The sequence below is a fragment of the Anas platyrhynchos genome, chromosome 7 (assembly GCF_047663525.1).
Source record: "Anas platyrhynchos isolate ZD024472 breed Pekin duck chromosome 7, IASCAAS_PekinDuck_T2T, whole genome shotgun sequence".
In the NCBI taxonomy this organism is placed as follows: Eukaryota; Metazoa; Chordata; class Aves; order Anseriformes; family Anatidae; genus Anas; species Anas platyrhynchos.
The window spans coordinates 4,155,119-4,299,297 of record NC_092593.1 but is presented as its reverse complement, the minus strand read 5'-3'; the positions used below and the strand labels follow the sequence as shown (position 1 = coordinate 4,299,297).

Genomic DNA, 144,179 nt, shown 5'->3' with positions numbered 1-144,179 from the left:
GCTGGGTCTAGGCACTAACATGTCCTGGGAGTTCATCTCTTACCTAATAAATAAATCATAAATAAATCCTTTTTATTTTTTATTTTTGGTATTTTTTTTTTTTATTTTCATTTTATTTCTTACTGCCAGCTGAAAAGTTGAATTAGAAAGGGGGTGCCAAGTGCTTCTTTTGGAAATATTTTGTTTGGATGACTCCTAGGTAACATCAGAGACACCTTTCCTGGGTGGAAGCTCTGAGACAGATCAGAATTACTGTGGCAACGTGGATTTCCTGAGTAGCGTTTTTGCATGTGCTATTGAATTAGTGACTTTAAAAGAAAAGAGTTTTCACAGTTCTTCTGTGTGTGCAGTATACCTTCATGATTTTCCCCTTCATTCCTCATTTTTTCATATGTCTGAAACAACAGCAGGGGAAACAGAAATATGCCTTGACTGATGAGAAGGAAATAGGTGAGAATGTGGAAGACCCTTATAATTAAATCAATTGATACAAAGAAAAAATCATCCGTTGAATTTGTTTTTGTGAGCAGTGCTAGTTGCCTTGCCAGTCTGAAGCTGGCACTGTGGGTTTGCTGTAATCACTGAGCTGAGAAAAAGAGACACGGGTTTTGTTTGTTTGTTTGTCATCACGGAGTTGAGCAGGACTTAAGAGTTGAATGCACAACATTTTTCTCTGCTTTCATCCTCTTCTCTTTGATTCCACATAAGTTCTCCTCAATGCTTCCAATTTGGTTTCTGACCCTCCTTAAGAATAAGGATTTATATATTACTTGTGAATACCAGCTTGCAAAATGTGGCTCTTGGTTTTTAAAATGAATTGTGATAAAAATCAGCTACATGTGTAATTTCAAGTGCTTTGCTTGCGTGCCACCTCCCACGGGAGAGCGTGCACGTGTTATGTTGCTCTGGGGACACCCAAGCCGTAGCCCTCGTTCTGGCCTGTTGTCAGGTCTTTAGGAAGGATGGCATGTTGGGTTGGTTGTGGTAAAGCATGGCACACGGCCATGTGGTAAAGCATGGCACATGGCACATGGCCCACAGCCTGAATCCTGGACAGGGTGCAAAATGCTGATGTGCAGACCTTGGGGTTGCAGCACAAAGTTGTTCAAAGATTAGGAGAAGCAAAATACACATTTGAGAGGAAGAAATAATGTAATCAAATAAGATGGCACAGAGCAATGCCAAGGGAAAAAAAAATTCCTTCAGTCAACCAATCCTGTCTTGTGCACTTCATCACCAAAGCCAGTAATCCTCTATCACTTGGAGAGCAGCTTCAAAAGACCTGTGCTATCCAACATTTTGAATGCAGCTGGTTGAAGATCAAATACTGAGACGACAGTTCCTTTCTTTAACTTCAGGAGTGGGGTCTCTGCCTTGCTGGGTTTCTCTGGTGCCGTGCAGAGGGTCATACCCCTGGCTCAGCATTCTCCCAGCATCCTCCCAGCATCGCACACTAACTGCTCTCCACAGCCCTGGTTGTAAAGCCTGTGCCAGAGGCAAAGAAAGGGATGGAAAGACATGTGGTGGAAATATGTTTCACTCTAGCTTTACTTGGCTTGCAGATGGTAAATTCAAGATTAGTACAAGCTAGCCAGAGCAGCCCAAAGACTGCTCCAGCATAGTTTCAAAGCTAACCTTTAGGCACAGCAGTCAGTATTTACCATGAGCTGGCTAATTTGCTTGAACATTTCTGAGGTCTGAGGAGGTAGATGTAGCATTGAGCATGAGTTACAGATCTCTACTCAGCTCTCAGCTATTCCACTTGCTCCCTGTGGCTGCAAATCAACTCTCCAGTGCTGTGCTTCTTCTAATTCTCTCATATTTTCAGATCTTCAGCTGGCAAAATATAAAATGGAGTGTGTCACTGAAGTTGCTTTTGAGCGGGTGAATAGCCAAAGGGCTCATCTGGTAAGCAAAGTTGCCATCTCCAGACCAAGGCTTCAAGTTTTTGACACAAACATGAAAGGATATTGCCTTCTGTGCAACTGGGCTACAGTTGAGGGCCTAGTTCTGACTCATTTTCCAGCTGACCCTTCTGGGAGGAGGGAGGAAGTCTTCTGCTGTGTCATGTCCCCCAGCAAAAGGGATGGGCACTGCACACCAGCCGACCTACAACAGGTTTCTCTTCCTTGGCACTGGCCAAGATGCCGGCTAGACCAGACTGTTCCTTAGGAGGATGCAGACAGTCTGATCCCTAGAGAAATTCTCCAGAATTACCAGAATTACCCACCTAGCTTGACTTTACGCCTTGACACATCTGTGAGTCAATAGGGTGGTGATGCATTTTGCCAGATGCTTAAAAAAAAAAAAAAAAGAATCCTGACCCAGCGGTTTTGGTAGTCATCTCTCTGACAGAGACCTTAGCCAGCTTTCTGTAGGGCAGTCCCATGGAGATTGCACAGGGGTCAGTATGAAACACTCAGTCTTTTAAAATGGTCCTTCCACCGCTAATGCCTCTTCTGTCTGGGATGTCTCAGGCCATGGTGACATGGTGATGTCAAGCTGTCATGTCTGTGGCCGGTCAGTGTTTGCAGTGCCCCTCTAACTGTTGGTGAGGATGTGAGTATCTGGTGCTCCCTATATCAGCCCTATGCACCTTCAGTTCGCAGCCAAGCCAGCCATCCTTAATAATAGCAGGCTGGATTTCTGTGGTGAGACGTTGAGGTTAGGTGTCACAGGGTGCAGCTACATGATAAGGGCGTGACGTCTGCTGCTTCGGGGTGCTGGTAGTGACAGCTCAAACCAAGTCCAGCCTGGACATACCAAACTGTGGGACTCGCCCTGCCATGCTCCTCCAGGGCATCTCTCTCCACAGGGCAGGCTGCCTGGTGTGGTAGGCTCCCAGCACTGCAGCTTTTTGGGGCTGGCCAAGAGCCACAGAAGGCTGTCGCCCATTTAAAGGTGCAGAAATCTCCTTCTAACCAGCAAACACCGCAGCCTCTGCCGTTTCCTGCCGGCCCCAGAGATAAGCCTGCAGCGGGTCAGAGTGAAGGTATCACCGTGCCCTGTCTTGGGGCGCAATAAACAGCAGATGCCTGGGGAGCAGCGCGAGAGCAGGGGAAGCAGATAATGGCTCTTCCCAACACTCCCAATTTTCAGCAAGAGTCCTTGATCTGACAGATTGGCCGAGACCGTGAGTGTGACCCGAACCATGGTGCTCGTATGAGAGCCAACGCGTCCTTCAGCACCATGGCAGAGCTCTCAGCACCACTGCCCAGCGTGAGGAAAACTGCTGCTACTGAGATGTCTCCAGCAGGCGTGCACGAATGAGGCCTGTAGTTGCTATCAGCCTGGGTCTTGTGCTTCATTTTCTATTGTTGTTACCACGAACTGAAGTATTTTAATGTTTAATAACACAAGCGGGGAAAGAAAGTTTAAAGAAACAACAGCAGAGCAGCTCCTATGTCAGAATGTCTCCAGTCAATGCAGGAGGAGTCACCCGCTGCCGGGCCATTTATTAGCCTGTTTTCAGACACCTTTCTAAAAACCAGCAGTGAATATTAATAACCATCTCAGTAGTTAAAACCATTAGGTAAGCCTTGTTATTTTTCCTTTCTTTCCCCCCCAGGTCATGGCCAGAGGGCCAGCCCTGCTGGCAGCCCCCGCTTGAGAAGCAAGCCTGGCTGGGGCGAGAGGAGCAGCATCAAAGCGCAGCCTCCCGCGGCTCTCCTCACCCCGCCACCAGCGCGGGATGCCCTTTATTTTTATACATAGTTTTTTATGACTTTAAGAATAATTTGGTGGATCTCTAATCTGGTTATCTGCTGTAGCTGCAGTGTACGCTGTGTGTCTGACTCCCACGGCCGAAAGCCTCTGTTTCCTTTCTGCCAGTACCTTAGTATCTGCCTTGCCCAGGAGTCTGCTGATGAAGACTTCCTGTTTGTTTTGAGTCACTGCTGGAGTGATAAATACACTTCAGCTCTCTCCTCCGAGAGGAAAGAAACCAGCTGCCCCGAACTGAGGAGAAAATATGTAGAACTTCCACCAAAGGGCCCCGTTATCACCCAGCTCCTATGGAAGCACGAAACGGAGCAGCACAAGCTATGGCAAAGGCACGATTTTCATATTAAAAATGTTCCTCCGTGTGCGCAGGCATGAGCTGTTTGCCTTTAATCATTTATTTTCACTCCATAACTTTAATTTTAAAACGGTTGAGAAATAAATAAATAAAGACCAAACCCCCATAAACTTACACGACAGAGTAATGCTTGGCTGGATAAACAAACAATTATACTTGTGGTTTCTTGATCTGACCACAAGCTTTAAATGCCATATTTTTGCATGAACCTATAATGCTTCTGGATAAACAATTGTGTTTATATTGTCAGGAGTATCCAGCGTAGTGTTGTGTAATTTCTATGTGCGATTACTAGGATATATGATAAATTCCAAAAGAAAAGAAAAGAAAGGAAGATTAGATTATTAAGTCATTTTTAATAAAAACAGCATAGTTTGGAATTGCTTATAGCTTAATTTGTAATTTTAGAAGAATGCAGCATTGGCTTTTAAGTTTCTGCAATTATCTTTTCATCTCTTTTTATCCTTTTTTACTAGAGATGGGGCCCAACCCAAACCCTTGGATCTAAACGCAAGGTCCAGGTTCAGATCTGAGTTCACAGCTTTAACCTCGTTCCTGAAGACGTGGCATCAGGCCTGCGAGCCCCAGCACACGTCGTGTTTGCATTTCAAAGCCCAGCTCCAGGGATTTACTTCTGCCAGTCGGAGTGGTGAAAGTGGTGCTGGCCCTAAGGCTTTGGGGTGCTTCCAATCTGACAGGAAACCCAGGTGGGATGCTGGGGTCAAAATAGGGTTGTAACATATCAGGAGAGCTATGGGTCAGCAATTTTAAAATAACACTTGTTGAAGAAATCTTGGGAACAGCTTTGGACCAGTCTAAACCCTCACAAGGTAGATGCTGCGCTGTGCTTGACCGAGCAATGCCTTTTGGGGAGGTTGCAGCCCTTTGTCATGGCTTGGAAGAGGATGTGCTTCCAAAGAAGATTATTTTTGTGTGTGTGAAATGTGTAAAAAGTACACAGCACAAAGTGTTGCCTTTGGTAGATGTTTGAACTGCTTCTTGTGAATTTTTTTTTTTTCTACATTTTTTGATATGTTTCTCCTTTTTTTATTTATTTATTTATTTTTTTTTTATTTTTTATTTTTTAAATGTAAGCTCCTTAAGCACTGGCAAACAACGTGTACTTCTCTGTACTCGCCGGCACATTCCCATTCCAATGAGCTAGCTGGGCTCTCTCCTTTATATCACTGAGTGAAATCACACGGAACAAAAATAATCATATTTAAGCAGTTTGAAGTATACTTTTTTCTGTGGTTTACCTTTACCATCTCCTAGTAAAATATAATTTCTTCTTTAACAGCAGATGAAAAAAGCCATTATAGCTTTAAAGCATGAGATTATAAAAGACTGCAGCTAGTTTAGATCTCACAGTTAGAAGTTAATTCTAAGTCACTGGAATTGAAAACATCAGTTTACAACATTTACTGGCTTGCTATAAAAATGTATTCCCCTGTGTTATGTTAAACATGAGAAACTACACCTCAGTGTGTCCATTATTTATATATTTATTCATATCTTGCTGCTTCTGATTCAGCTGTGTAACTGTATGCAAAACAGATAATTACTGGGGAACAGAATAATTTGTATTTGGAGGGGAATAAATACCCTAAAGGATTTGCTTTTGGGGAAAGAACAAACTGCAAAGAAATTGCATAGGTTTTTGTAAACAGATATGAAGCCAAAAAAAAAAAAAAAAAAAAGGTGAGGAAATATTTGGGGCCCAGCAACTTTGACACTACTGTTTTTGTGGTGGGGAAAGTAATATTTCTTAGGAAGTACCCAAATCCACATAGTAAAATCGAATGTGAGGCCCCTAGTTTATTTTACGTGGTTATGCAGAAACTGGGGCTTAATGGCAACCCTATCTAAACACCAGAATGATACCCAGGGGTTGGCTGCTCTTCATGGAGAGGTGACAGATTGGGACCAACAAGTTCATACACCAGCAACGTGCTGATTAAAAAATACATGCACCAAACATGCCTTATGCGTGGCAGTGGTTTTAAGTTTAATGCCATTTTCCTGTCCCCAGCCCTTGGGGACCTTGTGCTCACCCTTCACAGTGCCATCCAGCTGCATGAGCAGTCCCTGGAGTGCACAGGAGACTGCGCACCGGCCTCTGTAACTAGAGACCTTCCCTCCTCTAGCTTTATTCTCCTGTGATTTAGCACCAGACCATGGGAGAGAGCTGCTGAAGACACTTATTTCAGCGTTGCCAGTAACAGACTTATTGCTGGAAGCATGGCTGAATAACGGCACTGCTGTTCATCTCCCTTTGATTTATTTAGAGCCAGCATTTGCCTGTTTAATTTCTGTTTGCAGGCTTTCTGGTGGGAAGTGGGAGTCTCCCAAACTTTCCTATGCTGGGGTTTTATGCGAAGCTTCATGCCAAAAATGTTTGTCCAGTAATTACCAAAATAGCCCCCACGCTGTGTTGTTCAAGGAACATCCCACAGAGCACCCAAAAGGGCTGGGTTCCCCATCCTAAAGATGCTTCCAGGTGATTCCTGGGACCCAGGCATGCTGCTCCAGCAATGTGGGTTTGCTTATCAGAGCTAAATCTTGCAGGCGGGTGGTAAGCAAACCTGGCAGATTGCTGTCTGCTTATCTGTGCTATTTCAAAGGCCCTTCTGCTGCAGTTTTAGGGCTCTGACACAGGCAACCCGAAACACCTGGGAGAGGTAGGAGCAGCACGAGCTGTGCACCGGGTACTGGGGTGCAGGGGGCAAAGTGGCACAGCTGGGGACATGCAAGAAATCTGTGGCAGGACATGGAACAAGCCCCGATTTTCCTGTTCCTATGCTGGCTATCGAGCAGTGGGATGATTTCTGCAATAGCCTACCACATGGGGCTGTGTCTTTCCACTGTCAAGTAAAAAAAAAATAAAAATAATTTGAAGACACTCTACAAACAAATATAATTATGGGTGTTGGTGCACAAAAATCAGTTTAACATAGTGCTAAAAAAATGTTGAAGTGAAAAATCTCTGCCTTAGGATCACAGCCTTAACACTTTCACCAGGGCTGATCGTAAGTTTTTCTTTTCCTTCTTCTCTTTCCTTTTGGTGGAGAAGTTTTCTAAGGTATTTTTCAAACTTTCCAGTTTAGCAATGCGTTGGCTCAAATTGAAAAGAGAACTAGGCACTGGGTCACAGGCAGAATTAGGTTTGCACTGGTGGTGGGGGCAGGTTGCTGACACAGCTACAATCAGACAAAACATTTAAAACTTCTGGCTTTGTACTTCTCAAATGCCTCTTTTAGAAAATCGCTTAAGTTGTTATTAACATCCACCACCCACCTTCCCTTTCTGGTCCTGACATTGTGTAATAATAGATAATGTTGACATATGTTCCCTGCTGGTCAGAAATACTATACTTCTGTGAAAGGTAACATTTTCAAGCAATGACAAAATGTATTTTACTTGGACAGAGCATTAGTTATTGGACTAATCTCACAATGTGGGATGTGGGGTAAAAGTTTTAACATTTTAGTTGTGGGAGAAAGTTTGTTGGGACAGTAAAAGCATCAGTATGGGGTGTGTTTAGTTTTCTCCATTTCTAGAGGTACTGGCTTTGTATCAAACTCTTGCGTCCTTAGGAATTTAAAAGAAACATTTGCAGTATGTATGAGGAACAGCTGTCTGTGTACTCGGAGCAACTTTTCAAAATGACTAGTTGGACATTTTTTCTAACAAGGATTAGAGAACTAAGGAGGATGTGTGCATGTCCCACACACTCCTGATATTTTTTTTTTAGTAGATCAATTTTTAAATGTTGAGTAACTGTAAAAAGATCTGCATTTATTTATCTATTTCCCACTAAGCAAAGCTGTCTGAAAATAGAAAAAGAGGAAGAGACAGCAAAATCTTCCAAACAAATATGTCGTGAAAAAAAACTATGTTTGAAAGTAATCTAGGGTGAGATTCTATAAAAACGTGTCTGCTTTGCACACCACTGAACCCAGCACAAGACTGCGCAAGCCTGGAGAAATCAAGTTTTATTTTAAGTCTTTCAGGGATCTCTGTGCTGGGGGGAGCTGGAAGTCAGCTATTTTTATGAAATCTGGTCTTTTACATGTTACGGCAGCTGGAGTGGCTGTTCGGGATCCAGAATTAATCGTGGGGGTCCTGTAATTTGGCACATAAATATCTCTTACAGGGGTCTCCCTAGGGTCTGTTTTTTCCCCATGGATGGAGTTTTAGGGATCAGCCCTCTGTCCAGCACCCACCCTCTGCATCCCAGGTGGGGCACACTGCTCTGTGGGGAAAGGGAACCCTAACCTCTGCACTCCCTGCCCCAAGCCATCAGACGTGGCTCTGGGGAGATGCTGGGGACACCCGGCCAAGACCTTTTGGTCTGTGGAGCTGCTGCTGAGTGGTCTGGGATGGGGTCTCTGTGGCACAGAGCCTGCCCCAGGCTCCTGCCCACCCTCGGACACCCCCCAGGACCATCCTGTTTGTTTTCAGAGTGTCCCTGAGTGTCCGCTGGGCTGCGCTGAGTTGGCTCTGTTCTTAGTTACACCCATTGATGTCAGTGGGGTTGCGTTGGTGGAATCAGGAGAAGAATTTGGCTCCTTGTCTTTTTATTCCTCCCCCCTCCCCCTTATTTTTTGGGCTCCTCAGCCTAACCCCAGCCCGGCTTGTCCCGGGCTGCCGCTGCTGCTGGGGTGAGAGCTTCTCCTCTGCAGCTCCTGCTGCTTGGCACAGCTTCGCTGCTTCGTCTCCAATCTCGGCTCAGAACATATCTGTTCTGCTTTCTGCTTCCTCCCTCCCTCTTCGCTCGCTGTAAAGCATTTTATTATCCAGACTTTATGGAAGGCTCTGTACAAAATGAAGTTGTGAGGTTATTTGTTTTGGTGCAGCCAATCCAATAGTGTAAGCTACTTCCCTCCTTTAATCTTCTCCTCTTTAGATAATACATAGGCTTTTATGTCCATTAATTGTCAGAAATAAATAAATGCTTCTTTAGCTATTACTTCCTGAAACAGAGCAGTGATCTCCCTTACATACAGCTGTTTATGTTATGCATAACATCGTTCTGTCACATGAATATGTTCGAAGTTTTCCTAAGACCTTGCACTCACACTTAGCCTAATTTCCACTTTAACTTTCCTTTTTTTCAGAAAGCATCCAGCAGGCTACCAAACAGCACTGCTGTCTGCCCCTCGGTAGACGTGGCTCTGAAGTAATCCCTGCTGAAGCTAACAGGCTTCAGCAGAAAGAGAAGAGTGATAGGAGCGGTGGGTAAGGTTAGTGGAGTTTCACATGCTGGCAGCATTGCTGCTTTAAGACCTAATCATTATTAATTATTCGCTTAATAGTAGAGACTTCATGTCCCAGCTGAGATTAAGACCAAATGGTGCCAGATGTAGTGCAAACACCTATTAAGTCATGGTCCCTTTATCAAACAATTTACAGTCTAAATAGACAAGACAGAGAAAAGATGGGAGATGAACAAAGAGGTGTCAGCACTGGAGACAGGAAATTGAGAGAGCAGGGGCATTAGGAATAGAGAGAGAAATGAAGGCCACAGTGTAATTTCTTGCTATTATTGAGGAAAGACCCCAAATGGGGGTAAAGGCATGGATGTGCTCCTCTGAAAACCTCCTGTGCCAGCTGAAAGTGGTCTTGCTGGTCACTACTGCCCGCAGGGCACTGCAGAGGGAAGAGGCTGTACGCATGCTTATTATCCCCGAAGCAACCTGGGCCACTTTACCCTGCCGATTAATAGCATTTGAACTAACCCAGCTGGGCATTCCTGAGCAGGGCCAGGAGATGTTCACGTGCACCCCTGCAGCGAGGTGAGCAACGGGAGTTAAGCTTGGTGCTACTGTTTCAGCCAACGTCTGGAAGAAGGTGTGTCCATAGCCCTGAGAGCTGTTCCTTTCCCTCCCAGCTCCACTGGTGCCTCTTGCAGGCCCCTCGGCATGCAAGCACCACCAGCACAGCCTCTCACACTCACTCACATCTACTTGCACCTACTTACACGATGTAATTTGCACCACCTTACAAATCACCTCTGAATTTGGCCCACAGTTTGCAACTGAAGTAAACAGATCTACGTGATCGGCTACAAATGATCCGACTGCTCAGGTTTGCTATGTGGAGTATGCTGCTTTGATTCACATCCGTTTTTAAGTTTAGCTCTGCACCACAGAAAAGAGCTGTCAACTTTTGAAAGTTCCTTGGATTCTCAAAACGCTATACAAATGTTAGCTATCTAGCAATAAAGTATTCAAGACACTTCACTTATGGTTTCATGAGTAACTTTCTGAAAGGGTTGTGACATACTTGTACCATTATTTTGTATGGCAATTGAAAAAAAAACCTTGGAAGGATGTTTGTTTTTATTTTTCTTCTTCTGACCACTCTGTTTGGAAGAACTGCCAAGTTTGACTCTAAACTTGCAAGTACAGTAACTTTTTTCTTTGAAACTTGGGTCTGTAATGTCTGGAGTTGCTTTTGGTTGAAAGCAATTGTTATGTTACTGACTCTTGTGATCAATGGAAATCAATTTCATACAGAAGGTTAACAGAGAAGGTCCAAACAAATGAATCCATGTGCATTTATCTGACAGTATTTCATATACAAATAACGAAAGCAGTACATTATCAATTCTCCGTAGTAAGAAGTATTCTTCATGTTTTTATAAAAAGTACTTAAGAGCTGACTTTGAAGAAAGACTTTGAAAACTTGCCAAACCGTCTTTGTATTTTGAAAGTCCACATCAAGAAAGTAGTAAATAGTCATTGAGCGTAGGAAAAAGGAAACTATTAGCATTGTTTTCTTTGAAAGATAAAAAGAAAAATGCAGTGCAAAACTTCATAATCTCTGAAATGTGTATTTGTTATTTGAATCAATTTAAAACAATTGTCACTATTAAGTTCATGTTAGCCTGCCTACTGAACTGTATAAAATGGCTCTGTATCTGCTAGTTTCATATACACGGGTTCCCCCCTTCCCTCATCTCCTAGTTTTACAGGCTTACGCATTTCCATTTAACTGCAGCGTTAGAGTGTATATGAAGGCTCTGCTCAAAAACTGCTGCTCCCGTTCCCTGACCCTCCTCAGCATTTTTTTAAGCCATATTCAGTCCTCTATTGTAAGGATTTCTCTCCTAGATTTCCATAAAGCAATAGTTCCTCAGATTTCCTTTTCTGGGCCCCATTTCCATCATGCAGCAGTTCTTTGTAACGTGTTCAGATAAGATATCTGCTTTTTGGGGGGGCGGGGGTGTATAATTTTCAGATAGCTCCTCAGCCAAGATTTTTTGTTTCTCTTAGTGTGATTTGGTGCAGCATCATTTTAAAGTCACTGCTCGTCCCCAGGAGGGACAGCACCAGGTGCTTTCCATAGGCTGGGAAAAAAAAAAACAAAACAACACAAAACAAACAACACATCATTTCACATCAAACTTCCAAGTGTTTAGCTGAAACTATGGATAGGTTCATACTGTACACTGCCTTGGAACAGGTATATCTCAAGCTTGCGCTGAACACAAGAGCTTTGGTATTGTTTAGTTATGTGTGATCAGGTAGCCAGCTTGCCTTTTAACTACTGAAAATGCAGGTTGTACTTATGCATATATTAATTGCAAAGCCATTAAGCTGTCCCATGTGTGAGGTAGTACTATGAGGAAATGCCTGTTCACTTCATCTTTAATAAGTTCACTATATGTTCAGCTAAAAGGGGATCTAAACTGTGTGTAACCTGTGAGAAACAGAAGTGGAAGTTGGTACGTGAAGAAACACGTCTGCCATGCAGAAATGAGGTATTTTCCCATGTTTGCTTTAGAAGTGTCTGTAGGTATGGTAAAGAGCTTGAGTGGTTGGTAGGCATGTTGGTGTGTTTGGTAGCCAACTATAAATACTGACCTTTTAAGAGGGATCATGTCTTTATATAGAAAATGTATATTTGTGGATGAGATAAAGGTAGGATTACAGTAAGGATTTTTTTTGGCAGGAGATTCCGTGAATGTATTTCTTAAGAAGATAGTTGATGGATTAAGCGATCATCTGAGATTTTCAGAGTTTGTAAAGACTTTCAGATTTACCAATTCATCATCTCTTGTCTCCATCTAATTATTACAAATCTGTTGCCTCTAAATATTTGTTGCTGCTGGGTATTGACTCATCTCCTAGCTTTGTTCAAAATATCTATCTGATTTTTACAATAAACAATCAAGAAAACATAAAATAGATTAAATTGTGACAAATACTAAATGCATGAGAATATCCTGCTGAAAAGTATGAAAATTTTTCATGCTTTCCTGCCTCCATTATTTCATTGATAAAATGGATCTGATCATATCATAGGTCTCATGGTTTTATTGCAATGAACAGGCCATGTCTGGACCTGCTGATGGCCTGTTCATGACCTTTCCTCTTGTAGGGAGATGAGTAGACATTTTTTTGGGACAAGGTGTTGTTCATCCAGCTCTTTGGTAGAGACAGTTCATTCCCTGTGGATGGGATGGGGTAAGGGCTTAACCTCACATATTTGACCCTGGCAGTGTACTTTTTGGGAAGACAGAATTGATGGAATGAATAGGGAAGGATGCAAAAGGAGTTCCAGCAGAAGATGTATTGTTCCCATCACCACCCTTGCCAACTTCCTCCTCCAAATCCTCTAACATGGCTCTTTGTGGCTCTCTGAGATACCGCTTTCAGGGCAGCATGCAGTTTCTGGATGATGTCACTTTCCACAAGCTAAGACACCCAAAATATAACCTAATAGCATTTTCTCTGCTTGCTGGAGCAGGGAGGGCCTCTGGACCATGTTTACTTATTCTCTGTGAAATGGTCCAGTGTCCTTCCATGCAGACCAACTTAACTAGCTTGATAGTGAAGATATTCTGTTAATATTAGTATTGCACAGAAAACACATTTTTCATCTTTTCATCCCTCCAAAACTGTTTTCTCAATTTGATAATATTTTTTTTTGAACCTAAGAGTGAAAGTTCAGACTTTTCTTCTTCTTTTTTTTTTTTTTTTTTTTTTTTTTTTTTTTTTTTCCTAATAAACAGCATCAAACAGGCATTCCCACAACAAATGAAGATCAATGTCACATTTGTCCTCATGTCTAGGATGGTGATGCAAGTGACTATTCAGCATTTCAATTGTCATTTTTTCCCATGTGTTAGGATGCTGAAAGGATCTGTTTCGAGAGCCTGTCCCATACTGTTATTTTCACTGTGATATTAGGATCTATCTGATAGATGTGTAAATGGCTTATTTTGTCATCCATGTGGACTCAGCAAATGTTTAGCAAAAATAACTTAGTTTAAAAGACACAGATTTTGAAGTTGTTGGGAACTGGATTTCAACGAGGCCAGGTCTTCATCACAAGCCTGTTAGCATGGCTTCATGGGGCTGGCGAGGAACAGTTTGGGTGTTCATGAGCAAAACACTCTCTCTCTTCCTCTCTCTTTTTAAGCAATGGCATGTGTCCATTCCTGGTAAAAATCAACTACATGTAGTTCTGTTAGGGATGACTTTTGATCTATGTGGTTATTCAGTGATAACGTCAAATGCTCTTTATTCTTTTAAAATGCAAATTTAATACTGCATTATTCTAGCCAGTTTTATTCCTGCAAGGAAGCAGAATTTCATCAAGTTAAACTTTTCTGTTTGAAAGATTAAAGGAGAAGGCAGAGGGCCAAATTCTCCTCTGTTGTGTGAGTGTTGAGCTAGATGATCCATTGACATCAAAGAAATTGGGGTTTACACTAGCCTAATCAAAACCAGAATTTCTCATACAGATTTTCTCTATATTTTTTGTCAACTCTCAAAATATAGGACTGTAATAATCCTTCTGTTCCTAATGACGCACATGCTGCCGGCCCGGTGGCAGTCACGTTGCAGTGGACCACGGAGGTGCAGTTTGGATTGACCATGTGAAAGTCCTTAAATAGCTGCAGCCCAAATGACTTGCGGTGCACAGACGAGCTCTTTAATAGATAAGCTATTGCAACCATGCCTTGTACTTCCTAGAAGCTTGTTGCTCACATTTTTTAAGGAGAAACCCGAGTTACTCAGCAAAGTCGCAGTCGTCAGTGCTTTGCTTTGGTTCAACGTTGTGCAGATGAGTTTCTAGCCAATTCCACGGGGGAAGAAACGCACACTGGGGCTCCACATGGTTGGGAAGGGGGCTGTGGCTCAGTGGCTGGTGGCTGGCAAGGGGGTGTCACTGCGTGGTCCCTCTGGCTGCCCCCACCCCACCCCACGGCCGCTGGGACATTCCTGCAGCCGCTTTCCAGCGAAATCCCACGCCGGCAGGGTGACTCACTTCAGAAGACATTCCAGAAAGAAGAATAATTATGCCATTGCTGGAATTGATGTAATGGTGTTTTTCAGGATGCTTTAATAGACATGAGTGATGTTTTGGCAGGCAATCGAAATAACCCTAGATATCTGATTGCATTAGTGACTGCTACCAAGGGCATCTCTGGGGAGAGGGACATTACTTAAGGTACTTCTTCCATATTCTTAACTTGCTGGGCTAACTTTCAGAGTAGCGTAGGCTTCTTTTTCAGAAGACAGACATATTGGAGAGCTTAACCACGACATATAACAAACCGAACTCCAAACATATACAGATTCCAAGAGACAGGCCTGTGTAAACAACATCATAATTCCCTGGGTTATGTGCTGTTTAAAATAACATTCAGCTATGCATTCACCTCAGAAGATTGCCACTTAACAGCGTTGTTTCTTTTTGTAATCTTTATTGTTTAGGTTTATTACGGCTTTCATTTTTTTCCCCTGGAAAACATAAACAATTCCCTTCTTCCCATGCCGGCTCGCAGCCCCGAGAGCAGGACGCCCGCGCCGCGGCTGGCCAGGAGGATAATGAATGAGGTCTAGGCTGAGTCCAACACCCTCTCTTTCACCCAAAAGCAAGCTTTTTCCTCCCTGCCCATCTGCGTTTTAACACTGTGTTCCTTAGGATGGTCTTTCTGCTTATTAATGCTTGCTACTGGCATTTAAACGCATCGGTTGGGGTTGTGCTCTCGTTTAACACCCACGCAGTCCCACTGAGGGCTTGTTGCCTTCATCTAGGCGGTACGTCGAAAAATTAAAATAAAATAAAAATCACCGCATGCTGACATTCCCGGGCTGTTTTGCACAGCGCCGTCACCGATCTGCTCTCTGCAGGTAAATAGGTCTTTTTCTTGGTCTGGCACATTGATAAGCCTTCACACTTGGCTGGGGCTGAGGTGCGTTTGTGCAAAGCCAGATTGTTTTAGTTAACATAATCAGTGAACTCACTGTTCTACCTGGATGTCTGGGAGAATTGCCAGGAGATTTCCCAACATTTCAATCAGAGGCAGGGGCTATAAAGCTGTCAGTTTTCTTGTAGGCCAATTTGCCTTTGCCATGGTTCTAACGCTCTGCTCATTTATAAAGAAATCAGCCCCAGTCTTTTGGGGTAATATTTTATGCTGGTTTCAATTTGAAGAAGAATGATTTCTTTTTCTTTCTTTCTCCCTTTTTATTTCTTAAATTTTAAAGATGCATTTTTATAAAGCATTTCCTGACACAGAAAAATGCCCTACTTTAAGATTCTGACACAACAGTAATTTAAAAATATATATATATAATTAATTAATATTCAATTTTTGTTCTCAGCAGTGGAGCCAAGTTCCTTTCACATATTGCACCAGCCTCAAGTAAATCTGTTCTTAAACAAAGAAATGGAGCTAATCAGGTCAAACGTTCAGGGTGATTTTGGTCTGGCTGGTAATTACAATCAGGGATATGTTAAACTACCTGAAAATAATTCACTTGCACAGGAAAAAAAGTACACCTCCAAGTTTATGGTACACAGGTCATTGTCATCTACCCTACTTCCACCTGCCATAATAAATTCTGGTGAAATATCTACTACTGAGTACTGAACTTAAAGATTTTTTCTTCTCCAAGCCTTCAGTACTTACCACCTTGAGCCAGATTACATCACATAACCTTCAACAACATTGTGAATTTTTTTTTGAGTTGATGGTAGGCAGAGGAACAGGGGACCACATCCTCTTGAAATGTCTTTGATGTTCCCCACAGGAAGTGTTTCAGTACTTGGTCACTTGCGTGTTTTTCAAGTATTTCATTGTGGTCAGTACCTAGGACAAGCAGCAGCTATTTTTATGAGTTAGGTGAGCGGAGAGGCGGGTGGTTCATGCATGCAGGGACGGTGCTGAACAAGCGCACATGGTCCTTCGGGACAGTAGACAGAGCCATCCAACACACTTTTCAAGAGCGCTCTCAGTCGGTGCCTGGTTTTGAAGTTTCGGGGACCTGGAGGTCAGCATCTCTAGGTTGTGTTGGTGCAGCTAAGAGGGATGGTGGTCAGCCTGGGAGATGGGGAGAGGTAGGCTCTCAGGGTGGGAGAGCTGGAAATGAAACCAGGTCAAGCATCACCTATCCAGGGAGGACCTCACTGGCTGCAGGCAGGTGTCCCAAAGACGGGCTGAGCTCTGTGGGGTTCAGGGCAGGTGATGGAAAGCAGAAGAGAAGCTTGTTCCTGACAAAAATATTGAGCAGAAATAGCATTCACTTGCATCACGAGTATATCAAGGCTAGACAAATTCACCTGCCAGGGCTTCACACAGCTGATTTATTTGCCAGGACAGGTGGACAGTTGCCTAGGCTCATCTCTGAGCAAAGTGGCACCAGAAGAGGCACATTAAAGAACTTCTGCCACTGCTTCCAGCAGCAAAACCGCAACTGCTACAGTGCTGCAAATTAGCAGACAGTTTTAAACCGGTTCCCAAGCACTGAAATTAAAAGCACTTAATACAGGAATCATATTCTCTAGCTAAGGCACAACGGGACTCTGGTGAATTTAGTTTATAATGTTTCCGTGTTGTAACAGAAATTTGTCTTTTTGAGGCAATCAGGGGAGCCGCATTACAGCAGGACTCGCTAAGATTCGTGCTTGCATCTAGTGACTGCAAGCGCGTTAACTCTTTCATGTGAACTCCTCTGCCAGTGCCAGGATTTCTCCTACACGGAATTCAGGGGACTTCTGGAAAAGAATACTCAGGTTGAAGTGACTGGGGCATAAGCAACAAAATCCTCATTTCCTGGAGAAAAAGGATTTTTGCCATGACACTCTATGAATAAAGATCCATTGGGCCATCTTCTCTTGGGGTAATTCGTTGTGATTTTAACAATTAAGTAGCACTCAAGGTCCAGTGACATGGATCAGCTAACAACCAGGTCCACAACATTTAAAACAAGACTGCAGTTTTGGGAAGACTGTTATTCTCCAAAAGATATAAGGTAGTCTTACGTGGTTATTATTATTTTTCTCCCAAAATTGACATTGGATAGATGTCAGCCATTTTTTCCTTTCTCTTCAGTGCACGAGGAGCTATTGTTGGGAAACCCACCACGATGCCATGTATTGTAATGAGATAGCAGGGAAATGACTGCCATGCTCATTACTGTTTCATTAGGTGATGATCAGGAGAGCCTTCTCCATCCGTGCCTGGTATTATCAGGAAAGGGGCAAGGTCTTTGATGTTTTGTAACATTCTTCAGCATTGCTAGAAAACTACTTGTTTTCCTCATTTTTAAGGGTACGTCAGTGGGTTATAATTGATCTATAGCAGATCTTTCATATTTAACCTTAGGTCATATATAAAATATTAAATATGGCCATTATAGAGACTGTGCCTTTTTTGAAAACCATATGGGTGTTAGCCTTTATGTCCTAGACAAATTCCAGTTTGGATAATTAAATTTTGCCTGCGTTCATTTTCCATGCAATTTTAATTGGTTACAGTGTTTTTCACTTCCAGTGCAAAGGGGTCGTGTGTTGTCCTGTGCTGCGAAGGAGTTAACGCGCGCTGCGCTAGAGGTTGCCACGCTTCAGTGGTAAGTGAATCCACCACGTATGCCTGAAGAAACCAGTGCAGAAAAATGCCAAATTCTCTTGAAATAAGATACAGAAATTGCCAGTTGTTTTGGCACGTCAGGTAGCAGATGCTGTAAAATGTAAAATTACTTTAATGCCATCCAAGTTATCATATACATGTCCTAAAAAGCAGATTTCTGTGGAGTTCAAATGCTAAGTATAGACAGATGTGGCCTGGAGGTGGACTGGGCCAACAAAATTTTGCTCTCATGCCCTCCTGAAGGAGGCATAGCTGGCTGTATCCAGAAGCTGCATTGCAGCAACTCCTCTTTGCTGAGTTTCTGTTATTTTCTGTGGCTCTGCGGGGACGTCGCTCACAGTGGTGTGCAGAGGATGGCTGCGTTTTCACTGGAGGGTGCAAACAGAGGTTTTTCTGTCACTGTTCTAAGAGATATTGTAAACTACAGCAGCCCTATTACCTTCTGGTCAGCTTGGCTCTGTCACTGGGGGAGGTGGCACTTGTGACTTGCCAGAAGATAGACGCGAGGAGAGGAGGGCTGGTGCTAATCATTTACAGAAGATCTTGTTCCACATTGAAGAGGTGCCTAGAGAAGAAATTTGTTTGAGAGTTTTTTTCTGAACGTTGGAAATCGCGTAGATTGTTTAAAAATTTATTATGGATTACATATCAAGGGCAAAACATACTTTGGTTTTTGGATTGAGCAATAAGTATTGTCATTAACACCAGGCTTGGTCTAATTTAAGAAATCTGAGTCAGTTATCTGAGTCTGTGAGGCCCATTAGCAAGGTTGCCTCCATCTGTAGAAAATTTTATAGGTCACCTAGCGTTATATTTTTGGTTTTCTACTCTTGACGATAAAAACAGATTTAAAATGTTCACGAAGTCTGAAATTATATATATGGAAAAGGCCATACAAATAACATGTTCTCTAAGCAGCACTCCTTGAAGTTGTTTACATTGATATATATCAATAAAATCAAAAGCCGGGTGTTTTCCTTCATTCTCTCCTTTGTACAAAGCATCTGTATTTGTTTCCTTTGAAAAGAGTTGGCACTGGAGAGAATGATTGAAATCCCAAAGCTGACAGAATTTGACCCCGACAAGGGCAGAGAAGCTTGGCTGAACCCAGCAAAGAAGTGAGACCCACGGGATGCGTAGGGGACAGCTGTTCTGGGGACAGCACGAGTCTGCTTGGGGAGGTGGGCGTCTCAAGGATGGGATGGGAGAACCCCAGAAGATGGCAACTGCTCGAAGATGACATCTTCTCCATTAAAACTTGCTTACTCTGATGCAGGGTATGGAAACCTCGCCAGCACAACCAGCACGAAGGGAATTTTGGATTGGTTTGCTGACAGATGCCCGAGGGGGATCAGGAGGGCCATGTGGACAGACATAAGGATTTAAACCGTTTAGGAGATAAACAGGCAGCAAGGAAAGGCAGAGGTGAGGGAGAGCAGAGACCTGCTTTGCCAACATTATGGGGAGCAAAGGCTGCCCAAGTTGGGCAGAAATAGTCCTCAAGCATGAAGGAGCTGCAGTGTCTGATGGAGAGATTCAGCCCCAGTCCTCCTGCAAAACACTTACCCTTGGTTCAGTTTTAAACATGATTTCACGTTATAATGCAGAATAATTTGTGGAATCAAAGCCTCAGAGAAGAAATTCCTAGGTATTAAGTACAGGGAGGTGATCAATAAGGAGAGTTATTCATAAAAAGATGAGCAGAGAGCATTCTGCCTTTTAAGGTCATTTTTTGAATATCCACAGTGGACTTTTGGTTTGTTTATGCCAAGGATCCCAAGTGTGGCAGTGCTTTCCTGAATAATGTAACTTTCCCTGCAGAGCATGCACCTTATCCGTGATTATGTTTCTGTAATTAAAATTATACTTGCTAGTTAGCTGATGCTTTATTTATATAAAGGGGTAAACAGACAGAGATCCTCCAGAATATTTGAGGATAATCTGTGGGGATTTTTGCTCCCATCTGTAGCCTTCCTCCTGGAATTTAGTTTTCATGCTGTAATCTGAGCACCACTTTAGGTCATTCAAAAACATTTATTATCTTATTAAATGGAACTACTTCCACTGCTCCTGCATGAAGTTTTATGATAATAAACCCAAAAAGCATCATGAGAGATGCTGTGTTTTGTAGGTTAAAGCAATGTGAACACCACATTTACCTTCATGTTCTGAGGAGTAACTAGCAGCCTGTTTTTTTTTTTTTTCTTTTTTTTTCTGTGTGTGTGTCTTGCATGTTCACTGCTGCTCTGTGGCATGTCCTGCCGTGCTGGTGAAATGCCCTGATGTGACACACGCTGCCCTGTTCCCTGAGAGCATTCATGAGGTGGCTTTGGAGTGGAGAACGGCCGTAGAGAGCTTCACGCAGTTGGCCCTGCAGTATAAATCTTCCCATTTGGTGCTCTGTTGGAATGAATGAGGGAAGTTTTCAGTCGCCACTTGAAAGCCAGCAGCATGTTGCTCAGCATTGTCTCTAGGTTAGCAGTGGTATGAGAAAAGATTGGGAAGAGAAATGCTCAGTGCACAGTCCAGAGAAAGGGAATCCGTGTCCTTAGGATGCATTCAGCTTGGGCACATTTGGATTTCGGTCAGGATCCCTGCTAGGGAGGCATTCCTGTGCTGCTCAGAGCCCCTGCAAGCACCTTGCCCACCAGGGAGGAGCAGGACCTGTGTCTGAGCTGTTCCTGGCACCATGAGCTCCCTACATAGGGGCATGGCCATGACATCTGTGTTGGGAGCAGATGAGCACTCCAGTCAGTAGTTTCTCGCTACCCCATCTCTGGCTCCACAACCAGGGACTTGCAAATTCAGAGATTTTTAATAAAGCTCCTCTAGAGGATCCAGAGGGAAAGAAAAATCATGGTGTGAACACCCTAGTCTGTCCTAGGCAATAATGGCTTGGTCGCTTGGATATTTAACAGTGATTTACAAGGATTAACAAATTTGAGCCTCAATTACATACTCCAGAGCAAGGAAATATTTCCAGCCCATCTCCCTTCCCTCCTTGCAACATTAACAAACGGGGTATAGGTAGCATCTGATGCCTTTACCACTGGAATATGTTTCCTCTTCTCTCCCTTTCCCCTCCCTCTATCCCAAATACCTGAAAATGACCTGAAAATTATACTTTTTTTTTTTTTTTTTTTTTTTTTTTCCTGAGTAGTTTTGATGTAGTGAGGTCATATGCCTGGAAAAAACAAAACAAAACAAAACAAACAAGTTTTTGATTTGAAGTAATAACCTGTGTGGTATAAGCATTTATTTGTCCTTCCAACCCTTTTTAACTGCACCTCATCTCCAGAGTTGTAATCTCAGCTATTATATGACTCCGTGATGACTGTAACCAATGATTAATGTGGGGTTAATAACTTTGTCTGGTAAATGTTGGTAGAAGGGAGTGGCTGCGGCTGACTGCGCCCTGCTGAAGATGCACGTGGATTGGTTTGGAGCCCAAATTGTTGTGTACTTCTTCACCTACTGAGGAACTGCTTTTCCACGAAAAGACAGAGTAAGGCTGTATTTTTAGGAACAATCTGTTTTCTGTCTGTAATTAATATGTTCCGGATTGTTTGGCTACTTTGATCGGTGTATCACAAACCAGCCTATTATGCTCAAAGCTGCTTTTGGGACATCCAGTAATAGCTCCTTTTGCAACCATTAAGAGCAACCCCTGTAAATCACTGTGGGTTTGAGTAACTCTCTAGCATTGCCAGAACCATGCCAGGTTTCTGTAACATGCTGATGAGCTATCACTGGGTAAAAAAATGTATCCTCGCTTCACACCTCTCTGGTGTAAATCCTGTTCCAATTTTAAAAGCACCTTGTTATAACAGTGTTGGACAGAGGGATACTTGAGGCTAAGTGACATTTACAGCCTATGATACTAGCGTCTCTGCACTGTGTATCCATCAACATTTGGCATTTAAGAAAATCTGCTCATCCTTGCATTGCCTGTTAAACACTCACTCTATTAGCAAAAAAAAAAAAAAAAAAAAAGAGAGAGAAGAAAATCTTCCTTTTTGCAGTTGAGTTTTTAATGGGCAAAAAAGGGGGTCAACTTGACCGCAATGGAGCGAAACCAGCCCCAAATGACCTCAGGCAACTGTACACCTGGAAGCAAAAGGTGGGTTAAAAGGCATTTTTCTGTCCACAAGCTAATGCTGGAATAACTTGCTCTCCTTAGCGTGCACAGCTGTATTATCCCGGGGCAGTTCTTTGGCTCGGTGTGAATTTACACATCTGTCAGATCACTTGGAGATCCATAGGCAAAACATAGCGCTGGGGAACATTGTGTGGATTTGGGATGTTTCCTGCAGGGCTTGGGAAGCCCAGAACGATGACTGGATTGTGTTCCTGACGTCCCTGCTCACCCCCACCCCCGTGCCCATCACTTTCTGTGCTCTGAGGAACGGGACGAAAACAATTCCGTGTCCGCAGGTGACTTTAGGCTCCACTGCAGAACAGCCTGCTTAATTCAAAAATACATTTTTAAGTCAAAACTGTGTTGTTAATTCCAAACTGCTCATGCACTCCCTCTGGTTTATTCCAAATAGCATCCCCAGGGCTGTTTGGATTACTGTAAAGGCCACAGTTTTGTGCAACTTGGTTTTTAGTGAGCAAAAGCTGACCATCAGTTTATGATGACTGATAACTGATCCAGGGACACAGGTCACCTTCCTTTCCTTCTCTCCTACTTCCTATACTGCTTCAACCATTTCTGTTTCTCCTTTTTCTCCCTGAGCTATCATTGTAGTTGTTCACCTCCCTATTTTCTCCATGCCTTCTAAACCAAAGGCATTTCCCACGTCTCCTCAAGGTGCTCTGCTTGGCAGGAGGTGCAGATCTCTTTTCCAGAGCTCCTCGCCCCAGTGCCGTGCCCTGACTGACCCTAATTACCTGCAGGACAGCAGCAGAGCAAGTATTGCCACAGCTTTGTGGCTAAATATTTTCACCTATTCACAACATGGTGGTTTTGAACCACTCTTGCCTCTAATGTGCATCCCAGGTTGCTGCTGTGTATTTTAATGCATAACGCATCTTGGGATGCAGTTTATGTGTGCTACTATGTAAAATACGGTTGTGTTTTTCATATGGCAAATCACTCGCCATCTTTTTTAATTCATAACCCTGGGACGAGTGAAATGAATACAATTTTTCTTTGATTTGTATAGAGTTGAGCGAACACAGTGGAGCAGAAACAGCTTTTCTTGCTCATGGAGCCATGGTGTGGTGGCTGGGACTGTGCAGCGTGTGCCGGCGGCGCGAGCCGCAAGGCAGACGGGCAGCCCTCGGTGGCTTTTGGGGGAGGCTGAGTGGTGGCATCGCTTGCAGAGGAGCTGGCACCGCTTCCAGGCCTGGGGTTAAGTTGCTCAGTTTGGTTCAATTGGTAATTAATAAAAGCAATGGCCAATTTGACTTTACACCATGTGTCTGTCTGTGTGGAACCTGGCATGCTCCAGCCCTGCTCCTACCCAGCGAGACGGTCAGTGCGCGTGTCAGTCTGGAAGCGTGTGAGGTTTCAGTAGAGGAGAAGAAGTCTCCTGGCCCCTGCCATAGATTTGAAACGGTGTCTGAACATGACTTGCAAAGTGTTTTTTTACCGCTGGTGTAGATGCACCTCCTATAGCTTCCAGATTTTCAGGAGACAGGTCCATCCGAGTTCCAGGGCAGCATCTTGGCAGTTGGCTTGTCTCGGCAAGCCAGAAGGGGCCACCAACATTTTGGTGAAGACTTCCCCCACCTCTCCAAAGAGGAACATCTGCTCCTTAGCATGCTGCTCATTTCTATGGCAGGACTCCAGTTGCTCTTCCAACGCAGAGCTCGGCAATAGTAGCGCTGGTGTCTGAGCTCTGGAACAAACCAAGTGGTTTGCGTGTGCTTTTGTGTGCCATGAGTTATTTCTACTGTGTGCTTATTTATAATAATGGGCATTCATTATTATGAGAGCGCCTTTTTGCTCGGGAATCATCACAGTCCGGGCTGTAAATGCATCTTGACAATAGTTTGCATTCGTATATTATGGACTCATAATACGTATTTATTTGTGTGTATAAAACTGTAATACCAAATGCATAGTAAAAAAAAAAAATCCTTAGGAAATTGCATGAACAGTAGTTCCATTTAAAATATCATATCTTGGCCAATTTTGTTATGTCCAAATATCCTAGTCACATTGTAGACTAACAGCCTGCCAAATTTCACTTAAAAGCACAGCCAATTTTTAAGTTACAGAAGCACAAAGAGCAGTGGAATGTTCTTTTTTAGGACTCCTCTAACTTAAACAAAAATTATAAGGTTTTTATTGTTTTGCTTAAATCCAAGGGAAAAAAATATTTGCTGCAGCTCAGCCTGGATCACAGTGCAGAGCTCAGCATTTGGCTGTCTACACGACCAGAGTGTGCTGCTTAAAACAAGTTGATTCGCTTGTTAGAAGTTCAAAGCCTGTGGAAAAGTATATCTATTAGTAAATATGAGTCAGTTAGATGATTTTTTATTAATGGCATCTATTTTTTTTTTCTTTGCCTTTTTTTTTTTTTTTCCTCTCCCTCCAAGCAGAGCAGTGCTCCCATTGGGCTGCTAGCTAGTGAGGCTTTTCCCACCGACTGCTATTCTGAACTAGGGTCCTTACAGATGCTTTCTCTTGCTCTTTTCAGATTGTAACAGGATATGCTGTCTTACTCACAGGGCAATAAAGGGAAAGCTTCAAATAATGTAATGTATGAAATACTGACAGCTTTTTGCTCCTATCAGTGACGGTCAGGAGCTGCTATTAAAATGCCTTAAAGGAAAGTGAATAATATTCAAATTTTGGGCAGAACAGCAAATGTTTGAATGATTTTTTTTTTTTTTAAACTAAGGTTTTGTTGTTAGAAAAAAAAAAAAAAAAGATCTGCTTTTAAGATTTCTCATCTCCATACTTAAAATCTTTTTCCACTGGCATCAAAGGAACAAATGCATGGATTCATTAGAATAATTACAGAAAAAAAAAAAAAAGAGAAAAATGGAGTCAGTGTGTTAGAATCTCCATTTTAGCTGCGTACAGTGCCTGCCGCACGGAGGAAAAACAGTTAATTAGGACAGCAAGAGACAGGACTAAGAAAATGTGCCGTGTGACAAAGGTGGCACAACTCGCCAAAGACTCGGAGCGAGCAAGTTATGAACATCCCTATGTGACGGCTTTAAAAAAAAAGAAAAAAAAAAATATACAAAGAAAAAAAAGCCCAGCCCCACAGCAATCCCCCATCCCTCAGTTAGGATATTTCCGAGGGTGAGGGCAATGTGCAATAGCATTTCTCCCTCCTGCGCGGGCGGCTTCTCCCGCTGCCCCTCCGTGCCGCCGGCGGCCGTGCGGGGCTGGGTGTTATTTATTCCCAGCGCAGCTTTTCGCCCGCGTGGCCAATCGGGGAGGCAGCGGCGGCCCAGGACCGCGCTTGGTGCTGAGCTCCAAATGTGATTCCAGCCCTGACAGGGGGATTATAGGAAACAGATGACTTACGCTTCTAATTTGTGGCCTTAAATTGCAAACAGAATTTCAGGAGTCGAGCGGAGTAATAAATGGCAATAGAGAAAGCCACACACAGCCAAATCAGTATGTGGTGGTTGTAGGTTAAACTAAATAGGAAGAGACAGGTTATGATGGTTTAGTGTATTACAGAGAAGAAAGTCTTAAATTACTAGTGCTGAGAGGTATTGCACTATGGCAGACAGTATTGCATTGTGTAGTCTACAGATATCACAAGCAGAACAATAAAAAAGCAGGTTTAGCATAAAACCTGTTGCTGGACAAATCTTTTTTCCCTTAGAAATGGAAGCTGTGTTTTATGTTTGTTTTGACCTTAACTATATGCTTGCCCCTTAACATCTGTTTTCTACTGTTGCAGTTTTTCACACCAAATTAACTGTCAGGGGCTCAGATAAAATAAGTTAAAAATACTTCCAAATTATTTTTTGTTGACTTTCAGGGCTGGAAGAGTGTCCTGTTACTCTTCCTGTCTCGGACTGCAGTGCTTACATCTCACAGGCGTATAATACAGTCCATTAAATGTTTTCCAGTTATTAAAAATCACAATGGCAGATTTTAACTCCCCCCCCCTTTTTTATTTTTATTATTTTTTTTTGCTCATGGCAGCTCTGCAAGGCACTGCTTTTTGTGTAGCTCCTGTAATGGCATGGGAGGACGTTTTGGAGGAGGTTTTGGAGCTTTCACACTGGATCTGCTGACTTCTTTTGTTATCATTTGTAGCTTCTGGTTCTGAAAAGCTTTGGCGTGTTTATTTAATGATGATTTGTACCAAAGGCTTGTTGCACAGTGTTAATTGGTGCATGCTCCTTGTAAGCCTTAAATTATAAAGATATATTCTCCGAATGCGGAGTGGTCTCAGATCTGACACGCTGACTGCCTAACGCGGGATTTGCTTTTTTCATCTCAGAGCTGTTGCAAGGCAAGAGGGAAGGAGAGAGGAGGAATTTGCTCAGAGGTCTTCAGGAATAGCTGGTACCACAAAGGCATATGTCAATTGTTAGTATTTCTTAAGCCTCTTAATTTGAAGATGTAGTTTAAAAGGGGAACGACTCTTTCCCTGAACAATGTGTGATCCCCGAAGCCTCTGGAAGCCGTTAGGAAAAAAAAAAAATTCCCATTACACACCGAGTAATGCGGTGGTATTATTCCACCACCCAGATAATACTGCTCTAAACCGACAACTGGCAAGACCTCCGCGTAGCATTAACCCGAAGATTTAAAGCCAGAGAAGAAACGAACGGGGGGCTGTTGCTCCCTCACATTGCCAGGCCATGTGGGGCATCTGTCTGGGCAACCTGGTGGCCCATCGTGGCCACCAGACCCCGCAGCCCCTGGGCCACCGCTTCGGGGACGGCGGGGGCGGCTCCTGCCGGGCAGCGCGGCCCGCTGGCGTTTGAAGGAGCACAACTGTTATTATTGCCAAATGATTATTGTTTTAAGCAGGTCTTTTGATTATCATTGGAAATGACTGGCTAAATGCATTTTGATTAATCGCTTGCAAAAATTATGCTTGTTAGAGCTGTTTTATATTCTCCGTCACTGTGCTCACGCTGTAGGTTATAGCCGCTTCTGTACAGCTGAAGATTTTTTCCCTTTAAGTCACCTGGTGAGAAAGGAAAACAAATCTTAGTTGAAGGCTTTTGTCTGCAACACAGACTCCTCTTTTCATCCCTATGCTCTTTAAAAAAAATGCTCAATTATTGTCTGTGCCATAGAGGGAAGAATGGGGCCTACATAGGACCTGAACCTTTTCAGACAGGAGATGCCTTTTGTTTTTGCACCCCATCAACACCGCTCACCTAATTAAATCTGATATCTCTGGCCGAAGCAAAATGATTTGTTAATAGTTCTTTGGGAATTTACTTAATGAGTTTAGATGCCTTTTGTACGGTACATGTGGGGGCATTTTGCAAGCGGAGCTGAAAAGAAAAAACGGGGCCGAGGGGGCCGAGAGCGAGCGGGGACCCCGCGAGTGGCCGCGGGGGCAAGGTGCGGGCCGGCGGCGAGGCCGGGTGGGCGCAGCCGGTCATTAGGCAGGGAGAAGCCCTCGCCGTCAGCCCCAGCCGGGGACATCTGTCAGGGACGCGGGCATCGCACCTTGATCAGGCCGAGGCAGCGACACCGTTTCCTTTAACAAACACCAGCAGCCTTTCTCTCTCCTTTATTTTCACATTTCTCAGGGGTTGGATTCCCTTTCTTCTCCTGCTCTGCAGAGAGTAAAAGGAGCTTGTTAACTTGCTTAGATATTTTGACTGCTGATGCACTTTGGCCACTTGCCTGTGGTAACAGTGTCAAAGCATTACTTGGGATAATTGCTATATTTGCAGTCTGAAGAGTGCTCCGACTTAGTGTTCAAGCTGCTGAATAAAAAAGAAATTGTCATTTTGGAAAAAAATCTGTGAATTACCCTCCCGGTTAAAAAAGCGCACAATTTTCAAAATGCCTTTTCCCCTTCTATCCGAGCATAATGTCATTCAGATAATTAACATTTTAATAAATTGCTTAAAATACGAGATAGCAGCTTAAAAGGCTTTGGTTTCAGTAGGGTTTTGTTTTGTTTTTATTTTTAGCTTTGGGGATTAACCACTATGGGGCTCTATTTCTTCATTCTGTGCATACCCAAAAGTACCCACCGGGCCGTAACAGCACTGCGCGCTTCTGGCTTTGGGTGTGTGAAGGATGCGGGACCAAGCCCAAAGGTTTTGCCAAGTTTACCAGTCTTCCTACCTTCCCACTTTAACTAATCCTGTAAAATATCAGCGTTCTTGTAATTACAGAATAACTTTGATATTAAAAATATTAGTTACGTTGTCAATTGTGTCTCAAGTCATACTGCATATGGATAGCCTGTGACAATTTTTTGATAGCCCTTCATTTAGTAAAGATGTGAATAATTTATACATGCTCTTATGACATCCATTTTCCGAGTGGAAATTGAGACTATAATAGAATTTAATTGTATGAATGTGCTGTGAGAAATGGCATTTCAAAACTATGTTTGTTACAGTACACCTTTCTGATAGGTTTGCACGTCCCACTTGTTGTGCAATCTCTTTCTGTGAAAAAGGAGGGCAGATACCGTAAGTAAGCTGTGCTCTAGGAAAAGGGCCAGATTTCATGCAACTTCCCCGAATGCCCTCAGCTTCCCCTGACCCGCCTTTTGCAGGGGCACCTCGCAGGATCACGGCTGGTCCCAGCAAGGGAGCACGAGGTGTGTGGTTGTGGCATGGGACCTGCCACAGGTCTCCCATCAGCAGCTCGGGGCCAGCAGAGGAACAGCTGCTCCAGGCAAACGTCGCTGCTCATGGCCCCTTCTTCAGGTTTGACCCCAAACAGGATAAAATTAACACAAAGAAAAGATAGTTACTGATAGTCTGCATCAAATCCTCTTCTTCTACATTCACACCTTCAAAATTGGACTGGATCTACTGAAAGCCTTTTTTCCTTCCAGTTATGCAGCTTAGCAATGTATAGTAGGCTAAAGCTATCTGGGAATCCATCATTTTATAAGGTCTAGGGGTCTGGCCCAATAGGAGAAACTGGGCCACAAGAGATTGAAGGTCTTAATAAGCCTCTCAGATGCCCATCCCCAGGCTTGAGTTATCAGCCACTACCAGCACCAGCGGCCCTGCTGCTGTTTGTCCTCACCTGTGCCGAGGTTCAATCCTGTTGCATCTGGCTCCTGTCATTTTACGGTACACTGATAAACTCCCATTGATTTCGTCAAAATTATGTAGGTTGGGAGCCAGGACAGCGCCTGGCCCCAGGACATCTTGGGAGGAAGCACCTAGTAAAATCCCGCGTCCTGCATTTTTCTGTTGCTTGTAGGCTTCAGCGCTCCGCCGCTCTAATGCAAAGTGAAGCACACTTTGTTCCACCGCCTCCAGATACCTTGTGCGGCTGCCTGATGCGCGCTGATGTGCATTTTACCTGGCATCTGGGAGTATTTATTTAACATAGACGTGGTTACTTCTCTCGCGGTGTTAATTCTGGAAAATGCTGAGCTCTTCCAAAAAGCGCTGATGGCTCTCCTGGCGGACAAGGTGGCAGAGGGGAGAGGTTTGCTGCGTGGTGTGTGACCTGAGGCTGCTCGTGGGTAGGGTTCAATGCGCACAATGAATTTGCTGCTGACAAAATTGTTTGGGGCCCGATTTTGCCCTGGGTTATGAGGATTTAAATTCACAAAAAAATCCAGGGGTTTCACTTGGTGCTGGAAATTTCAAAGGTTGGTTCAGTCAGAATCTGGCTGCCTGTGTTTTGGGGTCTGTTCTGCTCAGGGAGGGAGACCCTCTCTGTTTATTTCATTCTTCCTCTGATAACCTTTATGTTTTCTGGAAGAGCTCTCTTTTCAATATTGGCTGTCCTGTGCATTTTCAAACTGCTTTTGAATAATAATAATAATAATAAAAATAATAAAACAAACAAACAAACACACACAGGAAAAGAAATTCCAGAAGTTAAATAGTATGAAAGAAAAGCTCCTTTCTGTAGGGTAGGATCACCAGGACTAGGATAAGCCCCGTGCCATATTATACATATTTGAAACATGAGAGCTATTGTTTTGAAGCTTTACTCTGTTATTGTCCTGCTTGTCTGAGTAAGAAGCGTATATCTCTGGTGGATGGAGGTTAGCTAAGTAAGTCATGCATAGATGGAATTTATTAAGTTTGCATGGTAGTGACAGCTGTGAGTGGGAACAGTAACTCTGAACGTGCCAAGGGCTGAGAAAGGGAAGGAATTTTCATATGTGTCTTAAAGGAAAACGGCGGCGTAATTGTGAAAGCTCCTCTAATCACTCCATCTCATTACGAAGGGGGAAAGTCACCGAAATGATTTTTAATGTGCAGTAATCTGACAGGGGGCTGTCGTTGGACTATCTCGCGAGGCAGATTAGGACAGAGAAGAGTCAGGTTCCATTAGGGACCGCTGAAAATCAGCCGGTTTAATACAGAACCATTTAAGCCGAGTTATAAACATACACCAGTGCAACGTAGCAACTGGTTAAGTTATCTGTTAAATTGGCTAAAAATGTTTTTTAAATATAGCATTCACCCCCAAATTGCTTCCCAGCCATCTGATCTTCAGGAGCTCCTTGTGTAAATGCATTTATTCTTTTTTTCCACCCCCCCCTGCATTCCCTCTCTGCCTCCCGAGATGAAGTTCACCTTCGCTGCCGGATCATTAAAATGGCAGCTGTCACTTAGAGGGAGACAAATTCCAGTCGCTGGGGCTGGTCCTGGCAGCGCTGCGCGTGCGAGTGACACGCGGCTCGCGGGGACCGCCATGGGAAAGGTCAGCCTGGCCGGAGAGCCGTGGGCTGCAGCCGTGGGGTGTCAACCTGGGCTGAGCAGTGCTGGGAACACCAGGAAAGGGGGAAGTAATTACTAATTAACTCACCTCCTCTCCTTATTTTTTTTTTTTTTTTGCAGTGGTTGTGGTGGCAGAAGCCATCCAGGGTAGGGATGTGCCAACCCAAAACTAGGGACAAGAGATGCTCCTGCCTGCCAGTGGTGAGCAGCTACGTATCAGAATTTATTAACACAGCTTTCTAACATCCCTTTGAAGCCCCAAATCTCCTTTGGTGATTGCGGGGATACCAAAATGAGAGGTGACCCCTCTGCACCTCCTGTGCCCCTGCATTGGGTGCCCTTCCTCCTCTCACCCTAATGCTGCTGCGCCCTCGATCCAGCCGAGCACCCTGCATAATATCAAGCACGCTGTCGGATGGGCCCTGTCATTACGTTTTCATTTGATATAGGTATAAAGCCGAGCAGAAGAATATGATACTAGCCTTTTCTTTTTTTTTAATAGGGCTGCTTTTTCCCTTGGTTTGATACATTTTTTTTAAAAAATAGCCTCATCTTCATAGCTCTCAGCACCATCCATTTTAGAGTTTTTTTTCAGGAAGAATTAATTTAATTCTAATTTTAGAGAGCTCTTTAGGTGGCATCTTTTAATTTTCACCTTTTCTGAGGCTTTTGTTGCAGCCTAAGAATGAGCTTACAGTAGGTTAAATCCACGTTCTTAATGAAGCACTTCTTGCTCTGTTTTTTTGTTGTTAGACCACATAGGATATGTTCTGTTGATGTGTGGGGAGTTATGATTAGATGAGAATTTACCTCTGAGGAAGCTCAGATTATCACACATAAAGCATCAGAAATAGAAAAATGATGTGCACAACCATGAAAAAAACAATGGATCTTATCTTTAGCTTTTTTTTTTTTTTTTTTTTTTTTTTCCTAATCACCCTCCAGCATCACTACAGCAGTTAAGTTGCCTCAGGGCTCGCTAGGATTTATAGTTTATTATAACATTGATAAGAGCAGCTGAGCGAACAGTGAACTGGATGTTCGGTAAATATTACTTTGAGTTCATGGCAGAATTTTCATTCGATGTGTTCAAAATTCTCCTGTATTTACACAGTTCACTGCAAAATTGCACTTCATTGACTACTTTGACAAATTGCGTGTGTGCGTTTGTGCTTTTTTTTTCCCCGAGTAGATGCCTGAACTAACCAGTGTAGATCAAACAGCTCTCACTGTGGCTGAAAACACAGTTTGAAGTTTATGTTCTGTCTGTCACATGAATTACATATTTCAGTTAATAAGTTATGCAAATCGTGAATTTTTATGTTCGCCTTTTGTAGTTCTGACTTTGAGTTTTGAATAACATCCAGGCTAATAGTTTGATGGTGAAATTAGGGAATAATTGGGAAGACCAAATCAGTGCTTCTGTGATCTGCCGGTGAATCACTTAGATAAAACTGTTCCCCCTGAATTGTGTTTGTGTCTGATATTTGGACACTCGGTGCCACGTCATTAAGGGATTGCCCTGAGGAGCTTTTCTTTCATTTGCAGGGGAGCAGAATCAAGCCCCCAGTGGGCAGCCCAGCGTTGAGTGGGCATGCCAGCACTACCTTAATGCTACCTAATGGATGTCACCTCAGTGGATTTATGAATCCCATCGCATCTAAATAATGGAGAAGAAGTGATGCAATACCTTTCACCCCTTGTTTTCTGTGTCTTACCAACACTAGAGCATGAGAGTAGTTTCCTGCAATCCAAACTGGCTATTTGAGGGGAATTTTGGTATTCATATTTTTTTTCTAGGCACGGCCAAAGTTAAGAAAGCCTTAGCCAGAATGTTTTTAAAAAAGGTAGGTGAATGAACACAAAAATTAAAACAAAATTTTAATTTCATTAAATTTAATTTCATTTTTTCAAAGCAACAAACCCATTATAAATCCCATTGTGAAGTGCAAGGCTACAAGAGGCTACAACCCCCCACATTACCTGTAAGGAGCTGTGGGTTTGCAGGGCCTGCCCGAGAGCAGGAGATGGTTCCAGACGTGATGCATGCCTCAAGCCCACGCAGGGACACCACCCACGTGTCCATCCTGTCGGAGAGGTCACCACAACACTGACACGGCTGGGCCCGAGTCCACGTGGCAAAGAAACCTCTGTTGTCTTTCCTAAATTCACTCAAAAAATAAAATACAATAAACGGGGAGTTAAAAAAGAGCCCTCATTGATCAGATCTCGCTGGATAACTTAGATAAATGCTCCTATTCTCCCTGTTTCAATAGTGGGGAGGATTTTCTTCCCAGATTTTCCAGAAGAAGGAAGTCTCTTGATACTCTGAGCCAAAGAGGGAAGAAGCAGAGCCCCCCCGGCTCATGCTTCTCTAAGTTAAATCACTTATCCGTGTTTTACCAGCCTTTATCAGAGTTTGTACACTTGCTCCAATTAAATTATTTTTTCTTCAGGGGAGCTCACGAGGCACTTACATAAATTCTCTTAATTTCTGAGTAATGCAGTCCTGACAATCACTTAAGACAGTGTGGTTGATACTGCTGTCAGGGAAGACTCTTTTTCAAAAGAATGTTTTTATAGAATATCACTGTGACACTTCGCTTAGATGGATGTCTTTAGCAGAATTTGATTAATGTAATGTAATAAAAGAGATGCACACTAAAGTGTCTGTACATGTCTTGTTAAGTATGTTTGATTCATTATATGTAGTTCTCCTCACTTCTTTTCTCTTTCCCCAGTTCATTTTTTATCATTTCAATAATATATCTATAAATATGAAAAAGTTGGCACTTTCTTTGACATATATGGCTATTAATTCATAACTCTAAAAAATTGTATCTTTCAACTTGTCACTTTAAAGCTTGTACAGTTTATTACAGTAAGTAACCTGTGTTGGAAATTAGATTTTGAACTTTAGCAAGGAGATAAATAAGCTTGTGGACATAGAAGTTATGGGGAAGATACCTAGATATAGTGCTAGAATAAAATTGCATGAAAAGATCACTTACTCGAAGATGATAATTTCAGAGCTCCCTGAGGATCACATTAAGATTGCGTAGAGGAAATGGGTTTCGGCTTGAATTCCAATAACTTTAATTCCTAGAAATGGTATTATTTCCGTGAATCTTTTTTCCTGGGTGGGTGTGTTTGTCTCATTCTGTAGGCCCATCATATGTTGTAGCAGCACACGATTTCACTGAATACGTGAAATTTACTTTAGGAAGACTCCTTAAAATTAATCTAGGCCACTTTGTCACATTGTGCAGCATCAATCAATCTGGGGAGGAGAAAAAAAAAAAGGGAAATTATCATATCTTTGTTACACAGCTTAAAGCAACTTTTTAAGTGAACCAATTTCCTAATTGGATAACGAAGTGATGGGGAAGCAACGATGTTCCTTAACTCATTGGTTTTGCTTTATTTTGCTCCACTCTGCTTGTTTCCTAGTTGGGAGCTTTTAGGCTCCAGGACTGTTCTTGAGAATCCTTGTGCCAGCAGGATGCTTTCCTCTGGCTGTTTAATCAGGGCATTGGGCATGAAGGGCATGTGTGGAGCATGAGGAGCCCACACCACTGCCATCCAGAGCCCACATTGCTTTAAACAGGGGTAGGTGGAAGCTCTGGGACTGGTGATGGGTGAAGGTGGGTTTGGTGCAGCGGAAAATAGTGCAGTCAGGGCTGCCCAGGAGCAGTGGGAAACCTCACGCTGAAATTGCTGCACAGGTTTGCGAATCACCAAGAGCCTGGGGATTACGCAGCTGGCAGGGTAGACACGGTGGGTAGAGATGTGTGAAATCGCAGCTCCCAGTTGAGGGCAGATGGGCCAGCCGCAGGGAAAGGAAGGTGAGAAAGGTGGAGACACAGCAGGAGGTGCGCCGCTTGGTGCGTGGCATAGGCACCTTTTGCAGCACTGTCTGTCCATTACGTTTTCTGCAAAGCCACAGCTTTACCATTAATGTTCTGCTCTAGTTTCTGGTAGACCAGGCCACATGGCTGTGATAATGTGGGGTGTATTAATCAAGTATGTGTAGTTAACCAGAGAAAATGAGGCACAAGGTTCAATTTGGAGAAGACCTTGAATGGTGTTTCCCCAAGCTTTAAGAAGCACATGCAGATCCCTGAAAGCCCCAGATGCCAAAGCTCCTGCCTCCTGAGCCAGGAGGATGGTCCTGCAAGACACTCACAAGGGAGGACATGAACTCTGCCTGCCAACAACTTTGTGATCGATAACATTTGTTAACCAGACAGGTAAAGAGAGCCCAGCAGGCTTTACACCTTTAACAAGCTGTATCTCAAGGGAGCCAAGCTGGCTGTATTCATTCTTGTCAGCACAACTGTCTTTGGGGAATTATTTGTTTTATAAAACCAGATTGTCAGATTTCTACAGCAGAAGGAAAAGGGAGAAAAAACAGGTTTTGAATAAAAGTGAATAAAACTTCGAGGAATTAAGAGCTCCTATCAGTGGTAATTTTCAACATCTGAGCGTGAGCAGCTGGGGTAGGCACCTGAAACGATGAGCCGGTGGCAGGAGAGAGGAATACTGCTATAAGAAAAAACTTTGTGGACTTACTCATGTCAGTGTGAGCACACCTCCTCTCCAAGCTCACTTGGTAGGTAATGAGAACCAGAAAGGAGCATGCTGGCTCACCCTGGAGGGGGATTACTGTTGCCACTCTCAGCAGGTGTACACACTTAAGCCTCATGTCTCACTTGCCCATGGTGGTGCCTTGGCTTTAGTTGTGGACTCCTGTGACCCTCCGTGAAGTGCCCCCAGGTGTGTGTGGTGCAGAAAGCTTTGATATCAAGCTCAGTGGTGCTGAGGCTTATTAGCCAAGTGCTGCTGGCACAGGTGGGGTGTTCCTGCACCCTGAGCCAGGGTGGGTGCCTTTGTTGGGGCTGACTGCAGGGGAGCTGGGTGCCTGTGCCTCTTGGGACATGGAGAGAAGAAAGTGTGCTTGTTCTTAAGGTAAAAACAGCTACTGGGTGTGGGAAAGCAAAGGTGTGATCTTGTTGTCCTTAAAAACTGGTGAAGACTGTGTTTCCTCTGTGCTGGAAAAGGTTTGAAGTGATTGGTATAGTGGATGTTTAGTGCCTGAGCCCTGATCTTTCTGTTTGCTTTGGTTTCTTTGAGTAAATCTCTTGAACATGCTCTTAAATAAAACAAGCAAATAAGTTTGTTTTAGAGGAGTTAATGTGCTTAGTTGTGTGCTTAATTGTTCTTCTGGTACTGGCCAAGGTACGGAGAAAGCTGCTTTGGATAGTTTCTGGGAGCTGGAATCTTTTCTTTCCATACTCTTGCGAGCAATGACTCCCCTGCTTGCGTGCTAACTAGGGGGATTTATAAGATGGAAGGAAATACTTTATGCAAAATTATTGTAGGTGTGGACCTTTGCATGTGGTTAGAGTTGAAGAAATGGTAACTGGTTCCTGAGGCTGTTTTACAGCAGGAGCAGAGGCTCGCCCTCTGAGATGCCTGTTCCTTAGCAGAGTAACAAGGGCAGTATGGAAAGCGCCTGTTTCTGGTTCAGTCGAGCCCCATAAATGCAATGAGTCAGGTAGTTCGCCTATGTGTACTGAGCTCCAAGCTCATGGAAATACGCTTAAAAACGGTGAAGCTGGAGAAATAAAACCTATCTGGTGGCTGATCAGAAAGCGCAGGGGGCTGCTCTGGAAGGGGCTGGCCGGCTGCCCGTGGTGAGGTGCAGGTTCTTGGGCACCAGGACGGGAGCGGTTTGAAAATGAGGAAGGGGTGTTGCAGGGTGTTGAATTTCTTCTGGAAAGAAGGGTGTGCGTTGTGGTGAGAGCACAAGGGGGTCAGGCAAGAAAACTGTAAACACCTCGCTGACGAGGCTGTTTCCTTCCTTCTTCAGTGCTGACCTCTGGCCTGTTATCTCCCAGCTAGAAGAGAAGTGAGAATTAAAACACGGTGCCCACATATTTGGGGGTGTCAGTCCCTTCTGCACCTGCCAGCCAGGCTGGGACAGAGCCACAGGTGTTTGTGGTCACATTTGTGCTGGAGAAACCTTGAGTGCTGTGTGGAGGCTCCTCAGGTTGCCCCAGGGGGACAGCTGAAGGCCGGGTCTCTTTTCTTTTTCATCTATTTGCTTACTGTGGCCCCCAATTTGTTGCTTGGCAGTCCCCTTCCTTCACCCAAAATGAAAATCTGTGGCTTATCAAACCTCATTTTCTCACAGTGCTTGTGTTTCTAAGTCTAGTCTTATGTCTTAATTGCATGCCCAGTTGGGAGGGGGGAGAAAAAAACCTTTTTGGTTAATTGATTAGTAATTTAGTCTCTGGTGATATGCTTATTTAAGAAATCTGCCTGAGTTATATATGTCAAATGATTCACATAAAAACAACATCAAGTGAATCATATATAAAAATGACATAATTGCTATTAAACTTAGAAGCCATATGTGTGGCTGAGGAAACTACTTTATTGGCTTTAGTAACTTATATTTTTTTCCCAAAGCCAGTTCTGCTCTTGTGAACAGAGAAGGCATGTTTATGTGTAGGAAAATAGCCCTTACGTGTGTTATTTGGGGAAGTAGGTGGATATTCTGGCAATACAGGAAAAAGAAATGTGATTTTGAGTGTCGGGAAGCTGAGAAAGGGGTCTGTTGCCTTTTTTTTTTTTTTTATCAGCAAGATTAAACAGCAGCTCTAGCAAATGCACCATCTGAGATTTTATTGCTCTCTGTTATTTTTAGTACTCGGAGGGAGATTAAATGAAATCCGGGATTATTTCAGCCAGTGTTAAACTTTTTATTGCTCATTTCTGCTATCAGGCTTGGGCTGACCCAGTTGGATGGGTCCTTACAGAAGGTGGGCTCTCCTCTGCCAATGCCTGGACAGTGCAGCTCTTTTATGCACCTTTTCTTACAGGGAAGTTGAATATAGCAACAGCAGAAGTAAATATAGATGTGAACATGGCTAGTCTTTTGTTTGATGTTACTTGGTTCTCAGAAATTCCTTAAAGTTTATTGTGTATTGAACTTCGTACGTGCAAACTGTATTTCACATGTGGCTTAGCACCCATATAGTCTCTGTGGGATCATGGGTTTGTGTCACTTGCCTGGGTGTTTCGGAAGGTTATTTTTATTTCTTTTAAAGATGTCTTGAAATAAACCTGAACTGACTTAGTTTTGCATTTCTTTATTAGAAGAAGACTTAAAAGGCCTTTTTAGTGTCTGGATTTAATTCTAATCTTTATATTAAAAACAAAAGAACACCTTAAGGAAGCTGACTTGATGCTTGTCACTGGTGGTTTCTTCATTTTATCCCTTCTCGTAGGGTGGTGCCTTTCACATTAGTCACAGCCCCAGACATGTTGATATACGCAGTAAGGAAGGCTTAAGGTGGTGGTGATGAATGGCTCTTGTAGCACTCTTAAGCAGTTAATCTTAGCATGAAGAAAAAATCCTGGTCTTGCTTCTGCAGGTTTCAGAGATCCTGCAGTCTTCAGGGTGGGTTTTGTGGATTTGTGAGCGTACTGGCCAGCTGGTGCTGGCATGGTTTTAGCTCCAGCCACCAGCAAGGCCCGCTCGATGAAGAGGAGGGGGCAGCAGGCAGCTACTCAGCTCTGACAAGGCTGCCCATGTCACCAGCACTGAGGGATGGGGTATCTTCACAATGTGAAGAAAGGCCTTAATATTTTCTGTAGTTACCACCTGGTAAATAGACTTTCAAAAGCCTCTCCCAGCAGTGTCTTTATGAGCTGTGTTTGAACAACATTCCCTATATTTTGGGTACCCGGACTGCCCTATTGGTCTGTCCTGAAAGCATGCTGCTACCATGGTGAGCATGCTGCTCATCCCGGCAGGAGCAAGTGAGTCAAGGAAGCAGGGATTATGCTGTCTAATCATGCTCTGAAGTCACTGATGTAGGGGGAATGAGCTTGGACCAGAGTGGCCGCTGCAGCACTTCTGCAATGGGAAGAAGAGCGTGGTGTGTAAACACTCGGGGCCTGCTGCCTTGTGGCTGTGACTCAGCCCTCCACTCAGTGTGGGGCTGGCACGGGAGCCCCAAACCTTTCCCTGGCCTCTGGTTGCTGCCACTTTTATTTCTGCCAGCCTTTTCTGGGAGGTGACTGTGGGGAAATGAGTAGGGCAGAGGAAGAGGAGAGCTGTCAGCATGTCCCACAGCTCTTTGTGGGGTCAGGCATGCAGGCCTGCTCCTTTTTGAGACTGTTATCTAGGAGATGCTGGCTGTTCGGGTAGGACTGCCACTGAACTTGTCAATATGCAGACAGAGCTTTTGTTGCGAAAAGTAAATGCAGCTGGTTTGCCTAATTATTCAAAGAAAAAAAAAGGGTGTGTGTGAAATGGATGGACATCAGGCCAGGTGGGGAGCTGTGAAGCAACTGATGGTTCTCTCTTGTTGTAAGCTTCCCAAATAGAAACGCATCTGAATGGAGACTTGGTATCAGCGGTCATGAATCTTTTTGATTTTGGGAGCTCTTACCATTTGTGTCTGAATTCAGGTTCAGAGCTGAGTCATTCCTTCTGCTCCTCTTCCCCCAGTGACTTTCCATGCTGCTTCATTTTTCCCAGCTACACATTACTCCAGAGCAAGACTGTGCTCACCGCAAGCAGTGAAAACAGCTTGTGACTTCCTCGGGAAGAGGAGAACGTGCTCCGAGCACTGTACTGCCATGCAGCCCATGGTGGTGATGAGCTTTGAGGAAGCAGCTCAGGACAAGATATGGGACAGCTGGAGCATCAGCACTGCCAGGCTTAGTGATAGATCCAGCTAAAGTGGAAATAACACACAAGTGTTTTGTAATCTCCCTAGTGCTCAGTTTAGCAAGGCAGAAGGTTGAACAAAGCTGAAAGAGCCAGTGTCAGGAGCTATTCTTCCGTGCTTTGTGTTTTCACCTTGTTTGGTATTGGCACAGCATGGAACAGCACGAGAGAGACAGAGAAAAACACCTTTCAGAAGAGGAAAGGGGCCCCCGTATAATGAAGAGTTCAACCGAAATAAGGGTAGGGGGGGTGGAAATTTTTTTGCATGCCAGATTTCTTGCCACTTTCAAGCTAATCCTTTCAGTTCACTTCAATACAGTCACTGAAGTAGCTTAGAAAAAGAGAGGAAAAGATCTTTGATATGCTAGATCAACCAAAGTTTAAAAAATCTCTCTTTGTATATGCCATTTATAATGCAAATCTCAAGTTGGCATTTTAGGCTCACTTAGTGCTGTTACTGAAGTACCTTGGAATACAAAGGCTGGAGATAGAGGGAGATCCCAAATGACAGAGTGCCTTTGATAGTTCAATAATAAATTTAAAAAAATATATTAAATTTCCTCATTCCTCTAAATACCTCCTACCTCCACAGTTAGAGTGAGACAGATAAAGCAAATATTACTGTTACAGAGGTGGAAGTTATGGGTCTAAGTCTTCTATGAGGTTGAACTCAGCTTTACCAGCATGTCCCTGGGAAGGATTTGACCCTGGCTGGGGCATCCTGCAGCTTTCCTCCTACTAGGGAGAAAGTGTCTGCGTTAGCTGTGTTTGCTTAGTCAGTGAGCAACCGGTTAAGTATTCTTCTGGAAAGAAGCCTAATTTTTAAGAGTCGCTTTCCCAAATATATAACCTGATTTCTTTCCCTTGTGTTCCCAACATTTAAGCACTGATTAAATGTCACCAAAGATAATAGGAGAAATGCTCATGACGGCCAGCCTATTTTAAAATAGCATGGGCATGCTTAAAGCAATAAGTAATTTTGCCTCTGTTACACAGTGTGCTTAATGCATACTTAAATTCATCTGTAGGCAAGTTAGATACCTCATTTCTAGATCCAGCTTGCTCAAAGAGGGGATATTCTGGGATTTGCCCCGCTGAATTTCACACAACTTATCCAAGGAAAGTAGCTGTTAAAGATGTGCACTGTGGCCTCCTGTCCCATGGTGCAGGTATCAGGATGATCCTGTCCACCTTGCGAATCCCAGCATTGCAGTGCTGTGAGGGTGGTGGGTAACTGGTCTGCAGCTTGTTACCTGATCACATGCTTGGCTTCCAAACCTTGTTATCTCCCTGTGTGATGTAACAAGGGCTGAGGCAGGTTTCTCTGTGAATTTACAACCCAGTTTGCTGGGAATGGTCTTCTCATCGCAGACCTGCAGCACAAGGTGCTGATTTAAGCAACTGGCCAAGCACCTACAATTTCCCCTGATACATATATAGATTTGGGTTGAAAGAGTGTTATTTTAAAATAGCTCTACAGCTGTTTGCTGCTGCTCTCAAGAGCATCTGCCCATTGTTGTCTGTGTCACATGGAAGTCAGTAAGGTCCTTGGTGAAGCTGTGATGCACTTGGTAGCTCAGCTACCGTAGAGTGGATCTGGACTCTATTTAATATTTCTAAGAATCCTTGTATTGCAGACATTAGAGTGAATAAAGAAATGTAGCTGAGAAGTAAAATACATCTTGATGCATGAGTTGGTTTTCCTTTCCACCCCCTGCTTAGTGCTAATGTCCTCTGTGTCTGTTGAGAAACTGCTGTGACGTAAGAGTTGAAACATGGTTCAGAGGAGCAGCAAAGAAAACACATCTTCTGGAAGTCAAAGTGTCAAGCTCGTGTTTTTGTTTTATTTCTTTATTTTTGCTACTGTGTGTGTATTTTGTTTTAATGGAAAATATCACTTAAATCACCATGATAGTCTATGACAGGCTGCCTTCACAGAAATTGTGAGTCTTTTGTGGAATCTGGTAAATGATAGGCGAAAAAATGTGTCCTCTAACTAAGCTGTTACTGATTATCTTGGTGCAATGTACAGATTAAGGGCCTGATCTAAGGACCACTGGGGTCAATTGGCTGAAGTGGACTTTGAATCAAGTCTTACGAGTGTTCAGTGTATACTGTAGTGGAGGGTTATGAGGACGAGGGCAGCACACTTTCCTCTCCAGTAAGCTTGAAATACGCCAATTGAAATTCTGAAGTAGAGTTGGTTTTCTGACTCGTATTGAAAACCCCTAAAATGGTTACATAAGGGTTATTTTTAATATGCAATATGAAAGATATTCAGCTGGGTGTACAGATGTGTGATTATTAGTAGCATCTCAAGAATGTGACTTTTCAGGTGTAGGAGCTGGTATTTCAGAGTTGCTTTCTTTTTTGACAAACAGGTGCTTCAAACTTGCTGCCTTTGAAAATCCTGTGATCTGAGTCCACAAAACTGCATGTTTTACCACATCATGGTGATTCTATTGCCTATTTCAGGCTGCCATGGAAAAACTTGAGGGGGAAAATATAAATAAAATATGCCCAAGCGTGCAAGTCAATGATCTGTGTGTTAAGCCTATTGGCACATACAGGACAATTTTATTGCATGACCTACTGGTTAAAAACATCAAAAATATAAGTCAAGTCATTTGAAGAACTGCTGTTTAGTGAGTTAGAATGAATGAAGTCTTTATTGAGTACATGCTTTCGGATTCATCGCTGGTTCTGTTCTAGTCATGCCCTATCCTAGTCTTTAGTGCCCCAGGCAGTCTTTTTGAGGACACTTGACCTGCCAGTCATATTTCAGAAACTACTGATATGGTACTTGCTGATTTAGTTTAGATTCCAAACAGGCTAGCTGCTGGATTACAGACTAATGACCCATCAGATGCTAAAGGCAAAGGCTTAAAGTGCACTAGTGAATTAAGCCTCAACATTGTCTGAAGGGAAGAATTTATTATGTCATTAAATTTGATTCAATAAGTTTCATTTCTTTAGATGCATTAAACTAAGCAAGAAGCGAGGAATTAATGTGACAGATACACCATTTTGATTCTCTCCAGGTGAAGTGTTGGTATTTAGGTACAGCACCAAGGGATGCTATTTTGTAGAATTTTAGCTGTGTTGATAGGAACGAGAGGTTGGGAAAACTGCATAGCTGGTTAACCAACCATGGAGGACTCAGACTAGGTTCACTTGAATATATGCTTCAGTTGGTAAATACATAGGAAAGTGAGGCTTGCCTGATTTGATGATACCCTCGGTGAGGTTTCAGGGGCTTTCCATCAAATATCAAATCCTCAGTGGTGTAAAGATATTAGTAGTAACTTATAGATGGCACTGGGATTTAATGAAAAACTTAATACAAGCACATAATGTGATGAGTCAAACAGGGATTGCAGCTTGACTCTCAGAAGACTATCATAGTGATCTGAAGGAAAAATCCTGCATAATGCAAAGATCACTTTAAAACATAAAAAAAAAAAAAGGAGAGATTAAACATTTGGTGTTTTATCTATCTGCATATGTCTCCTAGTTGTGTTACAGCAACAGAAAAAGTGTTTATAAATAATAACAAAGATACTTCAGGAAAATGTTAGGATTTCTGCCTGTAGATTTTGTCACTCATCTCTCAATATCTGATGAAGTTCTGAGTTCTTCAAGATGTTTTTATGTTATAGAGGTGATCATGATATCAGGAAAGCAGTAAAAAGCTTACAGGGATAGGTGCAATATGTAATTTTGCTCATTTTCTTTTATATCGTATAGTAGGATGGTAAAAGTGGATATTTTTTGACTTTGGAAATCAATTTAAACATCGTTAGATTATATTTAATGAATTATGTACTTTATTACAAATATTAAGTTGCACTGAGGCATTGTGAACCATATATGTTTATATGACAGCAGATCTGGGATTAGGAATTTTTATTAGACTATTTTAATCACTTTAATACAATTCATAATCAAAGAGTATTTAATATTCTAGTCTCAAAATTAAAATTGACCTACTAGGCTGATAATTTTTTCCTTTAGCAGAGACTACTCTCCCTAAAATGTGATAGCTTTTCCTTGTGAGTTAAAGTGGAAAAGGGTCATTCTGATTTATGTTTGTACGCAGGTGCTATTCTCCCCTCCCACCCCCAACACTGCAGAAGTCACCACTGTGCTGAAACTACTTTCCACTGTAATCAGGATAATTTCAAAACCAAGCAAAAACCAGATATATGTCCACAGTCCTATTTATCATTAGGCTAACCTCATTTTCATCTGATGGAAAAACATACATAATTCAACTGACCACTGCAAGATCTTAATCTCCTTGATGCGTTTCTGAAGAACTGAAGCCTGGAAATTCTTACAGCTCCAGGAGAGCCAGCAAAACATTCAGAAAGTTTTTCACCTCCCTCATCGAAAAGCTCTTAATTAGTGTGATAGTGCTAGGTAGGTGTCTGTAAGTTGTCTTAGGCTGGTATGAAGCTCTGCTTTGCCTCTTTTTTTGTTGTTGTTTGTTTCTGTGTGTCTGTGGTGTGTTTGTGTGTGTGTGTTGTTTCTTTTTAAATTTGAATGAGAAATTCTGCTGTGACTTGGGCAAAAGAGTGGACTTCAGGACATAGTAGACCAAGGAATCTCAGTGTACATCAACACAACAATTTTTGCTATTCAAATCGGTGTGTTTGAGACTAAGACAGAGACTTCAACAGCCTAGCATTTTCTGAGGACTTGATTTAGCATTTATAAGACAAATTTTTGGAATCTCAGGAGCTGCTGTGTAGTGGAGCTGTTTGTCAGCTTTCCTACCCTCCTCCGTTCTGGCATTTTTTGTCAGAAGCCCAAATCGGAGCCATCTGCAGTGCTTTGCTTGGACCTTTGCAGGCTTGTTCTGACATTTTCCATGGAGAACTGTAAGGAAGCTCTGAACTGGCATTAAGAAAATTAACCAAATTCTAGTATGGTTCTTAAAAAAACAAAAAAGGGTGAAACATGCTATTTAAATGTAGAAGGGTGTATAGTTGTCTTTGGGCATCATCTGTAGCATCCTATATTGGTTGCCTTCCAATGTTGCCACTGCTGGTGCAGTAGGACCCAGTTTGTCAGGAAGCGCCTGCAATGGCATGGGGAAAAACCTGCTTGCAGAAGTTCTGACTGCATTTATTTTTAATTTAGGCGACCACCTAAATTAAGCCCAAGGTATGGTTCTTTTATGTAAGTGGCCAATGTGTGGCTACCCACAGTGCTCCTGCCAGGCATGAGGGGTAACACTATCTGGGTACAAGGGTGATGAATAAAAGAGAGGAATGTGGAGCCACAGGTGGCCTCAGCATGCTTCTCCTCCTTTTGTTAGTCAAAAATGTTGAGTGGTCGTAGAGCTCTTATAGAGAAGGCCACAAAAGCATTAGAAGCTGTCTGTCCTAACTCCACAAAATATCTGTATTTTAAAACATCCATCAGATTCCTTCTTAGCTGGATATAAAAATGGGAATTGGATTTGAATGTCCAGATCCTTCTTGGATCTTGATATAAAAATGGGAATCTGCAAATGAGATCAAACTCAGTTTCATACAAATGACTCCATGTAGTCCTGATGAAACTGTATTCTTCTAACTTCACATCGGGGATGATATTTACCTAGCCTATGGTGATGTTAAGCAATTGTTGCTTCTAGAGTAGCATGCTTCATTATGGATCTTATCTCTGCATGCTTGCCTGCTGTATCGTATAATACAGCATGTTGTCAAGTGGCTTCCTCTGTGTGGCAAAGATTTGACAAACTGGACTTGGAAGTTGGGGGGTGGTGCACTAGGAAATGAGATATGCAGAAAAGGAATGTTTTTTACCAACTTCTGACTGTATGTGAAACTTTGCAGCTATTCTCCAGAAAAGAGTAGTAATCTGAGGCTGCTGGAAAAATGAGAACCAAAAATTCTCTCTTCCATGAGAACAGTGTGAGAAGGGACTAAGAAAGCTGAGCAATAATATCTGAAGACCACCTTAAACTCTTTGCCTTTTCAAAGCCAGTCCCATTTCAATCAGTACTTAGGAATTTTAAGCAAGACTTTTTTTATAGCATTACAAGTACTCATTCATTTCTCTTCTTTGACTACTAAATAGATATCCTGTGGTAGAAATGAGCTGAAAGCAAAAGAGAAAATGTCTTTCTAGATTACTCTTGTCACTTGTCCATCGATCAAACTCTGATGTGCTATGCAAACATTGGGTAAAAGGATCCTTGCTAGTGAATATGAATTTGACTTATGTGTGTCAGTTACCTTAGTTGTCTTTGTGATTTCTTCAATATTTTCAGAGGATGCTATTCCAAAAGCACTCTCAGCTTTTGAGTGCTTTTTAAGTGTTAGCTTGCAGGAAAGGAAATGGGGGTTAAAGCAATGCTCCCATTTTACAGAAAGCAAAACTGAGGCATGAAGGATCCCAGCTGGTCAAAATACTAATATTTTCTGATAACAAAAAAAGGACTTTTTCTGGAAATTGCATGCTGTTTGTAGAGGGCAGAACATGTTTTGCCTTTGTTTTGTGTTAAATAGTTTTTTCTCCTTTCCTGTCATGGAACTAATTCAAATTGTTGCTAAAGGTATACTTTACTTATGTATATGTACTTGGCATCTGTTTGTTTTAGCAAAATGTGAGTGTATAAGTGTGTTTTTATATCCTATTTGCCCTTGTGCACTGTAGTCCTTCATTTGTTTGTTTTTTCTCTGTATTCAGGTACTTAATTAAAAATTATTCAGCTTTACAAACCTGTAGAGTCAGTTAAAAGAGAAGGAGGAAAAAAAAATTGTCGGGTGGGTTTTCTTTCCCAGATACACAGTACAGATTTATCATCAGCTCTCAGTAACGGGAGGAAAGCTAAACACAAAGACAACAAGCCTAAATGATAAAATGTGTTCTTTTTTATAGTGGGTGACTTTAATTTCAAAAAGGGAGTTTCAGTTACCTATTTCATAATGCTTCACTTGGTCCTAGGTATTTCAGGTAGATTAATAGCCTGATGTAGCATGCCCAGTGTGAAATCAGTGGTGCGGTAGTGTTACCTTGGATGGCAGAAGTACAAGGTACAAACTTCATATTCCTGTTTTTCTCTTACTTGCGTGTTGTCTCCCACCTTTTGGTAAACTTTAAACATTTTACAGTTCTAGTAAGGTTATTATTGGGGTTGCTTGATTAAAATATATATGGAGAGAGGGAAAAGGGAAAAAGGTTATTATTTTGGACTAGGTTGAACTCTAGGAGTTCTTGGCTGCTTTGTTTTAGTAAAATATCAATTAATCACATACAAAGGTGGAGTATATATATGGTGTTTATCTACCCACTGACCTTAAATGTTTTTCCTACTTGTGTTCACTACCTTTCTGTGGCCATTCCCTTTCTCTCCTTGTTGCTCCTTTGAATGGCAGCACAACACTGGAAATGATTTCAGAAAGTAATGCTCATAGAAGGATATTTCCCTTCAAGTTCATGAGATCAAATGCTGGTGTTGATTACAAAAGAATAAACCTATTGCCCTCCGCAGGGGTGTGTTGATGTAATACAGCCATAAAAGAGCACCGTTTGTTTAGCCTAGCAACAATGATGACTAAGAGGGGTCATGATGGCCCTGTGTAAAAATAGGGACATAAACACTAAGAAGGGTTGAGTGGTTTAAGTTAAATGACGGTATTGGCATAAGAACAAATGAATATTCAAGAGCCATAAATAAAATTGGAGCTGAGATTAGGAGGCCTCAAATCATCAGGGGAGTGAAGTTCTAGAAAATCTTTTCCATGGAAATCGTGGGGTTAACCAACTTAACTGGTTTGAAGATGAAGCTAAATAGTTTATGAAGAGCATGATATGATGTGCTTTTTTTGGGATAGCAAGGGACAAGGCTCCGTAACCCAGAACTGAAAAAGATTTCCTGTGTTTCTATAAGCAAAACTTGGCCTATCCAGTCTGTAGTGCTTCCACTTAAGATGATGTATTTACATTAACCCTTTGCGCTGAGTATGCCCAAGCTGCCTCTCTGAAGAAGGGTGTTGCCTTTGAAGTCTGCCATCCTCGTGCAGTATAGCTCTACTGTAGGGTGTTTGAAATGAAATTAAGCAAGAGCCCTGCCTGTTTCCCTTGGGATGCAGAGGGGTTATGCTGGTGATTCTCACCCCAGCACTGGGTGAGGCTGGGAGGGATCTCTTCCATTGTGTGGTGGTGACAATGACCCCCTGGTTCCCAGCCTGATGCTGGCCCCATGGTGATGAGGTTCCCGTATGTGGGGCTGGGCACAGCATCCCTATATGTGCTCTGCTGGGGAGCGGGGATAAATTAAAGATGGTTTCAACTTTAAATTTCCTTGCTCTCTTGGGGGTGAAATATAATCCTTGCCCTTGCTCTAACACATCCTTTGTGGTTTAATTTAAATGGTGATTTTTACAGTGACATGTGATGTTCATCTGCTAACCTTTTACCCAATATGTTCAATTTAAAGAAGCATTGAATCTCTGAACGTGCCTCTATCTATAGACAGAAAAGCATGCTGCAAGGTAGTTTACCTACTTAGGTTGGTACCTAAGAGCTTGTAAACAAATTCATAAATTTGTCATGCTGATTATAGTGTTGGCAAACACAATGGTTGATCATGTTATAAATGTTTATCAACACCCGCACTCACCCACCTGCTAAGAGGTGCTACGCTTTAATGAAATTGTTTGAATATCAAGGCTGGTTGCTAAGATACAATGTTCTTGTTACCAGGGATGTGATGCTTACAGATTTCTGTTATCAAATAATGATTAGAGATGTGCTAACCTCAAGGTGCTCGGTGCAGTGAAAGGTTTACTGAGCCACAAATTAGTAAACTGTCTGCCTGAGCAGACACTTACAGAAGGAGCACATGTGCATCAAACTTACTGAGCTGACATTTTTAAAGAAGACAAGATCTGGCAGTGTAAATGTTCCTATAGATGATGAAAGACTGTCATAGGAAATGTTTACATGATCTGTTGCCTAGCACAATGTCTTCGTGCCATTTTTTTTCCCAACTTAGGTTAGTGTTGAAATCTCCAAGTCAAATAATTGCTTTCTTCTTGCTTACTAAAATGTCTCCCAGCACTCACCTCCTGAAATTACACGGTGGTTTGTGAATGCTGATTCCTGTTTTCTATAGGGCACACAAAGAAGGAAACAAAGATGTGTAATAAAATGGCCAGCATGCAGGTCTGGTGGGCAGAAGATCTAATTTCTGGGTACTGTGGTGGATTCTGGGTTGGAAGCTTTCTTAAAGTTAAAAACACAACGAAATGTTAAAGATGACAAACATCAAATATTGATAATGTTTTCTTTTTAATGTAGGTGCTCTGAGCTCTCTGATTTGCTAATGCACTTTGTAATACGGTATAAATATTGTACTTCATTTTATTCTTTTTAACAAGTGCATTTCAAAGTTATTAACCATCAAAGAAAATAATGAATAGCACGGTACAGGTGATCAAAAGGATTTTTCTCACACTGCTGAAGTGCTAAGTAATCTTTAAGTGTAATTGTTGATCTTGTTATTGAATTAAGGTTCAAGCTGTATTTACAGTACCTGCATTAGCATGAATTTGAGTTTAAAGCCAATTCAGCTGAAATAATCTGAATTGTGAGCAGAGTTCAGGGTTGCCTGTGGGACTCCATATTTTTACATCATCACTAATTGCTTATTTTGGTGTAAAGAGATGTGCTTGTCCTGGTCCTGTGAGCAACCTTTGTAGCTACTTCACATGAAGCTCCTATTGCTATACCTGAAAATCTGCTGGCAATTAAATTCAACTTGGTGCTCTTCTGGCAGACAGGTTAACACTTTAAAATTATAGATTTTTCACAAAAAAAAGTCAGCAACAACTTACTACAGTTATAATTTATGACATTAAGCTTACCCCTTGGATGTAAAATCTATACTTTATGAAATGATACAAGACTACATCCTACAACAGGCTCTTAACATAACCCATGTTCTACCTACGCTGTGTGGGATGTTCAGACAAATAATCGCCTTCAGCAGATGCCTTTGTCATAATGAGTGTGATAGTTTATGGAAGAACTGCTGATTTCTAATGCTTGCTTTAAAACCCAGGAATAATTTAGGCTGCATTGATGCAATGTGCTGAGCGAATGAGGTGTGCTGACCTCTCTGTTTCATTTCTAGATGATGGCAGTGAGTCTGTCGCAGGAGAGTACTGCTACCGCGGTTATCTCTCATCCTGCCCCCAGTGGGGCTGGGAAAAGGGACTGATGGCCCTCAGAGTTCCTGAAGTGATGCAGAATTTCTAATTTCTGTTGCTTGAACTGAGGTAGGAGAAACTGAAATCTGGCCTGTATGGGAATGGATTTGCACTGTGGCTTGTGTTCACCTCAGGACAGCTGATCCCCTTGGCCTGCTCTCCCACCTGTTCCTCTGCCTTACCGAGCTGGTTTTCACTGAGCTTGGACCTGCATTGAATTTTATGACTGTGCTATAATATTTCTGTCATTTTTCCTTTTCTGAAATAGATATGATTCAGTTATACACAACATTTCCTAAAGCATTGCTTCCCTTTCAACACCAGTGACCAGCAAGCTAGATCCGTAGCTGTGGCCACTACTGCGGGAGAGGTGTACCGAAATGCCTTGAAATAACATCAAAACACAGATGTTCACCTGGCCATTTACAACAGTGTAGACACTTTATCTGCTGCAGCTGTCTACGAGGTGGGAAGAATTTTTTTTCCCTTTAAGTTTGTTGTAGTGAGTGATTTACATTGCATAGATTATGTTGGGATATACTGTGTCAGGTGGCATGACCTGATATAACCCAACTTAATGCAACACATATGTTTAGATTGTGTTACACATTAAGAAAAATTCCCTGAGAAGCTGTCAGGAGCAGGTGATTTCTGTAAATGGAAAATATTTGCACAGTGATATTTTATACGAGTCAAAATTGAAAGGTGTATAAAACCTTAGCATAGATTTAGGAACCTTAGCCACGTTGACTTTGGTGGGGCTAAAACTCCTAAATGCTACAGTTCCCTTTGGAAATAATATTTTATCATCAGATGTCAGGTTGAAAATTTTGCAAAATCTTGCTTTCATTATAGTAAGAGCTTGTCAGTTCTGAGCTGATGGAGTTGCAGTGGTGTAAGAGGGCAGAAAGTGAGGTCAAAATGAAGTGACTTGTAATTAGAAATAAAGCAGACTGGCTTGTGTGAATTCCTTGCATCCTGGATTGTTGTTTTTCCTTTTGAAATCTTGTGTGCTCGATCAGTTCTCCTTTTGGAAATCATACTCGATAGGAATGTGGGCCGAAGTGCAAGGTTTACATTTCACTCCGAGATGACTATGTTGAGGTACCCAACTCTAAATTTGGAGGCTCATATGAAATATTTTTTTTAAAAATTGGTGTCACAAATAGGAGCCTAAATTTAAGTTGCTAAGTTCATTTGGGAATCTAAATATAAATGTTCTGCTTTTTGAATGTGCTGAGCACCCTGCAGCTCCTGCAGGCTCCATTGAGACGTTGCTGTGGTGTAGGATGCCTCTCCTAAGCGCACCCCATCCTGGGGGAGGCTCATGCGCGTGTCTATCGCACGGCTGTGCGTAGCTTGGAGAGTAAAAAGGATCACAGAGCCTGGGATCTGAAAGGCAGAAAATGCCCACATGACCTTAATTGTGCACACATGTAGTGGCCTGCTCGTGTGTATACGTTTTTGGTTTGGTCACGTACTTCACCATCCTCGATGGGGGAAATGCTCGCAAGGGTGATGCGAGGGAGGCAGGGGGTTACAGCGAGACAGATGTTGTGTGGGGGAGAGGGAGAAGCAAACAGCCTGCAGTCTGAGAAGCCAAACTTCCATACTCTGAACTCTATCATGTGGGCTCTTTCCTGGACCAGCTGCTGCTTCACGTGTCTGAAAGCAAAGCCAAGGCACGGTGCGCTGCCCTTGCGGGGTGTCTTCACCTGTGGCCTGGGTGTCTGCGCGGGAGGTCCTGGATGCAGCTCTGTCCAGGGGCTCCTCCAGCACTGAGCCCTTGCAGCACCTCATCTGACCTTGGCCAGCATCTTCTCTCCCCTCCCTATCCCCTTCTAGCAGCCTCTGTTTCTCTCTACCCAGGTTTGCCCTCTGACAGTTCAAGGTTTATAAAGAATAGAAAAAAATCTCTCTAAAACTCATGATGTATGTAAGAACAACCTTCCAAAGGCCTCTAGGCTGGCCACAGTTAAATGGGTGATGCTAGACAAGAGTTACTCTTGTTTCCAGTGGATCTCACCTTCCAGCTCTGAGCAGTGGTGGGCTCTTTTTCACACCCCCTTGCTGGGCCAAGCATTGCTCCCCCCCCGCCCCAGTCCGCATCAAAGAAATGCCTCAACTTTTCTGAGCTAAACCAAAGCGTCTGCCTCTAGAACAGATACCTGGCATGGAAATGCCAACTGAAACAGTTAAAAATTGGCTAGACTGAAATTAGTATCTATTAATAAGAGGAGGTTTTGGGCAAAGGATTATGAGCATCGCTGCCAGCACCAATAAAGCCGACATTTATTTTTGTGTTCCGCAGCATGAGCGCTACGTACAAATAGCTGCGTTTTAGCAGCATCACCCGTGTTACAACACATCATCGAGGGCTACTCAGCTCTGAGCATATGGCAGGGCTGCAGCCTGGAGAAGCAGGGAGTAGCTGGTGTGTGCTGGCGGTGGGGAGCAGCCCCCGCCGCTGCCCCAAGCATTCGGGCTGCAGAGGCAGCAGCTACCTGTCTTGGAGGCTCCGGCTTTCTCTCCCCTGCGGAGGGAAGCAGCGAAGATGGGAGCAGATGTCAGGAGCCTGAAATTTGGATCTGATAAGGACTTGGATCAAAATATCAAACAAATATTTTTTTGGGAAAGTTTCTGGGAGGAAGCAAGCTATATAGGGAGCGTGGCTTGCCAGGCTTTTTAAAAATAAAACGTTCTCACTCTGTGTTTAGCTCTCCCACAGTTTGAAACACTTGCGGTGATCAAGCCTAGCAGCCCTTGTCAGTCTACAGTACATCATCTCCCTTCGGTTGGCTGGGAACATCTCTCCTGCAAGGGCAAAATAAAGCTGCTCATTTTGCACACAAGCTTTAAAAACTATAGGCGAGGAATACCTAAATATAAAACAAGGGCACCTTGGGCTGAATGCTTGCTGACGGGGGCTGCTGTTGCCCCTTCCCTCCCTCCTCCTGCCCTTGCAGTCCCACATGTGCTTCCCCTGCCCTTTCTTATGCTCACCTGTAGCTTGCTGACAATGCACTTGATTGTACATGTGATGAATGTGGGCAGCTCACACCATTACACCTTGTTTGCTCCCATCCTTGGGAGCATTTTCCTCCAGTTAAATATCAGAACACAAGAACATAAGTACGAATGCACATGGTAGAGCTGATTGGGATCTTCTGGTGTCTTTAAAGACCACTGCATTAGCCTTAGTCATCTGTATGTGGGAGGGGGTGGAATAAGAGTTTGGGGATCAGTGAGTACACTCTCTGTGTATTTTGGTAGGGGAACTACATGAGAAAATTGTGGTGTCTCACAGTATTGTGGCCAGGAAGGAGGTATATCTTAAAAAAGACTCCTCCTATAGCTCCCAAAATGTATGAGTGTATATATATTTGTGTGTATATATATATATGTATCATGGAATAGTGTTCTGTACCATCCTTTTTGTTGGCACTTTCAACAAAATAAAAATAATCGGCTAAAAATGAAATTTGGTAGTAACTCCCTTTAAAGTGAGAAATGGGCAGCGTTTTCTGGTGTTTCTTTGATTTGAGGTTTCCTGGGCTGGGAATACAGGATGCTTTTCAATTTATGGATTACAGAGAAGAAGAAGATAAGCACATCTTGACTGAAGGACCATGACATAATTTAATCCCTAAAGCTTTTTTATGGTAACTAAAAAAAAAAAAAGACAAAATAAAGTGAAGGGTGCAATAGAAATTCTTGCCAGCTACTGACTGAAAATGGTGATATTAAATTTCTTGTGATAAGTCATATCAGCTAATGTTAGTATGCAAAGCAAGTTTTCTGTTCCTATTAATTTTTTGGTTACTTTTATTTTATTAGTTGGCAATGTGTTGTAGTTGGTTCCTATTTACCATAAAGAGGTAGCCATCAACACTCTGCTTGGTGTCATTTCCTTCATGGGTAAAGGAATAGAAAAAATTTGGAATATAAATATTTCATATTCAGATTATAGAAAAAAATCTATCTTTTTTTTCATGAAATAAGTCACAAAACAGGGCTAGGTACTCTAATCTAGGGATGTCCATTCTACCCTTTAGAATATCAGCGTTTGACAACTAAACTTTGGTGTAATGCATTTTACTGATGTAGGGGATCTCACTCCTATTTATACTACTATAACACCCCAAAATGGAATTATCTCTGCCAACAGTCACCATAAAATAGTTTTTAGGACTATGGTTTATAGGAAACAACTGAGCTGGAATGAGCATATTGCGGTGTGTTGCTTTGTATACTAATTATCTACATCAATGGATGTGCAGAGCGGCTCAGAGCGCTCTACCTGCTGTGCCGAACAACTTGCTCGTAGTCACGGAGTATATGCTTCCTGTGGGCACCTGCCTATTTTGTGCATCGCATCACATTGAGTCATGTCACGTTATGTCACATCACAGGCGAGACGTGACCCGGTGTAACCTGACACAGTGCAGTGCCGGCGCTGCAGTGGATCAAACCTCGAGAAAACCTAGCGGTTGTGTTTGTCAAGGGTAGTAAAACACAGCCTGGCTACCCGTGAGCCCACAGGTACTCTGATTCTCCCCTTAGCCTGCCTATTTGTAGATAGTTTGGCGTATCTCCCTGGGATATAAATACAAGAATTTCTCCGCTTGTGTTTATTTATGATACGTGTCGCTTGGGAAACAATAATCTTCCTACTTCTTAATCTAAATTGAACCACGGTGAGTACACCAATAAAACACGTCACAACAAACAAAGGAAATTCTCCCTGTATTAATAATAAACTCTTTAAGATTTATCAGTCTCTCTCTTTCTTCGCTTTGTGCGATGCAGTCTAAAGCAACTGCTACATTTATAGATGTCTGATAAAATTTTAATAGAAGAACCCATTACCTTTGAATCTGGAGTGAAGAGACTATATCAAAACCAGGAGTGTTGAGCCTGAGCTAAATATAACTTGTTAACTGGGAGTAGCAGCGCGTGAGCCTTGTAATGCTGGTGGATTTACTTTATTTTGCTGCAATCTGGGGGACAGCAAGCACTGTAGCAGGTGAGGTGTTGCAAAATAATAGGAAGAGATGTATCAGCTACTGAGTGCGGAGATGTCCAAGAGGAGCTGGCTGAGGCTGTGTGAGACCCACCCTAGGGGATACTCCCTCACAACTCTGAACTTCGAGAGTTTATATCCCTGGTTTCGGGGGCACTAAAATCTAAACAACGCTGGCACCCTTGCCAGAGCTGCGTTTGTGATTCATTAAGATGTGCTTTGAACCAAGACCTCTATGCAGAGTTTAACAGCCAAATCCAGAATGACTTGGGGAAAGAAATGCTGTTACCTCTTAGTCCACAGGGGCTTCCTGGGAGCTGATGGCTATCCAGCATCTGGCTCTGGCTCCTGGATACTCTCTGCTCACCTGGCATTTAGTGTATGCATACCCGGCTCTCTATAGAGTAATGTTTGTGGGAATGTTGAAATTTGTTTTCACTTCTTTTTATATATGTGTATATCTTTAAACTTAACTCTAGCAGATTTTTTTTAACGCTTCTGACACATTACCAAATGAAAACTGTTGACTTATTTTAGAATACTTAAGATATTTAGGAAACATGATATTTTCAAAGTCATGTAGAAAAGAATTACTTCTGTTGTGGGAGGAGGAGCTATAATTCAAAACGGTGGTTAGTGGTATGGATTACTGTTCATTATTGTTAATCAGGTACAAAAGAGTATCTATGACACTACTGTCCCTTTGCTCATGTAGTTCATAAGCTAAAATTAAACCTATTTTGCTATTTTTTTCTTTGTTTAGAAATGTGTAATTTGCTGAGTGATGTATTAGCAAAAATCCAATTATTACTTTAACAGGATATAAATTTAAAGTCTTGGTGACAAACGTAAAAGTAACATGAGGATCTCATCTGGATCTGTATTTATAATAAAATTATAAATAAAATATAAAATTATAATAAAATTAAGGGTTTGATTTATTATTGAGCTGATATTCAGTGGTGTAACTAAGGCTGAATGATGCAGCTGGTTCAGACAAGCTAATTCTGAATTATGACGTATCCAACCAGATATAATGTAGTAAAAACATTTTTAAAAAAAATAAATTCTTAAATATATGTAGCTACTCCAACCTGAAGTCTTAAATGTATGTAGTCTCTTTCTTCACTAGAAGATGAAGTCAGTAAATATAGTAGTATCCTCTCTTTCCTGAGCTGAGCTGAATTTAAACTGAGAGCTTCATTTCCACAATTCAGTGTCCAATATGCAATCTGATCACACCTCCACTTTTGTGAGTTGTAGCCATGGCCTTAAATTAAATTACAAATCCTACATTGGACTGACATAAATCTGATTTTGGCCTGGGCTTGAAGTGTTTGAAATACCAAATCACTACTCCCTGGTCCCTAATGAGAAGTAATCAAAGAATTTAACCAGCAGTACAAACACTTGCACATCACTACAGATGTAGCCAAATTGACTCAAAGTACTCCTTTTCTCTATGAAAAATTGCGTGCAAATGTACCTTACTAACACTGGCTATTCCACTGGAATCTATAAAGAAGAAAAAATTCTTCTGGTTTAATTCTCAGAAAAATAATACTCAAGTTTTTTTTCTTCCTTTCTAGAAGTCAGAGATTTTTGACTACTGTACCATACCATTAACACACTAGTAATGAAACAGTAAAAAAAATAAAATAAAATAAAATAAAAAAAAAATTACCTGACCTACCTGAATATACCTTGGACAGTCACTAGCCTGGTACCTCTTCCATATTCCAAATACCCATAAATTGTTTGAGGCTCCATTTTCTTCTCTGATGCCAAGAAGCAGGCTTGGCAGCTCACTAGCCCCCACATAATCATGACTTATTCAACTGCCAAAATTCCTTTGTCTCCTTAAATTTTCTACAGAGGGTCAAAATCCCAACATAGTGGGGGACAGTTATAATATTATATAACATATGTCAGCACCATCATATGCATTACTTTAAAAGATAACTAAAAATCAATAGTGTTTTTACCCTTCTGTGGAGAAGCAGTGATAAAGCTTGCCCTAGCTGGGATGTGAAAAAGTACATCCTGAATAGTAGCCTTGAGGTGATGTAAAGCAAAAGAAGCTGTCTTTTCTAATGAATTGGAGTTCTTGCCTTCCAACCATATGGAGAAGGTAATTTACTTTTTTATTTTATCCCTGTACAAATGACATATAATGCCAGCTGCTCTGGTAACTGTATAGGGGATTTAGGATACTTAAATAGGTGACCAGACTTCCCTGACTGCTGGAGCAGAGAGTAAGACGTAATTTTATACCTGATATTTAAGATAATCTGCCTACCTTATGCATGTCATCTTTCTTTGACATATTTTACTGTGTAGGAATGCTTTCTCCTAGGCTGGAAACTCTTGTTATTGGGCCAATAAAGTGATATGAATTGTGTTTTGTCCAATGCATCTATTTAAAGTGTACAGCTATCACATAAGGCAGAAAAAGATGGTGGATGATATGAATAACACTGCAGGTGCTGACTGATATAAGACTTTAGGAGCATATAAATTGAGCTGGTAAAGCTACATCAGTGACCATCCTATTATATGCATTGAGTGCATATAAGATGCATGTAGGTAGCAGAGCTTATAATAACTCTTGAAGCAAGTATTTTATTGTTGTTGTGGTGGTGGGTTTATACGTGGCTATAAATGGTGGCCTCTGTAAGATTGTAGGCTATCATCTATTCATCCATTAACTATCAGAGCAGTGCATGACAGGTACAAAACATAGCACAAGTTTCTGGCTGCACTGTCTTCTACATGAGCAATGCTTAGACCTTCTTTTTAGCAAGGAGATTTATTTTAGCCTCTGCTGTTAAGTAGAAAATTATAGTGGTCAGTGTTGACTGGACTTCAGAAAGTAAATGATTAATCAGATTTGTCACGCCTCTCCTTACGGAATGGATGAGGCTGTTGCATGTGTTGGTAGTTGATAACTCTGGTTGCTTTCTGTACAGATCTTTTCCTGGGCTACTTGACTAGAAGTTGGTAGAAGACTAATGACTCTGCAATTATAGCTCCTGTGATTCAGGAGTTAAATATACAGACCACAGGCCAGTGAATCACAGGTTCTTTGCCTGTGCTTTGCACGTATCTTTCCTTAAGCACTTGCAAAATCTGAAGTCATGAGGTTCCAAATGAAAAGTTCAAAAAAAAGTTTCTGTTCCTTTTTTCTAAATGTCCTGAATTTTGCCATCCAACTTCCCTTGAAACAGAACTCATGGTCTTGTATTTTGGTGTGGCTTCTTTGTAATGACTTTGTTTTTGCAAAGAGGAGACGTGTGCGGTTAGCAAGATGCCCATCAGGGTTTAGAGGAGGAGGCATGCAGAGCTCTGTACAATAAATTGGTGGGAGAACTGTAGGAAACATGTTCACCACTGAGATGTCTGACCTGGGGACAGGGTCTTCAAATTGCTTCCATATCAGCCTTCTGAGGACTTCCAGCAAGGAACAAGCTTCAGTCCTTGGAGATAATTAAATATCTAAAAGTAAAAGTACATGCCAAGGGGGATTTCTGGGATTTTGTAGGTCTTGACTCTAGAAAAAGACCTGAGATAGTGTCCATCTGGGAATTGGAATACCAAAATTCAAGCCCCCTGGGTTCTGCATCCTTCTGCCACCTAGATTCCTAAAATGGACCTGAATTCCTTAGATACAAGTGTATGTTGATAAACCATAAGTGCTTCTGAGAAATCCAAAATTGCTCAAGCACAGCAAGTAACACACAGCAGGGCTTCCCCTGCCGGCCTCCTGCATTGTGTTCCTGCCGTGTCAGCCAGGCAGGACTTCTCGGAAACTGTGAGTGGGGTGAAGGGGGGCACGGGGGAATGGAGGCTCAAGCCCTTCCTTCTGAAGTCCTTCCCTCCAGCCACTGAGGCTGCTCCAGGATGTGCCCGTGCATATGTTTGGAAAACAATGTGAAAGCTTCCGTAAAGAAGAGAAACCTAGGTTCTGCTCCAAGCGATACTTTACACGTAGGAACCACTGCTGAGTAGAGACAACTGCACTCTAGGCACAAACTCCTCTCTTTCCTCGTGATCACTCCAAGCAGCTGTTACTGCTTTTTACAAAACAAAACATCTGAGGCGTTTTCAGGCAGAATTTGCAAAGGCATAAAAGTGAGATCGGCTTGATGTCAGCCTTTGTGATTGCTGTTCTTGGTATTTGACCTCGTGAAGACACAGCTCTTTCCCGTGCGTTTCCTCTTGCTTGTAGCACGCTGGAGCTGAGGTGGAGACTTAGGGGAAGGAAACAGGTTGCTGACAAAATACATGAAAATGAGGGAATAGGCTTTTAAATATATTTTTTTCTTCTCTTAAAGCTGGTGAAGTGCAGGAACTGTGGGAGGGTCAAGTTCACGCTGGATCCTTTCTTTTGATTGCAGCAAGTATATGCTCACCTATCTGTGAAATTAGCTTGGTAGCTCTGGACAAGTGCCTCTTGCAAAAGCAGTCCCACAACTGCACCAAGTGCTTGGCTGTGCCAGTTGTTAGACAGAGGCAAAGGAACGATGCTATTTGGGTAAGAGAGGAGCACTTCGACACAGACTGATGTGGATAAAGTAGTACAGTGAACTTTCTGCTGTGCTAATCTGCTCTGGAGATAAATAGGAGAGATTTTTCTCTTTAATGCTCGTGGTAGTTTCTCGATTAACAAGGAAACTCACTTAATTTAGGAGAGCTGGGGGGGGGGAGGAGGAGAAGAAATGAAAATGAGGAAGTTCTTCATACAGTACCAGAAAAAAGGCATATTAACGATAATTGAAATTCACCTCCGTGAGGGCAATGAATCATCAGAAACAGCCTGTGGAAAACAAGGTTGTGCAACCTTGACCAGCGTGTGTCACTGACTGGTGGAATTTTTAGAAAAGCAGCAGTTTGGGCTCATTGCTGTGGTTCGTGATTGCACACACCTGTTCGGCGCAGAGGTTTTGCAACCAAATTAAAAAAAAAAAAAGGAAGCTGAACTTGCTGCTTCTCCTGAGCAGCGCAAAAAAGCAGAAAACCACAGCTGTTCTAGCTGTTAACAGATATCAGCAGCATACCCCCTGTTACATAATTGAGGATAACGTTTTTGAAGCATATGGGCTGGAGGTATTATAAACTCATTAAAACTTTAGGTGGGAACCATTCTAGCGCGTTTCTAGGTTTGATATATTTAACAAACGTTTACAATTAGGGATCCTATAAACAGTTTATTAAATAATAAATGAATCACAGAATCACACAGGCAAAGCTTGATGAGCAGTAGAAAGTCAGGAATTTATGTGCGGTGGCAAGTGAGTTGCAAGTTAAATTGTGAAAGATTGCCTCTCATTGACTTGATAACTAGGCACTTTGGGTGGCTAAAGACTTGGGATGCAGTTAGATTAGCTTGTATATAAACTGAGAGAAATACAGTCTTCAGAAAACTTGGAGATATGTTTACTGGAGATCATATCCATTGTTTGCAAACTTCCACCATCTGACGAAGCAAAGGCATGGAAAATCAGATTGCTACCAAGTGGCTGGCGTGGGGCTTGAGCTTCTGCAGTGCTGCTGCAGATTGGTAACTGAATGAGGACAGAGGCTTTCTTGCTGTAATTTCACTCGTAGTAATAGGTCAAGGATGAGTGGCCCATTTTTGGAAGCCCCTTTGTCAAGAAAAGATAAATAATATTGTATGATTTAGAGGCTTAAAACACAGGCTTTAGTAAGTGTAGGTGGTTATGGTCTGAAAACAGCTGATGTTTTCAGGGATGCAGCCCTCAGTAATGTGGTCTCTGATGTTATGCAGCTATCCTGTAGATTTAGGAGATCATGAACCTTCAGCTATAGGTCAGCTGTTGAAAACCAAGTTAGATCAGTAAACAAATCCGAGCAACATGCAGAAGTCTAAAGATTGGGAAATAGTCCATGGGTTTTCTGCTGACTTTACCAGTGAAGCTACCAGCTAAAGACAAAGAAGAACACAGTTTTGGTTTTGCAGAAGCGATGAAGTTCATCAGGTGGTAACAGCTTCCAGTACCATTTTTACTGTCCTAGCGCAAAATCACGAGTGATTCAGTGTTTAAGGGGAAGTAGACAGCACGTCCTGTGGTGCTCGGGAATATTGCCTTTCCAGACAGGGCTGAAAGCTACGTGTTTCATCCTGCTTTCTTCGTTGGCTCACAGACTTTTTCCTAGGGTGGTCCTAGAGCGTTTTTGTAGTCAGTGGGGCAGAGAAGAAACATGCATAAGCTAACCCAAAAGCACCCTGCAAGGGGTTCATGCAGATCTGAATCTATATCTTACTGTGTATGTCCGTACCCTGCTCTCCCCTGGCAAGACTGTTCAGTGTACATAGCGCAGTGATTTGAATTCATTGTAATTGTTTGCTTTCAATGGCATAGGAAACTTAGTTTGTTTAATCTGTATTTCATTTGGTTGGCATCAAAGTGACTAGAGGGCTATTGGCTGGCACAGTACACATTATATGAAAAACATGTTCTTGATGATTTATTGTTGAAGACCAAGTTTTTCTTTTATGACTAAAACTTGGCTTAAGACTTGGCTTGTCGCTGGCTGGCTGGCACATTCCCACAGCATGAAATGTGGGCTATCCTAAGAAATAGTTAGCTGGGCCTCTTAAATAAAGCACCCGCTTGTTAATGAACATCACGATGGTTTTGTAACAGCTATAGTTCCAAAAAAAATTAATTTAAGGGGAGGGCTTTAAATAAGTAAACAAATGAGTCCAGGATTGGTCATCCTCTCATAAATAATCCAAATTATGCTGAGGCCAGAACTACATCTGTGTAGTTTTGAGGAAACTCAGAGCAGGACTTGACCCTCAGGTACTGTCTGCCTGCTTTCAGAGGTGGCCCAAACAGAGCAGGATGTTGTCTGTGGTGCATGGACTGTGTAAGAACTTAAACTACTGGATAAGTATAGTTAAGGAAACCGGAGATCTAAGTCCCATACATCTGTCTTTTGACAAATCCTGAACATGATTAAAAAAACCCATATAATAAAAATTGTTTTTAATGCAATCAGATTCATTTTTAGAAATAGAAATATGCCTGAAGGTTCTCTGCACTATCTTCTGTGAAGCACTTTCTTTTTCTCTCTACTTTGCCACCAATTAAGAATTGAAAGTTATGTATTGTAATTATTACTATTCAAACTATTTGGAAAGTATCTGGTTCTGGAGAAAGAAGTGGGAAGTTATTGGCTTGGTTAGGGACTTGTGAATTATTCAGCTTGCTTACTTTGAGGAAATACCCAGTTCACTCTAAATGCAACAAATATTTGAAATGGATTCAAGCTATTCATCAGAGAGCTTTTTCTCTGCATGAATTTCAGATCTATAACTTCAGTGCAATTAGAGGCTAACCTGATCCTTTTGTTTTAATAACAATCCAAAACTGCATAGCACAACTCTTTGTAAAGCCAGTAAAAAAAACAATGCTAATAATATTCTGATCGGTTTGGTAAATCTCTGGTATTCATAACAATTGAGTATATCAAGTTCATATGTGGCATTAATTATACTCCAGCATTACGGATCAGGAGCAGCTGAAATGGAAGGATTTACCAGGGAAATGTATAATCTATGAAGTACTTGTGAAAACTTGGTCAAGTGTGCATGGATTTTTGCATCTCATCTGAACCCCAGTTTGAATGAAGTGGTGCATGGTTGTACGGATGTATTGCTAGGAGAAACTCTTATAAGGCTGCTCTGGTCGCTGCTGATGTCCTGGGACCCATGTCTCCATACTTGGATTTTTTCTTTTTTTTTTTAATTCTCCCCCAAATCAAAGCTTGCGTGTAGGTCGTTTCTGTTTTATTTCAGCTTGCTTTGCTTATCCACAGGCTATGAGTGAAAGCGGTGAGCTGCTTTTGTTTTGTTACAGCCTCAATGGCAATGTTTTTAGTCAAGGTGTCTCAAACAGTTTTATATGCTGGATCCACACGAGGATGGATAACGCTCTGATACAAATGCATTCTAGAAGATAGTAATAAAAATGAATGTCAGCAGCATCTATGGACAATGAGCCCTGGATCTCCAGCTAATCAGGTTACTTCAGACTTGTTGAGCACATTGCTGAATCCAATATTTGCTTGCATTTGTTTGTGTATTTCGTTCTAAGATACTCTGTGATGTTTTCATGATGTTAAGGGTTTTGGAAAGAGTGGATAATTGTCATGTTTTGCAAAGAACACATCTGTTTGCTGAATCAAATTAGAAAATGCTGCTTAATCTATATCTTTATATACTTTTACTATATGTGGACATCAAGGCAAGCAATGTTTATAACTTGTAGTGAAAAAGTTGAACTGTTGAAATGTTTTAAGTGCTATGTAAATACATAGAGTAACTTTATAAGGTATTTTTTTATTAGTGAAATAGTCCTCTCTTCATTAAAAGAACTTTACAAGAACAGAGAAAGGCAGAGAGCAGAATTTGCTAGGCATTTTAATTATCCCAAGTTTTCCATGGAGTTTCTCATCTTGTGGGGTGGGTGTTTTCTTTAATAACCTCCCAAATACCTGCAAGGTTTGAAAGTGGTAAAACTCCCTGTAGGGCTACAGAAATCATTCCAGGCTCACCTTTGAAAGGGAAAGGTCAGTGCAAAAACATTGACTTTTCATGCATGCCGTAACCGAGCCTTTTGCCTCGCTGTTACTGTTTCTTGCTTTTGAACTAACACGTCCGCTTGTATCTCCCAGATTTCCAGGGCAGCTGAGCACCCCTGCTCAAGGCAGGAAGAATTCCCAGGTTTATGGGATGACACAGTTCCTATTGGGGGCAAATACTTGAGGTCAGTGATTTCACAGGTATCTGCAGCTCCGGGTACACGAGGAACAATGTATGCTTGAAACAGCTGCAAACTCTGGCAGTGCTGTGTATGCAGTGTTTCCAGCACAAGCCAAAGGTGGAAAGGGGAGTACCTAATTCCTGAAAATCAGATTGCAGATTATCTAGGTTCACATGTCTGTAGTGAAGAAAAACCTAGGCCTTCATCCTCATGTACGTGTTCCTAAGCTATATAAAGGAGCAACAGTGTTTTTTTTTTTTTTTTTTTTTTTTTTTTAAAGGCTACTTCAGGCTCACTGAAATATTTGAGAGGTACTGCTTACAGTTGGAAAAACTGGCAATTTCTGAAAATCCAGGGCTGCGGCAGAGTCACTGCCCATTACCTGGTTAACCTGGCTGTACCATCAGAGTAGAGTATTCAGAGGTATCTGTGAGACCAGAATAGGCCTGTGATGCTGCACGATACGTAGTTTCACAGCAAGCTGTGATACAGGATCAAAAAATAACCCTTCTAAGTCGCGCTGAGATTCTCACAAATCATCCTTTTGTCTGCCCCCAAAACGTGGGTGCCACTGCCTTGGTGCTGAACACTGCCACGACTGTGTAGTCGCTGCTTCTCTGCAAGGAGACAGAAACCATCTGCTCCCAAACACAGCCCCCTTTGAAAATACGTATCCCATTATGTTTGCTCCGACACAGTGTGAGCAACCGTGCTTTTGAAGAGGAGAAGATATCTTAAAATGTAGAAAGTGGTGTTGTAGCTTTTTTTTTTTTTTAATTTCTCCTTTTACTTAGAGAACTGGGGAGAAATTTCAAGACTTTATTTATTATTTAAATGTTCTTGGATGTGTCTTGTAAAGGATGCTCTCAAAGAGACCACGAGTGTGCTGTCCCAGCAGGGTGACCTGTTCCCCTGAGGTGCCCTGGGGACAGTGCTTGTGCCGTGCCTGGGGTAACTGAATCCCCTCCATTTGTCCCTTTCTCGTTTCGGCACGGGCGGGCAGCAGGCTGTGTGGCTGCTGGCCACCTGTATGCTCTTCCTCTTTCTCTCCCTCCCCCATAACTCGCAAGGTCGTCGTTGCTGGTGTCCGTTTGGCTTCTTATCAGAAAAGCCACTGTGCTGCAAGAGACCTGGCCCGGGCGTCTTCCGCTGCCCTGTGCTTTGTGAAAAGGTCAAACAGGCAACTAATCTGATTTTGTTGCTATTCAGCACTCGCCGCTCCTTCAGCAAGAAAAGGGGGGGGGAGGCATGTGGATGGCTGGCGGGAGGGTCCCCGGACCCTCCGGGATGAGCCTGCTGCTCCTCTGGCTGGGCATGGCTGCTGCTGGCTTACTGGGAAAGAATTATTTTATATATATATAAAAAAAAAAATATTCTCCTTATTGGTACTCATAGGAACAACAAGTTATGATGATTTTTTTTCTTTAAAAATAAAGTGCCGTAACCCCCTTTTAGCAAGACCACAAGCCAAAAGGCTGTGCAAAGGTTGCTAAATGCAAATTTAGTGATATAATTAGGCCTTCGCTATTGTTTATCCATTTTTATAGAAGCCCAGGTTATTTTTTTTTTACGCTTATTTGCCTTTTTGACCTAAAGGTGCAGGGTGGTGTTTGGTTTTAGCGATAGGTCTTCTGACGATAGCAGCTTGCTGAATTTGGTTTGATAAATCGGTCACTGTGCTGCTCGGGAAGCTGAGAACATCAGCTGTGCAGAGCTTAAAAAAAAAAACAACAAACACACAACAACTCCAACCCCTCATTTTGAGCCCTTCATTTGGTTACGACAGGCAGCTCAAGAGCAGCACTCATGTTTCTTTCCTCCGAGGATGTTAAGTGCGCGCAGCTAGTAACATATACTGGGTAACCATTACGTTTAAGTCAACATAAGAACACGCTAGGAATGTTGCTGATGCTTTTAGAATGCACCCAATTAATTTAAAAGTAGTTCTGTGGGCATTATTCACTATACTAGTCCTGAAAGCAATTGCTTTTTTTTTTTTTTTTTTTTTAATCTAGGGGAGGTAAAAATAAAGCCAAGCTTCTCTGTTTAGGTGGGAGATGTGCCTGATTTTTAGGGCAGGTAAGGTAGATTAATAACAGACCACTCATAAGAAGGTTTCAGATCTTACTGTCAGAGGGTAATAATTAATGATCAAATGTTAATGGAGATGCTGGGCTGTTGATGCCATTAATTCAGCTCAGTGGAGCCAGTCCTGCCCAGGACCTGCCACAGCTGTCACTGCATTCGCTTAATTATTCCAGTGCCTTCAGGCTCTTTTTCCCTTTTTCCTGCTAACTGCAGGACAGTATGTTTCCACTGAAGCAGAATTATGAAGAATGCCCTGCTTCCTGGGCACTGCCCGGCCAGCTCAACGTGCAGACCTGCAGGCGACAAAGACGCCCACCAAGTTAAACAAATAACCTTCCCTTGCCCCTCCACGACGTCTGGTTTGAAGCAGAATGAAGTGGGACGATTAAAAAATGGCAGAGGAGGAGCTCAGGATGGGAGCTGGTGAGGGCTGCAGACCTGGGGATGCTGAACATTGGTGGCACTGGAGATCCCCCCGCCTAGCTTTGGGGTCCCAAAGTGCCAGCCCATGGTGGGACCTCTCTTGTTATCCCCAAGGACTGTCAGAGAGCAGCATCACCCCTTTCTGAGCTGGAGATGAGCCTTAAATAGGGCAAGACTGACTAAAAGCCATAAAGCCTCAAAACATAGAGGTTACTGATACTTACAGCAACAGTCAAGACCAGAGGATCTCAGACTAGGGATGAAAAGTTGATTGCTTAAGAGTTATCAGATTTTAGGTGTAGAAACAGGAATTTTTCTGAATTAACTCTGTACCGTCTTGCTGAAACTCAGGGAAAAAATGAATCCACTCTCTCAAGCAGTGTTTTAAGGTTTCCTTTTAGGTGCCTTGGCTTTAATTCTGATGTGGAATATGTTATATCTCAGAACTCCTGATTCTTCTTAAAGAGCATGCTAATTATTTTAGCTGCCCTGCCCTAATCTCCACCCCCAGATTTTTTTTTTGTTTGTTTTGTTCAGTTTCCCGTTCTGATGAGTGCTACATTTTAAAACCAGTCCAGTGTGCCTTAGCTGCTAGGCTGGAATGCTTCTTGACTCGCTTCCAAACTGAAGTGCTTAAAAAAATGTGAAGCACTACAACAATTTTAAATCACTCTATACACTGCACATGGTGATTTAAAATAATTGAAGCTCTTCAAATTTTTATATGCCCTTGAATTTGGAAGTGATCAAGGTTCTGAGCATGTGCAGTACACAATGATTTAAAATTATTAGAGCTCTTCAAATTTATCATAAGTGTTTCAGCTTGAAAGTGATAGGGAATCTGGACTTCAGCAGTGCAAAGTGATTTAAAATTATCAGAGCACTACAGATGTTTTATAGGTACTTTAATTTGGAACTGATCTCAGTCCTGGACTGTAGCAATGTGTAGCAATGTATAGCATATTACTTTTAAAATCACCGAAGCGGTTTCATATTTTTCCAAACTGGTTTTCTTGAAAAGTCGAACATCTTTAATAATTTTAAAATACATTATGTTGCAAATGGCACCATTTTCATAGAATATTTTGCACTTCGTAATGATAGCAGAAACGATTGCGGTTTGCTTGCAATTTGCTTCTGTGACTCTTTTCTTTTTGAGGGATCAAACATCCACGTGCGGATGCTGATGGCTTCACCTTTCCTGCATGTCTGCTGGAACGCCATGCAAATGCCACATCTGAGATCTGCACAGGGCTTGCGTAAAACTTCTGTGCCCTCAGCCCATAAAGAATGCACGTTCTGTCCGTGTGTGCACAAATTAGGTAATAACATGTGCAAATGGGTACTTAGCCATGTAATTGCCCAATTTGGGGGTGCATATGCCCATCTGCTGGTCCTGGTTTTACACAAACAACTCTGGCGTACCTCTTATGATTTCTCCTTAAATATTAGGTCACTTTAAGGAAACAAGGGCAAAATGCTGTTGCTCAACACCATAAAAACTGAAATGCAAAAATAAAACCTTTTCTTTAGAATGATTACAGGACTCAGTGAGATCAAGGAGCAGGGACTATTCTATTACCAAGAAACAACATCTGCTTATTCTTTTAAAGTACAAGTACCCCCTAAAATACTTTTAAAGTTCAGCTGGGGGAGATGTAAGTGAATAGTTTGTTTAATCTACTGGAAGAATGAATGAACTTAAATGTCCCCTAGCACTTGGTCCTGTAGCTTTTGCGTAACATGCTAAATGACTTACAGACATACTCATACTGAAGCAGAGTCTTGGCTGGTGCTGGGATGAAGATGGGCTTTCTGGTTACATCCATACTCCACTTGAAGCCTATAGGATGTAGTCTGTAAGTTACAAGGAGGCAGCTTCCTATGATATTTTCATAGACCTGGATGTTTTTTAATGTGTAAATTAGAAAGCCAGAAGCCCAGGTATTGGCAGCTGTGGCAACTCTGATGGAAGAGATTTTTCCAAAGTCATCAAGGAAAAAAATAAAAACAGCTGTGCCAGAGCATTGGCTCCTGAGCTTCAGCAGTCATTTCCATTATCATGGCTTTGCCTTTGCTTCTGGGTTTCAGGCTGAATTCACACTTGTGCAAATGACTTCGTGTCAGCTGCCTTTTTCCTTGGGATAGCTGTAGGCAGCTTCTCTGAAGATTTTTTTTTTTTTTTTTTTTTTTTTGAGGGCCGTGAATATGGAGGATAATAAAGTTCAGCCTCTCTGAAGGACAAATCCTTTATTTATTTATTTATTTATTTCCCTGTAGGTCACCTGCTAGATGCCATTTGGGTTGGTGACCTGAGGGGCTCACTGGCTGGGAGTCTGCAGGGTTTCCGTGGTGCCCAGATCCTCCTGTAACCCTTGGCTCTGAGCTTAAGGAGACGTAGTGCAGGATGGATCACTACACTGAAGCTTCAGTCTCCAGGATGCAACAGATATTTCTAGAAACTAGAGTAAGCTGGGTCTGAGCAGTGGACTAGTACCATTAATAGGTGCTGTGACTTCAGCACAGTGAATGTTTGCTGCATAGTTCTTGTCTTCCTTTCCTTGCCCCCTAAACATTCCCTCATTTTATTTCAGGCTACCACCACAGAGGCAAAATCCTGGTGTTTTCCCCCTGACTTCCCATTCTTGTCAAATAGTTTAGTTTTGACTAGGTGGGAGGGGGAAAAAGGTAGGTTAAATGAAAATTAATTTACATGTACACAGGAAGAAAAGAAACTCCATTTGAGTTAGGAATTTTTAACACCGAAGAGTTGTTTGACCTGTGCTCTACTTCTCTGACTCTCCAAGTCACTGTGAAAGTAGAAATTTAACAGGATTAGGAATAAAAGATTCTAATAATAGCAAGTATTTTACATTTAGGATTATGATGGAAGATACCATCATTAACCTTAGCCCTAGGACTTGTTCTAACACCATTAACATCCTGACCTAGAGCTTAACACCATCCTATTTTCCTTGGTTAGTGAAATACTTGGCTTTGTCTTAAATTTTCTTTCTTTTTTTTTTTTTTTTTTTTTTTTTTCCTTAAAGTCTAACAGTTTGTGTTTGTTTAATGTTTTAAGGTCTTTCTCTTTTGATGTTTCTCTTTTGGGATAAGAAGCTTATGATGAGAAGTGGGGAACAGTAGTCATCGTTTTCAGGTTTAGGCAAGGGATATTTAAATGTCGACGGTTTAGCTAGGTGGCCTATTTCTGCTGCAGATCAATGGCGCTGAACGCGTGACTGCCCTTTGTACTCTGAAAATCTCTTGCTACATGATGGCAGTCAGGAACATAAAGCCACACGTAGGCAGCAAAGTAAATTTCTTTCTATGCAGATGTCTAGTAAATATGAAACTTCCAAAATGCATGATTTGGGTTTGACTGCGGAGTTTGGAGCTGAGCCAGCACCTTAGCTGGGATGTTCAGTTCCATTTTGGGCTTGTTTTTTTGGGGTACAAGCTGAACCCAGTTGTATGGCCCAAAACTCAGCTTGTTGTAGTGCTACTGCCTCTCACTCAGCTTTTTGGGGTGGGAAAGTTGGGGTATGGAGAAGGGGAGTAGGGGAAGTCATGGTAAAGCAGCGCACTCATCTGCTACATCTGATTTTTGTCCACAGCATCTCTCAGTTAACATTTCTGGTATAATTTAATATTAACTGTGGAAGTGTCAAACAATCTTAGTAGGCAAAGATTTAGGAGAAGGTTGCATCATTTATGCTGTATTGCTAATTCAGCATTCCAAAGCAACAAATTTAAGAAAATATTATTCATGTTGTTCACTGATATCAGGAAAATATGACAGCTATATTCTAGTGATACTCTTGTACTTTTTCACTGATTGCTGAGTTTGAGCTAGGAAGATTTTTAAATCTTTCTGGCAGAAAGAGCTAGGACTACTCTCTTGGCAGCACGTGCCAAGATCCTGTTTCCTACCTGAAATGTGGTGCAACACAGAAGCACAGTGCCTTCTCTTCCTCACTTCTGGCAAGTAGTAGCTCAAAGGTAAATGACAATTTTACAAGTTAGATCTGTCACAATACATAAAAAATTGTCCCACATTATTTGCTGTGAGCTGTGTGCACAGACGCTTAAATCAGTCTAACTATACTCATGTTTGAAGCAATATGAATTCATATAAGTAAAGAATCTAGTTTTTTTGGTCTGTAGGAATCTCTACAAATACTATTTTGATAACCTCAAAGCTATTGGCTACATACATAGGGCTTTTTTTGTTAGGGGTGGGAGTGGGGTTGACCTCTTCTCTGTACCTTGTAAGTACAGTGATGGCCTTTCCTGGAACTGAATCCTAACCCTTCAGACACACAAAGCTAAGAATAATGTGTACTTTAATCTAGATTCTACATACAAAAGGAGTTTTAGTACTTGGATAATCTTTAATGGAAATCCACAAAAAATAGTAGATACTCAGCCCAACCCTGCAAGCTCCCCTCTAGTCCTGTTCCATTTACAAAGGGTATGAGAAATTGCAGTGTTCAAGAAACACAAAAAAAGTTATCAATAGCTGCAACATAAAATAAACTACAATATGTTGAGGCTACAAATTCTTAATTGTGTGTTTTTTTTTTTTTTTTTTTTTTTTTTTAAAGTTGGTGAAACCTAAATTGTTCCAATTTATTTTTTTGTTTGTTCAAAAATTTGGTCTTTTTTCTTTTACCAGTTAAAAGGGTGTATTACTTAGATGTTACTTTGTCTTTTTTTTTTCTTTTTTAATTCTTTTAAAGTCCTAAAATAAAATGAGGTACGTTATTTTTTATTTGCAATGGTAACAGATTTGCACTTTTAATTTGACTGTGTTAAATGTTATGGAAGAAGGAGGTCATATTAGGGTGAACTGTCTTTATTGTTATCCTAATACATTTAAAGGGAGACATTCAAGTCATACTAATTTGTGTGATAATAACACCCTCATCTGGGCGGTCCCAAGCCAAGGAAATCACTTCATCTCATTCAGCCTTTTACTGAGTTATATTACATGTATTACCATGCATTAGTACCCTATGTAAATTTGCTATCCTTTGAATGACAGTTTATTATAGTGGTGCTGGCTAGAGCCTTGTAGGTAGGGTGGTGTAGGCATCTTAAAGCAGGTTTTCTTCTTGAAAATATGCATGGTTTTTTGAATTTGAGAATGGAAAGTAATTATATGAAAATGGCATTTTTTCCACTGGGGGAAAAACTGTCACTTGCTATTAAGAGGACTCCAAAGATCTGTGACAATTAGTTTTGTTTTCCAGGTTCAGCTCTGTTTTGAGTTGGTCTCAGTCAGTTGCAGGTCACGTGCAGTGATTCAGGTTCCCTGGCCAGAGGAAATCAGGCAAGTGAGGAAGCTTGGTCACTGGAGCCATTTTGGTTCTCACTTTTTGCACAGTAAATATTTCCTATGCAAATGGGGTGCAGAAAGTCTGGCCTTGCATGTGTGTTCACCGTATGTGTCTAAGGAGGCCAGTCGCTGATGTTTCCCTTGAAAACCCATCGAAGTAATGATTTTATCAGTTGCTGCTTCCTAACATAAAGAAAAATGTTTGGTTGTAATGGGCAGCACAGTGGTGCTTCTACCAGGGTGGCTGGAGGGACTACGAGGCTGGAAATATCTGGGTCTCAGGTCACTGTGCTGCTTCTGGAAGGCTGCTGTAGCTTGTGTGTTTCTGGCAAAGCATTTCTACTGACTTTATCAGGGCTTTGGAATGAATTCTTATGTGATGGAGAGGGTGTATTTTATTTTTTTGGTTTTAATTTCCTGATTTGATGATTGATAAATGAGAATTTTGAGGATTCCCAAAGTCATGCTTTGGTGTAACTTTACTGAAGTTGGAGATTGGCACCAACTGTTTTATAGCAATTATTACCATGTATTTTGATTTTAAGACTCTTCTAGAGGCTGAGTATATGACAGCCTAGGTTAAAGACCTTTTTAATTATGTGCTTAAAAGATGGTTTGCTTAAAAGCAAACCAAAGTATTTTAATCCTCAGTAAATTCAGTGAAGTTTAACACTGTAAGAATCTCAAATATATCTGAAAAAGAAATTGGCAAACATTTCTTTATTCGAATAAAATAACAGCGTTGGCCCAGAGTCAGCTGCACTCTTAAAATTCCCAAACATGTCAGAATGACAAATGCAAGTCAAGAAGCACCAACTACTGGATTACCTATGTATTGAGAATGATGGTTAGATGATGGAGAGCATGTCTATGGGCTCTTAGGGACACGGACTTTTGTGTTTGGAGGCTGTGAGCTGCAAGTGGTCCATTGCCCTTTGTGGCAACCCTGATGCAGTGGGGCTTCTCAGGGATGTAAATTTGGAGTTCCCCTATAAATGTGATAAGCTTTTTCCACTTTTTTTTTTTTTTTTTCTGAAAAAACATAAAATAAAAGTTGTCATCTTACAAGTGCCTGGCCCCAGTCAGTAAGTGCAGGGAAAGTGGGGGACAAGCCAGCGGTGACCTGCATCATTCTGCTGGACCTTGTGGGTCCCCAGCTCCTCTGTGTACGTGTGTTGCAGCAGAAAGCAGATGAACAAGCTACGGATGGAGCTTTTGCCTCCTGAATGTCTGTGCTTTTGTTGATTTGTCGCATAAATGTTATATAAATGTAGCTTTTTGTGTGTTAATATTACATACTGTTGAGGTGCTTGCAGTCCCCTCAGTGTTCAGAAGCACTATTTAAAAATTAACTAAAAGGCAGGTTCCACCATTTTATACCATTACCTGGTTTAACGTGAGCATGTGAATTATTAATTGTCTGTCTTGTTAAGTACCAGATCAGTGGCTTTTGCTGTAGACGGGGAAAAAAAATGCGTGCAATGTAAAAGTCTACAAAACAATTGTGGGGGGTGGGAACAAAGCAAAATATCACCCTTAACTGTGACGTGTGGGCCTTGGGTGGCTTCCTGTGAACCACTGGGAACTTTCCTCAAAGTGGTTGAGCCGTCCTTGCCACAGTGCTCATCAAAAAATTCATAGAAGGCTGCACGTTCTCAAACTTATCTGGAAGATGAGAAATTTGAGCTGAATAATTTATGTATAGCAAATGCTATGAAGGTCAGAAAAATAGTTCACAGACCTATCTGTAGGAATGACTTAATTTCAGCATGGTCCATTGACAGTGGTTAGAATTGCCTCTGTGAACAGCTATGGTGCTTAGTGCTCATCACATTCTCCCCCCCGAACAGAGGTGAGGGGCTTGGTTTTCTCATCAGATGGTAGCAGTGCCTGGAAAATGTACCATTATTAGCTCTTTCTTAGAGAAAGCATTCTCCTTTAAATAGACTGCATAAAAAGGAAAATCTGCAGTGTGAAGTGTCAAGATTTGTTGTCGCTGGCTTTAGAATAACAGAAATCTGTCCAAACATCAAGAAAGAAGGACACTAAAATCTTCATATAATCAGATTTCGTCTTAGGCAGATTCAAATTGTGACCACAAAATTACAAAGCTACTGTATGTGAGTACTGAAGGCGGGGTACTCTTGTGTATTATGACTGGCAAAATCCTTGATATGTTCAGGAAAATACTGAGTATTTTAACTTTTTAAATGATGCTTTGAAATACAGGCACACTATACTATCACGGGAGATAATGACTTTCTGCTTTCTTAAAATGAAATACCAGCATCATTCCAAGATGTTGAAACACATTTGAAATATATTTTTAGATTTTGGAAAAAAAAAAAAAAAAAAGCAGACCTTAAAAAGCTCTGCCTATCTTACACAATGGTACTAGTAAGTTTGGCCTGAGCAAATATTTACCTAAATTGCTGTTGGAGTAGGGAACTTGGGAAATACATGAGAAGTGTCAGTGTCTATACATGAGTGCCTGGTGAATTGCTACTCTCCATGTGACCAGTACTTTTCTGGAATTTGGCAACATAACTTGCCTGGATTTATCTGCCATACCAGCCTTCCCCTTTCCATGTCTTTTTTTTTTTTTTTTTTTTTTTTTTTTTTTTTTTTTTTTTAAGATTTTCTTAGAATGCCAGTTGTAGCAGAAATGGTCACCTCTGCTTTCTGATGTGTACATACGGCTATTAAGAAATCAAGTGGGACCAAAAATGAAATAGGTGACCAACCTAGCTATTGAGATGTATTCATTCACATTTCTGAGGCAAGGACAAATCCATGAAAAGAAACAGGAAATTCAGTGGATCAAGTAGAAACACTTCTTTTTGAATGGGAGCAAAGAGTCTGATAAAGGTGAATTCACTGGCACCTCTCAAAGGTGTTTCCTTATCTACCTGAGCATCTGACATCAAATTAATGATGTTCTTTGTGGTTTCAAAACTAAAAGTTTGTTAATTAAAAACAGTAAGTGTGAAAGTAGAGGGTGTTCTAACTCAAACGTGTGGAGAAATACTGCTTTTTATCTTGAAACTTGTACAGTGAGGAAATCCTTATCTAAGTTAAGCAGCATTAAGTATTTGAACAGTGCAAGAACACAGTAGCAGTCCATCTCTGCCCGTCCCCCTCCCCCCCCCCCCCAAAGCAAACCTGAAGTTTAGTTATTTAATCTTTTAACAACCCTGGGTTGGAGATGTGATCCAATACAAGGAGGAGCTTCCTCTCTTATACTCAGCAGAGTTATTTTGCATGAGTCCATGCCATCCCACTCACTTGAATTGCTGGGATGCAGCCTACAAGCTGCACAACTTGCTCATCAGCTTGCTGGGAGACAGGGTGTAGCTGAATTTTGTGAAAGGCAGGAAAAAAGTCAGGTCAAAGTCTAACTATTTCTCAATAACATATATAGTATTTGTTGTGGTTTATATTTCCTTGAGCTTTCTTCCCTGTTTGACCTGTAATTTTCTTCTGGAGAAGGTTCACTTCTCCTTCTCCCTAATTAACCTTGACCTATGGCTCATGAATGGGGCTCCTGATTGTCCAGCTGATTTCAAAACTCCATGAATGTGGAGTAGTACGTCATTCCCAGCGAGCTGGAACAAACAAATCCATTCTCTATCCCCATGTGAAGTGCTGTGTTTAAATCACACCATATGAAATATATATCTCGGCGAGGTCTTCAGGCTGCAGCAGTACACAACTGCAAATTCCCGTAGAGGACTGAAGCGTCCCACAAATAGTGGCAAATTTCCCACAAAGTCCTGCAAATTGCAGCAAAATTCATGGGAAAAGAGACAGGAAATGATTTTTCCTGCCTGGGGAGAGCTGTTGTAGAGGTCTGATCTACAGGTTCTCACAAATGTTGGAGGAAAAATACATTTTTAATATTGCACTATGGAATATATCTCTTTTCCTATTTCACACTTAGGGGAAAGCACTAAAAATTTAGTATGTGTTATAGATGTTACTTTCCACTGGTGTGATACAGCAAACACCACAGGTATATGTATTCATACAAAATAACGCAGGGATGCTGGATAGCATGACTGCTGCTGAACATACACTCCTGTTTTACCTGCAACTTGTCAGCTCCCTAAAGTGGCAGTGCTTGAACCACTGCCATTTCAAATATTAGCAGAAAGCCACATATTCTTTCATGCTTCAGTTATAAGAGGAATGTATAAATTATTTAATTGGGAGAAAGTATTGCATTAATATATTTACACTTCTAATGCATTTACAGAAACTTGCTCCTCCCTAGTGAGAATAATAAAACGGTGGTGTAAAGTTGCACCAGAGAAATGCCTGTAGATTGCAAGAAGTTCTCTGCAGAGAAGCCCTGTCCTAGAAGGTTGTTGCAGCCTTTTCAGAGCAAGATGCAGCTGCTTGCTCTACCCTTGCTGGAGCTCTGCCAGAGCCTACTTTTCCCTCAAGAAACACGTGGTGGGTTATCCATCAGTGCGTTTTGCCTTGCTGCTCCCTTCTTCTCAAGGGCAACTGCTCTCTGCAGATCACTTGTACTGTCCCAAACTGAGTTTGGGATAATTGCTGCACCGGTGCGATGCGTCTTCATCTGCCTGCCAATGTCAACTCAAAGGAATGTGCTTCCCTCCAAGCCTTCTAATTTAAGGGTACTGGAGCTTTTACACTAGTCTAGCTAACTAGCACCCAGGCTTGTGATCTGCTTAGGCTTATGTTTCACAGGTACAGCTAGAAGTCTGAAATATTTAAAACCATATGCCTGTTTGCCTCAAAGACGAGGCCCTGTTTTTTAAATTTTGTTTAATCCTTTCTGGATTTACACTTTAAGGCAATGGATTCTCAGCTGCTGTAAAAGTGCTGAAATTAGAGTCCAGATTAACCACAGAATTTAAGAATAGCGTCGACGTGGAAAGTGGTTTTGAATGAGATGTGGGTGTTTATTAGGAATGCTCTGCTGCACAAAACCCGCTCCTGAGTCAGAGAGACGATGTTAATTCAGGAGTGAGCCAAAAGGATCAGCGAATGCTGTGGGCTCGTGTGCGTCCAGTGCTTGTGGTCACGCTTCAGATGCTGGAGCAGAAACACGAATAGGAAGTGGCTGTGCTGGACGGACCAAGATGTTGGTGTTGTCCCTGTTCTTCTGCCTGGTGGTAGCCGGTGGAGAGACTTCGTGGGGTTATGTGAGCAAGGCCACATAATGTTTTGTAGATCTAGGATAGCAATTTGGATTGAAATTGGGGAAGAAGAGATTAAGGGAGAGGTGGTGAAGACCAGCATAGTTTACATAGCACCTGCCTGCAGGGCTCTGCCTCTGACCGGGCACCCAGACCTGGCAATGTGGGAATGGAGCAACTGACCGTGCTCTACTATGGATTTACAGAACTGCCCCGGTAGGATTTAGAGGATGTTTTTGCTCCCCTCCCGTACTGTCTTCTACATTTTCTTGTTCAATTCTTTACTTCTCAAGTGGCTGGAGCTAGGCAGGTAAATGAGAAACATGTTTTGTCCATGCTAGTGTCAATGGGAAAAAAATTTCCGTCTTTAAAGCCACCACCCAATAGAATAAAATCAAATTCGTCCACATTGAACTCCATTGTACTTTTGCTGCCTAAGTCAGTGCTTGCTGTGAGAAACCAAACCACTCCTGGGTGAGTGTGGATTGTGTAGTGTTAGACACTGCAGATTTTCTCTTTCTGCCTTGACCTAGAGTTGTTTTATTGGCAAAGTGAGCTTATATTAGTACTTAAACTATGAGGACCTGCCAACAGCTCTTAGCATTTTTTTTTGCTTGCATTATTTTAATTGTGGCAAGGTAGTACTGAAAAGCATGTGAATTTACTAAAAATAGTCATGAAAACTCCTCAAAATAATAATTAAAAAATCAATCAAGCAAAAAAAAAAAAAATCAAACCAAGCAAATCTTCTCCCCCAGGACTAAAATAAGTGGAAATGTTTTTTTGATGTCTTATTTCTAATAGAATAAAGATGTGCAAGAAAAGCACAACAAGCATTATAAAAGAATGACCCTCTGTCCAGTTGCTGTTACTAGAACAGCAGCCTTCACTGGCTGCTCTTAGCTTCCTGAAAGGTGTTAAAGCTTTGCCCCAAAGGTCTTGTATCCAGGATAACAATGATTTACCTTATTTACTTGAGTCTGACCTACCCTTTAGTATACTGCTCCTTCACTTAGTCAGCTAAATGGGTGCCAGATATTGTTCTCCTGCAGGAAGTTCTTCCTGGAATTCTCCAGCAAACCAAAGGCTCAGGCAGTGGGAAAATGAAAATAAGGTCAACTTTCCCTTAGGACTAGAGAATACAAGAAATACACTGACACCATTTGAAACCTCCTTCCCAGAAAAGTAGAAGCCACAAATACAGCCAGATTACACAAACTGATTCGAGTATGTAACCATTTCTTACCACTCCTTTCAAGCTGAATTCATCCAAACTGAGTTTGAAACAGAGAGGAAAAAATGACTTATTTCTGTAACAGATTTGTTCAGAAGTTGTCTGGTTTTCAGCGGGTAGAAAGCTAGAAAGTGTGGGTATCACATGATATACAAAAATAGAGGCACAACAAATAGCTTGTGCAGGGCAGAGCAGCTCTGTGTATGTATAATATATATTTGTGCCATGGATTGTGTTGTTAAACTAATAATCAAATATTCCCGGTGGCTCTTAGCTAGCATCCCTCTGGCTGCCTGGGAAAATCTGAAAAGTCTCTGAGAAGTGTTTGAGCAACAGGGATGCTTAACATACAGCTGTGACAGGGCTAAAGTATGGGTAGTTTTGGGATATAAATATCCCTTTTCACCTCACTTGGTCCCACTTTCCAGAAATTGTGAATCATAGTTTTCAATGAAACAGAAAATTAACAATAAGAGAAAAAAGAAGTCTTGTGTGTTTCCCAGGAATTGTTGCTGAGTGTCAGTTTGTCAGACTTGCTTCTTCTTCACATATATCTTCACTTTCTGAAGGCAGGTCTGGAGAAATCTTTGTGTCTGCTTTTTAAGACACAAAGATTACTGAAAAATTACAGGCTGGTGATAAAAGACACAGAGATGAGGACAAGAATACTATAGAGCTTGGGCAATAAAAAGTGACAGAGCTGAAAAGTTACCAAAGAATGTTTCAGAGAAACAAAGGATGTGGTCTTAGGGTCTCCGGAGAGTACAGTTATTTTCTTATATTCTGTTCCTATTATCACTTTCATTTTGTTCCAGGGAGATTTTCAGCAATTTGAGAAACAGATTTTGGGGCCAGCTCACTCAGATATGTGTGCACAACTCCCTTTGACTTGGACTGGGGCTCCGTGTGGGCATCTAAGGGATGAATTTGGCCTTTGGAGGCTGGTTTCTGCAGCCAGCACCTAGTGTAAATATATACGTGCACACACATGCAAGAACCCCAGAGTGACTGCTTTAACCTCTCATTAACATGAAAGGCTCCTAAGGCAATGGGGATATATTTGTTAGGATGTATCAAGGAAAAAACTATATTTTGAGGCTGTTTTTATCCCCCATGCGTCATAATCATAACTTATTTTTTGTATTCATTGAACCAGCAAGCACATACAGTCTCTGTAAAACAGCCACTAGATCCCACATGAGGTACCGTTTCAATTTTACGGTAATTTTCCTGTTTTATGGATTCCTTTCTGAAAAAACTCCTCACAGCATTCTCAAAAGAATATGATTTTTTTCCTTTAAAATACAAGGAATTGCTGCCCTGTTAATAGTATTTTGCTTTAGTCCTTACTTCATCTTTACTGTTGGTCTTACTGATTGTTGTTATTACTTCTAAAATGTTTTATTTCCATTTTGCATGCTTCTCATTAGGGTTGCTATTTTTGGGTCTTCTTAAAATATATATTTTACTGCATTCGGCTAATTACATAGAACTTCTTCAGATGTGAGAATGCATCTTATTTACAAAACCCCCCTCTGATCAGGCAGTAGTTAAAATACATGTACAGGATATTACAATTTGAAGTGTGTAAGGCATTTGTGTTTTAATTAAAATCTTGGAGGAGAAACTTGTTCACATGAATTACTGGCCTTTTTTATTTTTATTTTTTTTCAGGTTGTGTAAATGGTGACAAATTACATCTTTGTATTCAGGAAGAGTGTGGAGTTACTTGGTGAAAATCACTACATATGTTAAATCTTTTCAGTGTCTGCTATAAATATTAAAGATATGTGGGTATGAAGTTATGAGAGCGCAAACGACCCAAGAGTAATTAAAATACTTGATCTGCTTCTGTTTGCTACAAAGAAAAAGTCTGTTTTTCAGGCTTATCTTTAAAACAAAACAAAAAGTGGGAAGGGAGAGAAGAACCATGTATATTGTAACTTCCTGTTACAGCATCAATATTTATGGTGCAATGGGGCAGGACAGATGATGTGGGAAGCAGTTAAGGAAAATCCTTGCGAGCTCTGGAGAACAACAGTTGGGTTACAACCTGGTGTAAATGGTGAGATACCTGTTTCACCTTCTCTGTAAACAACACTGTAGAATAACCACGTAGCACATTTATTGTGGGTGTGTATATACATGTATATCCTATTCTACGCAGGAGTTTGTCTTGCCAAAAAATAAAAAAAAAGAGAACGCTCCACCTCCTCCACCTCAAGTAAGAGATGCTACTGAAGGTAGTTCTCACAGGTGTTATGCTACTGTTGTAGGGCTCAGAAGGTCAGTGATATGCCATCTACTTGGACCAGAGACCAGAAAACTCTATTATCTCTGGAAAAAAAAAAAAAAATCGTCATGTTCATGCTCATGTTCATGCATGCGGTGTAGCTAGATAAATTAAAATTGCTGGCAAGAAACTTGCTTTTGAGAAAATGGAGAGGTTTTAAATTCAGTGAAATCTGCTGAGGAGACTGTATAATTGTTGGTGAACCTCTCTTGCTTGCAAAAATGCCCTAATATGTCTGTCTACAGTAGAAGTGCTCATCTTCAAAAATGACACCTCTATTAAATTGTTTTTGCTAGCCTCTTGTTTACTTAAGGCTGCTTTCACTCTTTCACTGTATCATAAAATGCCAATAATGGAGATGACTTACGTCATCTCCTTCAACATGTGCTCTTTGATGTGTTTTTATCCCATACGTACTAGGAAGGATTTAGGTCTTGTGATTTAGGTCTAGCTTGAAAGACATGTTTTGCTTTTTCCTTGCATGGTGTTATGACCTCTAGTTTCATTGGTGCTGAATATTTTTAGTTGCAAATTGAAAATAAATTTGGCAACAGGTAAATTCTTGCTGGGAAACTTACTCATGTTTATAAATATACATGCACATATAGATGGTTATAGATACAAATTTAAAATGCATATATACAAAATCTGCTTAGCACTTAGTTCATCTCATGAAGATTTTGTGGTATTACCTTAACATATGTACCTCAAGATTGATATAATCCCTATACAGTGGTTAGAGGTCTTCAGACAAAAGTGATATGACTGTTCTTAACAAATGAAATGAAAAATAAAGGCTTCATTTTTAGCTATATATTAAAAAAATAAATAAATCAATCAATTGGAGAACTTTTTGTGGAGTGGTTCCCAGGGTTTTGGATGTCTTTAGGCGGCAGCTCTCTATTGCTTTAGTTAACCAGTCCTTGAGCAATTCTTACCTTATTGAAGTAGTGCATGAATCACATGCAGAAGTAGTTTAGTTTGTTTATAATATGTTATTTTTTTTCTAATTAAAGTCTGCTGTCTCTGAAATCTGCTTATTCAGATTTCCGCTAGCCTAATGGCAGACTTTTGGCGATGACCAGACAAAATTTAACTTAGTGCTTTGTGACTTGTAAAATATTATAAATATTTGGGGACATTGATTATAATAATTAAAAGTTCCAGTGAAAAGTTAACAGGAATAATCCTTCCTGATTAATGTATGTGTCCTTGCCTCAAAAGGAAAGGTGTTTGCCTAAATGTGCTAACCACGTATACTGTGTATAGTGTTTCAGTGTGGTTCATCTGTGCATGGATGCTGAAGTGATTCTTGTACCTTCTGCATCTGGTAATGTAGCCAGCACTCGGTTTTAGTAAGATTTCTTCTCTTCTCCTATTAGTAATGTTTCCCCTTGTTCAGGAGCTGTAAGAGCATCGAATGTTTGAGCATTACCTCAGGAGCCTACCACATCTTTGAAAGTCGAACTGCAGCACCCAGCAATAACTCTAGGAGAAAAGCACGGGACATTAAGGCTAGGGAGAGCCACTACCCCTGTGTCTGATGCGCTGCTTCTCCAGGTGTAAAAAGAGGAAAAAACTTCGAAGCATTTCCATAGGGATTTTCAGCACTCAAACAAGTTGACTTTGTGCTCTACTGCTTTCTAGTTGCTAGCGTTTGCAGCCAAAGCTGGCAGAGCCCCTCTCTTTCGTCGGCTCCTCTGTGAACGTCTCCAGGCGTCAAGTGGAGGAGGAGAAGTCAGTGCCCAGTTTTGTGTTGCGGTGCGGGTTCCTCGCCCTTTGTGCTCTTGGAGAAAGGAAGCCACCGCTGTGGGGAAATCCGGGAGCTTCCTCTTCCTGCTGGTCAGCCTCTTTCTTCCCGGCGTTGGCCCCTTTCCCGACGGGCTGCGAGAAGCCCAGAGCTTACTGGCTGGAATCCTGGCCTAATTAAAACCGATGCCAAACCTCCCGTTGACTTCAAGGCTCTCGCCCAGCGCGTCACCGCGTCCAGCCATCTTCTCACTCCATTGTTTATGGGACTGTTCCGATGGGTTTTCTTGGGCAATGCTTGGGTGGCTCGCAGCTCTCCTCCCCTGCAGGCAGGCAGCCGGCTCCAAACCGAGTCCGTAATCAGGCAGCATTTTATCAGTTTTAGCACAATATCTCTATAAATTGGACCAAAACAAGACTTAGCTCTTCAGGAGTTCCTTCAGCCTGGAAGTGTGAGCTTTTCTGTTTTGTTTTCCTTAGGCACGGTGCCCGAGACCTCCCTCTGAAATGCTTCCTGCAACATAATTACACGTATGCAAAATTTGGTGGTAGGAATACATTACAGAGCTAGTGGACACCCAAGGACAGGGTTTAGTCCATAACGTACTAGAAGAAATTTTTTGACAGGGAGGGAGGGATGATTCTCAAGATTCTCAAAGGAATAGGGGATAGGAATAGGGGATAGGAAAGGATTCTCAGGGGCAATATTGACACTGTTGGGGATTTTTGTTTTTGGTGGTCTTTTTGTCTTTGAGGATCTTGATGTGACAAGTAGGTAAAAATTCAAAAAGGCTTTTTTTTTTTTTTGGGGGGGGGGGGAGAAATTAAGAGTGTTCCTTCCCCTTATTTTCCCCCAAGATTTTTTTTTAATATATAATTTTTTAATATATTAATTTCTGTTAAGGAAAAGGGAGGTTTTCATTTGATTAAGCCCATTTACTTGGACTTGTTTGGTGCCATGTGCAGCAAAAGCACAGGCAAATATAAACACGAAACAAATGATTATGCAAGCAAAAAGAATCCTGAAGTAAAAGATTCAGACTTGATTTGGAAGTGGCTCGCTCTGTGGTCTCTCTGACCTCAAAAACAACAGAAAAACACATTATTGAAAACCGCTAAAAAGCAAATAGCACTCTTGGCCGGTGCTAGTGAGGGACTCGATCCTGCCCATGAGCAGCCTTGCTGACTGCTGGTTGTCTCCCTGCGCATCCCTGCTGTTTGCTGGATGTTGAGAGGTGCAGTGGTAGTTGTCCAGGCTATCAGCATGTTTGAGAGCTGGCGTGCTGTTTGATTCCTCTGTAGGAAAGGGTAAAATCTGTTCCGTTTGTCATTTACTCTCACTAGCACAGAATGAATCTGCGTATGCCAAAGCTTTTGGTTTGTAGCGTCACTTTTGAACCTTGCAATGCAAAACAAGGAGGAGAAAGGAGACCATGCAACATGCAGGAATCCCTCTGAAAATATTCTCGTCATCCCTTTAAAAAAAGGGGGGGGGGGGGAGTCAAGTGGGAGAAATGATTTCATAGATTTAATAAACAGTTCAAAGTCTCCTGCAGGACTTCTCATACTATGCATGTTTTTCATTGTTCTTTAATGAGTAAATGACCCGTTAATGTGCATAAGAACATATCAGAAGCACATGGCAGTGAAGAAGCTTGGGTGGTAGTAGATTTGATCAAAGATTTTCAAATCTGACCCCAAGTATTTGATGAAGAAGATTAACATGGAGACAATTTACCAAACAAATACAGCATTAAGAGCCAAGAGACAGGCTAAGGGAATTGAAGGCTCCAGATTGCCCACATAAAGAATATCGTTAAACATAAAGAAAACAAAGCCAGGATAAATGTCTGGGATGTGGAGTCCCATGCAACAGGACTTCTGCGGCCGATTGATTCTTTTTAATGTTATTTTTAATATAACAAGTAAGGTTTGTTTTTTTTTTGGAATTATTTAAAAAAAAAAAAAAAGTTGTGCCTATGACCTGGGTTCTAAGAGTCTTACTCTAAGCATTTAAAAAGATTTCTGGACCAGAATTGGTTAATTAGTGCTTTGTGTTACACTGTGTTACATATGACCCAACCAGAGATAAAAAGGTTTAAAGGTCTCTTGTAACCCTGCAATGCCATTTGTAACACAAAAATAACCCCCTTTCATTACTGGCATGCCACTGTAGCAGGCAGGTTATTTTTTCCCTTCACTGCAATGAGGGCAGCTTTCGCATCAGAAGAATTCTTGGCAAATTAATGCGCTACCTCTTGGGCTAATTAAATTAGAAAGGATCAAAAATACAGAGCAGCTTTTGTGGTGGACACAATGTTGTGCTTCATGCATCTTGCTCAGAGAGGAATTTCTGCCATTTAGCCCCTTTTTGCCTCTAGCAGCGTTCTGGACTCTCTAACACAGTCAAGTTCCTAATTTGCCTCAATGAGAGAGAATTATTAACTGATAATAAGAAAAGGAGCATTCACAGCTCCAGGCTGGGCTGTGTGGAAAAGGGTGAGCTACACAGCACCTGAAGCGCATGCAATTTTTATTAATTCCTGCCTAAAACAACGCATTCAGGAGTAAAATTGCTGTGCAAATGACAAAAACAATTATAATTTTGATTCTTCGCTTCTGAAAATATGAACTGCTTTATCTCAAATATGGCTAGATTAAACTAATAATAAGTTCACTTCTCCTCAAGTCTGCACTAAGCATTTATGGTGGTAGCAAGTGCATTTCATTTTGAAGTTGGTTCCACTTAAACTGATTGTTCTTGTGTTTAGAGATATTTCTGAAAGCGTGGGAGAAGGTGTAGTTTTTCATTTAAACTAGCAACGTAAATGGTAGAAGTGCTTTTCCTTATTGCAAATAGCAATTGTATTGTTTAGTGAGAATGATCTGTAAAATAAAGGGCATTAAACCATACCTAGGGTAATGTGAAACAATGAAGCGAGAATGTTCATGGATCGACGTAACCTTATAGTGGGCTGCCCCCTCCCTTCCCTGGCAAGATATTTCTTTTTAGAGCAGGGATATCTTTTTGGACAGACACCTCCATCACAGTTGGACCGGGCCATGCTCCTCTTCCAAATGAAATTTATGGTCACAACCAAACAGGCACACGGGGCCCACTCTGCCTGGGCAGGGAAATTTTATTAAAGCTAACAGGAGTTGGCTGGATAGGGAAAACAGGATGAAGACCCTGCATTTAAAGTTTAAATAATAATTCTTTGTCCAAGATCCACTAAACTTTCTCTGCTTTCAAGATATTGAAACCTCTGCTGTTTTTTCTACATGGATGCTGACCATAGAAAAACAGTGTATTTTTGCCCTAATGGTTCCACTCACTGCCATACTGGAGTCTGCTAAACTTTCAAGTATCATCTGTATCTGCTTTATTTTTTATTTCAACCATACGTGCTTTTATATGTGCCTGAAAAAAAAAATAAATTCAAAGATCTTGAAATTGTAAGGAGGGCATGCATGCAAGTTACAGCAGCCCCAGGGTAACAGTATCTCACTAATGATTAGCATGGAGTTTGTGACTAGTTTGACTCCTATTTTCTTTTCAGAAAAGCAAAAGGATGCTGTTTGAAATAGTTTTTATTTCACTGGCATACTTAGTATCTTCTCAAATACTTTTTTTTTGGCATGTGTTTAATTTGGAAAGAAAAAAAAGCACGTAGTAACGTGCAAGTCTTGAACGTTAGTGATTTTTTTTATTTTTTTTTTTTCTTGCAAGCGTTTAAAAAACATAGCAGTGTGTGGCAGATGCGTTTTGTGTGACTTGTGCTGATAGACTCTACCTGCAGTTACAAGAAATAATGCCCAGGTGCCCTGGTGAGAGCAGTCCCGTGTTGAGCTATGCCTCTGCAGTAACCACGCAGTTGCAGACAGTCCCTGCCCTGCAGAATTGCAATGTCAATAGATGGGGAAGAGGAAAAAAGTTAGATGGAAAGGATCTACCTTCTAGCTTTTGAACGCTGAAACATTTTAAAATTTGACTCTGATGTTTCTGCTGGTGTAGAAGCAGCAGCTTGAAGGGGGGGGAAAGAACAGTCCAAGAAGCAGTGCAGAGCCCCTAATTATGTCAGTTAATTACCTTTGAAATAAAATATGCTTGATGTGTAAAGGTGGGAGAGCATGACACATAGTTTATAGCTTTTTATTTTTTTCTTTAATGCTATGGTACTGATTAAACCACCCTACGTAGATCCTTTAAGACTGCCAAGAATCTGGAAGTCCGTGTTATTCGCTAGCAGCCCTGGGCTGTGCATTGAGGGTGTTTGTTTGTTTTTGTGAAGCGGAGGGGAAAGATGAAAATGAGAGCATGCACAGCACTTGGGCTCAGACCTTGGAGACTAAAGATGTATTTCAGTGGGAAATGGCACATTGGTACCTGGGCCCACGGCTGCGGCAGGAGGCTGCTGCTCCGTGGCCTCGTGGCTATGTCAGGCCACTGCTACGGGTTGCTGCACTCATGCAAAAGTCCCTGGCAAGAAGATCAGATGATAAAATAATTCATTCTGCTGTCATTTTTAAGGATCTGAGATGAACTGGGTCACAGGCTGATTGGATGAGTCATAAAAGAAAAATGTTCTTTCTGTGTGTCTGAGAATGGGCAGAAATAGTTTTATAGCATGACTTTTGAGATGGGAGGGACATGGAGCCGGACTCCAAGCTGACTAGAAGAGTCTCCAGAGACAAGCAGACACTGTTTTGTTCCTGGATTAGGAAGTTATAGATAACCCAGGAGCCACTTCTTACTGCACCAAAATCGGTCACTGACATGGCTTACTTGTTTGTTGGCAAAAGAGATGACTTCAAATATTTCTGGCTGCTTAGAGAGGATTAGTAAGGCTTTTACAGTGCGCTATGGTAGAGTTACAGGCATGAATAAAAGGCAAAATAAAGCTATAAACACTCATCTCTTAACTAGAACTGAAAAATATTTTTATCAAATTATTCAAGAGTGGGAACGATCTCTCACAAGTCTGTAGAAGTCTTTTTGAAATATTATTTCCTGTACACTCATTAGAGCAATCTGGTAAAAAGAAAGGATGATTATGTACATAATTTAGGTAGGAAAGAAGAAAAACTAGGGTATTTCAAGCAAAGCTAAAAGGTTTGTATTAGTCAATCATTATAAAAAGGGAAACTCCTGAACTTGCATTTGTACATTTACATGAAATCATTTTGTGGAAATATCACTTTCAATTTCTATTCATTTAATAGGAAGATGGGGAAGCTTGGAAAAAGTGACGGCCTGATGGTAGCTAATTTTTAGGTCCACCTAAAGATCACTTGCCAGGAATTTCCACATCCCACAGATAATAAAGTTACTTTCTATCTAGGTGACTCCTAGTAGTACAAGACTGGGCATGAAAATCATCTCGAGAAATATTCCATGCACATGCAGACTAATGAAAACCTGGGTAGGTTCTGATTGCTTTTTACAGTTTGTGATGTGAATTGAGGTTTTTATTTGGTAGAGAAACCATCCAAGATTTTTAAAGGGATAGAAGTATCTGCTCCTTCCAGTCCTGTGTTTCCAGGTCTTCTGTTTTTGCAAAGACACGAATGCAGCACATCTGCAGGCTATGCTGCTTGATGACCGTGTTGTCTTTGGTGGCCTCAATACATACCAGAACTTTAATGATTTGAATAAAATCACATACATCAAATGATCATATGCTCAAAAGTATCCCTGGTTGCCCGTACTTTGCTTCTGTTTGGAGTTGCTGGATGGTGAGGCTCATGGGTTTAAGCCATTTGGTGCTTAGGTGCATGCCAAAGATCTTAACCTGTTGCTTGTTCTGCTTCTCTTCTGTTATTTAGTGGGATCTCTCAGGGATTATGCAGTTTCCACACCAGTGTGAGAAGTGGGAATTTCGTGGAGGGAGGTAGAACAAACCCATGGAAACCGTGTATGTTGTTCTGCTGCAAGCATACTGCTAGTATGTAAGAAACTGTCTCTACATATGGGAAATAATAACAGCTTAAGCTAATGAGATTGAAATTCAGATGCTGCTACATCTTAATTTTCCATTTAGTACATCTTACTGAGATGTGTGGGGCTAGACATCCTTTCTTGCTCAGGAGCTGCAGTTGGACCCTCAGCCAGGACCAAAGCGAAGCTGTGCTCGCAGCTCTTTAGCCTGGCCTCTCTTCCTGAGAGGTCAGATCCCTACCCTGAGCAGATGGGTGCTTTTCTTGAGCAAATTTTGTTGATGTCTGTTTGCTAAATGAATGTTGTCCTAGATACATAAACTGTTGCATGCTTTTAAAGCAAAACCAATTTGGTGCTGATGATTCACTCCATGCAGTTCTGCCTAGCCAGTGATTATTTTCTGATATTTCTTCCCCCCTCCCAATGAAATTTAATTTCCTGAGAGTTGGAAAAATTCTGAGCTGTATTGTTTTAACCTTTTCAGTGGGGACTCCCTCTTTCTAGCATATTAAGATATGATATTTAGCTACTGGCTCAGCATGTTGGAGATGCAGGTTCCAGTTCACGTTCCCCTTAACTTGGAGGTTGGTAATGGGGGGAAAAAAAACACAAAACTTTTTGCATGTTGAAGCAAACCTTTTAGCTTTGCTCTTGGCCTGGCACTGCATTATTGAAGGACACCAATACCACATGGAGGAACTGAGGACTTTGAATCTTGAGAAAATCAAAATCTGACAGCTTTCTCAGCTTTTTTCTTTTTCATTAAAATCAGAACTTTTGTTTCCAGTCAAAAGGCATTTGGAGATGACATAAATTGCTTTTAAGGGAAATTCATTCCATAGATCTGCTGTGGGGATCCTATTGCATGTTCTGGATTGTGCTGGACTTTGCATCTGTATCTAAAATACTGGGGTTCCAGGAAGGCGCTAACAGGGAGCTCTGCCACAATTTCTGGGTAGAAATTTTTTCACGTGGACTTTGTCTCTGCTGTGTTTGGGCAGCCTTGATATCCATTCGGGAAGTCACACGGTTTACAAATTACTTCAATCTCCTAAATGAAGGAAGGCTACAGAGAAAATTAGTGTCCCAGTTCCCCATTTTGCTTTATTTTTGAAGTTTCTCTCTCTCTGAAATTGCTAATAACAGATGCTTGAATTCTAGTCAAGTGAAAAATTCCAATTGATTTCAAAAGAAGTTGGATTGGATCCTAGCATCAGTTTGGCACCTATGAAAATACAAACATATGCAAGAACTTCACTTTCAACTGCACTCAAAAATAATATTAAAAAAAAATCCAATGGCAAAATTATGAAACTACTTATTTAGAAGGAAAAAGCTCTTCAAAATTTACGAAGTTTCTGATAGGAAGTTTAAGATACTGCTTAACAGCTTTGAATGTCAAGTATATCTGACAATTTGAGCATAGGACATGTTGTCTATTTGTTAAAGGAGTTGCCTTTCATCTCATCATCCCACTTTTTGTGGCTTTTAAATTCAGTAATACTTGGTTCTGGAGATACCATACTTTGGCTCAGGATTCCCTTGTATATGTTTGATTTGGGTTCAGTCTTGGGGTGTTCTGTTCTATTTGGGCTCAAGCATATGGTTTGATTTTAAGTTAACTGACACCATTTCTTACATATGCACATTACTCATTCACCATACAAGTTCAATAAAATTATGGCATCTTTTATTTTTTGATTTAAAGCTGACAAAGAAGTCATACTTAAAACCAATCTAGGAAATTACTTCATTGTCAAAATTATTTCCTCTGATCATTTCCATGCTTTAATTTTATATTATTCTTTCTGGAGCTGTAGTGGAGGACTTTTACCACTGGAATGAATGGGAAAATGACATCATAGTAAAATGTCATGTTTTTTCAGCTCTTAAATGGCTGAACTACAATTAATCAAAATTGGTGTGATTTTTATGAAGTGGTATGACCGATAATTTAGAATTTTAATTGGTACCTTAAATATCTTTTTTTTTTTTTGAGGCATAAACATTTAGAAATAGTATGTTCTTTAAAGAGCAGTGCAAAATGAATATGACCATGCATCGCTAACGTCAAATGTAGCCTGTATTGTGTGAAAGGGTGAATATAACACGCTTAAAAGATGCCTATTTTTCTTTGCACCGAGAGGACGTTGTGCGTAACTCTTTGCAGAAGATAGCTTGTTTCATTTTAAGTTGTGCTAAGCAGTGTATGGAATGGCAGCCTGCCAATTAGTGATCCATTTTCTCAGAAACCTAGTTTGAGGCTGGTTTGCCAACCAGTCACATACATCTTATCTTCAGCATCATAGTGCAGTCTCGTAATTCGTGCAAAATTATGTTTGACGTTAAATTATAAACCCTTAGTGTAATAATAAAAAATAAATAAATAACCCTAAAAGCAAATTAAAAATTATGTTTTCACTGGAGCAGGTTATAAGCCCACTAGAAATGTGATCTGTATTCATCAGTCTATGGGCAAAATTCCATTTCTGAAGTTTTTTTTTCCCCTTCTACTGAGGAGGAAAAAAAAGCTACAATTCACAAAAATGAAGTTCAGTTAATGTTTCAGTTTCTTCTTTAAGGCAGAGGGTAAGAACTCTTTTTAATTTCTTTTTGTCTACTTACTGTGGGGCTGGGAGAATTTATCTCTGTGCCATCCTTATTTTTTTTTATTATTATTATTATTTTTTTTTAAGGAAGCTTTAAGAAACAGTGAATCAGTAAAGTAAGAAGGTAAGTGTAGTCTGGAAACTCTTCCACATCCAAAATACAGTAGCATGACTCCTTGTAGTACTCCTGTGTCATTAGCTGCAGGTTTCAGGAGGCAAAGCTTCCTTGTGCCTTGTAGACATGATGCAGCAACCTGTTTCCTGATTTCTCTTATGATCTCCCAGATAACTGTTGATTTTCAGAGGCTGAGGAGAAGACTGAAAGACTGGTTGAAATCAGAGCTAACTGGGGGAAGGAAAACTTTTTTTTTTTATAATTTTTTTGACAGCTTTGGTAAATTACTGCTTACTGATATCATTACATACATACTGTATTATTTTTCCTTCTAGCCTCAAAAATATATTTTACAACAGGACTGTGGTGTTGGAGCATTATTTATTCTATGAAACCTTTTAAACTAAGGAAAATTTCTATCTAACAGTGTTCTTTTCATATCTGAAATCCTAGGCCAAGTTCAACTATTTACTGATTTGTTGGTATCATCTGCCAGGATGAATTCATGAGGCAGACAATTAAAATCTTGGAGATATTCCTGTGGATGGCATATAAAATATAATTTTACAACTGTTGGCCTTGTAAGCAAATATATATATATATATAATTAGCAAGAAGATTTCTGAACAGTCTAAGATTGTTTACATGTAGAATTCTCATTAATTGGAATTCAAGCTTCAGTGAAAATGGTTTTAGGAATACTTCAGTGCCCAAACGTATGAAAAATAATCTAAAATCACTTAAAATCTGACTTTCACTTGCTTTACAGAGTAGACTTCACTTTCAGATCACAGCCCAGATAATTCCTAGATACCTCTACGTTCATACTTAGCAAGACCTATTCAGAAAGCCAGTGAGATATTCACGTTCATTTAAAATTAAACAGACTGAAAAGAGCCTATCCACTCTTAGTTTGGATACCTTCTACAACTTTCTGTGGCCTAGAACATCAAGAGTAGGAGTTTATCTGTTTTACTACCCAACTTCTCTGAACCCTGTCTCCCTGCTTTCTCCTCCTTGCTTGGTTATTGTCCATAAGAAGACCATGGTTTGGGATGAGCTCTGTTCTCCAACAGATGTGCTTTGCATAGGACAGCATGGTTTTCATGGCAATGGTGCTTCCGAGCCTCTCTCTGCCTCTGTGAGGCAGCATGCTCTACTGCACTGAGTCCAGGACAAGGCTTCCAAGTGATTGCCAGGTAACTCCAAACACTTTCATATCTTCTAGTGCCAAATTAATTCTGGTATTGGAAATTAATTTCCTAGCATGTTTTGGGAATAAAGAGGTGAATTAATTACTGTGGGCATCATGATACCAAAGCCTGCAGTTAGTCATTGGTTCAGATTAGCATGAAACCAGTAGTAATTGGGTTCCGCTTCTTTATCATTCAAGAGCTCTTTTACATGACAACATGATATACACATCTCCAAGGGATACCTTTGGCACTTCCACTGCTCTAATTTCTTTGCACACCCTTGTTCATTATTGAATCTTGGAACCAAAGCAGGATATGGAGAGGTCTGTCCGTCTGCTTTATTTCACCTAAGCAAACTCTACACTCCCTTGTTAGCACAGGAAGCATTTACAAAAGTTGTTTAAAGAGCAATTGCTCTTCTTCACCAGGGATGCTAGTCTTTGCTTTGAATTTAAATCAGGTTTGTGACGCAGAAGGGAAACGTAAAGCTTCTGGGCTGTTTGTGAGCTGAGTGTTGTTGATGGGCTTCATAGTGCCTGAGAAGAAGGAGATCTCATCAGACTGGCTATGTATTTAGGCAACTATATAGCCCCATATTGCTTTGTATCATTAAAGTTGTGTACAGAAGATGGAATTAGGAGGTTTAAAATACATAATGTAAATAAGTTCTGAATGCTGTCAAGTAAATGTAATTGTATTGCTGGAACTGGAGATCCCACAGCCATATTGGTGCAGAAAGCAACTCTTATGTCTATGGGAAAGGATGTAACGAATACAGACTCTAGGTCAACAAGTAGTGTCTACACTGCCTGTACTTGTTTTTGTTTTTGCCGTTATATTTCCTGTGTGTTTTGCTATGAAGTCTCATTCTCCTTATCTGTCTTGACAGATGGAATCAGTAAATGTTACATTATCAAGTTTTATCTAAAAATGTCTTCCATTGATAGTGCATTTATGTCGTGTCATAATAGCTCTTTGTACCAAAGCACTGAGAGCTGGGAAAATCCTGGCTAGTGAGTAAGCTTGCATTTTTAAAGTCGTAAAAAAGTTCTTTGTTCTACAGCATCCTATTTTTAGTGTGAACTTAATTAAAGTGAGTAAGGAATTTAGAAATCTGGAATAGGAAAAATGGGTCATTATTAATTATTATGTATACAATAAATCCAGGGGCTGTGGTCTTTCTTCACAATACACGTATGTCTTTTCCTTCCTCATAGGCATTTCTCACTGCCAAATCACTCCCCTTCTCTATGGCCCTGCTTTAACAAATTACTGAGCTGAGTATCTAGCTGTAAGCAGACAAGGAAGGTTTTTTTGTGTTCAACTTAGACATTGTCAAGACCATTTCCATGCTGAATTAAACATAATGCCTCGTCGAAAGTCAGCTTTGTTAATATATCTACACAGCCACTTTTCTCCTTTCAGTCCTTCAACACCTTCTCCCTTTCACCTGCTGCCTGTCAGTCTGCAATCAAGGAAGCACATTTCTTTAAGTGGGAAGGTAGGGATTTCAGGTCTGCAGGGAACAGGAACGTACCCAGCTCATAGTATTTGAAAGCAATGCTCATATTCTCTAATCGGTATCATTCAGGTTCAGGTTTTCTCTAACCCCATTCCTTCCACTTCTTCCTCTTTACAACTCCTTTTCTGTCAATATTTCTTGTCAACCACCTTTGTTTCCTGTGTTCTTTCTCTCCATCACCACCAGCTCCTAAGCTCCCTTGTGAACTCTCAAGCTCAGCTTCTTTCCTATAGGTATTATTGTGAGTCCCCTTCTGCAAAAACATTGCTGCTGCTGCCACGTACATAAAACGATATGCTCTAGGGTTAGGCAGGACAAAACTAGCCTGTCCATATTAACTGGGCCACCTTTTGCTTCTTTCCAGGTAAAGTAATACACACCTGTCTTGATGTAAATGGTCACCTGCAGCTCCTGGGCTTGGAGGTGGTGATCTCTTCTAATATGTACCACTGTTTCCATTCCTCTGTGAGACAAAAACACTGAAGAAAGCTGATTATTATTTTTATTATTTTGGAAATAGCTCCAAACTAGAAAATGAAAATGCGTTTTCAGCTAGCTTTGGAAACCAATCTTCTTTTGAGAAATGGGGAAACTCAGGAACGTGTGTGGTTCTTCTCTCCTCTTCTCTTGTTTCAAACCTATGTTCTTCAGCTGGAGATTAGTAATATTTGACATTTCCAAGAATAATTCCTAAGTAATTCATTTTAACTATGCCAAGTTGGTAAAAGGTTACCACTATGGTTCATCTGGTTATACAGGAATTACTAAACTGCCAGGATTGGACTGGTTTGTGTTATTGAATATCCTGTTTTTACACTCATAATTCTAGGATTATTCCCAGTGACATCCTGTCAAACGACTTCAGTTTGGACTCTTGTAAATTATGCCCCTTGGGTTTCTCTGAGTGCCTACAAATAGACAGGAAATGTTCAGCAGCGATTAAAGCACATCAATATACTCTGTCAAGTAGTTACTGTTTTTAAAACTACAGGTGGATAAATCTTAGCAATGGAAAAATTGGCTAAGTAAACTAATTATGCTGGTTTTATTTTTGACTAGATAGGAGGGCTATAAATAAAATATCTATAATGTATTTATACAATGCAATGCTTTTATAAGAATGAAAGAGAAACTGAAGAACAAATAACTCCTAGTAGGGCTTGTATTTTGTCTCATAAACCTCACTTTTTTTTTTTTATGTGCGTGTATTTCAAGTACTGTACAAGTGTAAAAGTAAATATAAGAAGACAAAGAAAATTACATTTTTTTACTGCAGTCTAGCATTAGCTTTTTTCCACTTTTTTTTTTTTTTTAATTTACGACTTATACTGCTACAATAGTATAAAGAATAAAGCAATTATCATTACTAGTTCTTCAGTTGATAGGGAAGGACATATCTTTCATAGGCCAAAACTTCTCTTAGTGGCAAATAGCACTCTTGGCAACTGTGAAATGTTGATTTGACAGTGTTCAGGTTTGTAACTGAAGGCTTTGAATAAAGCACTTTTAATCTGTTCTCACTTGGCACTAGAACAAGTTGTTACTCTTCTAAAGTTACCTATGGAGAGCAATTAATTTAAAAATAAATAAATAAATGGCTTGGGTCTGGTGGTTGTTCCCTCCAAAAATGTACACAAATCTCTTTGTAAATCTAGTGTTGAAGGTCATGCCTGACACATGTAATAATGCACCCTGTCAACCTATCGACAGGTGAGTTGTGTACTCTAAAGTACATTAGTTTAATAATTTTTGTGCTATGGTGACAGAATCTTGTTTGCTTGTTACTTTATAGCAAAAATATAACTCAGGAAAATCTGTAGTAATGGAGGGGTCTTGAGGAAGATTTCTTGTAGAATTAAGGAGGCTACCTGAGATGACACATCTTTGTTGACTTGCTTCTCTTTTCCTGTAGAGAGAGCGACTTATTTAAAACTTTTGCTTTGAATGGTATGTCCAGGATTGTGTTAGCCACATCCTAGTTTCTTGTTATAGTGTTTCTCCATTTGGATCTTTTGAACACAAATGGAAGAGAAATTGGTTAGTGAAACATTGTCATATTTCAGGTTTCTAGAGGTTGCTACTGCAATCACTTAGAGTGACATGTATTGCCTCTCAGTTGGAGCAATGCTGGGTTAGACATGGAGCCAGCACTGTGTGCGGGGCTGTTCGCTGATTGAGCTCCAAACCTACAGGTTTTCAAACTGCTCTTAGTGTTTTTGAGGTGGGGTGGGTATGTGGGCTGGAGAAAGAAAAGAAAGTGTTTGTAGTCAAGTTTTAGAAGTGGAGCCAAATTTCAGAATTCCTTAACCTCATGGAATGTGGCTTCATGTGATGGTTTATTTTAGGTAGTGGCTGGTGACAGGCAAGATCTGTAGTCACTGTGGCCCCTAAACTTTGGTTCAGGGCTTGGATTTGGTCTGGCAATTTAGAAACCTGCCTCCCTCCCCTCACCCCAAGTTTGGCTGTATGTGCATAAAGCCTCAAACATTTTACTACAGCACATACACATATCTGAAATACCTGCTGAAGACATTCCCTGCTGTCTGTAGACATCAACACTGTGCTTGCCAACCTCTTACTCTGCTCTGTGTTTTGTGATGATTGCTCAGATAAATTTAACAGTAGACTAGACTTTGACCAAAAAGTGCTGTGATAATTTCATTCCATAAGAGAAGAAAGAAGATTAAAATCCATAAGGGACCTCCTTCTCTTCCCGTTCCTCCAAAATTGCCATCAGCCAGGAGATCACTTGTAGGGCTTTGTGTAGTGTGCCATGAACACCTACCTTTTGAATAGAATGAATCTATCATTTATTCAATAAAAGAACCTCCCCTCTGAGCCTAATATCCTTAGTGTCATCGTTAATTATAATATGTAATCATAATCATTTTGGAGGTAGACCTGGGGTTAATTTGGCCAAACAACTGCTGATCACTAACAGTGGCCTATTCAAGTGTATGAAAATGATCCCCTGTAGTCCTTACATGTATGACGGAAGTAATATATTGTTTTTTCTTTTTTCTTTTTTTTTTTTTTTTCCTACAGGCTGAGTGCCAAGGCATTAGTGTTCCCTGTGACCGATTCACAATGACTGGATACTTTTAGCTCTATCTTTTTTATGAACAGGTGGATAGGAAATCATTTTGGCATAAAATAAATGGAGAGAGGTGCTGGAATGGGTTGTCTCTGTGTTAAGGGCCCACTGCCAGTCTTTTTTTTTTTTTTTTTTTCCTGTTTTCCTTTTATAGCTGGCTTTGAAACAATATGTGGATTTCTTTTGTCAGGAGAATGAAGAAGGGGTCTTTGGTGGCGTTCAGTAGTGTCACTGTCCTACCTGCACTGACACCATGCTGCTCCCTGGGAGCTTTGCTTCACTTGACAGCAGCCTGGTAAAACTGCTCTTACTGAAACCCCAGAAGCAGTGGCAGGCACAGCAAAGTCTTAAATCAGCTCTGCTGTTGTGTTTTAGCGTCCATACAGCAGCTTGGACCTGTTACAATATTTACATGTATGCTAATGTAAATGTATACTTAAAAAATGTAATGAACACTTATGAAGTGAAGGGAAATATTGATTGAAAAATATTTTTAAAAATGAAGATATTAAAAAAAATCCTTTACCATTTCATAGCTGCTCAGAATTTACAATTGTGAAGGCAACAGTTCTAAATAGGGAAACTTGAAAACTTTCCTACAGTTTTGAGCAGATAAACCTACAGGATGCATGCTAATTACATTAACTGCATGTCTGTTGATTTGATCCCCTGTAGTGGAACCTCAAAATAAGATGCTTTGTTGTGAAGCTGTACATGAAAATAAGAGTATCCATTAGGTTCATTTCCACTGACAAATTAATAAATGCTGGTCAAAATGACTTGAATGAAGCTGATTCTCCTGATAGTACAAGGGATGGTACAGGAAGGCTGAATAAAATTAGATGTGAACCTCAAGTGCTTTTTTCCCCGTCTAAAAATATTTCCCCAAATACATGTAACTGATCACGTTTTATTTCTAACTATAGTTAATTGAACTGGTTCAAAGTAAAGGAAGGAAAAAAAAAATAAGATCTGAATGGTTACACTAGTGCTCTCTCTTCCTTTGTTTAAGGATTATTGTCTGGGAGCAGAGGAGAGAGGAGTAGACACTGTAACTGAGTGGAACAAGGCAATAAGATAAGTGAAAAAGATACTGTTGGAGGATATTTCAGTTTTACAACGTTATTGTCCATGTACTAGTTCTGAGGAAATATGCATGGGCATAAACCTCTACATTTTAATGAAAGAAAAGACTTGATTCACTCATCGGCAATAGCAATGTAACTCACTTTATAACAGCAAGAGCCAAGCATATGGTATTCATCATTAGCAGTAGCAACAGAAGCGTTTTCTGCTGGGCCGTGGCTGGATAACGTGGCTGCAGCACCCGCTCACTGGGCTGCCCACCTCGGTGATGCCCAGCATTGCTCTGCTGCTGCCACCCCGTGCTCTGGGGCTTCTGCCCCGTCAACTGTGACTGTGCTTGGTCCTCGTGGTCTCCTCAGTGAAACGAGTTCACTCGTTAATAGTTTTACCTTTGTTTGCCTCTTCATCCCACTGTTTATGAGCTCTATTAATCTGCAGGGCTATAAAGTTTGTCCGAAGAAACACTATATGCCAAAAAGAGCTTTCCATTCCCCCTCAAACCCCTCTTTTCTCTTAATGATTGGCTGGGTGCATGGAGGCCTGAATCAAAACCTGAAGCTGTCAGCTTGCTGAAGTAGTAAGTAGCTTTTAAAATGTCTTTACTATTCAGCGTTATCATTATGCTTACATAGTACAACAGCAGCTAAGCATTGGGTTGATAGTCACAGCGATCATCTGTACTCCTCTATAGCTTTTGAAATGTTCCTCTATAACATAAACGTCTGGCAGTACCTCAGGATCAAGACAAATGTTTAATATCCGTGTTACTAATGGTGAAACTGAGATATAGCATGTCTTAAGTGGCTGAACCCAAGTGCATTACGCTGTGAGAGAGCTCTTCGAGCTGGGTGAGAGCCCTGCTGGGTCCCTATCGCGCCAGCCCGCGCCGCTGCAGCAGGCGAACTTTTAGCCCTGCAGACACTTCAGTTCACTTATCGATGACCTTGGGCATGCTCTCGGTAGTTATTGCGGTGCTACCTTAAATTACACTCAAGATGAGAGGGAGTGGATGTAGCTATTCACATCCAGATATGAAGTTGGAGTGCAAATCTTTCACTGACTTGCTGTGGATTGTGGAGTGTGCAGACCTGAGCTCTGTGCTTTAATGCATTTGATGATGTTTAGAAATAGGAAATAAGATGCATTTAGATGGCACAGGAAAGAGGACCTCTAAAACTCGAAAATTACTGTATATAAAGGTTCACAATACCCAGTTGATGTCATCCCTCCATCCATAAGGGGAAAGACAGTTTTACCTGCTAACATTCTCCCTTGCAACCTTTGTTCTTACTGAGTCAGTTATTCTTCAGCACCAGGATTTCCTTTGTTTACTTCTGTGTTTATTTAATCTATCTAGTGTGATGAGTCTTGTAATATGTTCGTCTGTGACTGCTCTATTGTTGTCCTCAAAAATTAAATTCAATTTGTAGTTTTTATCAAATCCCTTGATATCACATAAAATATTGTTGTTATGCTGTTACTAGACTGTCAAAGTAGGGGAATAATTGAAGTTACCCTTCATCTCAGAATACTTTAGTGAACGTATTTCTTTATCTGTTTTAAATTACTAGGAATTTCCTCCTTGAAACTGGAAAACTGTAGTGGGCATCCTTAGTTATGACCTTATATTGCAATTCATCAATTCTAGAAAACTCAGTTTGTTATTGAAAGGTGACCTTTGTTTTCAGTACCATACATTTACGTTTTAAAAACCTACCCCCTGCCACCTACCCCCCGCCCCAATTTTCCATGTGAAATACTTTTATCCATCTTTCTTCTTTCTTTAAAGTCTGATCCATAACGATGATAGGACTACATGAATGCTAATATATATTATTTTTATTCTCTATAGTGAGCCAACATCACTTAGGTTGTGTAAATGTGTACAGCAGTTTATTACTTTTATGAAATATTGGAGGAATGTAAAGAGGAGAAGTTTAGTAGTTTGGTAAGAAAGCCAAAATCCAATCAATGCTCTGAACACTTAATTTTATTATTATTTTTGGTGTTGACAAAACTGTGGATAATTCAACTGAAATAGTACAATTTGAGATGGTTTTTCCATTTTGAGAAGATCTAAAAAGCATGGTTACATTCATATTATGTCTTCCTATTGGAGGCCACCTCAATGCAGAGCAAGCTGAGTCCTTAGGCTAAATTAAAGCACTGTCCTCTACATGGAGCTGAGGTCCTTCCCACCAGGGGACCTGCTTGATCCCTACAGCTTCTTCATAAGCTTTCCACTCATGTACACTCACAGAGAAGCTGATGGCGGCTTGAGACTTGATGACTTTTTTTTTTTTTTTCCCTCAAAGTACAACTTATTCTAAATCTCTTGAGATAGAAGAATTTCTTAACTTCTGTTTTTGTCTGTCTTGCTCCCTTAAATTTGGATATCCACTTGGCCAAGCCAAACCATTATCCCTGCCTGACCAAGGAGTGAAAGTTCTTAATGCAACTAATTAGTAGCCTAGGGCAACTTTTAACCAATTTTTAAATTGTAGGTCACTACTTCTTCTCTTTCCTTGGTCTGTATTCTCAATTCATGTAAATGCTTATGAGAAATGAACTGAATGGTGATGAGTTTTAACTTGAAGGGAAGGAGGTATTTGGTCCAGAGTCTGCTAAGGTGGTGTCAAGTGCCCATGTAGGAGAGCCTTTGTCCCATTGAGTAGTGCTATGATCCGCTAATTAGGGGAGCAGCTTCTACTTGTCAGACCCCCAGCCTGCAACAACGCAGGAGCAAACAAGGTGAGCAATGGAATTGGAATGGGTGGAAAAAGGCTGTGGAAAAAGAGGATGCGAAAGAGATGGCAAAGGGAGTATTATGGCTATGGCTTCCCATCCGTTTGGACAAATGTGCTGTGTTTGCACTGAATTTGCTCTTCCTGTGCTTGGCAGTTGCTGCTGGCATCCTGAGGAGAGGAGAAGGGAGGTGAGGCTGAAGCCCACCTGCCCCCAGCTCCAGTACTCTGCCCGGCTCTCCGCCTGACAGGAGGGGACACGACACCCCTGATTTTCAGATTGGTGGCTGCACAATATGGGACTTTTCAGATTTGGTAGGAGCGAGCAGATTTTACCAATTTATGTTGCCAAGTTACATACCACAAATGTGTCTGTAAGTGTGGAGAAATGAATATGACTGCAGCTTTGTTTATAAGTGGCATAAAAACAGCAAAGACAGCCACTCAACCAGATTTTATAAATTACAATTTTTAACTGAAAACATAATATGAGGTCAAGACTGTTGCCTATGATTTCCAGGATTTTATTTTTTTAAAATTCAATAATTTTTACCTTACCTCCCTCATTCACTCTTTTGCTTATTCAAATGTACAGAGAGGACAGAAATTAGGAAAAAAAGAGCATATTCCATAAAGAGTGGAAAAAGATGACTTTAATTTATACAGTATTTTAACTCTCTGATAAACTTTACGAAGTTTACCACAAAAAAGGTGTGCAGCTTTTTAGGTATCATTGCTGTATTTTGGGACTTTAGCTGGAGATGTGTTGGTGAGAAGCATAAACGGCCTTCACAGCACATAGGGGAATGCAGATTTTAAATTAGATGTTTAAATTAAAAAAAAAAATTAACAATTCTGCTGCTGTTGTAAAATGATCCCAAAGTCAAACGTATAGTGCTTGTGTTATTGAAAACGGTACTAGACTGAGGAATTTGTATGAACTTTTACCAATGAATCTCCACTGTTTATTTAAATTAAACAATATTTGCTTTTGTTGTTTATCATGCAGATGTCCTTCCTTAGTGTGTGTGTATTTTTTTTTTTTAACAAAGGTTTTAAGGCTTTTCTTGATGTCTAATCCCTTTAAATGTACTGTATATCACATTTATGAAATGTATTGGTACCAGAAAGAAGCAGACGACTTTGTTTTTAAACAAAGACCCCAGGATAAGGGGCAATGTTTTTCCCCTCACAGGTGATGGAGTACGTACAAAGAATGCAGCGGATAATGGCAGTCCTGTCCTCTGAACAGATGGTGATGGTCCTGTTGCTAGGATAAGGCCTGAAGAATTTAGTTTTTAATTCCACATTATTTGCCTCAGTGCCATGAATATCCCTAGGTTTCCTCAGGCAAAAATACAACAAATACACAGAAAGAGAAAGAGAAGTGACATGCGGATAGAAAAGGAGACAGAGCACGGGAAAGGACTGGAGCCAGGTCAATAGAAGCTTTTGGGAAAATGTCTGCTCAGCTGTCTGCAATCACCTGGGTTTGAAAGGCAGGCAGGAAGGAAGATTGGTTTGGCATGAGAACGAGGCCTTTGATGCTTTAGATACCACAGAGAAAAATACCCATTTCTTCCCATTAGAAGTCTGTTGACTTTCCTAATTAAGATAAACATGTTTCTGAAGAAGTTAGCTCTCACAGTACTACATTTGTAAAAACAACCATGCTTTTAAAATATATACACAGACAAGGACGTGTGCCAAGAACTAGTGCTGGTGTGGTCTTACAAATCACTTTACAGGAATATTTTTAAATCATTGCCTTATTTAAAAGTGAGCGGATTTCATTCCCTCCAGTCAATTAAATATCTAATTTCAACTCAAGTAGATAATAACTGAAGTATTTTTATATAAATGAATGAATAGTTAGAAAACTGTTAAACACACAGCCCTCAAGCATGAAAAATATATTCATTTAACAGTTTTATTCTTTTATCGCTAATTTACTACAGAGATTTTGCACTTGCATCATTTTAGTTTGTGACACTGGGGGGGAAAGAAAACTTATTTCAAAAAGATTAATTCAGATTGAAAATCTCAAGAAGCCCTGTACCACCTGAATTAATCCAGTAGCCACATTCTGCATGTGGTGGACAGTGCTGATTGACAATTGTGATTTTCCCACAATGTCTGTTTTGCAAAAGAAGCCTGTGAAAATTTCCAGTGCCAGTGACCCAGTTCCCACAACAAAGCATGTGCAAAATGTAAAACAAACAAAAATAATAAAAAACACCACCAAAAACAACAACAAAACAAAAAGGCACCACCAAAACAACAAACAACAACAACAAAATATTGAATTCATAAATGAGCATAGAGGATATACAAGTTGTAATGACTGAAGTCTGGGAGGTTGGTTTGTATGTTTTACCTTTTCTAGGTATCTGCACAAAGCCAGAGTTCATCAAGAGATTTCAAGGAGCTCTTGTATCATTTACTTCGAGTTTCAGAAGCTCTGTGACCAGTGAGTTTCTAGTTCAATTTGCTGGCTCCAGTGCCCCCACCTCTATTGCAGTTCTGCTAACTGGGATGTGATCCATGCCATTCACATTGTGATCTACCGCATAAAAATATAGCGAACGGGAAATCACATGATGAAAACATCTCCTGTTTGGTGCCTGAAAACAAGTTGAGAAAAATCTGGATGAAAATATACAGGACTGAAAACATACTATGTGCCAAAATATACCATACACATGTTATTTGTGTGTGTGTGTGTATACATATGCATAATTCATGCTTCTATAGTGAAAAATCAACAGAACTTCATTTTATGAACAACCAAAAAAAATTTACGTTCAAGTAAAATAGCTTCAAAATTTGCTTCATTAGAGCAGATGCTTTAGAAGGTCTCCAAGCAGTTGCTGTTTTCATTATATGTCCAAAAGTATCCATAAATAATACAAAATGGATCAAAGCTTAATGATGCTTAACTGTTTGAGTACTGCATTGTCTCAGGACCTCACAATCTCCAAGCTGACAAGAAAATACTTTTTTTCCCCTCTCAATAATTTCTTCACTTTCTAGTAGCTCCCAGCCCTCCTTCACTTTTTACCTCAGTCTCATTTCTGAGATTGGTGATCAGTTCATGGGCTTCCTCTTCCCACCATCTTCAGTGTCTCAAAAAAAAAATCAATGTTGTTTTCAAATTGGTAGAGTTTTCTGTTTGTTCTATGACATTCAGAGAATTGATAGACTTTTGCTTTATATTAAATCTCCAATAGTGAGAAGTCCTGAATGCAGATAGCAGCAAACTTTTTCCCTTTTTCCCTTTCTGAGGGTCAAGGGGGGAAGGAGGCCTTTTTAGAGCATTATTCATCCTGATCTGGATTAGGAGCAATCTACAGAACCATGTTCTGGAGAGTCATTCTTTCCATGAGCTCCAGAGGAGACCAACAGTAACTATCTGTGATGCATCTCTAAAAGTTAGATGTCTTAGTGAGGTTACTGAGTAGATGTATTCTTCAATTTATCCTACAAAATGTTGAGGTGAATTTGCTTCACATGTAAATTAATAATAATACCTCAAACTTGATCAGAGATGAAAGAAGCCTTTTCCTTTGGAGAGTTAGAGATGTGGTTTCCCGTGCAGTGTGCTTTATGATACACACAGAAACCTTTGTGGCTCACGTTTATCCTTCATGTTGTAGGAAGGAGTCAGATGCATGCCTTCAAGTGAGATAATGTGTCACTTCTGACATTTCTCTTTTTGTAAAGTTTGTATTCTTTCTTCTAAATAATGTCTGTTTATTTGCAAATCTGTTATGAAGAAAGACGGGGTGCCCCCCTTCTCAATTCCTGATTAATAAAGTGTCATATGGTATTGTCTTTTAATTTATGAGAATAGGATTCAAACTGGAGGAAAAAAAAAAAAAAGTGTTTCTAAATCTCACCAAAATTTGATATGAATTTTCTTAAAAATAAGCTCTCTGACTTTTCTTTGTTTTCTGATTTTATACAGATATTTTTTCATGCAAAATCAAAAGGTGCCAGTGGCACAGATACCTCATGTAATGAAACACAGATTTCTCTTCCACTTATTTTATTTCTCACATTCATCATTCATATTTAATGCCACAGGCATTTGACTTCTTAATTCCCTATATTGAATTGAAGAGGCACACACAGCATGCACTCCAGTTTAATGACTTGTAATTCTTCTTCATTGATGACACACTTTTTCACCTGAAAAACTTGTGGTGTAAAACTTCCTTTCACATCTGCAATGTAGTCAGCATCCTTAACAAGGTGGTGATGGCTGGAGAGCTGAATGCCTGAAAAGTATGAAGTGCTAACCTTAAATGCCTCTTGGTTTGAGAGAAGAGTACTGGCCTAAGGGTTATTTTGTTGATTCTTTTTTCTTTAGTTGAACTTCAGTCACTGACTTCTGTCCCATTGGCTCTCAATCATGCCTCTTTTCTTTGCCATTCTCTTTTTTTGAGCCAAGTTTCAAGTAATATGAAACTCTCCCATCCTAAGCTAATTAGCATTAATCTTCTGAATAGATTTACCAATAATATTTTCAACAAAATAGGCTGCATAGAATTCAGCTATGAATGACAGATTATTGCATATGACAACAGTATTTCAAACTAAGATATGATGAACTAAGCTAACTTAGTTAGCTAAGAACTAAGATGAACTAAACCCTCAATATATGCATTTGTTTACAAATACCTCACAGGAGTGCTACAGTTGTTAGGGTTAGTGATTTGTAAGAGTCTTTAAATCCTGGAATAAAAATTTGTGCAGAACTACGAAGTATTAACAGTGTTGGAATAGCCTCACACCTTTCCATGATTTCAAAGCACTTCAGAGGCATTTCCCAACCCTCATAATCCTGAAGTTTAGGTAGTCTTATTTTTTACTGATTTCCTAAATGGGTAGATGGTAGCATTGAGGAGTTATGGTTTGCTATCCACGAGCATGCTGATAGCCAAATGCAATGTCTGCAGGAAAACAAAAATTGACATTGAGTTTCTCTTCTATTTGAGGGAAAAATTCCTGAAAGTTTCCCTCTGCTGCTCTCAGGAAATCAGAAAGAAAGAGCAAAGAAGTAAAGCTGCCTGGTTATTTGAGGAAAGCATGTTTGAATGAGAGCAGGAGAAAGTAGAGGTTCTTTACAATAAAACTCAACTCACAAGTAGAGGAAGAATGTTTCTCATTCAAATCTTGCTCGAGGCACGTGTCCTTCTAGGACATAGGTGGAGTGGAAGTGGATGAGGAGGAGAAGGGGTCCATCCTGGTTCCTAGTGCAGGGTTCAGGCTAGGAACTAGCTAGCATAGCATGTTGAGAGTGAAAGTACAGCTTTAGGAACAGCTTTAAAATACCTGCTTTCTTAGCAGTGTGTTCACTGGGGTCATCTTTCTGTGAAACCATTTGCTGCCTGCCAGTGACCTCTGTGTCCCTGGCTCCTTTGTGTCCCCGTCTCCAGCACAGTAAAACTGCAGCTGTCCTGCTGTGAAAAGGCTTTATTCGTTGTCAGGCATATAGCGAAGAGGAGGAGAGGTGGAGGTTATCTAGGTACTGATCCTTTTAAATATAACATCAGTTTTTCAGGAAGCTCAAAGAAGTGGAAAAAGTTATACTGGAATGGGTGTAATGATCATGAGAAAATAAGAATTATTCTGTTGATGAATGGCATTTTAACCTTAGTCTTTATAATGTACATGAAGTTTCATTGGAATATAACCTATATATTAAAAAAGAAAAAAAGAAAAAAAAAAAGATAAATGCTTAAGCAGAGAAGTACACAATTTCTGTCTAAGAGGGGTTTTGGAGGTCACCTAGTTCAAATTCCTGTTCCAAGGTAGGAGAAGCTGTACCTAAAATGCACTGGAATTGTCAGGTGTTTTTTTTTTCTTCTTTTTTTTTTTTTTTTTTTCGTTGTTTAGCTGTTTTTGTTGTTATATATTTATCTTCCCCCTCCTGGAAATGTTCTGCTACTTTTATAACTTTCCAATAGTTCTCTCTTTTTCTTTCCCTTCTGAAGATCTTAATGTATTTAGTGCTCTGATATCTATTTAGTAGTTAGAAATGTTTCAGAAAGCGATTATTATTAAATCATTAAAATTTTGCATCTCATTTCATTTTCTTCTTTCTCCACTACTCTGTATTTTCAGACACAGTAAAAAGTCATTCTGAACATCTAAATAAGGTTGTTTTTTTTTTTTAAACAATGATGAATCTAAATGATGAGGGTGAGTCTGCAGATTTTTTCTTTACCTGTAAAACTCCATTTTTCAAACTACTTTCTTAAAAGATTTCTTAGCCTCATCTTGTTTTATCTGGCACCTATGGTGAAGAAATAATCACACAAACAGGGCTTTACAAACCTGAATCTTGAAGAGAACATAGAGTCACTTCTCCAGTAGGGCTTTCCTGGGAATAGGGAATAGCGAGGTTGAATATAATGCTTGAAAACTACTGATATTTTCAGTAGCACCAAAGGAGGTATGGGGAATGATGAAAAAACTTATGAAAGGTAAACTGACTATAATTCATACTAAATATCTCCCCTTGTGCAGAAGCTCTTTTTAAATTACTCAGATAAATGAGCTCATTTATGGAATATTTTGTACTGCATGAACTTATATGGGCACCTGTCATGTATATATATTTTTAATACTGAACTTGTATAGATGGCTTAAAGTCCCCCTTGCCCTTTAGTAAATTTAAATCTCCCACAAAGCTGCTGTACAGTAGTCATAAAGAAACATTTATGGTTCAACATAATTTCCCTTCATTTCTTTTTCTTTCTTAAAAAAAAAAAAAAGCAGTTTAAAAGTAATAAAGCACTTCCTTCTGTAAATCTTTGATCTTTTTTCTTCCTTAGGGAAGATTAATTTGTAAATATGCTAATGGATTTGTATAATATGAAACCTTCATAAGAAAAACTACATTAGTTCATATGAATGAACACATCTATCTTATTCAATTTATAAAGTAATGGCTGAGAGCATCAACACTGCATTCTGCTTGGTCTTATGTCCAAAATCATTGCTTGCATTTCTAAGACAACACAGAATTTTACAAAAAAGAAATGTGTTAAATAGAACCAATGTTATCACCTTTGACTCTTTCCTTCGTTGGTTGCATTAGTGAGACTTGCCGGTGTCCCAACCAGACGAATGTCCCACTCTGAGGAATTATGATGCTAATATGATGGGAGTTGCAATGTATGGACAGAAACCCAGGATGGCCGCAGTGCCTGTGGTGGGGGAAAAAAGAACCTCTCTGCTCCACAGCTGGAGGGGAAGGGACCTGGGCAAGGTCTTCCCAGTGAGACTTACCCTCAGTGGCAGTGCAGCGAGATGTGGTGGGCTGCAACATCCTCCTCCTCTCAGCCCTATATCCTGGGTGCCAGCAGGCATTTTGACCTTGTTCTCTGGCTCCTGGAGCCCACACTTCACATCCTTCCTTGCTCTTTCCTTGCTTTGATTTATTTTGGTGCTTAGCTGTGAAGCCAGGCAGGGCTGAGGCTTGCTTCCAGCCCTGCCGGCCTGCGAGGCCATGCCACTACTACAATGTCCCCTCCAGAGAGAGGGGTGGGAGTGGAGATAGAGAGAACACAGCCAGGCGGGTAGACTCTGACATCTCCACCCTGTTCTTTCAGCCAGCCTTTCTCTGCTATTTAATTATTTCCTCACTCTTTCCTATTTTTCTTTGCCTCTTTCCTTTCCTAAACCATATAATACCAATAAAAATCATTTTAAATCATGCAGATCTAAAATCCAAAGCCCATGTGCTGATCAAGCAGGGTAGTGTGGGGCAGTTCTGTGGCATCATATAGGGAAACGGTCTCTATGGGGAAGATATCCATGTTTCATTTTTATTCCCTTAAATATAAGTCATATATATATTTAACAGAGCGTGGGGAGGATTTAAATTGGTGTTGAAGTGAGCCCTAATTTTTGATCCAATTTTGTCTGCAGAGTGAAGCTGAGTGCTGGAGGAGTCTGAGTGGTGACCCTGAACCCCTAAGCCTTATCAGGGGATTTCTGAGCATCGTAGGCCTGGTTTATTAAGGTAAGGACAGATAACTCAAACTTCAAGCCAGCATAGTCAATGAAGGCTTCGTTTGATGTGTTGCGGTGCGCGGCGCCAAGGAGGCGCGTCGTTAGCGGCTTCAGCAGCGGTGTTTTCCCAAGGGCTGACAGATTCGAGTCCAGCTCCATCGCATCACTTTTATCCTGCTCACTGCAAACAAAAGGTGTGCGTTTCTTCAGGCATGGAGCTCACCGAGCCGCCGGCCAACTGCTCCCCTCGTTTGATGCTATCGTGCTCTGGAGAAGAGTAGACTTGTAATGTGCACCTTAGGGCTGGAGGAGAAGGAGCGCAAGGAGGCAATTCACAGCTGATTTATAATGGGGGTGGGTGGGAAGGAAGTGTCAAACACTGCTCAGAATAGATGAATATTACAAAGGAGCCTAGGAAGATCAGAAATAAGAGAGATTCAGATCAGTTTCTTTCTTTCTTTTCTTTTCTTGATTTCTTTTTTTTTTTTTCTTCTTCTTTTTTTTTTTTTTCTTTCCAGGAAATTCTTTCCAGCACTTCTCAGTAATAGTGGGGATTGAGGGCACGCAGAGCAAAAGTGGTGGGAGAGACTTAGCAGTTGTAATGAACAGAGGTTCAGACACGAGCTTGCAACGTGATGTAGTCTGCTCTCTTTTTAACAGAAAAGTGGAGGGGGGGAGCTTTTGGCTGTTCTCTAGCAAAGTTTTCTTCCTAACAGTCAAAAATAATAGAAAGTAGACATAGAAGAGGTCTGTTAATTGATCTTGTCCCCTTCTTGCCCAATGCAGGGTTATTCCCTGCAGCATATTTGCTAGTGCTGAGTTCAGCTTTGTTTTTAAAACCTCCACAGTGACAATCTCCCGAGGGAAGTGGTGAAAGCCTGACTCTACAGCCTGCTACATCTCCTTGTCGATCTGCTTTGCAGAGGGAAATGCTCACAATCAGGAAATATTTTCTGACGTTCAGCCTACTTCTCCCCACCATCACTTTATTTTTAAATTCTATGTTATTGATTCAGTTTGTTTTTCTGTATCATCCAAAATTATGTCCTTTTTGGATCACTACAAATTAGCTTGTAACACCAAGAAGCTGTATTCTAAGGAAAGTAAATGCATAGTTTTAGCTACCTGAACAATCACTAACACACAGTTGTTAAATAACCACCTTAACTGCAGGTAGAAGTTTAGAGCTGACTATGCACATTTTTCCTGCCTCTAAAATAAATTGAGACATTTTGAATGAAATGGTTCCAAGAACCCTTTTTTTTTTTTCTGTTTAAAAAAAAAAATCTTTTTTTTTTTTTTTCCTACAAATCATCAGTAGATGGCTGTCTGCTAAGCATGTCCTTTTTCATTACCTTCCCTTGCCTCCTAATCTTAGCACTATATTGTGAATTTGGTCAGGGTCCTATTTAAATAGTTCTGGGGTTGCCAACATGGTGTGTTCTGATATTCAGATCTCATAATCCAATTTTGAAATTAAAGAGCTTGGGGCAAAAACACTCTCACAACTGAATTGCATGATTTTGAGCACTGAGCCAGTGTTTTCTTTAGAAAAATATACCAAATCTCTTTCTTTTCCCAATTAATAATAACAAATGGCATGCACAAAATCTTCAGTTTTAACTTGTGCCCCATAAGAGCAGAATGGGCAATGGGAAATTGAAGCTGGACAATGATTTCAGGCAAGGTGTCTGAATTCTAGTTGAATACAGAAAATATGCAGAATAGCAACTGATTTATAGTGCCTCATTTGCTGTCTTAACAGAAGGATGTTCTGTGTATGCCCAACAATAAAAGCAACAGCAAGGGAAAAAAAGTCTTTTTTTTTTTTTTCTTCCTCCTAAAGGTTTTTCTCCCCTCTACCCAAGTCATTATTTTAAGTTTCTCAGTATTAAATCTAAAGGTTCATCAACTCACATCTTTACAGCTCTGTCTTTCTGTATACAGGACCCTGTCTGCCTGTTTCCTCTATTGCACTATTTTGTTTGTACTACTGTAATCATTTTGCTGGCCCAGATCTGTGTGGGTGTGCTGGCAGCTTTACAACAAAGTTACATGGGAACTGAGTTAAGGTTGAATATTTATTAGAAGAAGCCATCTGGCGTCAGGCTGTCTGTACAGGGGGGCTTATTTCTTTAGTAGTCTCTCCTTTTTCTCTCTAGCTCTTCCTCCCTCTCTCCGTTTCTCATTTACACGCCGCATACATGTGAAAAGTGGAACACACATCTTGACATATTGATTTGATTCTTGATATTTATAGCAATTAACCCTGCTCGTGTGATTATCCCTGTCCCCTTAGCCTGCACCTCTCCCCGTCCTGCCCGCGGCGGGGGCTGCTCAGGGCCAGTCCCTGGGGTGCTGGTGGCAGCCCCATGGATGCGGCGGGGCTCCCACCGCAGACCCTTCCCATAGGCTCCAGGCAGCTATAGCTCACTTAAACATCCCTCTCCTGCTCCTTCCACACTTTCCCTCCTTTGGCTCGTGAGCTCACAAAAGAGCGCTGCGCTCCCCAAACACCCTACTCACCATATTAAACAAACTAGCCAGCAGAAGGGTGTCCGTGCTATTTCACCATTTGTATGACATAGCTAGGCTTCAAAGTGCAGCACTAAATTGCCAAAAGATGTTTACTTTACTTGCTTAAGAGCTTCTTGCAATTCAATTGTTCTCTCTCCCGCAGTAGAAACACACATGCATCCTGAGAGCTGTGCTCTTGTGAGCGCTGGCTAGTTATTTACCCACGGGGTTTCCTCTGTTGTTTTTTGCACAGTGCTTGAGATTGAGATTTTTCTTTTTTTTTTTTTTTTTTTTTTTTCAGAGGCTTAAGGTGTCTTTTTATGTATTTATTTTTTTCCTGGGGTGCTCAATGGCAAGCGCCTTGAAAGACACAAGACTCATCTATCTGCTTTTTTTTTTTTTCTTTTTTTTTTTTTTTCCCCAAGTTAGACAGTGATTTTTTCCAAAATATTTTTTTTTCTTTGAACACACATGAAGTTGGCCATCCAAAATTGACAGTCACCTTGGAAAACCTTGACCTCTTTTCCTAGCAGGCCAGGGAGGCTGATGCAGCCTAGCTGGCAGCCCTTTCCCACCGATCCTGACTTTTGTAAGTTAATATTCCGACCTCGCAGCCTTGCGTAACCTCCCTGCTTGTCGGTGTGGTGGTTTCAGTGGCGATGCCAGGTGGGAGAAGGGGAGCGCTGGGCAGGACAGATTTTTTCCACTGACAGAAACAGTGAGTCACTGCTGTCCTGTGATTATTCCCTGGCCTTTTCACAAAAGACTGCCTGCAGGGATGAAAGGAAAGTCCTTTCTCCATGACCGACACTGGGGGTTAGCAACCTACCGTGCTCCAACAAAGCAGAACACATGGGATGATTTTGAGTGTAACATAAAGCAGGGACAAGGGCTGTGAGCTGTACTGTCTTCATGGGATGAAGGAAGCAAGTTGGAAGAGATGGTAGCTCCCCGTTCAGCCTCCCACTACTTTTCCAGCAACTGTTGCCCCAAAATGGTTGGATCATCGGTAGCACGTTATCTCCTCCCCCAGGTAGCATCTCTTGGCTTGTGGCATATGCTTAAATTGGGAAAGAAAAATGTGAATTTTTCCATGCAGTGTGCTAGTGTGGCTGAATAACGGTGCTGTTTGTGGGAAAGGGATGGGGAGTGGCCCAAGGAGGTGAACCAATGTGGGATCAATGCAAGAACAAGGAGGTTGCTGTGAGGTTCTGGTGGTAAAGAAAGATGTAAAGAGGTAGTGGCTTCCTCTTTTCAAAGCTCATATAAGAGAGGTTGCTCTTGTGTCCATTAGCCCATGGTTATTCTTCCCTTTGCTCTACAGAGAGGGACAAGACAAGCCCTCTGGTGAGCTTTGGTGGGCTAAGCTGTCTTGTGAAAAGAGAGAGGAGGCAGGTGAATCACACAGGCTCTTTTATATGCCCTGTGCTTAATGAAGCAAGCCAGCCCTGGATCTGGAGCCTACTGGCACTTCTGTTGCCCATTAGGCTGGAAGAATTGTGTGTAAGTTGCTGGGAAGGAGATGCTGACTGTATTACCACTGCTAGTCTGTTCGTCCTTTGGCAAGGTACTTAAGTCTGCTCGTCTCACTTACAGAAACACAATAATTGCCTTCTTTTACAAGTGTTGCCAGTTATTGGTAGAAAAATTTCTCTGAGACACTTGAAAGAAATATTGTGCAAAGGTGTGTGACAGTCTCTTTTGTCAGAGCCTGGTGTCCTGCAGATACAAAATCTTTTATGCACAAAAGAGCGAGCGGACTGAACTGTTAGTTACTGGTTTGGACAAAAGAATATGTCGGGGTTTTTGAATTCAGTTATGCTCTAAAGCTTTTCTCACTTACCATCTTTCCATGCGCTCTGGGCCCCAGCGAGGTGTGCCAGCATTGGCCTGGGAGGGCACTATGTGGACCAAAGCAGGTAGCACCAGGGAAGGGACCGTGGCAAGGCAGCAGCTGAGAAGGGGAGGATGAGCATTCAGGATGTTGTGGAGCAGGACATGGGAGAACATCGGTGCCAGATTGAGCATGCTAAGCAGTGAGTACTGTCACCAATTAAAACAACCATAAAAAGCCAGACATTCCTAACTGAAATAACTCGTAACAGACCCAAGCACTGCATTACCTTTCAGCACAGGCAACGTGCAGATGGGATCTGGAAAAGGGACAGACAAAAGCTTGTTCCCATCTCCTCTGTCAGCCATCACCATCTCATTGCTGCATATTTCTCCCCCAGTGATGACCGCTTTTCCTTGCAATGGTCCTCCTGAGGCTCTTTCCCCACCTCTCACCCCAGCAGTCCCTTTTCTGGTGTCCTCTCCCTCTCTATTAGCACAGATGGCCCCAGAGTGTGACCCTTCTGGATGATTTAGGGTAACTCATTAAGCTGGCCACAGGCAGTTTTGCCTTACAGCTCCTCTGTCTGATTAAAATACCAAATTTGGCCAACTGTGCTCCAGGTGTGGGCTGGGAACTCCTCCAGAGCAGAGGTGTGGAGAGCTAGAAACCCAAACCAAGAAAGCTGAGATCCTCTGCTTGTCTCTTTGGAGAAAACCCCTCATCCATTTGCTTAAAAAAGGTGATCATGAACCCCCCAGAATACCTTAATGTGATAGCACAAGTAAGAAGGTGTGTTTTTAATGCATGCATTCAAGCTTATGAGTAGCTTGTTTTTCAGTACCAGGACTGTATAAATGCTGAAGATATGTCCATTCCTATCTCTTCGGGTAGTCCTTAAAAAGTTTGTGCTCAGCTGTGCTCAAGTCCTTTCTCTGTTTGGCAACACTGCAGTGAGAAACATTACTGGTAGCCACTCATTTCTCGAGTCTTTAAAACATGCGTTTGTAAAAACGCTGGTATGTATTTGAATGAAAAACGCAAGTCGAGTAATAATAACAAAGTAAAATATATGCTTCAAAGTATGAATTCAAGCACTGTGATTTGTCTTGGAAGAGGAGATGTGTGTGAATGTAGTAGGAACACATGACCTCTGTGGTGGAGCAGGCTCATCCTCCCAGCTCAACGGTTATTCACAGAAACAGCCAAGCGACACATTTCAAAAAACAACTATGCCATAATCCTTATTGGTTTATCATTTTGCAAACAGAGGAGAAAAGGATTAAAAAAAAAAAAAAAAAAAAAAAAAAAAGCATGCAGTTTGCACTTTTAAGTATGAAATATATTGATAGAATTCCAGTATATAATATCTATATTCCATTCCAGTGAATATTTTAGGGAGCAATGAAACATCCTCAAAACCCCAAACTGAAGTTTTTGGCAGTCAGTGAGGGCATTACCATTCACTCATGGACTCATTCTTTTCGACCACAAAACTTCTATTGTTATTTTTTTATGGCCTTTTTTTTTTTTTTTTTTTTTGAGGTTCTATATTAGCTGCTTTAAAACTCGCTCTGATCATAAGAGCTGCCTGTTGAACCCTCACCCTATATTTTGTGCATGCACATGGGGAAAAGAGCAGTGCTGTGCACTGGGAGTGTGCTGGCAGTGCAGCTGCACATGCATGTGCACACACACAGAACTTTGCCTTCTTGTCCTCTGTAGTTACAAACAGGGGATGCTCTTGTTTGGGAGTGAGGGGGGGTTATTAGACATTCTCCAGTATTGCCAAAACAGGCATGTTAGAGATAAGATAGTTGCATTAGAGGGATTTATGCTGCTACTCAGAGAAACCTATCCGCTTGCATCGGGCTGCATCAGACGCAGATACTCTGCTTATGAAACAGAAAATGGTTTAAACACAAACTCTTCTGACTACTTCTCATTTAGTCAACCAGAATATTTTCTGTTGTTGTTTCTTGACTTTTTCTTTTTAGACACAATTCCTCCAGGCTATTGTTATTTCAACAAAAGGGGGGAGGATAGGCTCAGCTTGTTGCTCTGTGGCTTTCTGGGGAGGAATTAAGAAATACTCTAACGGTTTAATAATGATAATCTCCAAATAGTTCATAACGGCATTAAGGGTAATTAATGACATTTGAACAGTAAGAGTACTTAATCCCTAGGGAAATGTGATAGCCACAATTTTATTTACATTTCAAGATGTTTCAAAGGTAAAGAGGAAAAAAAAATCTGTTTTTAAAATGGTTTCATACTTGCACTGTTTCAGATTTTATCTTAATTCATTATAAGCAAATAAAAATAATAGAGTTTTCGCTAATAATAAAAACGGCATTCCATATTAGAGCCAGCATTAGGTTAAAAATAAAGAACTCTTATATATTTCCTGTGGGATTAAGATTTTCTGAAAATTATAAATCACCAGTGATACTGTGGTTTACAAAGAAGGATAACTTCTTCTGAAGGACCCATATATTTACATTTTAAAAATATTTTTCATAGCCTTCGGAGCCATTAAAGAACTTAAATAATTTTGATGATAAATGCTACGTACTGGAGCTTTTATGTTTTGGTAGCGCTTTTTATTTTTTCTTCACATAGCTGACCTTGCTAAACCTTTGAAAAATGCTGTTATATCCTTTTACATTTTAACAATTTTACAATGAGGGGGAAAAATAACTCCTGTGATAGTTTTCAAGATAATACTGAACTAGCCTAATTCAGATGTTTAGGTTTGGAAAAATCAACAGAAGGAAAAGGGTTTCGTTGACCTTGGGTTTTGAGAATAAATAGGATAACACCTGATTCAAGACAGGAAGCTTTAGTTCTTGTAAATACACAGGGCAAAGCAGAGTGTGTCAATCCAGTTTAGCATTTGAATGCAGCGTGTGCTCTTTCGGTTATGCTCTTGAGCCTGTTTCTACTTTTGGCTTTTACATTCCACAGAACTTCTGTAAAATCAGCAGGGACAGTGCTAATAAATTTATAATGTTGTTTTGTATTTCTGAACATAGTACCTCAGTAATTAAGTGAAATATTTATGATGAATATAAAACAATGCAAATTCATTTGTTTGCCTGAAAGCTAGCTTGTTATTTATTTAGATTTATCTTTGAATGATTCTTTAAATTGAATCACAGTATGAATGAGAGTGATATTTAAAACAGAGAAAATCTGTTACAGTGTATTGATGCATTACACTGTATTACCTACTGTCAATACCGTGCAGAGGATGATTTAAAAAACAACAACAAAAAAGAAAACAAAAAATCTTTGACCCAACAGACAAAGATTCTCTATTTTTCCCCTTGTAGAAATTCCAAAAAGCTTAATCATTTTCCACCAGCTGAAATATTTAATAAACCTTATCCTGTAGCTAGCAATAGATATGAAAACTGGATCTTAAATTATAGGACAGGTAGGAGTAGGTTCCATATAAAGATGTCTAATTTTTGCCTCAGCTGGCTGTATTTTTGCTTCATAGGCTCTTCCAGTAATTTTTGTCATTTACTGTTTTCATTGTGGAAATTGAATCTGAAACCCTCTAACCAATTCAAATCTAATGAATGTAGTGACCTAGGAAAGAAAATATCCATGCAAAGTGTCCCTGTGTTGATGACTACAAACTAAATTGTTTACCACACTTGGAATTTTTTCTCCTTCTCTAAGTAAAAATTACTTTCCAAATATTACTTCCTTTCCAAATGTACATGTATTGCTGTTTCTCTTCTCATCTTTTTTTCTTTTTCTTTTTGACAATCATCATATGTCATGACTAAGGAATGGTTGTATTGATGCAAAAAAATGGAAAAGATGTTTATTCTAAAAATGATACTCTATTTTAAAGCTCTTACATTATAGTGGTATACATCAACTAATTCAAGTAGCTATACATTAGTGTTTTATCTAATTCTAGATGGACCAATAATATGCTGAAAAGTTAAGACTCATTGGTGTGAAGAGTTCCCTGAGATTTTAGAAAGCCACCAAAATAGAGCTGGAAAATTAGTGGTGTATGATAAGAAACAGAAGATCTGTGCATGTTAGATCTTGGTTTGCCAAAAGGTAATCCTAAAAGGCAATCACAGGTGATCAACTCCTGCATCAGCTAGGCACAGCTTCCACAAGGTGCAATCTCACTGCCAATCTACACTCTGTCTGTGGATGTTTGGTGGAAGAGTGGACATTACTTGGAAGCTTCCCTGAAGAATGTTATTCCTCAGCTTTGCCATCATTTTATGGTTATTTTATAAGCAATTTTAAAACAGCTTTGCTTCATTACACTAAAGCATCAAGGTTGCAGTGTTCAGATCAAGAGCAGGGTTCCTGGACCCTGCTAGCAGCAAAGACTGGAGTTACTACCTCGTGCTGTTGTGCCTTGCCACCAAATGTCCTGCCACCAGAGCATGCGTGCTGTGCTACAGGAGCAGCTGCATCCTGTGATACATTCAGCCCAAGGAGAAGGCAGGCATCTGCATGGATTCATAGGCTGGCATTTCTTTATCCTCGTATTCCAATAGCACATCACTTGGTGCTGCTTTGGGATCTCAAGTGGCAGAACATCAGCAAGGTCTTACGAGATACTGAGGCAAAGGCATGCCTTGCAGCCTGGGAGCAGAACAGAGTTCGGAATGAGTGTTCATGTCTTTAAGAACATTTATTTATTTATTTATTTATTTATTTTTAGACAAAAGAAGCAGCTTAGAATTAGCAGAAGGACACAAAATGGCTTACACATTTGTTTTTGCTTTGTCAGTATGTATATTTTATTTTTACACCTCCTATGCCCTAATATTGGGAACTTTGTGTATTAATATATGCAGCATTTGGACTGTCAACAACATAAAATACATCCACTAACTCTAAGACTTCAAATGATAAATTTTCAATAAATAAACTATGCTTTCTGCTTACTTTCTGGGCTCTTAGAAAACTATTTGAAACATGCTATAAACATAGAGGAGGACTTAGTAAGCTTAGTTGACTTGAAATGTGCTACTGTGTGTGACTGCAAGATAGCTGTTTGGAGTCTCTTGCTGTTGCCTATTTTTTTTTCAGGAAACTTTCCATTGTGGAAATGCAAATCAGGCATTCTAGTTTGATGCCATAGTAGGACTGTAAAGTTGAATGGTAGCCCTCCAATGGTACAGAAATATTTAGTACAGAGAAGAAGAAATGGGTACTGTGACATTTATTAGTACAGAAATTTAATATGTGATTGTGCCTGACAAAGTTAAACTCCAGACAGAGCGGGCAGTCTCTGTCCCTCCCCCTGTCCCTAGACCAAAAGGTCCTGCTGGACTTCTGTTCCTTTCAGGCTGCAGTGACACTTTTCCTTCAAACATCAGTGGTATGAGATTTTTTAGCTCCTCTTGTTTTTAAAATATAAAAGTTTATTTCTCCTCATGGATTCCCCATGCAGAGAAATTTAAAGAAATATATGAAACACACACACACACACACACACACATATATATATATATATATAAAGCAAAAATTCCCACTCTCTCAATTACTTTTGATTTATACATATATATATATATATATACATACACACACACACACATATTTTGAGCAAAAATCATATTTTGGGGACTGTCTCAAGGCTTCAGAGCCCTGAGCTGGAAGTGGTGTAGAGGTAGCAGGGTGTGGAAGGGCATGGCAAGGAGGTCCTGGGATCACCTCAATCCAGTTACAGAATGGTGGCTAAAAAAATGACTTTGAAGGGATATTTTTGTAGATGTTATATTTCCTGATATTCCCGGATTATGCGCACAGTGGAGTCAAAATAGTATTTGAAACCTCAAAATAGATCTCAAAACACCCAAAATAGGACTCCAGCCGTACAAATAGCATTCAAATCAGGGTGCAGAAATAGCTGGTGCTCTGCTCCTCTCTGTTGCTTGGCAAAGCCCAGTGGCGGTGGGGCTGCTGGAGCCCACCTTGTCCAGTACAGGAGCTCTGGCCTTCCCTTGGGCTCCCAGTCCCATGCTTGATGACAAGCTCTGGCTGGGGTTAGCCTTCCTAGCTGTCTCGTCAATATAAATAGTAGTACTTTTAGGGTTGGTTGAAGCAGACATATTAAGGTTTTGGCCTTGGCTTGCTGGCGTCACTCTAGAAAAGTCCTTGGAAAAGGCCTACCAGAAGTTGAAAGTGCATGTATTTTGAGAAAAAGTAAAATAAAAATAAAGTTGTTTATGCGAATGACCCGAACAGTTATAATCTCATAAGGGCTTTAGTTATTGCCGTTGAACCCTGCAGTATGTTTTTAGTAAGGGGTTCACTAATTCCCTTTTAATTCACCCCCCTCCCCCCTCCAAAAAAAAAAAAACAACAACCACAAACCACCCCAAACCACATTAATGTTGTTAGTAGTATAATTGCCTCAGTCCTAAGATGTGTTTCTCTGCTGTGGTTGACAGTGCTGGGGAAATAGCTGGCTAAGTGATTCTTGGATTTTAAACCACAAAAGACTGATCATGAGTCCAATATTCACTTTTCAAACTTGGGAGGAACATAATTTTGACCTCAAAAACAGCACAATGCCTATGGTCAGTAACATCCTTGTATAGAATTTTTCTTCTTTAAGGGAGGCTCCATGGGAATACCATAGTGTGGTTGTAATATTAACTATTTGTTATTATTTCTTTTTTTTTTTTTTTTTTTTTTTTTTTTTTTTTTTTTTTACTCCTTGGCTTTTCAACATTTGTAGGTCATGGCCTAAAACTGGTAACCTTCCAGAAAAGGTCTGGGTTTGCCTGTGATAAAACATAATATACGTGATGGAAAGCAAACCACAGCTTCGTGTAGGATCTTGGGGAAACATGTAAGAACTGGGGAAGCATGCTCTCTACTAAAAATCATAGTAATGTTAGGAGGCAAGTCCAAGTGGTGCCTTGGTAGCACACAAATGGAGGCAGTTGGACTTGATGATCTTTATAGGTCCCTTCCAACTGAATTATTTTATTTTAAATACATGTTATAATTTTGGAAATGTAGCTAGCAGAACATAGGACACAAAAACAAGACTGCGTATAGGGCTAATGGAGTCTGAGTAATAATGAAAAATGGTGAAGAACTTCAGCAAAATGAGAACAACTCAGAAATAAAATCTTAGCAAGAAATTTAAGTGCAGATACTTTCACTGTTTTTATTGGCTTTTTGAAAGTGTTTGTACTAAGTAGTATCTCCATACATTTAATTGGAGATCAGACACCAGGCCAGTAACAAAAATTTGCTTTAATTATGAAATGAAAATAATTTTTAGTGGAAATGGAAGTCATTTAGGTCTCAATCCTGCAAAGAGTTTTATGCTTGTGTTTAATTAGTGTTAATGTCTCTAAGTAGCCCCATGATGAATCCTATTGATGAAAATGGCACTAGTCAACTAGGGTACAGCTAAACGTATGAATATATCTTTGCATAATTAAAGCTTGGTTTACAATTGGACAGATTCATTTTCAATAGAGATCTCAAAAATGGAAGCTTGAATTCAGAGCTAAAAATACATTTTACTTCACTGTTTTATTGACCTGTTGACCTGATTTTTAAGAAAAAATCTAGACATATTTACCTGTTGCTCTGTGTGCTAAGCCGTATACACCACTTGCTCCTGTGCATAAGAAAAATTATAAATTCTTTCTCTTTCTGTGGGACTGACTTCCACCCTCTCATAGCCTGTCATTTGCACCAGCTAAAGTATTTCCACTATCCCTTAGAGAAAAGCAAAGCCAAAGCAAATTAATCAGAGTAGCCACCTCCTTTATAGCTTAGATCATCTAATCAAAGAACAAGAGTACTACAGTAATGGAACATTTGGTTCAAATAGCAAATAACACATATCAAATATTCAGAGGAGCAGTGTCTCAGTGTTTTGAGAGAGTAATTCGTGCTTATCAGCTGGCTATCATGAAATGGTCAAATATTCTGAATTTTAGATCACGCTGCATTTTTTTGGTAACTTAATACTTTCTCAGATAAAAATAAATGAGGCAATAAGATGTTTGTCCCATTAGCAACATGTAAGTGGAGGTCTGCAAATAATTAGATATCTAAAATGCATTAAACTGATAAACATTTTTAATTATTAAAAATATTAATAAGCAGAACTAAAGAGTAAAAACAACTAAGAAATGATTTTCTGATGAGAGTAAGAAAAATTATTTTGTACAAGTGAAAAATGTGTATAAATTGATGCTGAAAAGTGAATAAATGTAAGTAACCTTTCAGGTTATAAAATAAGATTTATTTTCCTACAAGAATATATGTACTTGACAGGCATAACCACACACCGGTTCTGATTATTACTCTCTAAATTTGGAATTTGTGCTACAAATTTTCTTAAAATTCATTCTATCAAAGGACTTCTGCTAACAGAAGGTATGAGCACTAGGATCACAGACACAAGGCTAGGACGCACTGAGGGGTGCATGTGTATGTGTGTGTTATGCCAGATTAGGAGGAGTTTTTCTTCTGCCTGGTTGCCTATCTGCCTTTGCTCAGTTATGAACCAGGAGGGAGTTAGTAACTTCCTCACAATGTACAAACACATTACTGTTTTGATACACAATGAAGGCTGGAGAAAGGGAAGAATTGGCTTTGCCTTCCTTTCTGCTCAGCATCTTCACAACAGCATTGTACTGACAACGAAAGTTGCTTATTTTTAACTACTTGTTTCTATCTCCTTTTACCCCACAGCACTATGTCATCCAAATCCACTGAAGTTATTCAAAATGAACACTTTCAAATATTAACATACATTTAAAATGAAAGAAAAAAGCTTCCCTAGTGTCTGGCCTATTTTTATGTGATTGGTGAAAGCCTGTGCCACCAAGAGGTCAACATCTTCTAGCAATCCTTCTCTGCCGAGCAGTGCTTTGCTCTGACCTTCCTGATGGACAGAGATGCCAGAAATTTGTGGTCAAGAAAACAGTCTTCCTTACAAACCTTCAGCCCGGACACTGGGCTTACTGCCAAACTATGAAGGCTTCCCTGAATGGAATACTACTGACCTGATGTCAGTACTGGATGGTACTGGGGAAGAAATGTGTATCCTTGTGTGATATAGCAAGAAACGGAGCTGAAAGGAGGAGAAACTTCCTCCCATGTTTGGGTGGAGTTTATTATTATTATTATTATTATTATTATTATTATTATTATTATTATTATTTATTATTATTTACTTATTTATTTTTTCTTCCATACGGGAGCTTACTTGCATAGGTTAGGAAGTGTCCTTGATTGAAAGCACAATATTAGTGGAATAAAATATTCATCTGTTAACAGTGCTCAAGGTAAGATCACAAACACTGGAGAGAGACCATGCCCTGTCCTGGTGGTCAGGTGAAGTTCTGTAGACAGAAGTCATAACCTCAGCTTTGGCTCAGATATTTGGATCAATCTGGCTGAATGGAAGAGATGATACTACAATGGTGAATATGAATAACATTATCTACCACCTTTAGCTGATTATAAGTTTTGTTTTGTTATGTAGATAGATGACTGCATCTTCATCTGAAGTATGACTTCATCTGTTGTACTTGCTATTCTTTTTTTCTATTCTCTTTTTTTTTGTCCCCCCCCCCCCCAATAGTTGTTGCAATGAGAGTGATATGATATGTAGAAGCCATGAAGCATGTTAGATTTGACTTCACTCTATCTACTGACTTACCTTAAAATACTCAGTTTAGGAGCTCCATGCTTTTATTTCAAGCCTCAAATTCAAACAGAAGTCTTGGTTCTTGCATTTCAGGTGTAAGAAAATGATTTATGCCCAAGAACAAGCAAACAAAGCCTCCATGCTCTTAGTGGGCTACTCTGAAGTATGAACAGAGACAGTATGGAATAGAATAGGTTGCCATTGTTTTTCATGGTTTCTACAACCATGGAAAAATCAAATGATATCTTTGTTTTACAGTTTTAGCTCCCTCAAAATGATAAAAATAGTGTTCTTTTCATCTACTTCAGAGGGGTGTTGTAAAGACAAATATCTTGAGGCTTGCTGCCAGCTAAGATCCTAATGTCTGCAAATAAACATAATGTGCCCTCACAGCAAATTTTATCTTATCTGAGCCCCCTTTTGCAATCATATGTTACACATGTTGTCCTACCTTTGCTGACTACAAGGTAATTCAGTATTTTACTTTCCTATTATTATTTTTTTAAAGTTTGTTTGTCTGCCTAATCAGTTCCTGATACTTCTGCACTAGAAGTTTCCCCAGAGGACTAAGGGTAAGGCAAGGGAAGGTGTGAGGGACTTGATAACCATTGCACCGTTCCTGGTGCGATGATGTCCTTCTGAGCAGAGGGGAAGCCAGGAAGATCTTCTGCAGAAAAGCTGGGTTGATTTAAGGGTAAACTAGGGGAGATGAAAAGAAATTGCCACTAGGCTACAAAAATAGGAACATAAAGAGAACAAGAAATACGGAGTGGGAGACATATAAAAGTAAAATGCCAGGGTCAGTACCATTAAGTCTCTCACAAGACCTTGTGTTTACTGGGCATATGAAAGGCTATGTATGTTTACTCCAGCACAACATGTGTTCCTTCCCTCACCTGGTATTTAGTCATTGCTTGTGATGGTGAATCAGACAGGTCACCCTAGTGCTTTGCTCCAGCCCATCTTGCACACAGCGTGGCACCAAATTGATGGCTGCTCCTTGCCCTGCGACTCCCAGCTTCCCTCAGCTCTCACACGGTGAGTTGCCTCTGATCTAAACATCTTCAGCTGCTGCCCTCCTCATAGGGGGCCTCATGTTTGGCAGACGCTGCTGGATCAGGCCCATGCAATGGCTACCACAGCTTGTCTTCTCCAGCTTAGCTCCAGGTTATCGGAGTCCAAGAATGAAGCAAAAATTCTTTGATCCCAATGATGGCGCAGTGCATGTGACGTGCATCAGCAGCTGGAAGGCAGAGGGACCAGGACAGGTTTCATCTGGAAAGGGGCTGCGCATTGGGTAATGAAAATCATCACTGCTGGTTATGAGAGAAAAACACTCAGGAGAAGAAAAAGGAAAAAAAAAAAAAAAAGGTTTTGCAGTTGATTTATATTTCTATTATGGGCTTATCCTGTTAGCTCGTTCTTAGAGAAGAGCTGTTCCCTGAGGTACAATTTATCCGTTTTAGAAACTCTCCTCCCCCAAGAAGTTTGCAACAGCGGAAAGAACAAAAGTTGGGGATGTTTGAAGGAGAAATTTGGCAAAAGCAACTGAATGGCTGTACGCAAAGATGCATACTAATGCAAATTTCTGGGGGGCCACAACTTAGCCTACATAGCTGGGGAAGGTTTGTCCTACAAATGGAGAGACTTTGTGGCGAGCTATAATGGCCTCTGTAGAGGTTTCCCCAACAGCAGCATTCTCCCAACTTCTGTTAAGGTGATGTTATAAATCAACAAACAAACAAAAATCCTTTAATGATCCATTTTTTTTGTTTGTTTGTTTTTATTTGTTTTAGGGTGGGTGTCACGGGGAAGATCTACAATGAGGTAACAGCTGTTTGCATAATGGAGACCGGTTGGGCACAAGTCATGAAAGACAAAGTCAAGGCAAGGGCCCGCAGGATCCAGGAGGCCTTCGCACCCATGAAGACATCACTGCTGAGTCAGGCCCAGGGCTGCGTGCACACCCAAGAAATACACATGTGCTGATAGAAAGCAGATTTAAAAGGTAAATGTGAAATTGCTTTAGAGCTCTGGATGTGTTTGGAAGTTTGTGACTGGTTGTCAGTGATGTCATAACCGTATTTATTATACCTCATAAATGGATGGGTCTGACTGTTTTCCTTATTTTAATGTATAAATTGCAGTTTATAATGGCAATAAAACACTCCAGGCTGTGCATTTCAGGGTGATTATTGCATTTCTCAGGTGGTTAAAGTTACTCTAACTGCCTTTCAGCTCAGATTTCAATAGTATTTGCCCAGTGTTCGGGCTATTTTACTTGTATTTTTATGTACAAACCTCAAATTAAAGTGTTTTATTGCTTTTTAATTAAAATGTTGAAGTGTAAAGAAGGAATGGTCACAGGCAGATAGAAAGCCATGGTAGTAGGTGTTTTGATGTAAGAGGGAACATATGAGAAGGTGGGTAGGGAGAGGAGAGGTTGCTGAGCCTGTCACTGTGCTTGGGTGTTTCTTGGGTACCCACTGCTGGTTTCAATAAGCACATGGTCAAGTAGAAACATTTGTGGCCCAAACGCCTTGTTGTTTACCTCATAAAGTCAAGCACAGAAAAATTACAGACTAAATGGCTATGAACCCTTAATTAACTGCTCAGCATGGATGGGCCCTCCTGGTTGAGCCTGAGACTTACTGATGTTCCCAGTGTGGTAACTCATTGTGCCTCAGCTCATAATGTTCTTTATTCCTCTCAAAAATGTATGTATAAATGAGTTGACCAGTTCAGCCCATGTGCAGGACGGAAAGTCTGTTCTCTGAAATCTTTTTAGATGATATCATGTCTAAGGTATTATATCTGCTTGCTAAACCAAAACAGAGAAGTCTGTGCGCTATAGGTATTTATCTGCTGAGCAGTGGCTGCTGTCTTGGTGCTGAGGGAAGCATTGCCCCACACCACAGAGAGATGGGCCTGCTCCCTGGTGCTGTGGGGTGATGGACCCTGAGATAGTGGGGGATGCTGTTCCTTGATGCCCTTCTTCTTGTGGTCCTGCTCCTGTTAAGCCGGGATAGCACCGACTCCTGGTTTCACCCACAGGTGAAACACCTTCCTGCTGAAGGCACCCACCAGCAGAGCAGCAAGGCTTCTTCCTAGCTTTGTTGTCCGAGATGAAGATGAGCAGGACACAGCATCCATGGCACTCCCCCTCGTAAATAAGGCCTCAACACTGTCAAAAGTTTTGTCTCAGATTTGTAGTTATATCTCAGTCTTCACAGGCTTTCTTGCATTTGGATCACTGCAATGCTTTTGTGGGTATCTCATTTTTTGTGGTCCTATACCCCCTTCCATGATCGGTGCAGGGGATGGACGGCTACACACATAGGCCAGGTTTTTAATGGGGATTATCTTTTGTGGCACAGGAGCTAGTGTCAGAGTACTCTAGTACACATTTTGTGGGTACCACATGAAATAATAATAATAAGAAGTTAAATAAAAATACACCTACATGCATGCCCCCTTCATTTAAGGGCACGCATGGAAGAAAGTTAAAGTAGGGATTGATCCTTTCACTAGGGAAACAAATATAAAAAAAATAAATGTTTTGGGTGTTTGATTTTATACCAAACTCATACCTAAAATATATTTTTTTTCAAAGCATTTTTTTTCATTGTTTCCCCCATCTTTATTTCTATTTCTCCTGTGCAAAATATCCCTCTTGCATACCTCCCCTTTCTTCCCATAGAAGAATGGAAGAAATGCTTAATGGGAAGCAAAGCACATTAGGAATATTAAGGAAAAATTACAGTATATACACTATGAAATGAAATGCATCTTTTGTGAATAAATCCCCCAAGAAATCTTATATTTCCAGGCATCCACTCACATACCTTCATGTAACAACTTATACATTCGTAAAACATTCATTGAAAGCAGCTCTGCAGTTTTATAGAAAACAACATGCCAGGGATGCAAGAATCTTGCCAGTTCTGTGAAAAATGACACCAATTAAAGCTTAAATTGCTTGTTTTCTCATAAGGTACATATTTTCATAACTTTGAAATCAAATAATTGCTGCTTTTATATTAAATACAATAAAACAAAAAGGATGCTAGTTTAGAGGAACTGCTACAAGCATTTTAATATAATTTTCCCACCATTTAAAGTCACAAAATATGGAAAACAAGTCAAGTATGCAAAGTTCCAAGGAGATAGAGAAACTCCTTCAGATTATTACATCATTTGTCTTTTGTGTCAGGAAATGTGTATGTGATTTCATTGTTTGATTAAATGCCAAAAAAAAAAGGCATATTGCTCTTATCTAACTGATTACAGATTTTATTCATCTGAAAAAGTATTTGTTCATACTTTGACGTTAGAAGGCAATATTTTTTTTAATGGTCCAAACAAGCATTTTCAAAAAAAATATAATCCTAACTTCCCAGGCTAGCTTTTTATTTTGTATTAACAATGCACTGTACTAAAATTTCCCATACTGGAACACAGTCCCTAGTGGTTTTCAAGCTATAAACTGAGTAAACAGTCCCTTTCTTATTGAGTGTCTGTGTGAATGCATGTTGTTTCTGGAATACATCATATTCATTTGCAGAAACCCTGTGTATGGATCTTTAACACTTTTTTTTTTTTCTTCTTTTTCCGAGGTACCTAAAATAATAGCTTGTTAAGACAGTATTACAGTCATATAACTTGTTGGGAAAAGCACACCATGGCTCAAAATCTGAATTAAACATGTGTCATTGTGGGTAAGTTTCATTTAAAATACCTATATCTGCTAATTCTTTAATATGTTAATGCTATGCTGCTGTACTATCTCTGAATTATTTTAGCATGCTTTTGGAAATGTTGCAGTAAATAGAATATAAAAAAAATCAACTAAAAATATTTCCATATTGAGTTCCCCCCCCCCCTTTTTTTTTTTTTTTTTGTGTAAGCACATATGAAGGTGGCACTTATCAGTGACATTTTTTGGACTCTCACCATATCAGGGTTGACAAACTTAGCTTTGCATACTGAAGAATCCTTTAAAAAAATACATAAATAATCATAGGACAAACACGAAGCTTCATCTGGGGACTTCAAGGTCAGTTACCATTGGCCTGGCCTCCATTAACCCCCACAGGAAATCTTCAGGATCCTTATTTTATCTTGAGTGGGTGTTCCCGAACTATCAGTCTTTTATTTTTTTTTTTTTCCACCAAAATAGAGAGACAGTTTCCTTTAAAAGACATGAATTTCATCTGGTAGAATATTTTAAAACTGTTTACAGGTCACAGAGAAATTTGCAAAGAGAATGATGATATTTTAAATTGCTTGGTTAACAAAACTCTTCTCTGCCTAAATTTGGGAGAAGGAACAAGAAGACATGAAAACTTAGTAAGCGTTTAATAGTAAGATATTAAAAGACAGCTAAGTGTTCTCAGTCACTAGGGAAAATAAACTAGTATGGTATAATGAGATCCCTAACGTCTTGTGATCAATCCAAAGTAACAAGAATGTAATACCAACGGGTTAACTAATTATATGTATATATTTTAAAAGTCTCTCAATATTCTGAATCATGTCCAATATGAATCCTGAAGTCTACATGATCTATTTATTATTAACCCATTAGTTTTGCACTTTCGGTGTGCTTTGGCAATGAAGAATGCTAACCGCAGTAAACTGTCTGAAATGTGTCTTTTTAATAAAGTGGGTAATTTTTTTTGCCTGGGGGGGGTGGGGAGAGACTATATCTTATTTATGGTGTCATTTTAAACTCAAGTTACAACATCTTAGATTTAAGAGACAGGCCAGTAATGCAGGCAAGGGTGTCTCCTGCAAGGAGACAGAGATTAATGCCATGTGTACTGATGATTCTCCACCACAATTTAGGATTCTGGTGGCGCCATGACGCCCCTGTTTTTTATGGTGGTTTGCCAAGAGAAAATTACTTAAACCAATTGTGAATGCATTCCTGTTATACTTTTACACAACCACATTTATGTACATAAATAGCATAATGAGTATTTTTTAAATGATCTCTCATTCCAGATTCACCTACTTTGCATAAAATGTCAAACACAGGAAGGAGGGGAGTTGGGATTCTGTTTGTGCTTTTTTTTTTTTTTTTTTTTTTTGGGGGGGGGTGGTTTAAATGAGAAAGGTTTTCACATGGGAATATACTTTTTTCCCCTTTTCTTTCTCCATGACAACTGACCACAATTGAAGTAGATTCTTTTTAACATACTGTAATGTGAGAATTTTCTTCAGCTGGAGGGTGTTTTATTCTCTAAATTGAAAGCTGTTCTACTTTACTGCATAAAATGTGAACTGAAAGATTAGGATGCTGGGTATCTTTGCCAGGTAAAACTGGCACAAGGAAAGCTTGAAGGCCCTCAAAACCATAATAAGCTTTAAAGACTTCCGAGGTTCAGAACTGTTTGTAGGCTTCAGTGCTCTGAGCTCAGCAAATGATGTCTTTATATTGAGGAGAGTTTACACCAGGCAAATAGAGTATTTGAACGTGTTTTGGCTAAGTTCACAACTGTTTTTATCAACGTGTTTTTATATGAGTAGCTATTTATCCAACATTCATGTATTTTGTCTCAAAATTTCAATAAGAAGACTTTTTATTGTTATTATTATTTTATTTTTTTTTATTATTTTTTTTTTCTTCTATACCCCCCAACCTATGAAGAGGGGTTTGTGGAGCTGACTTATTTTACAGTGTTCTTTTTTGTGAGGCTGTTGTAGGTCAATAAAGCAAAATTTATTAACAGCTTTTCGAAGTGCTGGTATTCTAATCATTGCTATATTTTTAGGAGTGATTCTCTCTTTGTTGCCTGAACCACTTAATGTGACTCCATGAGTTTAATTCTGGCTTATGTTCCTATTTGAAGGCAGTTCTCAAGTGTGAGTGTATTCGTGCTGGGTGATGGAGCCCACAGAGTTGTTCTGTCCCTCAGAGGCTTTTCAAAATGAAATGAAGCATCTCACTTTATATTTAATGAGAGGAAGGCTGAGTTTAAGGATGATGGGCTTGGAAGTCTCCTGTGCTTCTGGTTTGCTGTACTCTGAAAGATTTGTAATTCTCTTAAAGTTAGTGGTTTCCTGCTGTGACTATGAGAACTATGGTAATCAAGCCTGAAGCTTTTGAATGACAACATCATCATATTTAAATATGAATCTGGTTGGAGTAGATAAAGATATTGTTTCTTTCCAGGTATAGCAACGTATGCACATTTAGATAAGGTCTTTGTCCAAAGCCAAAAGGGACATCTTCCCTTACTCCCCAGGTGTAATATGTGGTGTGGAGAGGTCTTGTAAATAATCTTCAGTGACAGTTTGAGAGAATTGTTGGTGAGAACTACATCAATGAGTTTTCTGAGGGACAAGAGGTTGTTGGGTACTCTCTTGTAGCTATTACAACAAAAAATACTTTTTTCAAGGGAGTGCATGTGAAGCTCATACGAAGTAGCTGATTTAACCATATTGCTGTTTTTACAGTATTTATGGTGAAGAGGTGTTTACTAAGCAGACCTCCATTCTCCACACACAAAAAAAAGGCAGTCTCCAAAATATCTTTACATGTTCTTTAACATAATATTTTGGCTTGGAAATTAGAGATTGAGTTAAAATTATTACTTATAGCATTTGAAAAGTAATTTCCTCTTGATGTGCAATTAAGGTCAATGTTTACATATAAGTTCAATGTCATAATAATGTAGGTTTTACTACTATGTGTGGTTCCTGCAGTTAATATAGCCAGTTGTATCAATACTGGCTGTTATACTGCTACAAATATATGGGGTGGTCTTGGCAATGCACTTTTTCTGTGGAAGTTGGAGAAACCTGGACAAAGTAAGGAAAGGCTAGAAGTTTAAATAGTTTGGCAGCCAGGGCAGAAGAAGAGGACTCCTGGCAAGTGAGAGGGAATTATAGGCACTGGAAATGAAGAGGGGCTAGCAGTGTGGAAGGAGAAAGACGACTTTAGAAAAGGAGAGGGATGGGCCAAGTATACAGGACAAGAAAGGTCAAGAGGAAGATTGGCAGGAGAGCAAGAGTTTTCCTCCAGAGAGAAGCAGAAAGGGATGGCTTCTTAAAATAGAAAGTCCAAAGAGTATCATCAAAGGATTCAGCTGTGGGAAACCTGTCCAGCTAAAGAGGCAGCAAGTCTGAGATGTTTATTATTTTTAATTTTTTGGAATGCTGCAAGATGTAAACCAGTCAATTTCATTGAAAAAACATGTTAAGCTTCAGACTAACAAATTTGCCTTCCAAATTTTCTTCAGAAAAATTCTAGTGCAGTTCAAAACCCCCCAAACTAGAACCCCAGTTTATCTTGGGGTCTTACTGTTTCTGCTTCATTATCTGTCCATCTGTTTGAAAAGTAGCTTAAAATGGGCATAGTGGACTGAGAGTTATAGTTTGAATTACAAAATACTCTGAGTAGCCCGGGCTGCCTCTTGTCCCTAAGTGGAATTTTCAGGCTTATTAATATTTAACTGCTCAAGTACCTTTATGATCAACTATTATGTAAATATCAGTACCTACGTTAGCTTCCAAAAGCCAGGTGTTGCTGTTAAATTTTTGCACTGAAAAGTGTTATCTGTTACTTTTTATACGTGTATGACAGTATATGTCAGCTACTGCTGTTGGAGAAACATTGACTTGTGACATAATTATGCTTGATAGCTTGATTAATCATTGCTGTTACTTTTTGTTTTCATAAAATTTATTTCTATTGGTTTTGGAGTGTGTTACCTCAAGAAACAAACATGGAAGGTACTTGCAAAATCAGCTGTACAAAAGTGGTCACTTAATGAAGATATTTACTTTACTTTGTGCTTGTGTAAATAATTTATAATACAAATTTTTGAGGTCTAGGATCGCTTTCCCAGAGGAGAGGTAGTCCTGGTAGAGGGATTCAGAAGTTAATACATTGCTGCTTCTGCTCACAGTTGCGCAGCTTTATTTAGGATATGATGTTAAGTGATAGTGTATTTACTTTTCACTTGAAGGAATCAATAATGTCACTGAATACTACAGAGAAACTAAGCTGTATACTTCTTCAGGTGACTTCTCTCTAGACTATTCTGCTCAAGGACACTTTCAGTGTATGACTGCTGGATATATGGAGAGGACATGTGTATGTTAGGGTGAAGGCTGGGTATTTATGGTAGTTACTCCCTTTGCCACCATGAAGCATTGTACAATGTACACTACCTTGTGTCTTAGTTTAAAAGGGAACTGTTAAAACCAAACCCTACAGCACAAAATATTTGACAAGCCATTATTATAGTAGCCCTATAAAAATTCAATAGTACAGGTTTGATCTGTTGTTTATCCATAACAAAACATGTTATCTTACTAAAATATGCATTGAAGTCTTGAACCCTCTAATGAGAGTTTTGACATTTCAACTCTGTGGAACGTAAAAAGGAAAAGAAATTCAAAATGCCCTCATAAGGAAACTTCTGTTTACTGAAGATTTCTAGCTATCCCGATGTAAGTCCTGCGTACAGGGCTGATTGCTACACAGTATTTCAGAGGAAGAGAGAGGGAACATGTTGCGATGACTTTAAGTGAATTTAATGGAAGTAAATATTAATACTGGAGATTGACACATGTCTGAATTTCTAACAGCTGGATGAGAGTTGTGTTGTACCTAGATGGCTTTCAGCAGGCTCAAATCCCACATTTGCTTATTTTATCTAGGATTTCTAATTAACCACTGAGTTTTGCATGCCGTTCCTGCAAGTCTCCTCCATGCCCACTGCAAACAGTGCCTGAACAGTCTATGGCACAAAGTCACCTGAATGTACGCCTCAGGGAGCCAACTAGTTCCTACACCCATGTAGCCTTTCCCCAGGTAGCCGATTTCAACATTTCAGCATATTTTGCTCAAGTGACAAATGCAAGCATTCATTATGTGTCATGTGAGGAGCAGGGCTTCCAGGGAGGGCTCTGGGAAAGCAATACAAATCGAGCCGTACTGTCACATTCAGCTGATGCAGCTGTTCATTGTACAGCCTCTCCTTTGTGCTTGGACAATTGCCAGGTATGATTTAAGCGTGTTTGGAGCCCTGGTGGGTGCGAGCATCTTGCTGGGCGGTCTCTACAGGGCCCAGTGACTGAAGCGGGCATCAGTCTCACCCGCTGGTCGGCAAACTCACGCAACACGGAAAGTAAGGAGCTATGAAGGCATTAAAACATAATGCTCTGAAAATGGGCAGCCTGACACATAATGGAGATGGGGCATCAAGCCTGGTTATGTCAGGAGCATAATTTTAACACAACAAGACAAATGTAACTAGGCATGACACATTGGTGTGCTGACACGTGAACCAGTGCATCTGAAACAAAGGCAGTTTGCTGAAAATCTTATAGATTCCTCCTGTCCCGAAAAAAAAACTGGGTTGAGATGGTTGAGATTTCATGATTAACAAGCTTTATAGAATATTTACAATTTTCTCAAGTTTTTTTTTTTTTCTTTTTCTTCTTTTAAAGAACAAAAAAGTTAAATAGAACACACACATTGCCTTTGAAATGTTACCATAGGAAAGTTATATATTTAGGTGTTATATATTAAAATATTGATTAAAAAAAAAAAAAAAGTAGCCCCCTGCTTGTAATAAATACAATGCAAGTCATAACCTTTATTATGAAAATATTTCAGTGTTCCACAGTAAAAAGTCATTAACATTGCTAAACTGTAGAATTTGATCATTAGTGGAGGATAGTACATTTTGTTTTTAATAAGGCAGTGATTTATATAGAAACTTATTAAGAAAAAAGATATGGCTCATTTCTGATCTCTGACACGCATAAAAGATGTTGCAAATTAAGGGACTGATCCTGTAGATTGCTGAGCTGATATGAAGAAATGCTGATAAACAAAGTGCTCACTCTGTCACTAGCCTCTACCTTGCAATGAAGTAGACATACAACATGTGACAAGGGAAATGGAGATGGGAAAGCTTTCCTGATCCCAGTCATTTCACGTTTCATATACTGAGTAAGAAACCAGGCATACTAGATTTTTATTTTTATTTTTATTTATTTTGTTTTATTGTTATTTTTCATTAGTCGTTGGATTGGACAAACAGTTGAACATTTTTTTCTGAGAAGTAGAGAAAACTGCTCACTAGGATGTTCTCCTCTGTGGTGGCCATGGGGAGCTAGCTTTGCAGCATCTCGTGCTTGATTTGAGCAGCAAGGCTGCTTGTGTGCACACACGTGGGCAAACATGAACACTGGGGATAATTGATGTTGGGCAAAGGTGGGAGGAGAGGATGCAGCTGTGAAGCCCAGCTGCAGCAAAGAGATGGTGTCCATGAGCCACTGGTTCTTCAGCTCCTTGCAGCAAGTGCTGCATCTCACTCCTCAGCGTGAAAAGTATCTGAAATTCAACTGCATGGTGGCAAGGGGACTTCATGTGAACAGCTTTATCTGCATCACAAGCCCAAGATGAACTTAATTAGTTTAAATGACTCCAGGTGCACAGGGGCACTTTTCCTGGGCTCTGTTCAGCCAGAAGCTGAGAGCTGGGAGGGCCTGTGCTCCATCAGCATCTCCAGCTCTGGGAGCCTCAGTTGTACCCATGCAACTGCTCTCTAAGGCAGTAGCAAGAAATATGGTGTCCCCTAGCAGGGGGATCCACATCATGGGTTTGACTGCCTGGCTGTGCCCTCCCAAGGGGCAGGGCTGGGGTCTTTGAATTGAAGAGCACTTGGGGTGGCAGTAGCAGACTCGAGGGCACCAAAGGGAAAAGTGTCTTCATGGTGATTAAAGTAGCTGCTGGAAATGAAGAGTTCCTAGGGGAAAATAGCCCTCCTTCATATAAGTCCCTTTTTGTGTGCAAATCTGTGGACAGTGTGATGAAAAATGCATTGTTGTACGGTACCCAAGAATATTTTGTAGGAGGAAAAAAAAAAATCCACTGCCAGAATGATCCTGTTACACATGCAGTACTTATTAATCTTGGTGAATTGGGTTATTTTATTTTATTTTTTTTTCAGGTAGTGCATGTTTCTCATTACTTTAATCAGAAAAAAGCCTGATAAAAGAGAATGTACACTTCACGTGTCAAAGAACATGCTAAAGCTTTTTTTTTATTCACATGTGTAACCTGCTTATATGTCACTTTATATGATTTTCTTTTTAAATTTTATTAGCTGAATTCTAGTGCTCTTTAAAGTAAAAGTGATAGCAACCAGGTGCATTGTGGGGTAAATGACATAGCTCTGCCAACACACCTACATGAGCAATTCCCACAATTTCAGTTGCTGACATTTGTGCAGAATCAGGCACACATTTTCTGCTGGAGTTTTGTCTCAGACACCACCAGTCCAGTTTTGAGACTGTAAGCTGTATTTCACTCTTATAAAGTGAAAGAGTAATTAAGGAGAGAAAAAAGGAAAAAGCAAAACAAAACAAATCAAAAAACAAACAAAAAAAAACCATACAAACATTTTTCTCCACAGATTTTACATTTCAGTTTGTGTGATTTTCCTCTAATATTTTTCAATTCTGATGAGGCTAGCAAACAAAAAACAGCAAAATGCAAAAAGCAAAAGAATACTTCACCTGCTTTCAGGCTCAGCTGACTCAAACCTTCCCATGGCAGTTCAATAGCATCTGGAGGGAATGCCAGTTTATCTGTTAAACTACCAACAATAAATATATGGATTTATAACAAAAACATGGGATAGTGAGAAGCACAAACTCATGCAGCTGCTACTGCCTTTACCTACACGAGCCTGTAACTGCTTGAAGGTTAAAAATTTTCTATGGCTATTATTTTTTTTTCTTAAACAGCTCAACACAGTAAAGGAAAGATACTTGTGACCTGAGTTTTGAAAAAAACAAAGCAAAAAAGCTTAATATTCTTTCTCCTTAAGCCTTTGATCCCTACTCCGCAGTCGTGGGAACAGGGAGAAGTGATCCTCCGTGAACTGCGAGTAGGAAGCTGCGAGGGAATCGGCAGATGAGTTTTTAACGTTAGGCCTTGTTTATGCTGGGGATTAAGTCATTTGTGGTCAGCAACCAGTGCAGCTGGGCTGCTGCAGGCTCCCAGTTCACATCCGATGACATGACTCGGGTGGAAATCGGGGGCACGCTCAGCTGCTGGAAGGGCGATTTCTGCCCTCTCTGCCGGGCTGCTGGCGGTGGCCAGAGCGGAGGTGACTGGGTGTGTGCGGTGCCGGGGTCCCCGGCATGCCAGGTTGGAGCAGAGCTTCTTGGGCAAGTGGAAAACTTCAGAGAGAAAAGGTTCTGAGGAGATTGATCGAAACCATAATTTTATGGGTGTAGCAATAAACAGGCAAGCCAAGCCTGAGCTACAGGAAAGCTGCGCGGAGCGGCTGCTACTTCGTGTTTCTCAAGGTCCTAGAGAAGACAACAATCAGCAGATAGGGCAGGGAAGGGGGGAAAAATGCCTAAATTGCTGCAGTGATCTGTCTGTGTAAACATTTCAAACATCTGTCTGCATTTGGAAATATCCTGAGCTGTGCTCTGAAAGTATTAGGGCTTTTTCCAAAGGTGATTTTATTGTCAACTACTATTACAGCAGATTTATTTTTTTCTAGGAGGCACATGGTTAACATCTTTCTGTGCTTCTAAATATAAACTTGCTTCCCAGTAGTATTATCCAGGTCTCATTCCTCCTCTATTTCTCTTTCCTTTTCTCTGCTCCCCTCTTTCTCCTTCTGTCACCATCTATGTGCATTTGTTGAGGCTGTGAGTTACAACTGGACGTGATGGGGATGGATTCCTTTTGTGATCTGTCCTGAGTTATACCAAAACGTTCTGTAAAGTTTTACTTTCGTGGAGCGCTATATAGTGACTTTTTATGTGTCTAAGAAATGGAAACATTTTGTCTCGTATAAAAAAAAGAAATATTTTTATACTGTGCTCCATTCACAGACCACATCAGAGGTATTCTAAGAATAGAATAGATCAAATATATTTTATGGAAATATAATGAGAAAAGGATGTGTTCCCAAAACTCACTCTGAACAAAGGAATGCAACATAGTCAGGAATACTTTAATGCGCCTAACAATTTTCTCATGTGAAAGGCTGAAGGAACAGTCTTGGTTTGAAGAAATCTTCCAATTCTCCCCAGGCACCCTGAACTTGAAATCAGAACTAGGAAGGCTATATATTACAAAAAAGAAAATGTATGGAAAAAGTGACTGAGGGCATTAACCATAAAAGACGTTTTGAAAAGAAAAATAACATCAATATGAAACATTTTGTCATGTTTCATTTCATTGATCATATATTTATTTTATGTGCTCTGGAGCGCTGAAGCTTAGATGTAACTACATTTCAGGAGCCTCATATTAGACCTGTCATTCTCTTTGTGGTGAAAACTAAATAGTGAGGAAAAAAATAAAATAGATTGCAATTATTAGATTTGGGTTGGATTCCATCGGATTGTTCTTAGAAACTTCAAAAATTGAACTCAGAATATGAGACATAACATTAGCAGCTATTAAAGAGACTGCCTGCGTGACAGATAGAGAAGTGGGAGGTACACCTACAATGTTAAATAATGCATCTTTTTCACAGTAATGCAATATGTTCACCTTAAATAGGCTTGTAATTAAAACTGCCAGTGTTGATTAGATCAACCACATAGGAAAGATGCATTTGTATTAGTTCTAATTAAATCTGTTTTAAACAAGTTAAACTTAGATTGGTGTTTTTTTTTTTTTTAATTATTATTATTATTATTTTTTTTTTTAATGTTTTATTCCCTGATACAGTGGCATGCATTTTGGATACTTTATAAAGGTTCATCCTCTTCAGTAGCAGATCTCTGATTCCAGGTTCTGCCTCAGGTCTGGACTTCTTTCCAAGGTAAAGCCTGCAGTGATTTGAAATATGTCTGTTAGAGGAACACGCTGAATAGGATCTGGCCACACGTGGTCAGAAAACGTTTTTAGCATTGATAAAGAAAATGAAAGTGTTTATCATAATTCAAGCTCTTTAGTAATTGGTCTTAATGTGTTTTCCAATAAATATAAGGTTGGTTTCAGTGTTAGTTGTGGAGAGGAGTGGAGTAGGGAAGGGACAAGCATGGGGAGTGCTGGCAGCCCCTAGCACATCTCACAGCTTTCCCTGGTGCTGGGTGGCACTTCTCACACTAGGCATCTTTGAAGATTGCTGGTATGAAGCCCAACAAGACGCACTGTGTTTTCAAAACTTCCTGCTCGAGTCTAACACCCTGCTAGAACTGAAAGTTATATTCTCCTTGAATTGAGTGGAGTGAGCATTTGGCCCCAAGTGGATGCTTTTGGATATATCAAGCAATGTAAGCTACAAATGCTAACCAAGTTTCATCGTAGCAGTAATTTAAGCAATGCCATTTTGTGCAGCTCAGGTCTCTGGGCAGACTTTCAAGGGTTTAACTCCAGGGTGGATAATATCAACCTCTCTCTCAGCTCCCCACCCCTCCTCTGGGTGTGGAGCTGATCTCAGGTGCCAAAGAAAAGTGGTCAGAGCCTTTTGACTCCTCTCTCTCTCACGGTCCATGCAGATTTGTGTAGGTAAACGCCAAGACCCCCTTGTCCAAGGTGGGCAAGGAATGCGGGGCTGGGGAGGTGATGGTGATGGGACACCAGCAGCTTGTGGCCCTGTGAGTACCAGTTTTCTTTATCAAGCAACCTGAATGCATTGGAAACCTCCAGAAACCACGAGTGCTGTGTTACAGCTTGTAACACAACTGGAAAAAATAAGTTGTGCTATGTTTTCATATTGATTTTCCTTCTCTTTGGTGCAACGTTTTCAATTTAAATGGCAGAAGGCTGAGGCACAGAATGGGAAAAAATGTTCTGAGCTACACAACTGGGAAAAGAGCCTGATTTTCTGATTTTGTGTCCATGTTATCCAATTAAATGTTGTCACTGTCCTGTGATTTCATGTCCAGTGCAGTATTGCTTCCACAGAAGAGCTAATTATGGAATAAGATAAGTACAAAAGTGCCCATATTTAATTAACAACATTATATAGTATATCCAGGAAGAAGATTTTTTTCCCCCTAAAATTGTTTTAATTAACATGAAAGAAAAGCTTCTGCTGACTTTTTATTGTTGCAAGATAGAGAGAAAATTATTTCATGCTAACATTGGACTATATTTAGCTTCCATCTCTCTATCTACAGAAGAAAAATTGAAAATTAGTTTGTTAGATTGTATTGCTCCTTTTTATCTTATAAGGGCTTCCTTCAAGTACCATTAAATAATGATATAATCTTTAGGATATTAGTTAACAGATAATTAATATTTAATTTTGTTGTTTGGTTTTGTGTTTTGTCCTTTTTATATTTCTTAGTGAAGGAAGAAATCTTCCACCTTCCAGAAACCTGATATTTTGGACCAGATCCCTCTCTGAACAGGTTGTATGCTGCCCTTTTCAAAATCAAGCTATCAGAAGATGCCCTTCAGCAGAAGTGTTAAGAGGACTTGGTGAGCTTAACATGTTTCGCCTGCTTAATTTAATTTGGAAAAATTCAACCAGAAAATGAAGTTATTAACAGGTTGGTACATTCAGAGATAAGATGATGTCACAGGGAAGCAGTCAAGTGGGTTGCTTGTCAAAATATAAAATATGTATCTGTCAGAATCAAATGATAGATAAGCTGTGGCTGGGTGTAGGATGCGGTGAAAATAGTGTGCTAAAAATTGAAACTGAATCCCACCAGTCTGGAGCACAAGATTTTAGTAACTATTGTGGTGATCAGAAATATAACAATTCTGGGGACATGAACTGCACTGCTGAGGCACTGTATGTGTAATTTCTTGGCACCGGTAGCCAGAAGTATGTGCATCGGCACTAGACCCCAAACAGGAGAGAGCTGGGAAGCATGACTTGTTCAGCAGAAGACTGAAATTTGGACACCCCATTAGGTTGGGTATTCCAAAATGAGGATTAGTAAATCTTTTCTTGGGTAACTTGGAGACATTTAAGGCCTCCAAATGTGAAAACAGAGTTTGTCTAGCCAACATGATGAGCCTTCCTGTATTAGAGAGGTTCAGATCAAAGGGAGAAATCTCCAGTGCATTCTCCAGGAACGCGTACACGTCATGCAACTCACAGGCCTCTTCCTGCCTTCTGGCTTGCCATATAAAATAGCTGGCACCAGGAGTTTAAAGTTAATAAACTCAGGAATTGTAAATGGCAATTTGGAGTCTTGCATGAGCAAAACAGAATAGGCTACTTAACAAGGAATGCAGTCAAACTCCCAAATACTGTGATGGCAAAATGAGAGAAATACCATTATAATAAACTTCGCTATTGCGTTATCATTGAATTTGGGAAAATGATTCCACTTATGTGGGACCGTATTCACTGCAAGTTGCAAAACTGAACTTTAAGACTATAAACTCCTGGGGACAGCTCATGAAATCTCTTTTTGCTCAGGGTCTTCCAAGATGCAGAGTTTAATTGTGACTGGGAACTCTCAGGACTAACAAACACAATACAAATGATAGAAGTGCTAAATAAAAATGCTGCTTTTGTATTTAAAGGTCAGAAGGGACTAGTCTGACCTCTTGATCTACAGGCCACAGGGCTTTGTCCAGTAACATCAACATGAGATTTCTAATTTATGTTTCAACTTATATCTCTTAAAGCTTCAGCTTGACAAATATTCCTCCTCAGGAAAGAATCAGTTTTAATATGGTGATATGATTTTTTTTTTCATTATTTAAAATATTTCTCATTTAAATTTCTTTAGCTTTAACTTCCAAATTTTGGATTTTGTTTATTCTTGATTAAAAGTTATCTCATATCAAAACCCTTCTCTTTTATAAATGAAGCAGATGGAGTTTAAATCTGTAAAGCGTGTTCTTAATAACTTTGGTGTTTTTTTCAAAGTCAATTCTTTTCAATTTTTTTTTTTTTTTTTTTTTGCTATACTTTTTACTGTGTGAATGCAAGAAATGGACTTTTTTTTTTTTTTAAAGTATTTTTTTCCATAATCATAATGACTTTCTTGACGTTGTGCACAGAGGTGACAGCCATTCTCTGCTGCTACATGCCATTCTCCATTTTACGTCCTAAGGACTGCACACATCCTTTGGGACTTCATCCTGCTGGCAGTATATGTGCTATGTTTACTCTTTTTCATGCAATTTTTTAATTCAGCAATAGTTTTATGGTTGTATAGAATTATCTATAATAGTTGATTTATCACAAATAATTATCTATGTATAGAATTATCTACATTGTTGCCATACATAAATTTATGAGATCATAAATACCTGACAACTTTTGAAGATGGACATAACTAATCTTTTTTTTTTTTTTTTTTTCTTTCTTTCTTTCTTTCTTTCTTTCTTTCCTTTCTGTTAAAATCTGAAAATAAATTGCAAATCTCCCAGCAAGGAGGAACTTGGTTTTGGACTTGTGTAATGACAATGCCCTTGTAATTGAAAGAAAAAAGAAAAAGGAAATCTGGGAGACGATTAGTCTACATGTGGTATACTTCTTTTTCCTAAGTTGAAAAAAAAAAAAAAAAAGCAACAATCCAGTGACACATTTGGGCTGAAAAACTGCTTGCTGCACATGTTTTATATATGTGGGTTTACTACACAGATCATGTGTCTTAATTAGGTAATTTATACTGTGTTATCCAAAGAAGATGTTCATGTTCAATTGGGTACACAATAAAAGTTTCAAAAAAATGTGTTAATCCTCTACTTACTGAGATCCGTGCTTGCATACAGAATAACAACAACAACAAATATATCCCAAGATGCTAGCACAGCTACCTACTAGGTTATGCTCCCTGGAGAGTCAATATTGTAGAATATGCACAATATAGATGGGGATGAGTTGTTTTCTTAGTTGGACTTTTCTATTCTTAATTTTCTTCCTGAAATTAAACCTATTAGCTTTACCCATTGGGCAACTTTTAACACAAAACTAAAAGTGTAATGATAAATAAAACTAAACCAAATGAAGAAAGTTCCGTCTGTCACTTTGTTATTTGGGCAATTTATCAGTACTGGGTTAAAGGTTGGACTACATGATCTTAGAGGTCTTTTCCAACCTGAATGGTTCTGTGAATTTTTCTCTCTTTGAGCTGTGGTGTTTCAGAGAGGTAATGGCAGCTTGGCCTTGAGTTCTGTTGGCCTTTTCCCCTTCTTCCCCAAAAATCTTGATATTTTCTAAATTAGTGTTTTGTTTCCTTGTACTGATCTGATACTGTTCACCCAGAAACTGAATCTAGTTATCACTGGTTATGCTAATTGAGATTTCTCAGTTTCTCTTCCCCTTTGTCATTAAGCTGGATTTGAGCTTCACATACCCTTGCAATTACTTTGAAATTCGAAGTCTCCTTGCAACTACTTTGAGAAATCTGAAAGCTAAATGATTCCCAAGTTTAAAATATGATGTTCCCCAGTTGAAAGGCAAAAAGCAATATTGTTATATTTGTATTCTGATGAAATTCATTATGTACAATATAATTTGTGTCTCCATAACAATCTACTCTTCTTCAATTAGGGATTAAGCCAGATACTACAAAGATCTGGAGAAAACACAGTAACTTTTTTTTTTTTTTCTTCTTATTGAGAATACAGAAGGAATTTGAAGTGTGTGTCACTGGCAGTAAAATACAAGCTTACAGAGTTTTTCTTCTGTTTATTGTAAATCAACTACAGAACAGCAAGCCATGGCATTAGTCCAGGAAACTGAGATTATGAAGTTAGGAAGCAGAAAGATGAACAGAGAATCATGTTTATAAATCTTAACGAACATCTTCCTCACTATGCAGTGAGAACCTGATTCAGCTCTCTTTGAAATCAATGGGAAGACTCCCACTGACTTTCAGTGGGAGGTAGCTCAGACCCTTATTGCTTGCATTTGTGCCCCTCTTGGGATAAGATATGATGGGATGCAGTGCATGCAGACAACCATAACTAATGGGAACGGTCTGAGGACCCTGGATATGCTGAGAAATGAAGGTGAAGAAGTCAAGTTTAGTATCATGCCTCATCAGACCTTCTTCCTACACACACACACCTTATTCATGGGAATGCAACAGCACTGGAAACAGTGCTGTATTTGTTGATGGCCACCTTGACAATGTGTTATGATTCCTAGCTGCTGTCCACAGCTCTGTTCCTCTGAACAGAATATGAAGTGTAGCCTAGGAGAAATCTGTTGTAATTTGCTCTCCTCTTTTCTGTATTTATAAGCCTACAATATTGTAAGTTTTTACTGTGGGTGGACAAGCGGCATCCACTCATATCAAAGAAGATATAAGTACAGATAAATATAACTTTATACATTCATTTTTATATAACTTATGCAAATGTATGTGCAAGTTAGTCACAGTTCCCAGGCTGGCAGCAGATAGCTGATGTGGCCACTGGTAAAGCTTCCTCTGGACACTTGTGTTACTGCCTGTCAGCAGAGCTTTGTGTACATATTGCTTTGTGTACCCCTTGCTCAGTGCGGCAACCTTTATATGAGATAAATGACTTTCTCCTGAGCATGTCACTGGTAGATCCAGGAAGAGCTCATTTTACCTAGCAATTGGTGTTAAGTACTAATTGACCATCTTAAGTTTAATCAAAGTATATAGACACAAGAGTTTATTCTTTTATGGGAACAAAACAAAATTTTAATTTTGACATACTGGGTTCAATTGTCCAAATTAATATTCTTAACATTCATCCTTATATTAAGCACCCATCAATAACTTGGTCCCTACTGCTTAGTTTATTATTAGATTATGAATTTTAATAATTCTAATTAATGTTATCTTTACTGTATTACTTTGTACTTTTGTTAACTTGTCATGAGATCTCAAAGCACTCAATTTAACCACACACAAGTATATGAATTTCAGTCTATTGAGTTTATGTTTTGGATAAAGGTAGTAATGAGAATTAACAGTTTTTCCATAGTCCATTTCAGGGCTTTGTGTTGATTTTCTGTAGCATTTAAATACTGTGAATATTGGGCTCCAGAAATCTCGACTCCCACTTCTACCCACTAAATTATGGATCTTCTTACTCCCAATTCTGAATTTAAAGTAATCTTTGAAAAAAATGTATTCGGGAGTCTTCAAATATGAATAGTGATAATTATATCAATATTATTACTATGCACTATTAAAAGACATAAATCTACATTTTCAAAGCTTTGATGTGCTTACAAAACTGAACTTTTAAATGAAAGTATGTTTTTTAAATCATGCATGTGTTACAGAAATCTATTAAGACTCAGTCTCACAAAGACGTGCATATGCTTAGAGCAGTGATTCACGTGCTCCTGCAGTTTGTCCCCTGGGAGCATCATAGCTATCTGATGGAACATACCAGTTTATGATCGCAAAGATTGTTTCCCAAACATTTTTTTTTGTGTGTGTGTGTGTGTGTGTGCACTTCCTTGTTATTATTATTTTAATCTTTGTTTCTTCTGTTGTTAAATGTGATTTTAATATGATTGCAAACTGTGAAGATTACCACGTGGAGAAGCTGTGAACTACATTCGTTGCTGGTGGACTCTTACTTTCAAATCCAAACACAGCTACTGTAAATAACATTTTACTTTTCTTAAAAGTTATGTAGGTCTTCCCCTCCTTTCCCACTTTTCTACTGCCATGTGCGAGCTGGTCATTCATTGCATCGATTTCCTACTTACTAAAGGATTTCCATATTTCAACCTTGCTACATAGTTAAAACTGGAATAAAATTACACTTTCTTTTCCATTTGGACATTATAAGACTCCCATTTAACTATTAAAAAAAAAAAAAAAGAAAGAAAAAAAGAAATTGGGACCTTTAGACATTGTAAGCTTATATTTTGAAGGCTATGCTTATATTTTGAGGTTTCTGGTGAGCAAAATCAAAACTAACAGAACTGATTGTAATAATAAGAGCTTCCCATGTTTTAATGCTGCTTTGTTGTTATAGTTTGTTTGTTTGTTTGCTGGGAGTTGTAGTATAAAGGAAGGT

General features: G+C 40.3%; 2 long non-coding RNA genes across 8 annotated transcripts in view; both read left to right on the top strand.

Moving 5' to 3' along the window:
- LOC110351379 (uncharacterized) overlaps window positions 1-66 on the top strand; it is a 5,804-nt gene extending 5,738 nt beyond the window's left edge. The window contains exon 4 of the long non-coding RNA XR_005266914.2: window positions 1-66. This exon is cut by the window's left edge and continues 358 nt beyond it. This is a non-coding gene — a long non-coding RNA (uncharacterized lncRNA).
- A 35,538-nt stretch (window positions 67-35,604) lies between these two features.
- On the top strand, window positions 35,605-140,736 carry LOC140002914 (uncharacterized). Of its 7 annotated transcripts, none has more exons than XR_011810567.1 (9): window positions 35,605-35,768; window positions 108,132-108,225; window positions 121,285-123,542; window positions 124,042-124,253; window positions 125,300-126,963; window positions 136,974-137,067; window positions 137,747-137,845; window positions 138,541-138,745; window positions 140,592-140,736. It is a non-coding gene; the product is annotated as an uncharacterized lncRNA (long non-coding RNA). The 7 variants fall into 7 exon arrangements; XR_011810564.1 differs by lacking the exon at window positions 137,747-137,845 and having other exon boundaries at window positions 35,607-35,768; window positions 121,285-123,283; window positions 123,402-123,542; XR_011810563.1 differs by lacking the exon at window positions 137,747-137,845 and having other exon boundaries at window positions 35,608-35,768; window positions 121,285-121,635; window positions 121,974-123,542.
- The last annotated feature ends 3,443 nt before the right edge of the window (window positions 140,737-144,179 follow it).